We start from the raw sequence: 137,711 nt of genomic DNA, 5'->3' as shown, positions 1-137,711 counted from the left end.
TATTTTCCGGAGTATAAGCCCCCCCCCCCCCCCACCCTTTTACCACGAACCAAAGACCTCTATCCTATTCATCACCGTTAATTTGATCATCAGAGTATAAGCCACACCCTCCATTTTTGGGTGAATATTGAGTGTTCAAAGTGCGGCTTATACTCCCGGAAAATACGGTAAATCTGCTATTCTGATGCTTTCCCCTATAAACGCAACCTGCCTTGGTTGGTTTTTCATCGGTTGATGCTGGAATTGAATAAACAGCAGTGGGCAAACACAGTACTGTGGGACGCCACCATTATGTACACTATAATGTACACTATAATGTACACTATAATGTACACTATAATGTACACTATAATGTACACTATAATGTACACTATAATGTACACTATAATGTACACTATAATGTACACTATAATGTACACTATAATGTACACTATAATGTACACTATAATGTACACTATAATGTACACTATAATGTACACTATAATGTACACTATAATGTACACTATAATGTACACTATAATGTACACTATAATGTACACTATAATGTACACTATAATGTACATTATAATGTACACTATAATGTACACTATAATGTACATTATAATGTACACTATAATGTACACTATAATGTACATTATAATGTGCACTCAGACGTATAACTCTGCATACCGCAAAGTCGCGGATAAAAGCCGGGCTTATAATAGCCAGTGCAGGCTGTCGTAATAAAACGACTCATCCGTGTTCCATTCCCGTGCATGGTACATGCATGGTGCGACGGCACAATGACAGCTATCGCAAATCACACTGAGTATTACACGTGTTTTTTGGTGATTCTTGGTTAGCTGCTAGCTTTTCCCTACTCGAAGATGTTGCCGCCGCGAAATCTGGGGGTTTGTGTTCGTCCTGGCGAAAACCGTGTTTTGATCCGTTGAGGGAGACGAGAGATACAGTGCGAAGACGTACGATCTGTCCGAGAATCGGCGAAGAAGAAAGCTTCGCAGACGACCCGTAGTGGTTGGGAACAGAATGGAACATATACCAGTCGATGCCTGTCATGGTAGGGATGACTGCTACGAAGTTTTAGCCCCATGCTCCCCAGCGCTTTTTAGCGCCCGACGATAATTACCAAATTTCATCGATTTTCCATGTGGATCAAAGCATAGTCTCCTCAATCTTCTCCAGTCGAGCTGAGTCTGGACGCTACAATGTCGAGACGCGAAAAGAGAACATGCATGAACACACAGGAGCATCACATGCAGCTGCATTCTGCCAGTGCCTTGACGAAGCTGAGAACAACACCAGCACCACGCATTTGGAAGACATTTCGAAGAAGACGAAGAACTACATATCTGCGTTCAAAAAAGCCTCTGTACTGTGCAGTATGCATGCGTGCATGCGCGAAGCACGGGGTCCGCGGATCAACTTCGTTCAAAAATCATTGTGCCACACGGGTTGTATGATTTGTGTGCGATCATGGTCTTTCTTCTTGACAAACAAAAGTGAAGTTTTTCGATCTTCAAATCGCCATAGCGTCCTTGTCATGACTCCAAATCAGCTGAAACTTTGCAGGAGGAATGAAAATGCCATGCTGAATCGATTGGTACCATTTTCGAAGGGTTTCCTTGAAAAATAAAAATTAGCCTGCACTGGCTACTTATAAGCATATAAGCCGCTTTCTGCATCAGGCTTTAATGCAAACCAGGCTTGTATGCAAACCATGCTTATATGCACCACACTTGCATAGAAGCCAGGCTTCTACGCGCGACATGCGTAGATCTACTACTGACTACCGGTATGGTGGCAGTTTTAATATGCACCGTACATAGCGCATGCACTCTTGACCTACCCGATCCGCGCTTGCATAGAAGCCAGGCTTCTACGCGCGACAGGCTTATTATGCATTTGACCCGTTTGATTTTCAGGCTTCTATCCGCGATGTGCTTGTAAGCAAACCCGGCTTTTGTACATGCAAGACTGTACCAACAAATAGGAACGAAACTGCTGTGCTCGCTAATAATAAGAACGGGCTAGGCTAGAACCCTGACCTCCCCCCCCCCCCCCCCCCCCCCCCCCCCCAGTACTTCGGCGCTCGACAGGACTGTAAGGCCAGCTTGCAGCCACATGGTCGGGAATGGTGACAAAGAGAAGGCATTCGTCTGTACCAGTTACCTCGGAGACAAGAATGCGATAATGCTAAGAAGAAAGACACACTTCGGGCTGCTGAACAAAACATATACTTCAACTTTTTTTGAAGATTTCACTAGTATCCAACAACTTCCCTGAGCCCTTTCCCCACAAGCACACCCACTCTCGTTCTTTCATGCTAACTAAAAATCTAACTACAAATGGAACACAAGCTGGAAAGAATTCAACTTTCTCTTTCCTCAGAGACAAGAATGTGATAGTACTAAGAACAAGGACACACTTCGGGCTCCTGAAGAACATGTTGAACGTTTTCACTAGTATACATTTATAAAGATGTTGCTCAAGAGCCTGAAGAGTGCCCTTCTGTCACAATTATTCTCGCCAAAGACCTACCTGCAATGCCACGATTGGCTGGTAGTTGAACTGACGGTTGAGATCCATGATCTTCTGCAGCTGCCAGCCTGTCACGTTACTCACGCCAACGTAATGAACCTGGAACAAAACACAGACGCAGCGATGACAGAACAGCGAAGGGGACGAGGACGGTCAAGAGTACAAGAGTTAATAACCGTTAGGTGGATGCTTTACAAGTATTTATTTGGTGTGCAAATAAGACTCGGATAGTGTAGCATGGCTACTTTATGACACGTAATTTGTATACACATAAATAGTACACCGTAGGAATGCATGGATAGCAGTGCGCATACTCGCACTGCCTTGTCTTCTTCTTCTCCTTGTGAGACAATGAACGAATGATAACTACTTACGTAACAACAAGTATGTGCTTTGAGTGCTGAGAGTATACCAGCTACACAAGGATTAAATTTAAAAAGAAAGGACCAAAATGTTAAAATGTATTGTGCTAGCTGTTGCACCTTCTGACTACACAACATCTTACTTATAAATGCTAGTGTTGGACACAAACTACGGATAACACATATAACATCTTGGTCCTTTCTTTCTTTCTTTTTTTATTAGCAAACACAGCACTACTAACAATCATGGAAAGAGGACAGGATGAGTGATACCGGGCAGCAAGACAAAGGGCGGTGTAGGGGAGATGTGCCGTTCTGGCTGGTGGAGCTCGTCCGACCAGAGACCTCGCAATCATAGCCTACTACCAGGCACTGATGAGAATGCAACTTCGGGAGCTGCCGTGCTAAGCATGTTAGTCATATCACTTCGATTATTTTATGCGACGGTCGAGAGGCAAGCATTGGAATGAAGTGGAGCATCCACTCGGCTGATTGACGGACTCTTGAAAGCCTAAAATGCTCCGGCTTCTAATTGGAGTGCTGCCTCCCTGTACCCTGCCCACCCTCCTGGCCAGCGGTTGACCCGTTCAGATTTCTACTCACAGAAAAGTGCCAACCCTGGTATACATACGCACATGCGCGTGCAAACATACACACATACACACAGACGCACGGGTGTGCGCACGCATGCACACACACACACACATACACATACGCACACGCACGCACGGACACATACACACAACACATACCACACACACACACACACACACACACACACACACACACACACACACACACACACACACACACACACACACACACACACACACACTTGTAGCAACAGGTCTATCTTTTCCAGCGGTCCCTGAACAAGGCCCTACCTTGCCGGATGTGACAAGGTCATTGAGAACGCGCAGTGTCTCCTCGATTGGCGTGCCCTCATCCCAACAATGTGTCTAATACAAGATAGAACACACACACACACCCACACACACACACACACACACACACACACGCGAATCGCATGCCACCTGTTCTTCCAACAACCTGTTCTTCCAACAACAAAACTATCACAGAGACTACCAACTATCACAGAGAGTTGTTGCAAATTATGTTCACTTCACCATGTCTAAGTAGAAGCTGTGCAGAGTATGTGTTGAGAGAGAGCAATATGGTCGATTTCATGTGACCCACAGACATACGGCTTGGCTTTAGTAGCAGCCAACATGGCCGACATTCTGTGAAGCTATGCACACTGACCCCAGTCACCGGGTATCGATCATGTGATCAATCACACAACCTACAACCCATTGCACAGTCATGTGAATAATCACATGACCTACAACCCGGTGCACAGTCATGTGATCAATCACATGACCTATAACCCATTGCACAGTCGTGTGATTAATCACATGACCTACAGCCCGTTGCACAGTCATGTGATTAATCACATGACCTATAACCCATTGCACAGTCATGTAACTTGCCATCACAAGAACCTCTGCAAGAGGCACCCGCAATGTTTCAAATTGGGTGAAATGTCAGGGCTCGCAAAAGCTCCTCGGCCAGTATTGCCGAAAACACAGTACCTATAGTTAGTCCACTGGTTTGAGGGAAAGACACAAACGGGAAAAGTCTGAAGAAAAAATTGACTGTCACCACCAGGACTCTAACCAGGGACCCTCGCTTGTAGCCAGCGATGCTCTAACCACTGAGCTATGGTGTAGTCGTCATCCCAGCAGAGACTGTTCAACATCTTCCTAAGACTTCGTAACTCACACTTCCTGTGAATCCACACCGGCGGGTGGGGCGCAGCCGTCACTGTAACCCACACACTTCACGTACAAACTAGCACGCGGGGAGCCACAAGTCACAAGGTATTCACTGGTTTGAGGGAAAGACACAAACGGGAGCTAGTCCCTTACACCTATCTGTACCACTACAATGTGCACCAACAAGTACTTGTAACAACTTACGAAAAGCAAGTCGATGTAGGAGGTTTGCAGGCGTTTCAGACTCTGCTCCACGCCTGTGAGGATATGATGGCGGGACAGTCCTACGCTGTTTGGTTCGGTGATGTCTGTCGGGAAGCGTACCTTGGTGGCGATGAAGAAACGGTCGCGCTGTTGCTTGCTTAGCCATTTGCCAAGGATCTCCTCCGAGCGGCCTGGGGGGGGGGGGGGGGGGGGGGGGGGACACGTATGGAGAAAGAGGGGAGAGAGAGAGTTTTTGTTTTGCTCATGCTCTTGTCCATCTCATTGCACAGATGCACGTTCCCCAGGTTCAAAATCGAGAAAAAAAGTATCCTCTCTTGAATAGTACCCCGTCTGTAATGGGTTACGAAAAATAGAGCACTATCACTAACCCCGCGAGTACGGTGATCGATAATCAAAAGAAACTCCGGTGGAACAAAAAGTGATTATACGTCTCTACTCACGAGTTTCATGCTGAAAAGCACTCATCATGCAGGAGACTGGGGCTATACTCGGGGTTGAACACAACCCCGAGTATAGCCCCCAGTATCCTGATGATTGATTTTGTGATCGATAATCAAAATAGTCACAAGGATGGGTTAGCCCAGTGTCAACATTCTCAACACATGGAGTCATGGACTTTGTGTTGCTGACTTGTTCTCTATCTTCACCAAATCTTCAGTGTGATCAGTACAAGTGTGTGTTTCACATACTGTAATTTCACAAATTAACGGTGTACTTTTATTTTCGGTACTTAGGGTGCTTTTGTTTCATACCTAAAATTTCAATACACCGAACAAACACTAACACACATAATCCAATATGGAACTGATTCTCTGTACCTAAAATTTCTGTTCACCTAACCTGGCCTGTTGCCCTCATACCGAAAATATTGACCACCGAAAATTTCTGAAATTAGAGTAATTTGCTCTCTGAGATGCAGAGCCGCTCTATAGAACTTGGAGTATGAAAATTCCTAGATCTTACCCGCACTGTATGCATCTGCGGTGTCAAAGAAGTTTCCACCAAGCTCCACAAAGCGGTCGCAGATCTTGAAGCAATCCTCTTCGTCCATTTGGCCGGGCAACTTGATGAGAGCTTTCTATGCAGAAAATAGAATGGATGCACAGCATTAAATTGATGCTTCTGGTGATGGATGACTAGCTGGGAACAGCGAGTATGGTGGTAACATACTTCTGCAATGGTTTGCCATATTTTCTGGAGTATAGTCAACTTTGCGTATAACGACACTCGGCCGGGCATCAGAAAAGTGTCCTTATTCGCGAAGTGTCGCTATACCCGAAGTCTCATCATGTGTATACAGGTAGACTGGACTTTGCTCCGGGCATGAAAAGTCTGTCGTTATTCGCGAATTTTCGTTATATCCGCAGTCGTTATTAGCGAAGTTGACTGTATAAGCCGCACTTTGACCACTCGTAATCCACACCCAAAAACGTCAGTGCGACTCACACTACGATGGTCAAATAAAACAAAAACAAAAACAAAAACAAACAAAATCAATTGGTACACAGGGTAGATTTCGAAATTTCTGTGACACAAATTCCGGGTTCAGCTTTTCCTCCGGAAAATACGGCATGTAGTGGTCATGTGGTGGGAGCATAGGGGAAACCCCTTGAGTTGCAGGCAAACCTCTCTGGTTGCAGGCGTGCTGAAGGGAGAGGACACAAGTTGGCTCAAGTACACTCTGGATAATAGTTGTGCCTAGCTCAAGAATTCAAGCAAGTCGGCAGGAAGCACCAGCTCACAGACCACCCAAAACTGGGAACAGCCAGCTTCTCTGCAACGATCACCAGATTTTTCACCAACCACCACACCATAACTGCTCTCTCCAGCCGCGACCTCGACACGTTGCCACAGCACACCATCAGCAAAGCTACACATCCGTTGGTATTGAAATCTGTGCAGGGTTGAATTCTTCTGCATACCCTTTACGCAATACTATCACCAGAGAGTTGCATCAAGTCTGGAACAGGAATTTTGTGTGTGTGTGTGTGTGTGTGCGTGCGTGTGTGCGTGCGTGCGTGTGTGTAGAGGGGGGGGGGGGGGGGGGGAGCGCTTTGCACGGCGGTCCAGATTCCAGATTTCACCGGGCACAACAGTCATAATGGAAGCATAGTATGTATAAAACTTTACCATAATCCGTGGCCCTCAACTGAGCCCCCGTGGCCCGTGCTCCACACATGTTTTGCTTGCTGTGGCTTGCAGTCACAAACGCTGGTCAAATGCCCACACCCAGATGAATCCGTCACTCGTCACCGTCTCAAACCGGTACATGTACAGGCAACTTCGCTTATAACGACACTCGGCGTGGCATCGGAAAAGTGTCCTTATTCCCGAAGTGTCGTTATACCCGAAGTCTCATTATTACGACATAATAATGAGACTTCGGGTATAACTTCCAACTGTAATACATTGTATTACAGTTGGAAGGGACTTTGCTCTGGGCATGGAAATTCTGTCGTTATTCGCGAAGTGACGTTGTATCCGCAGTCGTTATAAGCGAAGTTACCTGTATAGAGGTTCTGTGAATGACCTCATAGTGGGGAGTCGCCAGAATCGCTCATGGGTGCTATGTATACAGGGAGAGACGTCAGGGAGTCGCTAGTGCATCCGGTGGCTGTGCCGCGACATCGCCAACGCATCTCAACGAATGACTTACGTGCAATGGCACAACCTCTATACAATGTAGGTATTCCAAGTGCCAGTATATGTACTACAGTCCATTTCAAAACTATAGACGCGTACCTAGGCAAAAACCGTTATGCCAGCATCTATACCACATAAAATCTGTGATCACTTTGTGCATAATGTTTTCCAAATTGGGCGTCTGTTATCCAATCGTTTTGAAACTATATGAGAGTAATTGTGGAGCGGTCCTAAGCAATATTCCGAAAACTATTCTCAAAAAGTTCCAGCCAAATTTGAAATATTTCAAAAACCCTACGCGTCTATAGTTTTGAAATGCACTGTAGGCAAAAACCGTTATGCCAGCATCTATACCACATAAAATCTGTGATCACTTTGTGCATAATTATTTCCAAATTGGGCGTCTGTTATCCAGTCGTTTAGAAACTATATGAGAGCAATTGTGGAGCGGACCTGAGCAATATTCCGAAAACTATTCTCAAAATGTTCCAGCCAAATTTGAAATATTTCAAAAACACTGCGCGTCTATAGTTTTGAAATGGACTGTAGTATGTCATGTACTAGTAGATAATAGAGAGGTTCCGGAGTACGATTTTTCGTGTCAAAATCCATAGAGGCGCTACGGATTTTTTATACGTTGTTTTCGAGCAGTGAAATGTTTCCGAGTACGGAACTTATGTGTTTGCCGCCATTGCCTAGGTTACGATCGCAAACGAAAACACGTCATATTCCCGCACTATGCCTTTTTATTTTGAAAATTTGTACTGAAATCAAAACTTTCCATGGAAAATCGATGTTTCTCGTACCAAATTTGTACGTTTAAAAATCTTTCTGCACTCGATGACGCAAAATCTCCATACGAAACATGTTTCGTACGAAAGTCAGTCCACACGGATTCTCCGTGCTGAGAAATCGTATGAAGCACGCCTTGAAAAAATCCGTAGCGCCCATACGGATTTTGGCAAGGCATATTGTACCCCGGAACCTCCCTATTATCGCATCATAGCAGTTGCGGAATATACAGCATTGGCCAGAGAAATCGAACCTCCTGAATAAAGTACGCATGCCACGCAGCCCTTGCACTAAACACACTAGTCTGTGAAATCTAGCGCCGAGCTACTTTATTCATGAGGTTGGATTTCTGGCCAGGGCTGTATCTATTATTATGGACGCAACGAGCGCGGCAATGGCCAAACGAGTTATGAAGCAACTGTCCACGACTGTAAACAAGATAATAAGCAGTCAGAAAGTGCGATAACACGACAGGCTACTGAGACATTCATAACTCGTTTCCATGTGATTTCTTCTATTTCAATTATAATTTACTGGCTAAGTATCTGAGTTAAAAAAAATTCTAGGATTAGGACATTGCACACATACCCAGTGACTGTACAGAGTGCGACTGCAGTGTGCAGCGCAGGCTAACTACTACTACAGAAGAATCCAGGTGTTCATTGACTTACGTCCGATTCACCGAACGTCATCGTTCCTAGGCAGAGGTTGGACACCTTCACGCCACTCTTCTTCCCAAGAAAGCGCATCCCGCATTTGACACTCGCCTCGGCTGCCATAGCTCACTCTGCGTTCTCTCGCAGTTTATCGTCCTACAAAAAGACGTTTGCAGAGCAACGCACCGAATACAGGCTGTCCGTTTCCCGCTGATCCAGCTACAAGTAGGTCCTCAAAGTGAGAACGCAACGATGTTTATAGCTGCAAAGTCATCAAAGAAAAGGGGAATGAGATCGATAGCGTGTAGACATGTACTGATGTAGCTGAAGCGTGAGTACGGTACCGAGCCTTTACCATGATTGTTTACCGTTTACAGCCGCCAAGGCGTCATAGACGTGTCCAGAACACAAGATCCGCTCTACACTAGTACAGGAAGCAGGTATCGGATCGTCGGATCAGGCAAGATCCGTTTGACTCCACGTGGTCCCAGCTAAGCCTAGCTCGCGTAGACTGAGGGCCCAGTACGGCTGTAGTAGGGGCGCACTCTTTGACTTTTCGAGGAGTTTCGTTTTTCTGAAGAGGTGGCCTTATTATTGGCCACTTCAGAGAAACGAAACTCCTCGAAACTCCACTGTGGCACAACCTCATCCGATGGGAGAGGTGGATTAGTTCCGGACCGAAGAGTTTGGAATAGCTACGTCGAGATGGTCGATCTGATCGGACGTCAATATCGCCATGACAAATCCACTGAAAAACTCTAAAAAAATTTAAAATGATAGACACCGTTCTATTGGGACACTTCAGTCTTCAACTACTGTAATCTCGAAAAGTTGATGAAGACATTTCGAACACCCCCTAGATGTTCGTGGTTGACGAGCAAACAGGCATAATACATGGTACAATTATTATGACCGTATTTACATGTACATGTACGTACCTGTCCCGCGCATTTACTTGCCTTGGTTGGATCATGGACAGCTCTTCAGACTTTCCTGCGGAGAAGGAAGGAGTGATTTCGAAAACTCCGAAAAGGCTTACCGGTATGCTACTGTGCACGAGATTTTATAGCGGGAGTCTGCTTATACCATCAAGAGTACATGATGGGGTTATGTGCTCTTGATACCATGACGATTGTATAGGATACGAGTGGTTGCAATGATGGCGGCTTGCTGGCCAGCACACAGTACAATCATGCAAAATTAATGTACTTTTCTTTGTTTTATAATAGCAATAAAAAGAACAAATTCTGCAGTCATCGCCACACTACAACGAAGTCATGAAAGTTTACCAGAATTAATTTTCTTGTCACATTCATGAGTGGAAAGTCGTGACTGAAGAGTAACCATGCTGAACAATGATTAAATATACATTCAATGATGTGTTACGAGAACAAAATACAGTGCCAAAATAGAAAGAGGGAAGGTGAGACAATAGCTTTTTTTTCTTTTTCTTTTTTACAAAATACACAACTCACCGGCAGGCACATGGGGCTAGCATGGAGTGAGATGGTGCTGGTGGGGCTTGCCATTCTCAACCGACCAGAGGTCTCGGCATCTTCACATGGCAGGCGCACGAAATTCGGGAGGGAAGCATAAGCATGAGGCGAAAAAGCACGGGAGAAAATGGAAGATTTAGAACGAAGGAGAGGATCTAATTTTGGAACACAGCAGAAAATAGCAAATATTAATTACTCAAACAGATAATAGGAGTGAAAGGAGAGGGTGGTGCCACAAACAAAATGAAAACAGTGTCAAAAGTCACTTGTTGGTGCCGTTGTCGTGATTGTTATTAAATAGTTATAGAAAAGACAGCATTGTGAACTTGATGAAGGCAATTTGCCTAAACGTAGTAATGTTGTGAATGATTTCAATTATTGCAGTGTTAATGGAAGAGAGCATGTGGGCTCTACTCTAAACTGTTTATGAAACTGCAGGAAGCCTCCCCACTTTTACTTAGAAAAGAAAAGGACCAAAGAACTACAAGTTACGCTATAATGTCCACTATCACCACCAGCAGGCTACTAGACAAACAGCTTCTGCGATTAGGCATAATATTATGCAGAAAATTTGGCAGAATTCGGTACTTCTTCTGGTAAGTTTCATGCATGTTTGGTATGTGGATAAAGAAATGGAGCAGAATTCGAGGAATTGCCCGCCATAAGGTTTGTATGGTTCTGCCAATTTCACTGCTTTTCGAGCAGAATCTGCCACCTTTTCGAGCAGAATCCGCCGGTGCCTACACGACACTGACCGACGGTACTGACGTTCTACAACCAACTGGCTATCAGCTCTAGCACATCTTGGATGCGCACTCCAACAGCCTTCCAACTTGGAAGGTTCTAAGGTTATGATAACATAGGAGGGGAAGGTGAGCGCAACCAAGACAAGCACAAGCTGAAAGTCTCAGCTGTCAAGGACGTTGGCTCCTTTGTCCTTTTCTTTTCTATAAATGTATGCTTGGCTCTCAATTCGAGTCCATTCTTGCACACCTGATGAGCTGTCTTTATCTATACGGCGAAACAATCATCGTGTGAAACTACTGCTTGTTACTGCTGCGTATTGTCCACCTAAAACAGAGAGGTTCCAGGCTGTCCAAGAGAGTGCTCAATACCGAGAGGCAGAGCTAGCTCAAACAATAAGAGGACAGAGAAAGTGTTTTAACTCTGAGTTTCACGCACTAAGCGATCATCAGACAACAGTAATGAGTAGCGGTCTTGGGTTGTCCATCCTCGAGTACGAACAGCCAGGGAGAGTGCTCAACGCTGGGAACAGGGGAGCGACCTGTAAAACAGAGAGGCTCCAGGCTGTCCAAGAGAGTGCTCAATACCGAGAGGCAGAGCTGGTTCAAACAATAAGAGGCATTGTCCATCTAAATTGTCATCGTCGAGGTACAGTGCTGTTTTACTGAGGCAATTCGGTTTTGCATAATTCTTGTTCGCATACCTTCCCCTTTAATTGATCTTCGCATCTTTGAGCCACACAAGTTGTGTGGAATGTTCCTTTAAGTTGGTTGCGCTCACCTTCCCCTCCTATGTTATCATAATAATTATAACTTAGAACCTTCCAAGTTGGAAGGCTGCTGAAGTGCTTGTGTTGCTTTACCACTGTGAGGTCTGTGAGGGATCTGGGAAGAGAGAATGTAGGTGTTGGCTCTGAGTTCGGCAGGAATAAGATCTCAGTGTTGGCGATATTAGGTCTAAACCTCCAGGTAGTCATCTACGACAATGGAATTCGTTGATACCGCACTGGGAGACTGTCGCGCAGCCTGTCTAGACTCTCATGGAACCGGAGCAGCGCAGTATCATCTGCAAAATTAATAAGGACACACCTTCAACATGACTGGGAAGATCATTAATATACGCTAGGAAAAGGAGAGACCTACGGATGGATCCCTGGGGCACTCCAGCAGACAGAACAGGTGAAGCATCTGAGAGAAGTCCAGCTACAAAGACAACTTGCGTTCCGCCGGATAGGTAGTCTGTAATCCACTCCAGCGCTGCGCCATGCACACCGAAAACTTAAGGTTCAGCAAGTAGTGCACGGTGCCACACGGTGTCACACGGTGTCGAACGCTTTTTCGAGGTGGAAAAAGCACATGGCAACTTTCCGCCCCGTATGACGATGGTCGGCTATGTCTTAAATCAGCTTGGTTAGCTGTAGAGTGGTCGAGTCGCCACGACGGAAGTCACGGAACCCAGATTGCGCGGGATCCAGAGCAGGAGAAATCATGGTTATTCATTGATCCCCCCCCCCCCCAAGAGAAAGACAGTGATAAAGGACCATAATTGAAAAGGTATAATAGAATTAGAACTGAAAAAAGGAAGGATAAGGTTAACAGAAGGGAGAGCCACAGAAAGAGAGGAAACCCAGAATAACAGAATGAGAACATGACTCTAATACCGATTCCAACGCCGGCACCGTCATGTACGGAGAGTCCCATAAGACGGCGACGGAAACCTCGCGGACCCATGTCCACGGCGCTGAAAATGGCAAACTGTGTGCGCGCGCGCACCCAAGTCATCATGGTGGAGAAGGGTTTCTCCCACTTTGCTGCTAAACGGCTGGCGAGCCGCTTCTGGTAAGCACTGTACTCGCGGTGGAGGACAGCATCGGTGGAACACACTAAAGGAGTAAAAGAGCTTCGCAGCTCTTCAGCGGCATGCTTGTATTTCCGCGTCTTTGCTGCAGCTGCTTTGTTGGCGGTGGCATTCCAGGACTGGTTGGCCTTGGAGTAACTGGGTGCGTCAGCATCTACAATGCGGTTATCAAAAAACGCCACCCGATTGCCTTCCCATACTCCGCGAGCGAGCCAGTCCGCTTGGAGCATGGGCCGGCCATTCCTGTCCTGTTCAGGGATGAGGATCGGCTCCATGGTAACGCCGCCGAAGGCAATGCCATCACTGGCATCACTGTCACGGAGGTCGTTGTGGCCTCTCTTGACAAGGTCGCCCTTATATATTATGGCAGTAAAGGCTGTGCTGGAGGGTGAAAGGGGCGCGACATTCGTCACAGTGAGACGGAAGGGAGTTGGGCTGCCTGCATGCCGTAGAGGATTGCCAGCTGATCACGAAACTGGGTCGCAGACATGTCGTAGCCTTCCTGACGGAGCGGTCGGACAGTCAGCCAGCCGGAAGCATATCCCTCGACGATGCGAGAGAGAGAGAGTGCGCCGGTCCGTTTTGGGGAGGTCTTGAAGAAGCTCTTTGCTGAGCGTCCCTGCTTGCTCTTCCCTGATCCGGCTTGCCTGACTCGTCACTAGCTGGCAATGGCGAAAATGATCTTTGAATGAACGCGGTGAATGTATGACATTCGTAGGAGAGGGACTGGGTAAACACACAATAAGCTGCTTGTGGGTATGCTTTAGCATCAGAGAGGTGTTCCATGCTCCTAACACACGATGCAACTTTGCTGCTGACAAACTGCTGTACACCCGCTTCATCGTCGCACTCTGTAAAATTAAGGTGGGGCGCTCTCGCGAGACTGGGCGCTCTGGCGGTACTTTACGGTATACGACACAATATTGTCTGTGTTTTTTCTTCAATAAAGTGACATCAGCCTCTTTTTACGGGCATGGGCAAAAGCAACACAATGATGAGAAACCAGGGTATGATAGGAAGATAATGCACACTGTGACAGGTGTGGAAAATATGTTTCCTGAGTGACGAGAGTTTTACACTGAAACACAACTGGTTAGATCCGGCTTTCAACCACCGCCAGCTCCCCGAGCTTGTTAGCTGGACGATGATATGCAGACCGAGACCCACGAATACACATGACAGCGAACCGGAGCAGCGCGAAAGACAGCCTGCAGCGCACATATGCAACATGGTGTGCATAGGGCATGCTAGAATCAGCCCTGGCAAGGAAGCCACAGAGGCGCTTCAAGAACAGGGGAGGCAACACCAGAAGTTGACAACACCAGAAGTTGACAACACCAGAAGTTGACAACACCAGAAGTTAACACCATAGGCATGGGCGGGTAATGCTAGTTATTTTCTGCGATAATGCTAAAGGCAATGCTCATAATATGAGGATATAATGCCACTTATAATGCTTACACTACTCCATAATGCCAGTTTGAAAGTTGGAAAAGTTGAGGCCGTCTTCGATCAAGGCCAAAGGGTAGAAGAATTAAACAGCAGTGAGGAAGCTTCCACTGACAATCCACTGAGAAGGTTGGTTTGCAACGTCAAGTCTCCGGACGAAGCCGGACGGGTTCAGATGCACGATTTTCGGAACTGGACCTAGCCAGCTTCATGCATGACACCGTTGTCGACCTGCAATTATGCTTGTAATGCCAATTTTGCATGCGAAATGGTGTTATAATGCCAGCATTATGCCACCGGGAAAAAAGGGACTATAATGCCAGCCATAATGCTAGCATTACCCGCCCATGCCTAGTTTCAGCGACACTTCAGTGTATACAGTACAGTGTAGATCTACCAAGAGCTACTACATGTAAGAAAGGTTTGCTCCCCACACCGGAGCTCGCGCTATTCCGCCGACTTTACTTGACACTTGACTGACTCACGACTGCCATCCAGAGCACACGAGAAGTCCATCGAACCTTCGACTCGGCAAACCTGCAAGAAAGCACCACTCCCTGCTCAATACACAGTGTTTCGGGGAATTCACCCATCATCAGTTGAGCTTGAGTAGGCTGAGGAAGATTGTGCCTGAAGAGCACCACTTATATAGTGCTCTCCAGGCACAAACATCACCAGGGAGTGGTGCTTTCTTGCAGGTTTGCCGAGTCGAAGGTTCGATGGACTTCTCGTGTGCTCTGGATGGCAGTCGTGAGTCAGTCAAGTGTCAAGTAAAGTCGGCGGAATAGCGCGAGCTCCGGTGTGGGGAGCAAACCATTTCTTACAAATCATCGCCGAAGTCGCAACCACTACTTAATACCCTTCCTTGCTACCCTTTTGCGATTTTTCTTCCTGCCATTTATTTCCTTTCCTGTTTTCCTTCCATATTCGCGTTCGTAGATCTACAACATACTAGTATACCGTAAAGTACCGCCAGAGCGCCCCACCATCTCGTCATTTCGTGGTCGTCTTGTGGAGGTGGTTCCTGTCTGTAGGTCATACGACACGGACCTTGTACACACATTGCAGTCAATCCGTATCCAGTTTACCTTCAAGCGGATGCGAGCTCCACATAAAAACATGCCAAGTGTGACCTTAGTACACGAAGGTTCTCACATCCTACAAACTTAGCAGCATTCTGCCATACGATTGTCTTCCCTTGGCTGTAAAATCAAGGTGGGGCGCTCTCGCGGGACCAGGAGACGGGGCGCTCGCGCTCTAGCAGTACTTTACGGTATATATACGTGTGTACGTCGTAACGTTTATTTGTAAAAAAAACAGAAGACAAAAAGTAGAGTACCCGTACCCTGACCCAGTCTTTATACGCGACATTCCTGTGAACTTTGACCTCCATGCTTTGGTACGAGAGCGTACAACCAAAAGCGGTAAATACAACCAAAAGCGGTCATGATTGGACTGGATCATGGACTCTCTTCAACTTCAAGTTTCTCTTCTCTTGTATAAAGCTAGCTTGGTACAACCTGGATTCGCGTATACGGTACAACCGTCTCTCGGATCTCGCACACGTGTAGCTTTCTCTGCTTTTCTGTAGTTGGACGACGTACAACCAGACAAATTGCAAAACGCGATCTTCAGAGAGCTACATACAAGTCGAGACGCGAGAGGTGGCTTCCATCCCGACATAATTGTCTTCTTCCACCTTTCACCAGTTTCCTTTTGCGTTAGGGTTTTTGGTTGCAGTCATGGCAAGCGCTGAAATTGGAATACCAGCGACATGCGGGATATGCTCAGACCAGTGCAAGGAGCCCCTGTTGCTGCCTTGTCTGCACTCGTCGTGCCAATCATGTTTGGATGCTCCTGAGAACCAGACCGCAAACGTTGTCCACTGCAAGGCTTGTGACAAGTCCTTCGTCACCGAGGTGTCCAATCTCCCGGCCAATTGTTTCTTGTCGCGCTCCCTTTCCGAAAGCCAGGAGCAGAAAGTTGAGGCCACTGTAATTTGCAACCAGCACCCGAACGTTGAGGCAGCCGATGCCATGTATTGCAAGCCATGCCGGGTAAGTTGAATTATCTGGCGTGTCTTCCCGAAACACACCATCATCAGTCTCTTCTGATCCATATTCTTTTCTTGTGGGTTTCCGCAGAGGAATGCGGGTACATGCACACGTGCATTCTCTCTTTCTTGTCGGGGCGACTACGTAGATATACGTACATGTACATGTACCGGTATTTGAATCTTTGAATCCTGTGACCTCTCAGCTCCGAGTTCAGAATAGGAGCACGATAAAAGTCTCAAACGCTCTCTCCCATCCTAGTGATCCCACACACACACACGTGTATGACGCTATCTACAAACTGGCACCGTACTCATGTTACTTGAACTATAAAAATGAAACGAAAAAAAGAAAGAAAAAAAGATCGTGCATGGAAGTGATGAGACAAGAAATTTGTAGTCTTGTAGATCTACTCTGCGCTTTTTCTTGAAGCCTGTAAAGTGTAAGCACAGACCGCGGCCCCGACTTGAAGAGATTGGATGCAAAACGCGACGTGAATTTCATACTTCAGATACTAACGTTCCTGTATGATTGTGCATGTTGTGGACATTGAAAATTTTAAATCCGAGGAAAATTTGTACGCAGCTGAAAGCGCTGGCCGGCCTTGTACATTGTACCTGTGATTATGAGTACGTATGCAGCACAATACAGTGTACTACAAATTCAAGTCAGGTTGTAGCAAATGTTCTCCCCCTTTTCATACGGTATGTGTACGGATCTATTCAGGGATGGTACCCATTTTGCCGTTCAGGTTCATGTTGTACCGTAAAGTCCGCTGCAAACGCCCACTTCGCAGCAAACGCCCACCCCAGCGGGTCAATACTATATTCGTCTTTTTCAGGTTGATAAAGTTGTACAAAACCGTCATGAAGGTTGAATGCGTATGAAAACAACTTCCGTAAGGCCATGGTAACAATTATCTTTGATTCTCAAGTACGCGCGCACCGATTTTTGGCGGCGCACCGACGATTTTTTAAACTTCTATGCATGCATATGCGCGCATGAAAACGGTCAATGCGAAAGGCATGAATCAGAGAGTAGTAAAATACCGCTATTTTTCTACTCCCTGGCCTGAATATTTCAACATAATAATTATGACCATGTGCATATGTGTGACCCTATCTTTGGAAATAAAAAAATGTGGGAAATAAAATATAGAATCGCTCGCTCGCACTGATTTTCACAGGCTCATGACCTGAGAATCAACTGTATTTTTTACCATGGCCTAAAGTACCGTTGATCCCCCCCCCCCCCCACGCCATGTCGCTTCCAAGCTAGGTTTTCGGCAGGCGGCGGGAATTAGATCAAGGCTGTCAAGCGCAGTACGATGTACAACAATGTGGAAGATCGGACTCGATGTGCTGGATTGTGCACATTTTCATCCTGCACTGGCAAGTATTGTGTACAGCAGTGCATGCGTCGGTTCAACATCGTATTTCATTGTAAACGCCGAAGTCGCTTCACAGGCAGAAAATCAACAGGGGGCGGCAATTAGAGAGGACGGATCAACGGTACTTTACGGTAATGCCTGCAAACTGCCTATGTCTTACTAGAAGGCTCTGCTAAAGCGATTGTAATAATCTTGCATCAAAGAAAAACGTCTGTCGAGATTTCCTTCCAATCGATAAATGAGTCGTCTTCGTATCAGTTCGTTCTCTATGCGGTAAAGCCGTCAAATCTATCTGGTTTTCAAAACATGAAATTTCTTCAGTGCCACGATAAACGCAACGTGATTCACTGAAATTATAGGATTGTTCTGACGAAGCGTCAGTCAACGACTTGACCTGTTGCAGTATTGCATTTGCAAGTAAAACAGGGAGGATGTCACAGAAGCTACATTTACAAAGTCGCTGCTAACTTGTTGATAACTCTGGAATGCGCGAGAAAAGCCCTTGCCTTTGCGCGATTTGGGAATGCTGGCTTGAAACACCGTCAGAAGTGTATTTGGTTCCTGCAATGCTTATCAGAACAAGAGTGTCATCGATTGGTGGATCCGGATTGAGTGCGAGCAGGCGGTGTAGTCCGAGCAACGCTGGCCCGATTGAACAAAACAAGGGGGTAGTACGCAAAATGTATGCATACCGTACAAAATCCTGTGAAAGCTCTCAATCCTATTCCACTCCAAGTACACCTACTCCGGATTCGGCCAATCGATCACGCTCACTCGGAGCACACTTGCTCGGGATTCGGCCAATCGATCATGCCCCAAGATACACTCATTGCTGTCTGATGATTGCCTGATCCGTGAAGCAAGCTTCACGGATCAGTAACAGCGAAATCCTCATCCTCTTCTTCTTGTTGCAAGCTAAACTAACTTGTGGGTAAGGTGTTCCCTACGCAAAACCTTCCACACGCGGGGCACGATGAACGCCACGGAGCACAATAAGGCTATAACGGCCACCGTACGAGATCTATTGGAGCAATGCACACAACGACCAGGTCCACACCCACCTATTTTCTATAGAACATTGCTCCCCATCATTCTGTTCCTTGTGAATGCAGTGGAGTACTTCACGTACTAGCAACCATAAGCTGCTTGATGATAGCATTCATTTCAAACTCAGGGTAGGAAAGCTCTCCCAGCGCACCGTTCCTTCATCTGTGCCCATACCAATCGCCATCAGCTCAATTGACACCCAAGTGTGTGTTTGCGTGTGTGCGTGTGTGTGTGTGTGTGTGCGCGCGTATGTATGTATGTGCATGCGCATCTATGCGGGTGGCTGCGTGTGTGCATGTGTATGTGTGCGGATGGTTGCGTGCACATGCGGGGCCGGTGTTTTGTGCATGCGGTCGATACACCTTCTTCGTTTGTATGTACAGAAAGTCATATGTCCGATGTTCAACTGCATCAAGAAAGAGCATGCTGATCACGAAGTCAAGCAGTTGCAAGAGTTGGTGGCTGAAACGGACGCGGTTCGCCAGAGCCTGCGCACGGCCGCCAGCCAAGTGTCCAACACGTTGAGCACGTCAGCCCGGCAAGCTAGCGATGCCGTTAACGCTCGCCTCGACGCCCAGCGAGCGCAGATCGAAGAAGCCCGCTGTAGTCTTCGCAAGGCGGTCGACGATCGTGTGCAGCAGATCAAGGACCAGCTGGAACAGGACCTGCAGCGCATCGTCGAGTACGAAGCCACCTGCGAGAAAAGCTGCAAGTCACGGCTCCAGGAGCTCAGCACTGAGACGGAACTTGCCGACCGCTGCATTGCTTTCGCCGAGGCTCTTGCCAAGAACGGCAATGAGGAGGATATATCGGCCTTGTCGAAGCCAGTCATCAAATCACTAGAGCTGCTCCGCGACAAGCCGATACAGAACAAGCCACCGGCACTCGGTCGCATTTCGCACGAAGAGTCGGAGGAGGACGAGACGCAAGCACAGCAGGCTCTGCGCAACCTGCTAGGCGAGCTCTCTATCGTTCACGTCAGCGGCCGCTTCTCTACGTCCAACATCCCCAAGGACAGCGAAGGAACCGTGCAAGCCCTGTCCGGTGCTACCGCGTCGATGCTCGTCACTTGCCGCACGTCCGACGGCAAGACGCACGTCAGCAGTGACAATCGCCTGTGCGCAACCTGGGAGCAAATCCCCGAGGAGATGGATGAGCAGCCTGTGGTGGAGGTGAACGACAACAATGATGGCACATACAAGCTCTCCTACACATTGCCGAAGGATGGCAAGTACAAGCTCCGCATCGCGATGAACGGAGATGAGCTTGGGGACAGTCCGTACAACTTTGTGGCGTCCTGTGGCAAGTGGGGCCTTGACCCTGAGCAGTGCAGCAAGGGCGTCAGCATCAAGGATGATGGCAAGAAGGTGGTGAAGAATGCGCTAGGCCACTCCAGCATACTGGGGCTCATCGGCTGGGAGCAGGGCGTGCAGACCTGGCGCATCAAGGTCTCGCAGAAGCAGAACTGCTACGCCGGCGTTGCTCTGCGCGTGCCCGAGGCCATGACGTGGAAAGGAAGCAAGTCGCCGCCGGTCGTATGGTGCTTCTCGTCGAACGGCTACAAATACTCCGATGTTGGCGTCGAAGGGAAAATACTTGGTGAGCAAGACGGCGATGTGGACATCACACTCGACTGCGATAATCACACTCTGAAGATGAAGAATCTAGACACGGGCGACGAGGACGAGATAACCGATTTGCCAGCCGGCACCAAGTTCTACCCGTGGTTTCATCTGTACTACATCAAGACGTCGTTCTCAATCATCACCGACGACGAATAAATAAATTGTGTGTATGAGGCTGCCTGCCTGGAGTCCAAGCCGTTCCAAAGTGACAGCAGACTGGTAGAGCCGAGGGGCGTAATGAGCCGCTCACAGCAACATCTTACATCAAGCTGAACTATTATTCATATCCGCATCCGGGCTGCCTCAGTTCTCGTCATCCTAAGCGCTTCAAGTCCGTCTTTCTTGATTGCTTGCCTGGAATGTCGAGACTAGTATGGCTTAGGCTATGAGTGTACACGACGGGTGATGACTACAGGTACATAAGAGAAACTAATCGATTTCTAAATTGATCAACACTTCAAATAATGGATATTCTGAGACTGAGCCGGCAACTAGATGCCGTCTTGTCATTCGTGTACAGGTAGGGATCGCTCTTAACTGTTAGACCTGCACGTATATTTAGGGCAACGAACATGCTTTACAATTTCAATGTTATGCTCCGTCGCTAAGCCAGCTGGGCTCCTCTTGCGCCGGGCACTGGCACTCTACTGTAAAAATATGACTTTTATCAGCTGTCACTATTCTCATCCGATCTACTTTTCTCAGATATTTTCTCCTGGTACAGTCTGTATCGGCTATAGCGTACCCTTTTGATTTCCGTGATTTTATCACTATAACCGATGCATCACTATATGCGATACGATCGATTTTTTTCGATCGACACATGAAAGGCAAGGAAATACTTCCAGCATGGCATTTTGACAAATGAGCATGCTGCATAGTTGACAGTGCCCGCATTTCCATAAAAAAATCTGTTATGTACATGTACATGTGTCAATATCAAAATAATCAACGTGAAGAAAGTAAAAAAATAGGGCCTTTGATATTATTGCAACATGTATTATCACTATAGCCGATAATAATGTAGTGTGTTATGCATGTTTTGATTCTTTGTTGCCATCATAATATCCGATATATCATTACATCCGATAATATTGGTTATAGTGATATTTGTACTGGATAAAATAGGTTTTGCTTTTGATATTTCGTACCAATATCACTGTAGCCGATATATTCTTATATCCGGTCACTCTATAGCCGATACAGACTGTATTTTGACTTTTCGAGGCGGCCTTCATATCGTGTCCTATCACTGTACCAGTTCTGTTCAGTCTATCTCTGCTCGCAGTCTTGTGTCGTGGTTTCTTCTGCAGAGCTGAGTTTGTATTTTGCTTGCTCCATTTGCAGAAGCGAATATGGTATCATTTGTGGCATGTCCAATCCACTGCCTCCATTGATGCATCCTTGTTAGATTTTTATCCTGCACTTCACCCTAGCATGGATCAATTTTTTTGCAGTGTATTTAGTTTATATGGGCAATCATCGTGAATTGCCGTCTGTGCGGAACTTCATTACAGTCAGACCTCGCTTATCCGGTCCTCTTTATCCGGATCCCTCGCCATCCGGAAGAAAATTGTTGGTTACCGATTTACAGCATTTGCCATGCATACACACAGTATGTGTGTTCGATTATCCGGTTCCCTCGCCTATCCGGATATTTTTTGTGGAAAACGGATGTGTGCGTTTATGCGAGGTCTGACTGTATATCGCTCCAAATACATGTACATGTACGTATGCCGACTCCCTCCAGTCAGTGCTTATATATATTATGGGTGTTGGGCCTACAAGTACATGACTGTATTACATGTATGTCAGAGGATCATGTGCTGCTTGCCCAGTTTGTCCCAGGAGTACTAAACTATAGTACTAAACTATGTTTAGTACTCCCCGGTTTGTCCTACTGTATAGTGGATCATAAGTACCGGTATTCAGCTGTCATGTAGCGGTACATGCATGTCATAGGGGTGAAACGAGTATCTATTTTGACCAATCGATCACTCGTTCATAATATTCGATCGAGTATCCGATTATTTCGAGTATTTTATCAAAATTCAAAAGGACTAGATTTGTGAGTTCTCCACAAATTCGGGAAGAAATTATCTGTGAACATAAAACAAAAGTCGCCAACGTCTTGTAATTGTACAGAGTTTTAAAGTAACGATTTTCATCAGTACTTTCATATTAGACACCCTTAGCAAAAAACGTTATGTTGTAACGGTATTATCGTAAGGGGGAAAATACCGTGATTTGGGTTCGACCTTTAGCAAGATGCACGCTATTTTTAGTACGCTGTTGCCACGAGAGTAGCTTTGATTTCGCGCGGTACAACCATTTTTGTCACCATATACGCGATACAAGGTGAAATGCGTACGGACTATGCAATATTTGGCCAAAACACGTACCGTTGGTCACAACGATAAATCAGCCCCCATAACGTTTATACGCTGCAGCTTCAACGCTATTTGGGTGATCAAGGTACGAGTACCGTAAAAAATAGCGTTACCGTTGTTTGCTAAGGGTGTCTATTACCGTAAAGTACCGCCAGAGCGCCCCACCATCTCATCCTTTCGTGGTCGTATTGTGGAGGTGGTCTGCTGTCTGTAGGTCATACGACATGAACCTTGTACACATATTGCACGTTTTGCAGTCAATCCGTACCTTCGAGCGGACACAAGCTAGCTTAAGCTCCACACAAAAACCTGCCAAGTGTGACCTTAGTACACTAAGATTCTTACATCGTACACACTTCATTGCACTCTGCCATACGATTTTCCTTTCTCTGGCTGTAAAATCAAGGTGGGGCGCTCTCGCGAGACGGGGCGCTCTGGCGGTACTTTACGGTATTATTATTATTAAATTTTTGATAGGGCAATCCCCACAGCTACAGGCCTAAGGCCTTTTGCCAGGGTACCCTAAAAAATGAAGAACAGAATTACGGAAGGTATGCAAGGAAGAACTTGAGCGGACCCATATCTCAGTTACTTGCCGTGGTGATTGCATCGTCCAAGTCATAATTATAATACTGACTCAAAGGCATACAAACACATGTATACCAGGTATTTTACGACTCCCTGATGTATACCATGTACCAGCTAGCGGTACAACAAAAGTTTTTGAAAAATATAATGCCAATACTAAAAACAAAAACAAAACGATCGAGTGCAAAATTTCGAATACTCGCTCGTTTGAAATTTTCGAACGAATACTCGAATATTCGAACTAATCGTTTGAATCGTTTCACCCCTAAATTATTGCATGATGATGATGATCAGATGACACAGGTCTACTGACCGTGCTGGGTTTTGTTTCATAATCAGTGACAAGAGACAAGCAAGAAATGGTGAGAATTGGAAAGAAAGAATCCAGAAGGGAAGAATTTTAACATTAAAATAATATTAAAACGCGGGACCAGCGTCGGCATCGCTTGAATGTTCAGAAACACACAAACTATAATGTAGCCTTCGCATCCACAGGCCACCATCAGAGTACATAACTCGCTGGAGTTGCACACTCTTGGGGATTATGTACTCTTGGTTTGCCACTATGCAGTATGCTTGTTCTGGGGCGGCATGGCCCAGAGGGGCACCTGAAGAAACTGAAAGGGAAGAAATAAAAAATTTGAAAAAACAAAGACTGCACTCTGCAGTCCAGACGGCATGAGCGTCGTACGACAATGCTGTGTACTGTTGTTCTGCGTACTGTCTGTACCCTCGTCATAATCACGTGACTCCGTGCGATCAGGTGATCATTCACAACGCCACTTGACCTTTTTTTTTGTACTGTGCAGTTCCTCATGCAATTTCGAACGACGATATCATAATTATCGGTCAGAAGGATGAATTGAAGCTGATTCAGTTTGAGGGGAATAACTTCGTTCTGAGAAGAGAGATATTTTTCTGCGCCATTGTCCAACTCCACGACAGACGCAAATCTCTGGAACAGGTCCACAAATTGGGAAGGAAGGGCGTTTTGTTATTAGCTTTTGATTGTCATTGAAAACTTGTGTTGCAATAATTGAATAATTTGGATAGAATCGGCGGCTCCTTTCACTATGGATCCAGTTGCTGCCATTGTTCGATTCAATGCCATGACGGCAGCCAGAGACAAAATGTGTCGGTAAGTAATGGAGTTAGACATGTTAATCGTTCTATCGCTTTCCACCAAAATCGACTGCTGGTGAAATTTCGAACAGGATTTGAGTACTAGTAACACAACACAACCATACTCCACTACTATTAGAGAGGTTTTGCAGAGCGAACGTTCGCAATGATTTTCGCGTTCCGGGTTGCGAAAACTATTGCGAACGTTCGCGCGAAATTTGTGTTTTGCATGTTTTTCGCTCCCAGGAATTTTCGCGTGCACTCGCTTGTTTGAGAAGTGGTCTTCGTCCGATTATTTTGTTGTTGCGAGTGACGGCACCCTGACTGAGTCATGGCCTGAGACGAGAGCTCTTGACTACCTTGTCCATGGCCGGAGACTCACAGACAAACGGGTTGGCTTGTGCCGTAATCTGGCGCATCAACACCTGAAATTCAAAAAGGCATCGTTGATGTAACCGGCTCTGAGCAGTGAGAAAACGAGCAGGCAGGAGATCGGGGCCATGATGGTTCCGGAGATGAAGCAACACGGGCTGCCACAAGTATAGGAAAGCTAGCACCCGCGGACCAAGCCAAGAGTAGAGATCAAGCACAAACATGAGGATTGAGGGTGGCTCACCGCGCACGAACAGTCCACAAAGAGCGAACATTACTGCGAACGTTTGCATGTTTCTCGCTCCAAGAAAATTTCGTGTGCACTCGCTTGTTTTTGAGAAGTGTTCTCCATCCGATTATTTGTTTGTTGCGAGTGGCGGCACGCGCACCAGGTACCCTGAGTCACGGCCTGAGACGAGAGCTCTTTGACCAGGTTGTCCATGGCCGGAGACCCACAGACAAACGGGCCGGGTTGGCTTGTGCCGTAATCTTGCGCATCACACCTGAGATTCAAAAAGACATCATTATTTGATGTAACCGATTCTGAGCAGTGAGAAGACGAGCAAGCAGGAGATCGGAGATGGTTCTGGAGATGAAACAACACGGGCTGCTAAAACTATCGGAAAGCTAGCACTCGCGGACCAAGCCAAGAGTAGAGATCCAGCACAAACATGAAGATTGAGGGTCGCTCACGATCACCGTGCACCAGGCTGACCAGCGGTCCACAAAGAGCGAAAATTACTGCGAAAGTTTGTTTCGCGTTTCCTGCAACTTTCGCGTTCAAAACTGCGAACGTTCGCACGAAGTTTCGCTTTTCGTGACGTCAAACGAAAATTCGCGCGAACGTTCGCTCTGCAAAACCTCTCTATTTTGAAACTATTTTTTTCGTATTGAGACTCTGAGAACACGGAAATCCACGTTATGTGCAACAAAAACACAAAATGAAATTATAGTTTCTAGTCCTGTACGGAACTATGTGCTGTACTTTACTAAACAGCTATACACCACCATTGCGTACGAGGTATACTCTGCTCTGCTGCTTATGGCTATGCATGACACCAAGAGTACATAAAAACCAGTGTGTGCAGCCTGGGGCTTTTTCCACTATGGGTGTCTGCAAGAGTACATAACCCCCCAGAGTGTGCAACTCCCACATACCCTGCTGTCCCGACAGAATTTCAAGTTGACGTCATTATTTATGACGCAATGCTCCTTGCACCAGTGATTTACAACAAGTGTACGGGTGTCAACGCATCACACGTTTTTCTTTGCAATAATTTGTACAGGATCGATCGGCTTCGCTCAACCACAGGTTCCGGATTCGTCTGATAATCCGTGTACAGTGCGCATTGCATCATCAAAATGACGTCAACTTGAAATTCTGTCGGGACAGCACCCATAGTGGAGTTGCACACTCTGGGGGGTTATGTACTCTTGGTGTCTGCAAGAGTGCATAAACAAGAGTATGCAACTGTGGTGATGGGTCAGTGCCCGGCGCGCTGCCTTCATCACGCTCTGAAAGCATGCATTCAAACTCACAATTTCTCGTACGAGCCCATCCGTTTTTGCTTGATTCGTTCCAGTACCTACGCGATCTCTAAATTCTGGCGCGTGAACTCCAGTTCCGTACGAAAGTTCATTTCAAAACCAGAGGGAAAGTGCGGTGTTTGATTTTCCGCATTGCGCGGACTGCAGCTGAATGATGTAATGAAGGTAGCGCGCCACGCATCTGGCCCATAGAAAAGAGATCACAGTCGCATACTCTTGTTTATGGACTCTTGGTGTCTGTCACTGCGGAATTCCGTGATTACATCATAATTTGGTGCAGATCTGAGGCGGGAAGTGGCGTAGTGCGTGCAACTGTGCAGAAAAAGACCTGCTCGAATCCTGCTTGTACGCACTACATCACTAAAATGATGTAATCACGGAACTCCGCCGTGAGACAGCAACCCATCCGAGCTGCACACTCTGGTTTTCATGTACTCTCGACGACACTGAAGCGTGACAAAGTCAGACGATTATCATAGTGCGGAGCCTTTTTTATTTTAGTCGTACTGTAGTGAGGGTTCTTTTACTCGTGTTCACAATCAACCTTGCGTTGACGTAGATGTACCATATTTTCTGGAGTATCAGCTGCACTGGAGTGCAGTATTTCCCCGACTATAAGTCACACTCGATTATAGGTCGCACCCCCATTTTCAGGTTTGAGCAATATTGTTGCGATATATTCACTTCAGTAGTAAGTCATGCTCGATTGTAAGTCGCACCCCTTTTTCACCCTGAAGTTTAGTGTAAAAAGGTGCAACTTATCATCGGGGAGATACGGTATGCCGCAGCCAGGGTTCTGTCACAAAAAAATACAGAGGTCTACCCTGTTGATCACGGCCAATACGACCATCGTAGTACAATCCGTGCTGAATTGTTTTTTGGGCGAATCACTGGAGTTGAAGGTGCGGCTAACACTCCCGCGGAAGATCCGGTACACGTACGGACATAAGTCATACTTGCAGCATGGTGTTATCATGTTTCACGGAACATCACTACACCATGTAGATGGTACTATAATGCGAGAAGCTTTCGTTGTGTGCAAATTTTGCGTTCCTAAGAATTGCACTTGTTCACGATGAAAACGTTTCGCGACTTTATCTCTTCAGATTGTCCAGAACAATCCGAAGAGCAGTTTGCGATGAATTGCATTCCAGATTAACTTCTCTCTCGCATGAGGTTGTTTTTTGTGTTTTCTCATCTGTGCATCTGTCTCTGCTCGTGGGTGGGTGCGCATACGTGTGCGCGCGCGCGCGCGCGCGTGTGTGTGTGTGCGTGAGTGTGTGTGCGCGCGCGTGTACACACACACTTCCTTGCTTGTGCATATGCCCATTGTGTATACGGCATCATTACTTTGTGTTGGCATGTTTTAAATCTGTGTCATGACGTGTATGTACTATGTGCTGTTGGTTTTCTTTGCAGTTTGGTGCAGTACATCTCCAGGTTTGTCTGGTATTACCTGCAGAGACATGGATACAGCGCCGACTTTGTTACTCGTTTTAAACAATTGGAAGGTGCTATCAGCACTGCCAGGAAATGTAAGCACATGGGTGGTTTAGATGTGTGTGTGTGTGTGTGTGTGTGTGTGTGTGTGTGTGTGTGTCAGCACAAGTTGCTATGTCTAACATAGCTGTTCGCTATCATCGCTTCCGCGATGGGCAGGTCTGAGGTCTGAGGTGTGTGTGTGTGTGTCTGTGTGTGACAACGCTATCGTACAGTCCCGTATGGAGCCTGTGGCAAAGCTCCTCATCTGCAGTACCTGTGCGCACAGTTCTCGACGGCCACAAGTCATTGTGAGGCGTAAATGTAGCGCTACTCGCGCAGCCTGCACACACTGAGTCTGACATTCCCCACCCGATGGACAACACACCTCCTGGTCTGTCCCTTACGGGCCAGATTTTGTTTACAAGATGCACAACTCCCCAGCGCGGCAGGCACATGGGGCTAGCATGGGGTGATATGGTGCTGGTGAGGCTGGCCATGCTCAACCGACCAGAAGTCTCGGCATCTTGTAATGGCAGGCGCACCACATTGGGCGGAAAGCATAAACATAGCCAGCCATGGCAGTGGAAGAAGGAAGGAGGTGTGTGTGTGTGTGTGTGCGTGTGTGTGTGTGTGTGCGTGCGTGTGTGTACGTGTGTGGGGGGGGGGGGGGGGGGCAGATATTTGCCACCACTATACTTATATGCATGTATGTACATGTATATAATATTGCCATGTATGCGTATGTGCATTGGTGTATTCGCGTCCACATGCAAAACTCCACTAACGGTATACCCATTGTGTTTGTGCGTGCGTGCATGTGTGTGTGTGTGTGTGCGCGTGCGTGCGTGGGTGTGTGTGTGTGTGTGTGTGTGTGTGTGTGCGTGTTTGTGTGTGCGTGTGTCCGTGCGTCTGTGCGTGTGTGTAGTGTTCCGGATAGGTAAGAGTGTTGATGTACTGCAGTCAGCTGCTGCTACACTACATCATCCTGATCTTCTCGTCCGATGCACACTGACCTTCTCCAAGGTAAGAAATTAACAATGTACGAATGTGGCATCTCATTCCCGGTAGAGGTTTTCTAATTTTTATAAAACATCAAAGCATGTCTACGCCGACCACTCATGCCCCCACCTAATTGATGTTGCCATGCACAGGCGATCTCCTTAGCCAGGGTCAGGTCAATGGAAGTGATACCCTGTGGTCCTGGATTTTGTCCCCCTCTAGAACAGGTGGGCACTTTCTTGGTGTTGTCACCTTAACAGGTTTCACTGTACATAGTAAAGAGGTTAAGATGCACGTTATTTCCGACGTGACGCGCACTTTCACGGCAAATTCGGCGTAAAACTCCCAATTTCGACGCGAGCTGCAAGTCGCCCGCGTTGTTTTTCGATGCCAGAGCCGAATAACGCGAGCTGAACTATCGCGTTACGTCAGAAATGACGTGCATCTTAAAGGGGAAGTTAAGGCAAAAATTAAAATGTCACCAGTTGTAGTCTTCGGGGTGCTGAGTCGAATGGTCTTGGTCCGAGAAAGCTGAGACGCTCCCTTCCTACTTGAATCCCAATCGAACTCGCGCACTTCCACCGAAACTGGGTGACTGCGCCCTACGAGATGGGGATTTGTATGCAAAATGTCACTAAAAGCGCCATTTCGTTCTTATAAAAGCACTGATGACCGCGATTGGCCCATATGTTGTAGTCTTTTGGACGCTGAGTCGACTGGTTTTGGTCCGAAAAGGCTGCGATGCAGCGTTCGCCCCTAATTCCCAATCGAACATGGTTGAACAAGCGGTCACGTGCTCCTGCGTACACCAGTCACCTGGTCACCGTGCCTGCAGGGTACAACTTACAGCCTGTTTTGACCTTTTTTGGGTGCAGTCCTGTCACTCGAGTTGAACCTTGGTGTGAAAGTTGTCGCCTGCTGGCGTGGTGACCAGGTGATTTTGGCACCCAGGAGCACGTGACCGCTTCTTCAACCATGTTCGATTGGGAATAAAGGAGGAACGCTGCATCGCAGCCTTTTCGGACCAAAACCAGTCGACTCAGCGTCCAAAAGACTACAACATATGGGCCAATCGCGGTCATCCGTGCTTTTATAAGAACCAAATGGCGCTTTTAGTGACATTTTGCATACAAATCCCCATCTCGTAGGGCGCAGTCACCCAGTTTCGGTGGAAGTGCGCGAGTTCGATTGGGATTCAAGTAGGAAGGGAGCGTCTCAGCTTTCTCGGACCAAGACCATTCGACTCAGCACCCCGAAGACTACAACTGGTGAAATTTTAATTTTTGCCTTAACTTCCCCTTTAACCTCTCTAGTAAAACCGGTCAGGGCTACCACCTGTCCCAGGAGACCACTGTAACGAGGATCAACTGATGCATGAGTATGTGTAGATTTGTGCACAGAAGGATTTTGCTCTTCATACTAGTGTATTCACTATCAAAATGATGGAGGGTTGTCTTGTGTTCGTATCTGTATGAAGCTCTATGTTACAGCAGAACCTTCCTCTGCCGCTGCCTATGTATAGATGTGTATGTTTTTTTAATGGATGTGTTCTGTGTGTACTGCGCACGCGTGTGTGTGTGTGTGTATGTGTGTGTGTGTGTGTGTGTGTGTATGTGTGTGTGTGTGTGTGTGTGTGTGTGTGTGTGTGTGTGTGTGTGTGTACATGTACGTGTGTGTATGTGCATGTGTATGTTATTCAGGTGAACACCGCACTGTTCTTGGTGTTTGATCACATCGTGTGGGGCTGCCGTATCGGCATCTTTCCCAAGACGGACAAGGCCTACTGGGGCCACCTGTCCAACCGCTTCTGGCTCGTGTCTCTGTCCGCGCTGCTGCTACGCGATTTCTACGAGCTGAAACGCCTCGTGCAGGAGCGCATGGCCCGTCAGCCCAACGCCTCCGGAGATGGACGGTTGAATCAGCGACAGCAGAATCGGGGCAGAGCCGGTTCCAGCATTCGTGCGGCGCCCGGTGCGATCGCAGCCACCTGCGTACGGCACCCGGAGGTGGTGCTGGACACGATCAAGAACATGGCCGACTTCTTGCTGCCGCTAGGCAACTTGGATCTGATCAGCTCGTCGCCGGGACTGCTTGGTCTCTGTGGTACGGTGTCGTCGGCTATTGGCACCCTCGTGCTGTGTGATGACCGGTACAAGATCAGGCCGTCGTAATCACCACCTTTCTGCATCCCCTGAAGTCAGTGGCGTTGCCTGAGTGGACTTCCTTGAAAGGCCCGAGGCGAGGCGTCGGTGCTGAACGGGTTCCTTGCGCCCGTGCATGACAGTATGTGTTGATCTGTGCACAGAAGGCATCCATACTTTTGCTACCCAAATATGGTTAGATTTCCTATAGCTTTGAAACAGCTATTACTTGACAAATAAGGCATGGCACTGTTGCCCTGTATGGGGAGTGGCATTTGCCTGCACTACACGGTACCTGCATTGCACCTCCACTGCATTGTCACTGGTGCTGCGCCAATGTATACTTGTGCTGGTCCACATTCAGTTCGCAGCATTCTCTCTACTTTGTCTAGATTTTTATGATGGCCTGGAGCTATCACCCCCCCCCCCCCCCCCACACACACACACTCCACCGCCACCACCACACGCTCACAAATTCTCTAGGGCGAAAGTCCTGATTTATCGCCGTAGACCGGCTCGAAAGTCAAGGCGGTGATGCGTTGATTTTCCTGTTGATGATTAAAATCAGTGAAAGCATTACCTTTTTAGTACAGTAGTTCGATATTATAGATAGCTTGCTGGCTCTCACTGTCACCAGATAATGCTCGCTGCTAGCTTTCCTTAGAGTAAAGAGAAAGGACCAATTTCCTCAGTGTGTTGGACATTATCCTACCACTATTCCAATGGTGGTCATGTGTTTGTTTGTTTTCTTCCACAGTTTGTTCATAAAAGCCGTCAAATTTTGGTTATGAGCGCGTTATCCATATTGTTCTTATTTTCTAGTCGTTATTTAATTTTGATGTGCGGTGTCTTGCCCGCAACATTCCCTCAGGCCGGTCGCAACGTGAGCGATGTGCACCTGCAGAGTATGAGCCAAGTGTGCTGTCTTTGGGCATGCGTAAATGTTGGCTTGAGTTGGAGACTGCCCGTGTGTGTGCGTGTGTGTGTGTGTCTGTCTGTCCGTCTGTGTGTCTGTGCCTCTGAGCGGGGAAACCGATCTCCCAGCAGAAAGGTGCCTGCCAGTGTACTAGTTGTCATCCGCTGCTCAGTCTACTGTTGCCATCACTACCACCACAGGGGTGTCGGAATGTATTTAGGGTTGTACATCTGAAGTTTGATTTACCCGTGGGGGGGGGGGGGGGAGGGGTTGCTGAACCAAACATGGTGGGGGGGGGGGCATCACCGCATCACCACCGGCAAGAGTCCACCACCACCACACGCGAGTGCTGGAATGCACTTTGTGGCCTGCCCGCGCAGCCATTGCTACCCGTTCCACCCCAGGCTGTAGCCATCACTGCTGTTCCAGGAGCTGCCGTCACGTCCCACAGCGGCAGAGCACAATGACTTCCCGCATGCCTGGCTCTGTTCGCCCCGAGTTCGTCTGCATGCCTGGCTCTGTTCGCCCCGAGTTCGTCTGACAGTAAACATAGTTACTGTAGCCGTGGTTAGTATTTTTTAAACGTTTTTAACCGTTAACGTTAAATCGTGCCGAGCACCCAAAATACTGTTGGTTTGGTATCGTTTCGACGTTAGAAGGACCTGTTTACCGGGAGAACGAAACAGTAAGATTCCAACTGGGGTGACGTCACAAGGCGATCGTTCTGTCAGAAACATTAAAGCTAATCGTGTCTTATGCACACACCAACCGACGGTACAGGCCGACCTTCGAAATTAAGGTGAACGGTAAAAATGCTTAGCCCTTGGCGGATTATGCTGGCATAATTTGTGGCACAATGTTCGGATTTTGTCAAAAATTATGCCCTGGCATAAACGGACTTCTGAGACCAGACGGTCGGCATAACCTTACGATGCAGGCTCTGAAGATTAGTGCTCCACGAATACTAGTATTTAGGCAAGTCACAAGAACCTGGTGAATGTTACCCCTTATTATTATTATAAGCCGTGCTGTCATGGTGCCAGAGTCGTTGTAACGTTGCAAAGCGCAACAAGAGTGCAAGGGTACAGTATAGCACCATCGTTGGCATATCAAGTTTCCAGCATAATGTAGCATAATCACTGGCATAATGGAAAGCATAATTCACCAAGGGCTGTTTGTACTGAGTTCACCATACCATTAGATTGGACCGCAGCATAGTATAGCACCATCATTGCCATAACTTTATAATGACTGTAGCATAATTCAGCAATTTCTCGAGCATAATCCGCCAAGGTCTAAACATGCTAACCATGTCTAGGAGGATTCCTTTAGTCTCCCTTCATTCTTCTCAAACTGACATTAGTCTAGTCTGGCCTGGGGGGAGGGTCTCCGTGCCCACCGGCATGTTAAGATACATGTATGGCGCTACATACCGGTACTTGCCAGACGACAATACACAATAATAACAGCTCGCCGACTGTTGTATTAAACTTGTAAGGTACCACGAGAGATATTTTTTGTGGGCTCTTACTAGTCTTAGTGACATAGTCTTAAGTACATGTACATGTGACATTACACCTGTAGTGTACCAAGAGTACAGTCATGGTTATGTGCTCTGGATTGTATCAAGAGCATTATAAGCTCCCAGGAGCTAATTTTACTCTTGGTGATACTACACCGCACGGACCGCACATCACATAATTATATTATTATTATTTTGCTTGTACGCGTTGGCATCAACCTGCATAAAGCAGGTATATATAGTTAAGCATCACATAGACATGTACTCTAAAAAAATTATGAAAAACTCTCATCCAGCAACAAACTATAACTACAACTTGGTGGCATGGGTAGGTATCTCGGAAGCCCAAACAGGCAAAAACGGAAGAGACGATCATGAATATGATTCAAGATGCGTCCCGTGTCTCAGAACTCAGGTTAGAGCACCAACAGCACAACCGAGCCAATGAGCGGACGAGAACAGAAACGCAAGGAACACATACATATACAAGAACGTGACAACATCCTTCTCCTCCTACCCCCCCCCCCCCCCAACTCGATGCACATTATTTAAAATTTTAATTTATTACTTCAAAAAACACAGAGGCAGTACAGTAGGGTTAGTTTCTGCGAAAGTGCTCAATACTGTAAAACATGTAATTTTAGCTGAATTAAAATTTCGCTGTCAGGGACCTGCCGGGTTTCAGGTGTAATTTAGAATTAGGTGACCAGCATTCCCTGCACATACAGTGCATACTCTGGTGCCTTCTAGGTGTGATCTAAATTTAGGTGCCTGGTTTCTCTATCGAAATCACCGAAATTAAAGTTACACCGAAAATATCGTGTTTTACAATAGCTGATTCAGGCAGAGCGGCGTACACAAGGGCACACCCCTGATGATTGGTTCAGCCATGAAACTCTGAGTCACAACGGAATTTGCCCAAGGTTTTCATTGTGTGCCTTTGTGAATTACTTCAAAAATTAGTTCCCCAGAAATTCCCCAAAGGCAGACGCCTAAATCAAGGGGATCTCCGAGAATAATAATGATAATTATCGTTGTCTCCATCGCTTACATTGTTAATAAAGTAGTCCACATGTCGCTTCAGCTCGTCCTACTTATTGCCATATTAAAATTATCGTTGTGATAATTATAAGTACAATAAGGTGCGATTTTAAAAGGAAGAAAAAGATTAAAAAGATCGGCGTAAAGAGGATACAAGTACATGTTCGGGACTAAAGGGTTAATAAGCATGTGCTACAAAGATGAGCAACGATCGTCAGTCACGTATTGGTCCTCGGAGAATTATAGCCACAACCTCTCATTCACATCTCTAGATTGGGACCAGAACCAAGCAGGTCCTAAACCGTCTCGCCTTCGACATTGACTACCAGCCATAGGCACAATGCGCGATGGAACGGACCATTATTATAGTCGTGTTAGTCTTAACGTGTGTATGTCGCATGGGACTTGCTTCGTTTCGTTACATTCCACGCCCTGGTAAAACTGCAAGCATCTGACATCTGTACTGATTCTCATAGAGTCATACCCCTTCAACATGACACATGTATGTGCCCGAACGAACTCCCCTGCCTGAGGCTGACAATATTTCTACTAACTTTGTTTTCTCACAGGCTTGGTGTGAGATGTGCCCATCGTTCGTCAGGAGTCCCCGTGGACGCTGTGCGTGCGCGCGCGCGCGTTTGTGCGTGTGCGCGCGCGCGCGTGTGGCCAAAATGCCCGAAGCGTTTTCTCGTTCTTACAGTGCATTTCGCATTCGGTTGCATTCAGCCATTCTCCTGCGAGATCTGGTATGACAATGAAGATTATGCTGGTGGAGTCTAGCTAAGAATCGTGTACATGTAGTCCGGATCACCGCGATGCCTAGTATTTTTTTCGGTGATAGTGTAATAATGCTGTACATGTGTGCTGCGCTTCTTTCTCTTTGTGTGTACTGTAAAATTGCCAGTGACCGCCCGCCCGTAACCTGCATACAGTGGGAGCCCTAGCAAATTTGAAACCATTGACTGTTCACATCAGTATGGATATCCACAGTATCGGGCTTGGTGTCACTAGTCCCAACCCACAGCGGACGTACTCCACTGCATGCACGGCTCTTGGAGGTTTGGCCAAGCGACCAGAGTCAGTTACACCTCGCAGGCTTTCATGCTGGAACATGTATGCATGTCGACGTCACGAAGCGAATGATAAGACGTTGAAGGTTCGCTTTCGACGCTCCAGGTTTGCAGCTCAGCAGCACCAAATGGAGTAAACTCCACGTGCAGCTGTCTGCTACAGAAGTCAAGACATTATAATGACCAACACTATGATTCCGATCTCCGGGACCGTGCCATTGCAATATCCAGTAGGTCGAGGCTCGACTCTGTTCCCGTTATTGCTTTGTAAGATATGGCAGTAGCATTGAACGACGCCAGTGCTAGAGGAATGCGTCAGCACCGTCACAGCACCCAACACCGTCGCTTTACTGCGGCCGTCGGCGAGACATTCCACAACGCCAGTGTCCAACCAGTCGAGTACTACCGCGAGCAATGTTCGCACAAATGCCGTCAAAGAGAGAGTCAAGACCCTGTCAAACCTTGCGCTTGACCCTCACCTTTAGTGCTATATGTCGCAGCCACGCTCCGAACCTCTCTGCAACTTTGGCCCGGCCTCCTCACGATCCACCTTAGGACGAGGACATGGTCGCGAAGTGCCAGAGGCGTGATGCTCCTCACGTGCCAAGCAGGGTAGTCGCCATGCTTCTACATGCGTGAGAATCCTTTCCTCACTTCGGACTGCGAGAATTTCATGCTGCCAAGACACTAGCACGGCCCCTGGAGTAACATACTGGAGAAAAGCCTGCATGATTTGGGAGAGACGAAGACTTCGCTGAAATCCTCTCAAAAGATAGTTCGTCTTTCAGACACTTCTGCGTGTGTGTTCTCGACTGAAGATCCTTTGAGTAGAACGAAGGAGGGCGTCCGAATACAACGCCAGGTTTGGTTCACGGCGGGTGGCCGCCACTAACCCGCCAGCCCACGGCAAGCACCGAACAGGAGCTGTCATTCTGCAGGTAAGGAAACATGTTGTCTAACATTCCACACTAGCGAGAATTTCCAGATTGCCTAGACTAGGCTAGAGTACTCAACACCACAAGGATGGAGCAATATCACAAAGTCAGAAGCGAACAGAAACCAATGGCTAGGTCATTATTTTAACGCTGCGTTTCATGCACACAGCAAGGCAATCCTCAGACAACATTGTATAACATTCAATGATTGCAAGCGCCATGTCTAGAGAGTGCAGTGTGGCGTGGGGTATGTCGTTTTACGGGCTATGGAAATGTCGTAGAGGATGTTGTTGCCAGGGAGATTACGGGTACACGTAGAAGTCTTAAAAACCCTTTTATATTGGTGGCCGATATACTCGTTCTGTGCACCAATCATGCCTTGGCGGTTTCCATTCGGTTTACCTTTATATGGCATAATCTGTGGGAAAGATCTGTTCGCGGAATCGCGGCCTATGCCTATGGTCGACACATGTCTCGGGAAGTTGGCCGCATTGTCTCGATGGCGTTCAGCGAATGTCTCTGAGGTCGCGGCATTGCGAGTATTTTGTATTTCCGTACAAGATACGGTGGATGGATACAATGGCTATTGTATCGTGTAAGATCTATGTTGGCACGTTGCGTTATCATGATCATGATCTATGGTGAGGGCTTCACGGAATTACAGAAGTGCGTGTCATATTCATAGCCGATACGTAGCAACTTCCACCCGGCGAAATGCACAATTCCCTTCTCTTCGACTTGATATTCGTTACGTTCGGTAGTTTTTCTGAATGTTGGGTTTTTGATTGAACAAACTTACAAACAGCTTGCCTCACCTTTACGACTTCGCTGCCATACAAGTAAGTTAGTTACAACATGTTCGTGACGCCTGCTTACATAAGCCTCCAGAACAAATGAGGGCTCTCGCCCCTAGCCCTCAGGAACTCTACTATCTCGAAGACTAGCAGCGTTAATTTTAAGGTGTTAGAATGTTTTGTCTCGGGATCAAGTAGCGTGAAACTATTATTACTTGGTTCGCACGCAAAACCTGGTTCTACAATCTGTGCACGGAAGATCTGGCCTGGCCATTGTGGGATTGCGGCGCGTGTGAACTGTGGGACAGACATCGCTTGTCGATCCACAATGCATTGTTGAAATCGCACCGTCTAGCAGTATTGCTGTGTATGATGGGGAAGTCTTTACGAGCACCTGCACATTCACTATGTTGGACATGCCATTCCGAGCTAGACGTTTATGTGGATAGTTCACATAATAATGTGGACTATCCACAATAAGAAAGCAGTTCTGAACAATTCCTCTCTTTGCCTTTCGTTGTGTGCTTTGCGGTCATCGCATAACATAATGCTCCTACTTGTCGACATCTGGGAAATGTTTACAGTGAAATTAGTCGCCATTGTAGCTACACTATCCACAATTAATATTGTATTCCCGAAACAAACCTGCACCACGTCGACATTTTCACCTGCACTAGGTACCTGCACAACCTGTCATTCATAGAGCCGCGTGTCTAGCGAGCACTGCATGTACACTGTATGCTAGCAGACTCTTTATCTCTGAGACTACGAGCTAGAGACTAGAGTACTCTGTAAAATGTCATGTACATCAGTCTCTAATGTACGTGGATGGTCGACACAAACCCGCGGACACCTGCAGCACATTGACAATGCTCTAGCTGCACTACCTGTCATCCATATTAGTATTATGACTGATAGGACCAAGTGCCTAGCGTGTCCTACGCCAGGTCATGCATCAACATGACAGGTCAGGACTGCGAGTGTACTAGACTTGGACTTGGAGACAATGGAGTATCAATCAATCCCCTGTCAAAATGACTTTGACAGCATTGGACGAATAACGGGGGAGCAACTGGCACTAGTTATCATTCTTGACATGTAGACCTAGTGCATGGAGTATGAGTAGCATCTCGATTCTAGTCCGCTTCGTGCAGTAACAAAGCTAGCTACCTACCTACTAACCCTGCATGATTCAACTCTTGACTGGACACGAATCGCACGGGGTCATCATAACCCAACCCAAGTAACAATAGATGATAGCGGGACGCTAGTGACGTATGAATGGGACGAAGAGGAGAATATTTTGTGTGTTGTTGTTGTTGTGTTTATTTAATTCGCAGATCTGTCCAATTAAAAGGTGGCGAATGCAGATAGAAAGCAGTAAGTAATGAAAGTGTATGCTGCCTGACGCAGAGAGAGAGAGAGAGAGAGAGTGTGTGGGGAGAGAGAAAGAGAGAGTGAGAGGGACAGAGATAGGGACAGAGAAAGAGAGAGTCAACAGATTCAGGTTGCGCGTGCTTCCCCTAGCTGGATCTCATGTTTGTTTGGCATTTACATGTAAGTGGTCTTTGTAAAAAAAGATATAGAGAGAGAGACAACGCAACAGAGATAGGGGCAGACAGAGAGAGACAACGCAACAGAGATAAGGGCAGACAGAGAGAGACAACGCAACAGAGATAGGGGCAGACAGAGAGAGACAGACACAAGGAGTGAGAGAGGCAGAAAAGAGACAAGGAGAGAGACAGACAGACAGGCAGACAGACATACATTCAGAGAGACGGAGATACAGATAGACAAACAGAAAGAGACAGAGAGACAGACTCACGGAGAGACAGTGAGAAGAGAGAGAGAGAGACCAGCGGGGTGTAAGAACTAGAGCGTGAGAGTCCTGCAGTTCCGAGTTGTACCTTGGCATGTAATGCTGAATGGTAAATTCTGCTCGAAAAGCAAAGCTTTTGGGAGGAAATTCCTTGAATTTTGCTTTTCTTCTTTATCGATAATCCATATACAGGACTGCACTAAACATGTTTGAAACATACAGAAAAGAACCCAAATTCAGCCGGATGTCATGCTGTATTATCCCCCCCCCCTCCAAACCTACCTCCAATGGAGGTAGAGATAGCGGCCTTGGGTCATATCTCACTGGTTCCAAAATGTATGTACTTGTGACGTTGCATTATACTGTCTGTCTGTAGCATTGGGAATCTTATCCAGGAGGAGATCCCTGGATAGGCCCAGTGCCTCTGGCAGTCTGGGAAGTCCAAGCCAGTCGAGAATGCCTCATGATTTCTGCATTTGAAGTGTGGGTGTCTGCAGCAGTGCAGGTACGTGTACATGTACATGACCATACAGTACATGCATCTGCCCGCGAGCCTTCAGTGCAGCATCGGATTTAGAACGCCTGCCCTTTGTCATCAGTGTCGGAGATTCCCAGGACAGTTCAGGGACTTGTCTTTGTAGTTATTGGCATCATATGTTTACAGGCGATTAGAATCATCACCCTCCATTGTTGCCAAGATAGGCCCCTGAAAAAAGGGGGGGGGGGTCTAGAGTAGTGCAACACTCTAGCTCTGGTAATCTGAAGCAATAATGAAAGTCAGCACAGAACAGGCCTGTGGAGAACAGAGACATTGCTATAATCAGGTGCCATCTACGGTGGCTGGGATGTCCGGAAGGAATGTTACGCCATGTCGCGATCCGTTGTCCATGCATGAGACTTGCTCGAGGTATCCACGCTGGAAAGAGATGAGAAGTGCGTTGAAGTGTTCATCAGCGCGGAATCAATACCCAATTAGCACGCAAGTGTGTTGCCCTTGCAGCTAGCAAGCCCTATGACCTGTCGTGTCGTCCACAAAAGGCACAAGCCGCTTCGCATTACCGTGAAAGAGAGACGGTGTGGTTAAGTTCGACAAGTGAAATGAAACCATGGGGCATTGGCAGTGCGCTTTTTGTAAGAGCTTAGTTGACATCGATGCTAGCTGCGGTTGGTTCGTGCAATACGTACTCCATTACCTCATGTTATTGCATTGAAACCGTTGATTAGTAAGACAATGATCTGAAACCAGTCTGCAAGTGTGGCCACTTCTTCTATTGACACCATTCCAGGGATGCTTGCGCCGTGTTTAGCCCGGTCTTCTTGGGCATAAACTTGCAGCACGTCTGTTTGTATCTCCCCTGTTCATTCCCCACTGTGCACAAAACAACTTCCACTTTAAAGGAACGCCAGCTTCGTGTCGGGCAGTTGTGTTTGCACACAGTATGTTCAGGAAACACAGACCATGTTCAGCTGAGCTCTCTGAAACACGTCAGGAACATCTTTGACGCAAGGAACAAGGCTATGAACGCAAGATTATTCCTGTACGATCGCGTTGTGACCCGCCTCTGCACGTAACTTGCCCCAAACCACATCACAGTTACCGCCACTACTAGTACATGCATGTCGTGCGTGCCTTCAGGATCCCACCCATGGAGCGCGCGCGCACACACAAAGACGCACGCACACATACACACACACACACACACGCACGTATACACACACAGGACCTGACCCTGCTGCGCTCGCTCTAGATCAGCATGATTGTGTGTTGGCGTTTTGACGGCAAGCTTTGCACATCCATGTACATGTACTACCATGTACACATACACATACAATACACATACATGTACATGGACATGACATTGTATGTGTATTGTTGTTGAGAAATCCTGGGGACAGTGAAACATGAATTTTCTAATCATATGCGTGGTGACAGTTGCAAATCATCACAAACCCAAATCTACAATCATCATCTAGTGTTGTCGTAGGGTAACAGGCTTCCAGTGAAAACGAAGTGTAAGAGAAATCCAGTGCCCGTCCGCGTCCCGGACCATGGACTTTGATAAAGTATAATAATAATAAGAAGAAGCTTAGGACATTGAACTGGAAGAATGTGCGATCCTCCAGGACGACTGACGCGTACCGCACTCAATCCACCTGTCCGTGTTCCACGCCTCTGTTCCACAGTGGAGACATCCCACGCCATGAACCAGCACAATGATGTCACCTAACGTGTATACCGCCCTACCAATGGTGCAAGAGTGCATGACTATACTTTGAAGTATTTAGATGTGAACTCCTCATCGCTTGGTTCCTTTAAATGTAATAGCGTCAGGATGCACGCAGTGAATCTTGGACCAATGCACTTTGCGTCATCCGCAATATCCGATTTCACCGAAGCGCTGTGGTCAACGAACAACAACACGAGGTGAACATCGAATTGCGTGAATTATGGTACGTACACATACATGCACATGTACATGTACATCGGCATGTACTCCCACAGGACATTCGTGGGTCACGTAGTTCGTGACCAGAGACCCAGGAGTATGCTAATGCCTTTTCCACCTAATTATCAGGACTATCAGAGTACAGTACTTGTATTTTAGATCACATCAGTCAAACATTCAGCTTGATGCGTTCAGTGCTATTCTTTGCACGCTGAATGGCGATTTATGTAATGTTGATGCCCAAATCGATCGACAGTACAGTATCTTCCATTATAATGACCCGGTGGTGCGAAAGCTGATGCTCGATTGATTCGCGTAATTCAGATTGGGATGTCTTTTAGATTCCTGGTGTCATTTTCCAACGCTCTCAATGGAGGTCATACATGTACATGTCATTATAGTCATCTGCGATCAGACTTCATTAGCAATTTACTTTCTGAAGTAAAGTGAAGTTCGTGAATACTGGCATCTCATATCCATAAAACAAAATGTATATCCATAAAAAAGTTCTTGATCGGCTTGCAGGGAGCCCAAAGGGATGTGTCTCGGATTCGTTGTGATTACATGCAATGGAGACGGTACAAGAAGGCCGCATCTTGGGTCGGAGCAGGTGACACAGCTTGAAAACCTCTATAGACACTTGGGGAAGAGGTGGCGCAGCGCTGAGCGGGTCTGAGTAGTGCGGAAGAAGCTGATTAACAACAAACTCCAATTATTGCTCAAAGAAACAGCCGACGTGAAGCCAAACCGTTGAAATACTACAGAAATACAATCATCATGTACATGTACGTTTGCATTGTGCAATGCAGCTGCAGCACCGAAAGGCTAATCTATCAGACGGGCTTAAATTGGCGCAGTGCTGTTGCAGCTCGATGCTGTGCTGATCAGTTATTGGCCAGCACATATTGCTTTGCTTGCCGTTGGCCAACTGCAATGACGCAGAGGCTTGCCAACGGGATTCCATGACACGATTGCTGCTCCTATGCCACTTAACACTCTCAAAAACGCTTCGAGCCATGAACGCTGACAACAATCTGCGCTGCAACCAGAAGAGTTCCTCGGCCTGCGGTCGTGAGCTTGCCCAGTTCGCGTTTGGTACTGTGTTGGCGATGCAATCAGATCTGCTCTGCGTAGTGGAGGGGACGTTATTCTCATGTCTATACATTTACCTTTTCGTATCCTAAAAAGATAACAACTTGCTATCAAACTGCACTTGTCACTACTGAAACAAATTCTCACAGTCAATTTGAGACCCACACGAAAATCAAAAACTGCGTTTAACTTCGACGTACTGAAGTACATACACGTAGGTGATGAGGCTACTGTATTTTTTTGCGTGGTAACGGCCTCTTTTACGGGCAAGATAAAGTCATGAAGACGTGAAAAAATAGAGATACCATGAAAGGTAAAATATAAGGCTACTGTATCGGTAACTGTCCTGTTTTTTTAATATTTTTTTTATTGGGAACACAGCCCTACAAAGAGACATGTGGAGACAAACACAAGACAAGACACAGGGGATGTAGGGACGACGTGCCGATGTACAGGGAGCAACTCGACCGACCAGGGGTCTCGGCGTTAGCGTTGCAACCTGGCATGTAGATCTACATGTACATGACTGTGTATGTTTAACATTGATTACCTACATGTATACCAGTCTTATCCACTACTCACCATTAGTGCAGAACGTAGCAGGTAGCATCATGCTACATTCGCGATCAACAGTTCGACCAATCTCAGTAAGATATCGTTTCGCTTATTCGATTGACGCTTTCAGTTCACGCCGTTGGCTTGCAAGCAACCGTCCACTTTGCTACAGCCTCCGATGCTCATACATGTACACGTAAACCGCTACACATACATGTATCTAGATTGTGGCGATTTGTTGGAATCAGGGTCCATTGTGCTCAACCGTCCGCCACATTTTCGCGGTGAGTGGCAATGCTTCATTCGTGTGCATGTACATGTACATGTACATCATGACGGTAGCACAACAAGCAGGGGCTAGCTGATGTATGCGAGGGCACGATCCCACGGACGAATGTCAACATAGCATTAGCGTCGGGCCGACAAATGGCCCTGTTCCGACGTCTTCCTTTCTACGCCGTGCCTCTAAATTATTCCATAGTCAATGTAACCGATAGCGGAACACACGATGCCCACCCTTCCCTCTGAGCGGCGACGCAGGCATACATTGATTGAGGACATCGCAGTTCGCCCTCAGTTTGGCTCATAATCACCGAGCATCCGTGTGTTGCCAGGTGCGACATTTTTTTAAATAACGTTAGGAGTTGAATTTGGTCACGATGTGACAGATAATAATTATTTTAAAGGTCTACAAGAACGTGAATGGAAGCGTTTTAGGAATGCACTAGAGGTTCACTGAACCAACACCACGCAGACTGGAGAGTGGACAAATCGTGAAGACCTACAAGTACAGATGCATACATGTACTGAAGTACACGCGAGCCAGTGCTAATCTCTTGTGATCACGGCCTGGAAACTAACTTACTCATACGGAGCCGTTGAGCCAACTTACTTCCGAACGAGTTTTACTCTAAGGGTGAGACTCGGAGTGTCAGCAAGAAACTACTTGACGGTTTTCTCTGTTCCCACTGTGGGTAAAATAGTAGTCAACGTGATCATTACCAGAGTCAAACTCGAAGATGATGCGAATCTTAAAACACGGTATGACATTGTACAACGATGCGACTACTGACATAAACAATGAGGATAACCACATGCAGTGAACTATCGCATTGCGAGCCACTTTGCACAGGATTCATCAATGGCGGAAAGATGAATGATTTCGTTGTACCGTCATGTAGACGAGTGCTTGTTTTATTTCAAAACAGCACATACCTGACACACTGACCATACGCTGACTACGTCGAGCATGTTGTGGATGCGGATACGTCGCATGTGTTGCTGGTGGAGATCTTCTATTGGTGGCAAACGATACAACGAAGTAACTGATAGGAAGAGGTTTGGGGGCACCTGTACCGGCCCGCAGATGGTGACTGAACCACTGTCGTGTCTTCCTAGACGAACCACAAGGAGCTACATGTATATCTACCTGTCCTTGTGTTACAAAAACACGGTACGATACCAGACCAGACACGTGCAAGGAACTGGTCACCTCCACCTTTCAGTGGTTGTTGTTGTGGTTGAATTTTCGCAACACAAACAGGCGATGGCGCCTTCTATTATACATGCGAGCGACATGTGGTGTCGCGCATACTATAGTCCTGCTCAATGAAATCCGGTCGTGATCGCGTGAGTCCTACTATTATTATAGTCTTTGCACCCTGCCGCATATCGCAGATCCGTGTTCGTAGGTCTAGGGCTGCGCAGCCCCCCCCCCCCCGCGTACTTCAGTGACTAGGCTGGATTTCATTGAGCAACACTGTAGTCTATACTGTATCAAGACACCCCAACTCTACCGAGCCACAGGACTCTCATTTGTAGTATCAGGACAACAACGGATCTGCAATGAAACCTTTTTTTCCCCAGGACAACAACTCTTAGAGAAAATGACCCCATTCTTTCCTGTACTTGAGTTGTAAGAATTGCACCATCCTAGGTGCGTTGGATGCATCATCGATCAGTGCCGCTGATACTGGACATTGACAAAAGTCAACCAAATCTCTATCCACGAATGAACGATGATCATACTTCAAGAACAGGGACATGCACGGCACATTGCTGGCAACAGTCCAGGATTAAAAGTTAAACAATGACAAAGCTGAATTTTCTGCGGTGTATTTCTTGAAATCCTTGTTCATTTTGTGTAATTGCCGCGCTAAAGTCACTCATCGCTTCAATCACTTGGCTCTAACGTTGCTGCTTGCTGAAGTGAAACAAGGCTTTCAAGGATGCCAACAACAAGAAGTGAGATTCGTTCGTCGATGAGTCCTGCGTATGAGTATCCTTCACGCATGTACCAGCATTAGGACAAGGCAGGGGCAATTGAGGAGGACTGAACCCAGAGGGTAGTGGGGGTTTGTTCTAACCTTTTCAGTGTGTTCAGTACCTCCGGTGATCATCACTCATCAGTGACCATGACAAGATTCGCAGCTGCTCTCAGGGGCCGTTGTGACGTCATCGGGGCATCCGTCGCAGGGCCTATTGCAAAATTTTAAAAGCCTCCAGTAGACATTGTGAACTCTCTGTTGGCAAGATGGCGCTGTGTCAGGCACATGCTAGCACTGAAAGGCTAAGATTGATCCGGCAAGGAAGTCGTCACTTCCGTGGAATGTGTGCGTTGAACAATGGCTGAACGAGCTGAAGTCAACCTGAGCCGTGAAACAATTGACTACCGATGCTGTCAATTTTCCCCATGGTGAATTTGCGGTTCCAGATCCTATCCTGAATTCATACACTCTCTGGTCGCCATTCCACCGTTGACACTTTGAATTATGTACGTGGGAATCTCTGCCCTCAAATTGTAACTTGGAATATTGCGGCTGAAACAACGTCTTACAACCTACCAAAAGGTCAACATTGCGCGACGGACGTAACACACGTGTTCGTCATTCTCTCGCCTGCTGTTCCAAATGCAGTTTTCTTTCCCTGGCTTCAGCCACAGGAACGGCTTCATGCCGGCACCTCTTCATTAGATGGTTGATGCGTGTACCTGAATACTGAATACTGAATACCAAGCGGGTATTTTAATAAAGTGCACAAGGAGTAATCGTGACGCCTTGGAAACTGCTCAATTGTGTGATGGAACCTGGTTTAGCGGTACATGTGTGTGTGTGTGTGTGTGTGTGTGTGTGTGTGTGTGTGTGTGTGTGTGTGTGTGTGAGTGTGTGTGTGTGTGTGTGTGCCAGGCAAATAACGTTACCTCCATCAGACCAGGTAAAGGGAGTTGAGTTCGGCTAGACCGCTTGTTGGAGAACCGGTTAGATGTCTCGCTCCACTTAAAAAAAAGAGTGAGTGACCCTTTGTTAGGATATCACAGATTATGAAAATCACAGTGCTTCAGCTGCGCAGTTGTGAATTAAATATTTGGCTCGCGCACGAAAAACGTGTTGCAGCCTACGGATGCGCTTGACAGAGGTGGGAAACCTGAAGAAGAGAATGACAACAACGGCATGGACGTTCACCACCAGAACTCGACCCAGTGGCTATCCTTCTACATTGAAGCTACCTGCCTCAGCGTGTCAGCGACCATCAAACGGGCATGCAAAGCAATGCAAAGCCGCCAATTCCAGTTCAATGCCTAGAAACGAAATCAATGCGAAATGAAGATGCACCGGCGAACACTTGCAAACCATGTCACAATGCAGACGGTCGTGTCAAGTTTTTGTTTCACTAATCACCTGGACAAGCTGACCTATGGCGATGGAAATGTACCCTTAGATATAAAGTGTACATGTATGTAGCGGCAAAATCTGAATGAAATAGATCTATGGCGATAGAACCACCCATATAGATGTACACGTATGCCTATGGCGATAGAACAACTAGTACTCATCGAATAATGTGTATGTGGAGATTCCAACCGTCTACTCATGTCAGCCAAATTCTAACCCGTCCAAACACAGATCCCTGTGTAACAGATATCACCTTGTGGGACCCGCAACTGCGCCAATGTGCAACAGACTGGGATGTGTATGTGAAAGTTAGTGAAGTACTTCGAGGTACATGTACATGTACGTACGTGAACCCTGTGTTCGCAGCCTTCGACGATAGGGTGAAGGATAAATAGTGAATACCCCAATGCCTTGCTTTTTCACGCTAGTACTCATGCCCCTATCCAATAGTCTATTATATTAATTATTCAAATCTTTTTGAATCTTTTCCTCGAGTGGGTCTATTGTTTATAATATTAGGCAATTGTCTGTTATACTATAGTCGCCACTATAAATAAAATCCAATCCCAATCCAATCCAAATACTCTACACGGAGATGGGCCAGCGGAGAGACCTCAGTGGCAATATACATGTACATGTACATGTACATGTACATAAATAATAATAAGTGACGTAATCATTATTGTACATCATTATTGTACATGTACAGTGTATGTCCAGGTGTAAGGCCCTCCACATGGCTTGTGCGATACAGTCTCCCGTTGCGAGCACATGGCACTGGTCAAACACGACCGAGGACTTCAGTTTGAAGGTCAAAGTCTGTTAGAGTTCTACCACAAGATCATAATCTTGCAGTGGACGAGTTGTGAAAACACAATGCTCGGATAGAGACATACCAGTGCCCCGACGTGCTACGAACTGTCCTGTTTGGGGCATTATTTACATGTAGTTCAAATGTACCAGTAGATCATGTTTGACTCATATCGGTAGTGGACCTGGTTATCATGATGATTTGGGTAGCATGCTGTCAAAACTCTCATATTGCCTATCGCCCAGTGTCGGTGACTTCAGCCCAGCAGGTGTGGCCATTGAGAATACTAGTATTCCGAGAGCGATAGAGGAGGAATTATTAACTCGAACTGGAAGGACGATCTTGTCCATTGATAACATGCCACCATGAGACGGGATTTAGAGCTCGTGTGTGACGCGATACCAATGACGGAAATACACACTTTTCCCCAGTATCATCTACATGTACGTGTGGTCAAATCTTGGTTACTTAAACATTGGATAGAACGTGTATTTTCAACATGTTTGTGGTCTTGCGTCTGGAGAAGATTACAAAGCCATCGGGTGTATGACAGAGCAATCGATTGGGGATTGTCCCCCGAAGCGTTGCTACTTCAGCGATCGGTGCAGGAAAGGGTTCGAGCGGGTTTTCTGAGCTTGGGTTACGGTACAGCGTGCCTGTGCTTGGTCAGCTGGTATAACCGAACGGCTTGAAGCTTGGACGACTTCGTGACTTGATCCGATAGATTGTTCTTGTCTTGTCGCTTAGCTGGTAGGGGATTTTGAAAGAACGCCTGCCATTCCTGCCGTCCATCATCTGTCCTTTCCCATCTGATGGCTAGTCAGGTGACTGGAAAGCGCGAGTGCGTCGCCCTCCCGCAGGCTTCAAACGAGCTGCCGATTTGCCATTGAATCCGCTGCCGATATCCACCCCATGGTGAAGAGAGAGAGCGGGTGAACATTTCTCTTTCTCATTAGGCATTATGCCGGCGTGTTTTGTAGGGGACAGGCGCGCAGCGGTTGCAGCGCGTATCTCATTTAAACTTCATCTGTGCTCTACGGCAGGAGAACATGCCAGAAGAGGCGACCTACAATGTAGATCGATGGCGATGCTGCTCAGCTCCAGTTCAAAACAACGTGGTTCCAATGACGTCTGATTCTCAGGGAAAACGTTTGAGATTGAGGCCTGATGGTGTTCGCTAGGGAGTGTCTGGTGAGAAGATAGAAGAGGCGAAAACGTGACGAAAACATTGACGAACGCTTGTTAGGTCACATTTCACGAATTGGCGTAGGCCTAGCAACATCTTATTGATGAACACGCTCTTCGTGACTCCTGGCTACGAAACCTCTTTTTAATACCTAGGCTAGGGTATCTCCAAAGCGTACCAACAATACAATGGTTTGGACACGGTCCATGGGAGTAACACTACAAGAATGTGATTGCTTTGTCATTCATCACACTTTCACATCTGCCAGCATGCAGCTGCACAGAGAGTTCCTTTCTTGTCACCGCGTGATCGTACTATCGATTGTAATGTCTGTGTGCGCGCATGACGCTCTCTGGGGCAACCATGCATGTGCATGCAAAGCCTACGTAACGTCGTTTCTTGGCAGTGCGAATAACATTGTTGAAAGTACATGTAACTGAAGGTGACGGCAATCGAATCATAATCATGTCCTTGTTTGAACCTTATCGCAATGCCGCGATGAATCGAGGTGTAAAGGAGAGTTTTCTTTCTACGCCTGGGCCGCTTCTGAAGTCATCCTAGACTAGAGATATCTGTTCATGGAATCCCGGTGTAAAAGTAAAAAAATGTTTGCACGTCCGCGTTACCACCGACTATACAGTTGTATTGGGAAACACAACCAGCTTAGGAAGTTTCGCTTGTGCCAGGCCACCACCATGCCTGAGACACCAGGGTGGCAGATGCAGCTCCTAACGGCGAGGGTGAGGTGGTATGTCTCACAACCAATGCCCAACAAGGGGGCGAACCTCGTTACCTGCATCCATGTCCCCGTGTAACAGTAGAAATAGGGTAGAGCCTTTCTTTACAGCGCATGGAACACATGCACTCAACAGTGCACTGCGTGAGATCCATCTCTTCACGCACTGCATGCTGTCGTAACCGTGTCATCACATCTGGCAAAATAAAATCTGAACATTGGAATGATCGGCGGGGAAACGAGTATGTCACCGCGGCCATTTTACAATGCACATGTAGATGCATGTGTGCCACCTTCTCCTGAAGGCTGCAGCCCGAGGAAGTACATGTAACTAATATTGTAATAACTAATGCAAACACGTACATGCATGTACATATACATGAGTGCACACGTCATGAGTGTACATGTACACAGGGGAACACAAATAGTAGTCTTCGTAGTCATCCCAAGAAACGTTTCCGCGGAGAAAGAAGTTCTAAAGAGTGAAGTCCTGGGCTCCTGAAAACACTCCTCGGAGAAAGAAGTCCTGAGGTCCTGACGTTTGTCCTACCGGTATTCCCAAGTGTTTTATCCCATACTATGTAGCGTGAAAATATAATTATAAATGTACATGTACATGTACCCAATGCTGTAGACAGCAAGCTGTTTCGGCCATAAAGGCCTCATCAGTACAGCTACGAGCTAAATAGGCCGAGCTACCAGCCATGGTGCAAAGGAGGCGCCACAGACATTAAGGTAGCTCGTCGCTCCAGCGCCAGAGTGCTCAAACTACAAAAAGTAGCGGGCATTGCGCGATGCAGCAGCACTAGAGCAGCCTACTGAGAGTGCTCACCAAGGCGAAAGCCGAGGAACGTGATACCCAATGTACATGTATATTGTGCAAGTACATGTACAATGTAGTTTGCATTGGTTTGATGGAAAGATGCAAACGGGAAAAGTCTGAAGAAAACTTGACTGTCAGTGTGTCACCACCAGGCCCCCTAACAATAAAAAGCGAATCTGCCAAGAGTTTCTTTGGATTAGACTATTTCAAACTTTCATTTTGATTTCATCGCCGAGTTTCATCCCTTGTACCTTTGGTGTTCTTTCTTCTGTCCATGTCGTCTTGCTGGAATAAACCCGTTTTGACCAATAAAAAGAGAAATGCCTTGTCACCGAGATCACAGTAGGACCGTTATACGCACCATAACGCACCGAGAATACATGCACTCCTGAACCTACTGAATTGCCTGAAAGGAGGTTAGTGGGCAGTGCACAGACAGAGCTGATAGCGCCAGTACGCGCGAATACGATCCGGGTGAGAAACCTGGATGGAGTCTAGTCGGTTTCCGTTTGTGACTTGGCAGACGCGACAAAATCAGTGTGTGGGTTGTGCAAGCGGGTCACCTCGCACCTGGGAAGATCTGCCTGTGTCTTCTCCGAATTATTTCTTTTCCTGTGTCTCCGCATGTACAATGTACACAGTCGATTTCTTGTTCGATGAAGCAAATCCATGAGGCTAGCAGCTTGTGTCAATGGAGCGTCAGTGGGGCAACAAGGGACCTCGCCTTCTGCCTTCTCTCCTCAGACTGCAATCAGTGCCAGGTCTTGTGCAGCCCCTGACATGATTCCCAGAAGACGAGACCCTGACTAAGCGCTCGTGCACAGGAGAATCAAAACAAGTCATGGCCAGTCACGTTGACACTGGTCGGTGAACTCGCGAACAACACCAGGGCAACGCGATGAGCGAGAGAAACGTTGCAGGGCGTCTGGACGGGTTTTATCGCGTGGTGCCGCCGAATCCGAACTGTTAGGTCACCCGGCAAGACAGGTTCAGGAATGTCAGACTTTTTGACCCCGTGGCGAAGCGTTTAGCCTGGACTGGATTGCTGGTGGAACAATCATCGTTTGATACCTTCTAGCATTGATCACAAGCGCACTATGGTCATAAATAAAGTTGTGTTTCTATTCATAAATCGCACGGAATTGCTAAAATTAATGTTTTGTTCCACAGAATCTGATGTCAGCCAGTGCATGCCTGATGCTGGGGTCGGGAGGAGACAGGACCATGGCCGTCCACGAACAAAATACGAGCGACAGTTGACCTCTGCGTGCACTTCGTTGGAATTATTTAGCTCTTTCTATACAGACCCACAGTTATTTGGGAACTTGTGGCCTGGCACGAGGGTAACATGGATGCAGCTAATGGGATTTCGGTCTTTGACTACTTGGTGGTGGGGCTGATCTACTCACCTCCCACCGTTTAGGCGCTGCATCTGCGCCTTTGATCCTAGAGGGTGGTGGCGCTCCCATGACGGATGCGGAAAACTGGGCTTCCAGCCGAGTCTCACGCGAACCGTGAAATTTTTTTATTTTATTTTATACAGCATCATCAACATTGTCGTCATGCATGCACTTCTTTATCTACAAATGTAAATGTATAGCCTAAAGCGCGAACGCCATTGCGGAATCGAAGAGGACAAAAAGCTGATTTGAGGCGTGAAAACAATCAAAACTATTTAACAGTTAGAATCAATGTTTACAAGTCCAGCTACATTGTACATGTACAAATATTGTCCAGCAACGTTAGCCTCGGTCGTGTATGGCATGCGTACATGTTTTGATGTAACCAGAGTTCTTTCTGAAGCCGAGCAATACTGATAATTGATATCGTAGAGCAAATGGTAGTACGAAATAATTGGACACGCTGTAATCTGCTCACTGCTATAACGAGCAACACGTGCAGGGCAGTCGAAAGTGATGAGCTCCTGAAAACATGCGACCAATCAAGTCACGGCTGTCGTTGACAATTTCTCCTCTAATTGATGGCGTTTTATATGGTCCTACATTGCAGATGGGGCTGTGAGATGCTCCGTACCAGATTGAAATAAAAAAAATGTGAAAAGGCCACTTTCGACGGCTTGGTAGCGATGCAACGCTGTACTGTAGTCTGTAGCTCAGCCCTGGACCGGACTAGCTACTGCTTCTTCACAGTGTGCCCTCTGCAGTCTCATGGAACAATGCCCCGTCACTGAACACTGAAGGTAGTCTAGGCCATATACGGAGTCCTAGGCCCTGCTGGCTCTTGGCACTAGTACTAGTACTACTAGTAGTAAAGCAGAGTCCTTATCCTTCTACTCATGACCTGTCAGAGTGTGCTATTACATGCGGTGCTTATCCTCGCCGCATGCCTCTCGAGATCGCTGCAATGTAGATATTGTACATCATGTACTGCGTGTAGGAGAAGCGCGCGCCGAAGTGTCTCGGAGTCCGGAGAATGATCAGACTCGTACCCATCCGGGCGATGATGATGCCTGGCTATTCCGCATCCCATTTTTAGTAGTCTAGAATATACATGAGAAGAGTGTATCTTGCACATTGTGCGTTGGTATTTTGACGTGATAATAGTGATTGATGGTTAATCAATTGGAGATTGGAGAGAGTCGAACTCGTTACGCGTACCGTGGACGCAGCACCATCAAGGTTTCAGCCAACGCGTGCACTCGCAGGAATCACAGAGCAAGGTCAACTGTGAACTGGGACCACCTTCGAGACTAGAGTAGAGATCGCGTTCACATGCTTTGCGTGTGCATGTGTGTGTAGTCTACGTAGAGCCAGACTGGCTGGCCTAGCTTGGTGCTCTGCATGAAGCCGACAGACCTTGAATACATTCCCACAGCAGAACCTTCCCAAGCTTTCACCTGTCCTGCTAGTAAGTAGTAGTGCTAGCTGTAGCCTAGGTAGGATAGCCTGACACTCTTGGACATAATGATAAGCCATAGGACTCTACGAGCAAGTGAAGAGTCTTCCCGCTGGTTATATTCAGATAGCCACAAGCATACCAACACAAACAGGTGCGGCATAGTGTCAGCAGCAAGCAAGGTCAGGCTGATTCTCGCAGACCAAATTGTCACACTGGTATAAATACCACCACACCGACTCAGTTTACCTCATCCATGAGGAGCCAGATTTCAAGGTTTGGCAAACCCGTGCGCAAGCTGCTTCTCTGGTTGGAACTCTTCCGCTCTTGGCGCAACCGCCCCGTGAGCTTTTCACCTGCTTTCAAGTGATCGAGGAACGTGAGTGTGAACTTTAAGACTGCGGCATAGCTCTTTTACGCAGAACAGTTGCTGACGAGTTTGAACTGGCTACCGGTCGTTCCTCCGATCCAAAGAGCGTGGCCCATATCAACTTGTAAGCTATCCACGTCTGGCAAGGCTCGCGCAAGGGTCATAAACACCACGCAGGTACGCTGCTAGTCGAAAGTGTCACGGCCTCTGCCCTCTATCGGTTCCCTATTGGCGTTTAAAAATCTGCTACCCGCATGTATAATAATTATTTATAATGTCTCCAGTTTGCTGTGAAAAAAAGAGGACAAAAAATGTTTATGCTGTGCGCTTCAGCTCGCACGTGATGCAGGAGAGTCGTTCTGCTGTGTCGACCCGGCAATCATGTGATTGTAGGACCAGACTCATTCGCCCTGGGTCTCGTGCCCCCCCCCCCCTCTTGCCCAGGCTAGGTGGTGAGTGATATTCCAGTGGTAGTGGCTCGCCAGGGCTCGTGTGACTCACACCTCAGACCTCCTCAGCAGAATACAGCGCATGCAGCGACACAAGTGGCGCTGAAGACCGCGCGGTTGCAGCGGTGACCATCGCGGTCTGCAGGCGGTGACTTCAGGCACACCACTTCCCGTTGTTTTCTCTCGCCTCTCTCTCTCCCCAGCCCTGTTATAAGGCGAGGAAGTTTGGCTGTTAGGCTTGTATGACTCTCTGCTTCGTTCCTACCGCGAGTCCTGTGCCAATCACCAAGGGCATTTGGAAGGAAATTGATAACCATCAAACTCGTAGATGTGGGCCATCAACGCTCTACTCTAGCGTTATAAGTGATAAGGTGTGCTGATATAGCTGGTGGAAGATACATGTAGGTAGAGAGAGAGAGAGAGAGAGAGAGAGAGAGAGAGAGAGAGACTCAGTTCTTTGGACTTTTCTTCAGAGGTATGAATTTTATGGACGAGTAATTATACATCAATCTCTCCTGTGCAACATGTAACGTTTCTTGGCTGGCGATGTTTTTCGGTTTCTTCCACGCTTCTAGGACTCAAGCACGGCCAGAAGCGAGAAGTGGCCTTCTTCAAACGCCGCGTACAACACCACTCTACTGGAGTAGTCCCCTGTACTGCACTGCAGAGAAGCCATCAAGATGCTACGCGCCATTCTGCTCCTCCTGATTGCTGTGTCCGTAGCACAAGCCCAGATAGCCAGGTAAGAGACTTAAAACGAGTTTTACTCTTTCTCTTTCCGATATCCTGTCTTTCCTTGATTTCCTTGTGAGCTTTTGTTGTACATACATGTGTAGCATGAGACTATCCTATAATTATTGTTGTACAAGGTATAGAATATGATCTGGCACATACATGACTTGTGCATGTACGCAGTGCATACTGCAGTTGGAGACGTGAAACAACTGAGCACATAATTCGCCAAGTGTGTCGCGGTTGCACTCGAAATAGCTGTCGCCGATTGATGCGCTCTCCATCGCCAGTGCCTCTACAAGCCAATTCTTGCAGAAAAAAGTAATTGAGCGTTGAGAAGGGCATAAACACAAAACGATGGCACAGGAATGTTTGGAGAGTTGCCCTGTGGAAGCCTGTCAAGATTGCCTCTAGGCACCTAGCAAAGAGCACGCTTCTTTAGCAGGGGCTTGAAGCCGACATACACAGGTACATGTAACCTCGTTAATCTTTTATGATATCAAACCCCTAACTCTGTTGAAGCGGATATAACTTCATTTTGACGATGGCAAACCCCTGGTCCAAGACTCTGTAGCTCAGCCCCACACTATTAATTTTGTCTCAATGTCTGGATTACAGTGAACATGTCTGCCGTGTTGTTTTCGAATTCCCGCGACACGCATGCTGGCCAGGGCGTTTGTTTATGTACACCTTGGAGGCACCAGCTCCCAGCTGGAGTACTGCTGATGGTGCAGCATGGTGTGAGGGTGTCCGACACGTCCCTGTTAGGGTTGTGGTGCATATTTAAACCATGCGTTTTAGCTCCACATACATTATACTGACTCGTTGTGGCGGTCAGAAGAGTGTTTTATGGTGGCAAGTTTCTACGCCTCGTTAGCTATTGAGCGGTTCTACAATGGACTACATAGATGGTGACAACATGAAGACTCCAAGGCTAAGGCCATCTATCTCGCTACATACATATGCGTGTAACTGATTTTGAGTCACATAGAAAAGCCGCAAGTTGAGGGGGCCTGTGCAGATGGCGGTTCTGTCCCGCTGTTGTCCCGACATAGCAGTGCAAACATGGCCCAGTCCTTGAGTGAACGCTGCATGGAATGCTAACACCCAGTGCAGGGTCTACTGAAATAGTGCGCCGCACAGATGTGTACTTATAAACCAGGCCTGGACGTTTGCCCGTGGGCCTTGGCGAGAATTCACTCAGTCGCAGTCCCTTGCTCGTTGTAAAGTGATGCGAAGAAGGCCTTTTAGCGCACTTGATCACTTCCTTTGCCTTTCTAGAGTGAGTTCAGCTGGGGCACGCTGCCTCAAGCACCAGCGCCTAGGGTTTTGTTGGCTTGAATCTTATCAGTACATGGCGAACAGGAAGGTAACATAGTGTTCAGTGCTGAGCAGTAGAACATGGCTGTCAATGTCACAACTCGGCATGTTTACAACGGGGATGGCCGCTCCATTCCGCAGGGTCAGCATTGTACGAGCCATGGCTCGTACCCAATGTTGATAAAAATTCTGTTCCTTCAAGCTGATATCTGGCTCTGCGTGCAGTTTGCAAATCATGCCAGCTGTCCCTGCGCAGGACATTTGACACACACCACTAGAGCACTAAAGAATTAATTAGCGTGGTCTCGGAAAGCATTGAACAAAGCTCCGACCGCTCCACAGCGCCATCTTTCTTGCGGTACTGCTAGTGAGTTTGGAACGTTGACAGCATTCCATTACTCCATTGGTATGGCATGAAACTCTAGTCGGTACTGAGCAATGACTCTGGATCACATGCACTTTGGACGCAGGACACTCGAAACTAAGAAACGTAGTGTTACGTACACATACTGACATAGCGTCGGGTTACATGTGGCTTCCGTATTGCGCTCAGTGTAAGCTGTGGAATCTCAAGCTACCGGTAGAAATAGGTCAGTTGTATGCAATAATGCTGCGAGAAGTGGTTATTACTAGTGGGTTGTTCATGCAAGGCTTCGTCTTGTCTGGCGCTGGCGCTGGCCTTAGTTCGCGGTCAGAAGCAGCTGCGTTTCCGCAAATCTGTTTGTTCTGGCTAGAATCTCCGCTGAAGTGCAAGCCCCTGCGACGTGTAGCGAGTTGAGCAGGGCGCAGCGCATACCTCACACAGCAGGGTACCCAGCACTTTAAAAATTAGAGTCACTTACGAGTTTCGGAACGCCGCTAGACGGGTAATAGCATAGTACAACATGTAGGCTGGAGCTTACTTACATGTACACGTAGTAGAAGATGTAGGCTGGAATCTTCACAGCAATAACCTGGTGACGTTACATGAGCCTCAGACACTTTGTGATACAGCACATGGTAACGGTCCGTGTGTATGCGGAAAAGATGGAAAGCTCTGCTCAAACAAACTGTTATGGCCGACAAGACAAAAAACTCGCAATTATGCAATTTCATGTAACATCACATGTACACTGTAGATAGGTGCCCAGTGAACAGCGGAGGGAATTGACAATGGGTCGTTCTGGGGGTAGTCTGCAATCCAATCCGACGCTATCGTAGCGTGTGAACACCATCTGGCAATTCTACATCAATTGCTCTGGTGAAATTAGCCATGCTTGCGTGACACCTAAGGTGTAATAAACTGTGAGCACAAATCTAACCGAAATGATTGACTGGTACAATTTCAGTTATTGGTATGCAATGATTGCTCCATTGACTAATTCCTGTCTGGAACACTCCCCCTGGCCCATCCCATAGATTTCTTTTAACTTAACGACATGCTGGTCATTGCGTTCTTCAGCCTACATTGTGCATCACACATTGCACATGTAGTCAACTTCTCGAATAACAACTCTTTCTTCATGCCATGCGCGATTGAGGGTCATTATTCGAGGAAGGTCGACATGACAGCCTACGATCAGGAGGCGATCATGACAGAAAACTCTCCAGCTAAACGACGTTTATATCACGCCCATGGCCAGCCCGCATCCTTTTGTCTTTCCGAAGTGGCGCAAAGAGTGTGTAGGGGGTACTCGGAGTGACACACAAAGAGGTAGGCAAAGAAACTTTCTACAATCATCTGCCTGGAGACATGGGCGTTGACGGGTAAATGAAGTATCTTATGACTGAGGGAGCGACATCTAGAGCACAAATCAAAAATGCCCATTCCAGCACACTCTGCAATACGATGATGGTAACACAACTAAGACCTCCTTGTCAATAATCATCAGGCAATGATTAACAACATTCTCAATCAGCAGCAATGCATGGTACATGTAGTCGCAATTTTAATTAGGACAATCCTATAGTGCTCAGAACAGGCAATCCAGTTGACAAATTGCAATCGTTAGGTTCATCCAAAACGATCCTCTGTGAAGTGTGAACGTCCGTGCGAGTCTGTGTGTTGTGTAAGAGAACACATTGACGTGTTTTTCTGAGCAAGAACAGCAGGGTGCTAGCTTGCTGATGTACACAACTTCTGGGCTGAGAAAAAAGCGGATGCAATGATAGCAGAGCTACGGGTTTACGCCAGGATCCTTGTTTGTTTGCTAATTCTAGATTCATTGTGTCATTAGCCTCCGGAATTACCGACATAAGGGGTATTCAGCAGTCCTTCGAGTCAGTAAAGGCGCTAATTACTTCTCATCAGTCCTTGGGTATCACTTCCCTGTAATCTAGACTTGATCAAGATGCACGCAAAATCGCTGTCATCAGTTGTGTCTGAGTCGTTGTATTGTGTTCTCAAGCGATGCCGAGAAACACCCATTGGGGAGCTATCCTCACTTGAAAAATGCAAGTACAGCAGAACACGCCAAACCCGTGTTCATGCAGATAAACACGTTCCTGATTGTGATCACGATTAGCATGTAATAGTCTGGGTGACCTTCCTTTGTTCCTACACGCCTCGCAATCAACGTTTGATTGTTCTCAATGACCAACTTCGCTGATACTATACAGAGAAAGGCGTAGAAATTAAAATAAACTTATTCTGATTTTACTATCGGGTCTGTCATGGCTTTGGAAGGCGGGCCAGGGTAGGGGTCTGATTAGAATACTGCAGTAATAGTCAACCGTCAGTTCAAAGTCTGAAGCTACGGCTATCTACTGGTACCCTTCGAATCTAAGTGAACGAGATGGTCCCATGTTGTGCAGGGGTGCCCACTGAGTTTAAGGGGAACGCTGTTTGCGCGATCTAACTGTCTGATAGCGTAGAGAATGAAGTGCTTTGCCCGTTGGCTTGGGTGATTGGATGGGCTGCCCCGGCCACCCACAACGCACCGTGGATGTCTCTCAGAAACTGGAGTCTAACGAGGTCACTCAGAGTGGTGAAAGCTACACGGCGCCTAGGCAAGCACCATCCTAGTCATAGGCCATCAGCACCAGATCCAGGAGAATGCCAGCCCCATTGGTCTACACCGTCATACAGAGCAGAAACTCCAGGCTTTAAGAGCCACAGCACCCTTTCTGCACACATCCTCTGCTAGCAACGACAATACTAGACTCTCGGTGCACGTTTGCTGGAAAGATTTAATGAAGAGCGTAATGCTTGTATTAGATGAGAAAGATGGACAACCAGGTTCTAACAAGCTTAACTTGGAAGCGCTAGACACAGCACAATGGATCTACTCTGTAATAATTCACAACTACTAGCAGTTGACAAACCTATCAAATATTACTAAGCCAACTGATGCGAGGACACGGATAATACTTGATTAGCCCCTCTTGAGATTTGCTAAGCTCAATTGCAGCTAGTCTAGTTCATCACAAAGGCGCTTAAGAGTGTTACCATGAACCAATGAAGTTATACTTGGCCTTGTTGTATGCTTATCGCGCCCGCGGCGGTCACCCACTGTTTCCTATCTGTACCTGCTATCCGGAGTCACTGAGCTGGTAGGACGGAACGTAAGGTCGTTAGTAATCTGTTGACATTCGCCATTTAGTCCAGATGTGTATCACCGCGCTATCAGGGACACCATCACTCCATCACCTTACGTTTCACCAGTGTGTGTCATGTATCATGATTATGCGTTGTAGCTATGCATTTACTTAAGACCTTGTATATGTAGTTTGTCAGGGACTCCGCCGAAATTGCATTCCTTGCAAGATGTAGCTGAGGATACGGGGCAGAACGCCCCGGGGGCTCAACACTGGTGCTGATAAAGTGACGTACTACTAAAGAAAGTCTGAGAATGTTCACAGCATGGCGTCACTGACATTCCTGGATGGAGATAAAACTCTGCACACAGTGCCTCTGGGCACAATATCCACAGTCAATGAATATTTCAGAATTGAAATCACTTCCATACAAAAAACAATCAAGTTACGATCTAGCGGGCGTTACTCAATTCGCGCAGGGAGTCGAGGAGAGCTAGTTTTGGTTCTTTACATACCATCGTATTAAAAATTATCTAGCCGTGGTCTGTGGCTATCCGGCGCACTACGGATATTGAACGCCCCATGCTGGGAACACATGTCGCCATAATGCGCCGAATGTACTTCGAAGTACCACGCAGCACTGAAACCTGCTATATATTTTTGTCCGTCGGGCTCGTTTGAAATCAACATTAGTACACAACACCTGTGTCGGCCTGCTACCAATTTTACAATCCACGTCCGTTTCGGAAACCTTTCAGGCAATCGGCGACGCGGCTGGATATTCAGAATAACTCCCCATAAAAGTCCCGTTTGCAAGCCGGAAAGTTTGTGGTCAGCGTACGTTGGTTTGTAAAGTGTTGATGAGACTTTAGACCGGGTGTGAAGAGCGCTCCAGAAGAAGAGAAAGAGCTGTGTTGATGGACACCAGCTTGCATTATATCTAAGAACATGTGTCAGCATACAGGAGTCGGTCAGATGGCCTAACATATTGCACACAGGATTGCGAATATGACGAACATAGCCTGGGTTAAGCATCTGCAACATACGCGCAAACCCAGTGAGTTTCGCCTAGTGCTACTACATACACAATGTACATGTGTATGACTTCGGAAACAGAGGGACGTTTTCACGAACGGACACGGTGCATGCATGCACGAAGGCGAACAACTGGTCCCCCGCCGAGACAACTAACGCCGCATTGACCATCGCTACACTAGCTGTTGTCACGATACTCAGCAGTGCAGAGACAGATATAGAGATACTGTGTGGTGCACAAGATGTTCACACCAATAGCCAGTCTGATAACACTTCGCACGGGAAATTACAGTACACAATACCATCGATTCTAATGCAATTTGATTTGATTGCTGAAACAACCTAATAGTTTAGTCAGTAGTTGAGTACTTTGCTTGAGGCAGCAGACACGCCCGAAAATGACCAGTTTGTCCTCATTGAGGCGGTGCCCAGAGCTGAGACCAGTCTGAATTTGAGTGGCCAGGCAATATTCGAGTGAACTAACCCTTTAGTTTACGCTGAGTTTATGTTCATGTACCCGGGCGAACTCTGCATCAAGTTCAGACCTGATTTTGCTGGAGAATAGACTAGTCATGAATTGTATGACAATGAAGGGCTTCGAAGGACAACTCTAATGATCCATTCCCTTTCAAATCATCGTCGGCTATCCCTGAGAGTGATTTTGTCCTGGTCTGGATGCGTCACGGTGTGATGGATGTCGCCCGTGCTCGTGTTACCTAATATGCGTGTGCTCCTGCGCGATCAAATCAAGGATCTTGTTTCAGAGGTCTGGAGATTCAAGCCAGGTGCGCTCAAATTCTTCACGCGCCAGGGATTTGTGGCGGAGAGCGAAGCGTTTTTCAGCAATTGCATGATTTTACTTCGAAGTACTCCGGTACAGTGTACGACTGGAGGCGTCGCTGCAGACTGATCCTTTCATACTGGCGAGCAACACGCCGGATAGTTATTGCCCACTTCTGTAGCTCATCTCCACCGATGATTGCGTGTCAAGAGGCGTCTTTTAACGACAAGTGGCGCCTGAATGAAGCACTCAGCACTGGTAAACCGTAACACTTCTAACACTTTTATTACTTTTATTCCGTAACTGGGCTAAACGTGATTGCTATTGCTAATGATTTACATCGAAGTACATGATTAAGTAGTGGAACGGGGATGTGGGGTGTTCAGGGAAAGAGGCTAGTATGGAGATGGTTACTGTATGGAATATGCAGGGTACTACGCTGTACTCTTGAAGTACTGTAATGATGTACGTTGTACATGTAGATCCTGCTTCTCCAATAGGCGCACTCTGCATGTCATTATGATCAGAACAACGTCTCTGCATTCTCTGGCACTGGGAGCTTTCCAGCATACCCTGCCGTAGCTCTAGGACATACTTGTGCATGCGCATTGCAACAACCGCTGAATGCGGATAGTAATGTTGCCAGCAGAGCTACAGGCCTTCTTTGATTCACACTGTACAGCGGCGCTGGAGAATCAACAGAATCGCAGAATTGAACGCCTTCGTTCAGGCTAGGCAAGCGTATAAAGCACCCAGAATTATCGTGTGCAGCATGGTAGCAACTCCCCAGAGCATAACCGAAATCAAAATAATCATGTACAGAATAGATACTGCCATCTGGATGATTTGAAATCACTTCAACCTTTAGACAGAAGCCCAACCTCCATCGATCACTTCATGTCCTACTAGTATTGGAATGCTTTAACGAGCGAGCCCATCTGTTGCATATTAGTTAACTCGACGCATTGCAGCATAATCACACTGATAGTTACAATTGATTTACGGCACCCCAACAGTGTTACAATGCGTGTACTTGGAAGTAGTAGTGGTGGAGATGAGACAGCAAGAGGAACGCCACTGAATCTGTCGCTGATGTTCTTTGGCCTGATCAATACTCAGAACACCGTCAGTGTCTGCATAATGATTTGCACTGAAGTACAATACACTGGTTCAATGTCGCTCAGGAATCCCATGATAATCAAACAAAGGGGTCTTGAACATTAATGTAGTTAGCAATGGCATTCGGGGCAAGGTATTATGATATGCACCTGGACTGGTGTGAGCGATGTCAAAAGTGGTTAGGATCAGCCAGGAGACGCGCTGAACCATCCGGAATTGGCCTTGCAACTAGAGAGGCCACTCTCCCTAGCACAGACCGCTGTTCAGTACATGAAATACCATGGTGGACAGTCAAACTCAGCAGTGCAACGTCTGCTCTGTGCCCTGGTTTGAGTAGCACGGACCTGGCCTTGGAAAGGAGCACTTGCGAGAGCAGATGGATATCGGGCTTGCGTGATGGCTGCACGAAGTCTTGCAGGGATTATGTTGTGAAGCAGTACAGCATCACAGTGTAGCGCAGGTGTTCATCTACTCAACTAGCACCACATTGAGACAGAGCGCCTCCAGCATTGGCAGCGTGGAATAGCGCGGCAAGATGTTCCGTGGCACTTTGGAGTACGTAGTTTACCCTAACGAGCCTGGAATGATGACAGTGTACAACAAACGCAGTATTTAGAAACGATGACAGCGTCCGTGCGTGTACAGCGCCAATGATTATGTGTGTGTGTGTGTGTGTGTGTGTGTACTGCAGCAATGGGTATCACCAATGAAACCCTTCATGTACTTTTGGTATCACTGAGTGACCTTCCAGAACTACCGTGCATCCACGCGTTCAGGAAATGGTTTGTCAGTCTGCATGGTCACGTAGCTGTGGCTAACCACCCTGTTCACGTAGAACAGTACACCAATTGGTATTTTGAAGAACGTCTCACCACTGGGTATCAGCCCACGAATATGTACTGTTTCCCAGGCAACTCCATGAGAGCATCTGCCAGCAAGAGCACAACGACTACGTTCAATCAGTGTCATACTCCTCAGCGGGTGGGCTGTACCTGGAACACTCCCAGGCAACAAAGGACATTTTGTCGCTGTCAGGGTCATGCCACGTAGCCCTTGCTGGTCCCGCCTTCCTCTCGGATCTCAAAGAACAGGTAGAGCGCATGAAGATTTAGCTGTCAGAGAACATCTTGGAACCGTCAAACAGGTGCGCATTTTTAAGTGATCCAAATAGGTCGTCATACTTTGGTGGTTCACCAGGGCGGAGCTATGAAAGTTGAGCCCGTTTACATCACCTTTATATCCTTGAGCAGACTTGACAACCACCTGTAGCTGTTGATGGTCAACCATCCGTGTGCAGTTTAAAGTCCTCCTGGGGTCCTTGGACTCCGAGGATACACTACTTTCAAACCTTGGAGTTCCGCGAATTGTCAAGAGTGTCCCTACCATCCGTTTCTGAGGAGATGTTGCATTGAGACAAGGGACATAACAGTACATGCCGAGGAGGCATCTTTTGTGGTTTTTAGCCCAGCTTTCGATGTGTGTTCACAAGGTCACTGCATGGATTCACCTTCAGTTTCGAATACCGCTCATAACCAAATAAAAATCCAAGCCTAACCCATAATGATGAACACAACCATCATCTACATGTATACAACACCAACCGCATGTCGTGGAAGTTTAACGCCTCGAGTCAATTTTCATGGAATTCATTTTGTGCGTATGTACGTGTGTGTATGTATGGGCGTGTTTCTGCGTGCATGCATGTGTGTACGTGTGTGCATGCATATATGTGTGTGTGTATTTGCCTGCTTGTCTTCACATGTATTTCTAGAACGTATCGTTGGAGACCAAGACAATGGAGTACTTGCAGTGGGTCGTGCGGTGGAAAGGGCTTTCAGCAGCGCCAGGTCGAATGTATTGAAATGCTCACTGGAGAGCTGGTGGAGGCACGGTTCTGCCAAAGCCGCCGCGTGATGAAGCCGGCCACATCGCAGGTACGCTTAACACCAACGTAGAGTCCGTGATGGGACTGATGGCGTTCACCTCTGCATTTGCTGCATGACGTCATTCTTCTGTTTGATCATATTATGACATCGTTCCAATACTGAACGCTTTGCAAGCAGCGCATAAAACAATCCTTATTTCCCCCAATGCTACATTTTCATTTTTCCATTTGCAACTTTTGAGCTTTACCCGAGGATATGAATATAATCCTAGGTGATAAGGTTGCGAAGAGCATACCGGTACATTAAAAAAATGCATCCAGTTTGGGAAGGAACAACTATGCATTCGAGTATTTTGTCTGTCCAACCATCGGAATGCGTGCCAGTTTAAGCAGACCATTGCCCGTTTAATTGTATAATTTGTCCCATTGTGCAGGCATGCGGATTTTTGGACTGCCCGGTGACCGTGACGTCACGGCCAGGCCCCTGCTCCAGGTCGTGTGGCAGTGGCATTCTCCTCCCGGTGACCACGTGCAAGCAAGTGATGGCCAACGGCACGGAGGTGACGCTGACGCAGACGCAGTGCGATGCGCACGACTCCGGCGCCTTCTCCAACCTGGAGATCTGCAACCCGCAGGCGTGCCCGCCCGAGTACGTCATCTCCCCATGGCAGCCGTGCTCTAAAACATGCGGAACAGGTCAGTACCTTCTTGATGCGCCAGGTGTGGGGAGGGGGAGGGCAGGGGTGCGGAGGGGAGGGACAGGGTGCGGAGGGGAGGGACAGGGCGCGGAGGTGAGGGACAGGGCTGGGGCGCGGAGGGGAGGGACAGGGCGCGGAGGTGAGGGACAGGGCGCGGAGGGGAGGGACAGGGCAGGGAGAACTTTTACAACTATAGTGTGTGTGTGTGCATGCGAGCGGGCGTCTGGACTTAGTATTTCAGTGTAAATGGTGGTGTTGGAGCGTACGAATTCAGAGAACAGAATCTGATATCAGAACTCTTATACATATAGATAAAATAGTCACTGAACAATTCATCACGCCCTTGAAATTCTCTTCAATGCACTAGCATTGCTACTAACATCTGTCTAAAACCAGTTGCTTATGCTCCAGCAGAAATCTGCCTGAATCAGCATTTGCACTGACTTGGCCGTCCAACTCTCTTCCGCATCTGCCCAATTCTACTTTCAGGTACCCAGCGCCGTAAGGTCGCATGTCAGGTGGTACGCAATGGACGCGAACGCAAGCTATCACTGCACCGCTGTCGTCACCATTACAAGAAGAGAGAGCCAACAGTGAGGAAGTGCATCAATGAACACCCGTGCCCTGACAACTTCTACTGGAAATCGCAAGACTGGTCGCCGGTAAGTCTGGAGATTATAGAGTATTTTTAGGCGTCAAGCCTTTCACCCCCTCCCCCCCCCCCCCACACACGTGATGCACGCATAAGCGTTCATCCACACACTTGAACACACAAGCGCATATGCACATATGCATATACATGACTCTCTCTTGTATACATGTATACTCACACGCATGCATGCACGCACACGCACACACACACACACACACACACACACACACACACACACACACACATGCACTACACACACCACTACCACTATGCTGTACATAGTTTCCTGATTACTCGTACTTTGCATGCGGAAAACTAAATGTGGGGCAAATTCAATTTCTTCGTAAAGCGAGACTTTCTTATTTCTTGTTTGCTTGATCTGGCTACTTTCGTCCCACAGTGTCTGGTGACTTGCCAGCAGCATCGCAAGGTACGCTGCTTCTCCGACAAGGACAACGCATACGTTGAAGAGACACTCTGCCAGCACTTCAACCGACCCGTTGAACTGCAGCGCTGTATCAACTCCGGCATCTACGCCTGGCGTGTGGACAAGTGGGGAGAGGTGAGGAATTGTTGATATGAAGGCATGCTGTCTGTTGATCTCTTGATGAATCTGTCTCCCTTTTTGTCGGCTTGTCAGTCTGTGGGAAAGAGATTTTTTAATGGGAGAAAATAATTGTTGGGACTCTTGGCGCAGAAGCCACTGGCGCATTCATTGAGACTGTTCGGCAGTTTTCGCATCACTACACGTCATAGTCTGCACAATCAGTGCAATACAAATCCAATGTGGTGTTCCAAGTTCCATAATATACATGTACCTGTTTAACTCGGATTTCACCATAACATGTACCTGTGATAAATTTTTAATCCAGCCATTATTTGATGTGCTTAACATCTTACCGTGGATGACACTAAAATCGAGCACGCTTCTAAATTATGTACCTGTAAACATGCCCAATCATCAGTTTGGTCTCTTTGCCGCATATTGAAGATTCTTCTAAAATCATGTGTATGTGCGTGTGCATGTGCTGGCGTGTTATCCTTTCGGAATGTCTTCCTGTCTGCCGTGCTACAGTGCTCTAAGACGTGTGGCGGCGGGTATCGCATGCGTCAGGTGTACTGCGTCAACGCGTTCAACAACCAGCCGGCCCGCAGCTGCCCGCTATGCTTGAAGCCCAAGGACAGCATAGCGTGTTCTCAGCTCCCCTGCCCGGACTCGGCCGGAGCGCAAGGGCCGTCGCAGTGTCGGGAGGAACCGCGATACTGCAGGACGCTCAAAAGGATGTCCCTGTGCCAACTGGATGAGAGCCGCCAGTGCTGCGACTCGTGTCCACCAGAAGTCTGGGAGGCGCACGACGCGCAGTCCAAGCAAGCCTCGTAACCATGCCGACGATGAGGCATTGGAGTGATTGTTGCCGTCTTTTCAGTGACTCTTGACGTCATTAGAGTGATTGCTGACGTCATTGGAGTGATCGTTGACGTCATTTTCGTTCAAATGAGTGCATATGTCAGTGAGCCCAGCGATTGTGTCTCTGCCACCGTTGGTCTCGCGGTTCTACCAGAGACAACTCTCTAAGTCTGTTCTATACCTCATACCATGCCTGGACCATGCCAGTCCACTATACTTCTCTCTCTGTGACCTTATACTATATAGCGCATGCTAATCTTATAATACTACCCGTAATATTTACCTTATTTGGCCATGTATCGACGTCTGACGGCATGTACTCCCAAGGTATTGTTGGATCTTATCTGGATCGTCGAATTCAACTTTGTCAGAGTTGTGGTAACAGACGCAGTCCAGTCTTTGCGCCATTCTCTTCAAGTTCGTGCTTGTTGAAGAGTCGGCATCCACCCGATGTTTTGCCGCAGACCTGGAGCGCATGCCCTCGTCACTGAACAATTCAAACAGTCCACTGACTGCACATGTGCATGTCCTCTTTCGACACGAACTTGGCCCGCAATGCACACAAGTGAACTTCTGCCTCCGATGATAATGTGGTCATAATAATGCATGTCCACCGTTGATACCGTTCTTTTAGTTTTGAACAACAGCTCTGCCAAACTCCCTACGCGAATATGATGTCGGAAAGGCCACTGATCAAACTGCATTCGTCACACAAATCTCCTTTATTAGCCATTGTGTATCCGATTAGTTTAATGTCTTTCGGATTTTCTTTGCTTTCGTATTCTAAACGTTCCATAAATGCAAGTCTCTACATGTATGTCATCAAGCTCAAGTCGTGTTGCATCTTCATGTACTTGTAGATAAAGAAATTGATGTCACTAATATCAGTATTTTTTGGTTCCGATGACTTTCAAAGTCGAACGCTTCACGGTGCAAAGCAGGGAGTAGTAAAATACAGTATTTACTACTCCCTGCTACAAAGGAAGCTCACGAAGTGCTGTCATTTTCCAGCATACGATGTTAGGAATGATCCATGGTTCATACTAAGCAGGGGATGCTTGCTCATGCTGTAGTGCATGTGCGGGACTCTATTAAAGTTCAGGACATTTGCTCTGTCCCCATTGTCAGACATGCATGTATTTACAACACCATCCCTATGGTTTCAGTGCAATTTCTTACGTAGGCGCTGACCGGTGGAATGCACTGCCACTTGCTAACCGCCTTTCTAATTCACCTGCTGAATTTCAATCCATCAAGACGTACTTAGGGTTCCCTGTAAGAAGTCGATGACGCCTGTTGGGAATTCCCTAGTAAAATAAGAATAAAAATAAAAATAAAATGAAATAAAATCCCATTCTGCCATCATACCATTATCACACACTACAATGAGACCTGAGAGCAGAACTGAGTTTTTCCTTTTGGGACTCAGAGTGTTGCGCTAGGGAGGTCATCGGCATCGGCGGATTATGCCGGCATAATTATTGGCATAATTTGGTGGTTGAAAATTTGGAGCATAATTTGGCATCCTTTCGGAGGTAGGAGCATAGCTACATGATTATACCACAGCTCTAGTATGTAGGCTACACAATTGTGTACACTGCACCTAATCAGTGCTGGTGGTCTGCATGGCAAAGGGCTCGGAGGTCTTGCAGATAGTGTTTTCAATGAAAAGCAGGGTAGAAATCATGGCAATACATTATTGTATGCTCGAACTGGTCTTCTTCAAAGTTCTTGCACACGTTGATACAGTATCTAATACTAGTTTTGAACTAGCATTGGGTTACATGTATTATAATACCAGCACAATCATGTACATGTAGCCGAAGATGCGAGTGAATCAGCCTTTATCAGGTATCCTGGCCCCTGCCTGGGCCATGGGGCGGACGAGATAGTGGCGGGTAGTCCGCAAAACTCCGCGTACACGTACATGTAGATCTACATTGTGCATGTCACGTAATCATGACGTCATGACGTCTGGATTTTAGCAGCCATGACTAGACTGCGCACTGCAGACTAGTAATAAAATTAATAATAATTACTAGTATGGATATTGCTCTATAATTGAGAAAAACTTGAAGAGGTATAGTTGATGTAGTTCGGTCATGATGGAAGTAGAGGTGGAGCTACGGGAGAGATGAGTTATTCGCAGGGTGAGGGTGACATCGGTTGGACGGGTATGACGATCAGTCACGAGGACAGTTGAACATGATATTTTTCACAGGCAACTCAAACTAGTTTGGCAATGAAAAGTCTTTTGAAAAGAAGTAAACATAGTAATGAATAAAAGAAGAGTAATATTTTCTCTTTTCCATGTTGATCTCTAGCATGCATGGACACCTTGGTATGGGGATACTCATGTAACATTTGGTTGTGCTTATGCAGTTATGGCCACTTGCAAGTACGAAAAAAGCACAATTTTCCGAACTTTGAGGCTCCATGAGTACAACAAAGTGGATATGTATCCCGGGTGCCAAAGCATAATAATATTATTAGGCCAAACTAAAGAAGGTGTGTGGTTCGACTCACCCGACCGACCGTACAATTTCAGCCCGACCGTAACTTTTTTTCGGCGGGCTGTCGTGTGACTGACGTACGTGGACTGAACACGTCCACGTCTACGTGCTGTGCGGCGTGAGTCTGCGGACGCAGGCGGCTCCTATTGGACTTGACTTGTAGTTGTACTGCAGTGCAGTGCAGTGAGTGGTACGACTGCTGCCTTTGTGCTGGTAGTAGAGTCTACTCGATACGCGTATACAGTGTATTTACATGTACTAAAAAATATATTAAAAAAAAAAAATCCGCCCGCCCGCCCGTAAAAAAAATGTCCATGTTAGTCGAACCACACACCTTCTTTAGTTTGGCCTTATGAGGATTCTGCGAGCATAATGCGAGAATCCATGAAAGCATACCAAGTAATTCCATAATTTCGCGAGCATACATGTAATCCGCCGGAGCCTACCGACAAGAGACTTCCGACTCCGTTTTCCATGTGTGACCGGCTCTGCAGTGCACTTCTGATCCATCAACCACGATTCCAAAAAAAGCTCAACTCAAAATAATGGGGACTTCTAAAAAAAAAGCAAAAATCACCAGTCATCAGGGTATAGTGTGTCTCCCAGGAAGTAACTAATTACTTCCTGACTTGCTCACAGTAGATCTACGGGCTGATCTGATTTGCAATACAATACAATGTCATGTACAGGCATAGGAAGGATAAGAGCAAGGCAAGTGTGGGATCGGGTCCATTTTGTGAATGAAATCCGGGCCAGTACACTGCTGTACTATTCAGGCACGGCACAAAAAACTATTCTGTTGTTTCACGTGGTCGGATTTCATTCAGCAGCTGGTAAAATACACGCACGTGGCTCGTGGTTGGAAGCAGGAAAAAGAGCACCAGTCTGGAGCAAAATGATGTCATTTATTCGACAGCACACACGTACACACGGCACTAGTTTGTGGCGCAGAGCAGAGCAAAGCAACACAAAACACCACTTGACCTGTTCAAGTCGTTGAACATGTAGCACGATGTGTGGACATGCATGAGTATGACAGGGACACGGTGCACAGGTGTGGAGAAAGCGGAAAGAGACGGGAAACACGGTGGACTCGTCCATACTCCGACCCAGAGAGAAGCGCTCGGCTGAAAACCGTTGGTATCCGGATGGCAGTCGAATGGAGAGGGGAAGGATCGTCGAACGAGTCATGGGCTCGCTACGAGTTTCCAGTGGAGTCAAGAGGAGCAGATACATGTATGACTGGAGAAGAACATCGAATACTGCTTCGTTTCCCATGGAAATGAATGGCATCGTTTTTGCTTTGCCATTAGAAGTTGTCATTCAACCAGCAGCGAGCTGAGATAGAGAGTCGCGCGGCAAAGAGAGGCTCTCCAAGGCCCGAAAGTGCTTGCCTAGTGCAATGCAGCGTCCCACCGGTCAGCAAGGAATGGGTGTGCGTTCGCGAAGGTACAATTAATTTTGTCATGTCTTGGAGCACGACAAAAGTGAGCGCTGTTTCGGCGAGTGCCGGAGTCCTCGCCTTCATTCTCCTGCTGATCATCTGGAAGTTGGTCAAGCATTGCGGCAGGAAGCGAGAGAAACCCACTGAGTACGATGGTGAAAAACCCGGCCAGGCTCCAAACGGTCCCCAGGGCCCCTACCGCGATGGATTTGAACAGCTTGCTCATCACCGTACAGACACTACGACTACAAGCCGTGAGCCACCCCAACAATCAAAGTCCACGTTCCGTCCGCGCCTCTCTCCATATCGCTTCCCATCGCGACCCTCAATTTTGTTGAGCGGAGGTGCACAGACTACGTACCCTGAACCCTCGTTCTCCAGCTCAAGTCAGTTCATCAATGGTGACTCACCGCGCCAAGAGAGCCAACCGTGCGCGCCCGACTATCCGACGAATATCTCCGACGCTGGGTTCACTGACGGGAGTCCAGGAAGGCGAGTGTCTCGCACGGTTGTCATTGATCAAAGTGAGCGGCTTAGTGTGCATCAAAAGCCGGATAGGTCAATGCTGAATGGCCGAGCCAGCACTGGCTTTACTCCACAGTCGGCAAGCCCAGCGACACACACAGGCATTCCTAAGCGGCAACGTTACGGCAGCAGGTTAGCTCCTCCGCGGCGTCCTCTGCGACCCGGCAGTGGAGCTGCTGCCGCTCCGAGCAAGCTGCTGACGTGCGTCGGGCGGCAATCCGTGTCGGCGACACCGCGACGTATCGGAACCTGTCACAGACCAGTGGACCCACCAACACAAGGACATCGTGCATCGTCAACTCACCGGCCATCACGCACTGGTACGCCACGCAAACCGCCAGCGCTACTCTATAACTGCCGGGACAGTGCAGGCTCGCTGACGAGTTTTCTCACCAGCGACGACGAAGAACCATTCGACGACGCTACGTACACGTCCACAGGTGATCTCCTGCTCCCCGAGAGTGATGAAGGCACGGACGGCGGCAGCCCGATTCACGAGCAGCCGTCATTCCCGGAGCCCGATGAACACATGCTGGCTGGTAGCGGTAGTGGCGGTGGAGGCAGTGGGCAAGGCATCCTCAACATCCGACTGCGCTACATGTCCGACGATGGCAGACTAGAGGTGCTCGTACACAGTGCGAGGTGCTTGCCCGAGTGCACGCGCTCAGCCTGTGTACAAGTCAAGGTAAAACAACGCTCTCTTTCATTGTTCTCTTTTTCTTATCATTTGCATGTACAGTCAACTTCGCTAATAACGACTGCGGATATAACGACAATTGGCGAATAACGACAGACTTTCCATGCCCAGAGCAAAGTCCCATCCCACAGTAATACATATAATGAGACTTTGGGTATAACGACACTTCGCGAATAACGACAGACTTTCCATGCCCAGAGCAAAGTCCCACAACACAGTAATACATATAATGAGACTTCGGGTGCTGTATAAGGACATTTTCCAAATAAGTACACTTTTCTCATGCCTCGCCAAGTGTTGTTACACTCAAAGTTCGACTGTACAATATGTCTATGGAGCCTTGCATCCTGCTATCTGCTGTATGGAGCCTTGCATCCTGCTATCTGCTGTATGGAGCCTTGCATCCTGCTATCTGCTGTATGGAGCCTTGCATCCTGCTATCTGCTGCATAGTCAGTTTCACGGCTGAGTCATGTTGACGAGAATGTTGAAACCTCTATTACAGGGAATTTCCCCTCTTGTCTCTCCCGTGCGAGTGTGTGTGTGTCTTTGTGTGCATGTGTGTGCGCTCGTGTGTGTGTGTGTGTGTGTGTGTGCGCACGATCGCGTGCGTGTGTGTGTGTTTGTGTGTGTGTGTGTGTGTGTCTATTCAGATGTGTTTTCTGCATCAGACGCATTTGCTTATGTCCTGCTCTTAGTGCAAACTTACTGACAGAAATTGAACAAACCATAAGAAACCAACATGGCAAAATTCTCTATCCATCTTCTCCAATGCTCAGGTTATGAAGAAGACCAAGGTGGCATACAATAGCGTCCGGCGACACAGTAGCCGTGAAACACTTCCACCTAGCCCTGCAGATCTGGCCACTGCTTCGGCTGCCTCAGCAGCCGCTTCACAATCGCGATTTCCTCAACCGACCAATCGTAGGCTGGAGAGGAAAGTCTGGCTGGCCAAGGGGAATCTTGAGCAGGACAATCGCAATCCATTGTTCAACCAACTACTGGAGTTTGATGGTGAGAGTGGAAGGTTTGTGTTTGTTTGGAAAGTACGTAAAATAATTGTTTTATCAACTTCGGCAAAACAATTGTTTCACACGTATCACACGACCAATACAGGACAGCCATGTTGGTTCCAACTTCCAACTCCACTCAGCCCCTGCATCTATGGGTCACGTGGTGTCGGCCATGTTGTATTCCATGGCCCGTATGGCATGGTCGCTTTCTGCACACATTTATTTACTGTAGAATGGGTAATTTTAGCGACTATTGATTTTAGCGTTTTCCCATTGTCAACCGGTTAGCGACGTTTCATTTTAGCGATTTGCAGCGATTTTACTCACGGATCACCAGTGCACTACTAATGTCCCAACGGAATAGCGACTTGAAACTTTAGCGAAAATGAGTAGATCACTAAATTTGCTAGGTTTTTTACGTCGCTAAAATTACCCGTTCTACAGTATTTGACGACGACGATGTGAAACCACTGTGTTGAAATAACATCTACTATGGTCCATTAGACTTCTGAACACATTTCCGTGCTGCTGTCAGCATCTTGCTCTGCACCGATATCATGGTGCGCATGCTTCTATCGCACAATAGTCTCCCTTGTTTGATTGTCGAACCAAATCGTGCCTCGTAGAAAGCGCACGAGGAAAGACGAGACAATAACAGACAGCAGGCAATGAGAAAAGTTGGACCAACAACGAAACAAACAACCGCAAGCCGGAATATTTCAGAAGACGATGCATCGATGGCAAGATGCGCTTTGGATTTGTACGAGTTTCCTTTCCCCGAAATCCGCCAGAATGGCTGAAAGTGGCTGAATCCATTCAGCGCTCCATTCGCGCTGAAAACCGCTGACTGCTGAGAACGGCTGCAACCGAAAATTCAGCTGTTTCTGTAGGAAAGATGACGTGAAAGAGCGCTTTTTTCGCTGAATCGCGCTTGGCGTGACCTCGGCACAAATTCTGCTTTCAAAAGCCAGCGGAACTGCTTCAGGTGACTACACTTTCAACCAGGTGTGTTAATAGAAATAAAACGAGCAGAGATTACTGCATTGCAGTGAACCAGTGTTTGAAATGCATGGCCTGCCTCTGTTTCTTGCCTGTGTACCACTACAGGCGTAGACAGAGGTGAGATTGCAAACGGGAGGATGAGTCTGACGGTCCTGGACAATGCAGCACAGCAGAGATCCGGCAGACGGGTTGGCAAGATTTGCCTGGCACTGTCTGACCTCAAGTTGGGAGTGAAGTGGAGAATGCTCAGCTTGAGCTTGGATCAGAACACGACATTCTTGGTGAGTTGCTGATGATACTTCTGAACTGCTCCTTGAAATCCAGTCGTGTCAGTCAAGTACCGTATTTTTCGGAGTATTGTGCGCACCTTTGTATAACGCGCACCCCCCAATCTTCATTGGGGGTGCGCACTCCAATCTTCATTGAAGTATATGCATTTCATATTCGGAGCATAGTGCGCACCTGCGATTTAGGGCCTAAAATAGCACATCTAAAGTGCGCACTATACTCCGGAAAATACGGTACATGCCGGGTGTTGCGCAGCCCCAGACCTGCCTGCGAACACTGTGCTGCGAAATGGTGCAAGGTGCAAACTTGATTTTCACGACTTGAATTTTCTGCATGTACATGTATATTTCTGGTTCTGTGCATGTGTGTTGGCGGTGCTGTGTGTGTATGCATGCCGACAAGGGAGGGGGGGGGGTCTCTTGCTAATACAACAGAATGACAGCAACTCTATCAGAGCTGCACACTCTGGGTTTCATGTACCCTTGGTTATGTTCACGTGTTACCATGGTGACATTCATCTGTTGCCATAGTTATTTATACCAGTTTATTTATTTAATTTATTCCAAGTAATACATGGCTGGGGTAGCCAATGACCACTTTGCGTGGCGATTGCAGGGTATTTATAGCCAACCATGGCTAACATGGAAAAGAGTAAGAAGTCAAAAAGAAAAGGAAAAGAAGAAAGAAGCAAATATGGACTGAAATTGTTGTCTACTGGTAAAGCAAGGCGTTCCTGAATGCTGTTAAAGTAGAATTGCCCTTTGTCTCCTTGTGCAGCTTAAGCCAATGCAAATAGCCATTGAAAAGGGGGGAGTGTAGCAAGGCAGAAGAGCGGGCTAGAGGAAGGCAGAGTTGGTTCCTAGTGGAGCTATCCCGTTGGAACCAGTCAAATGGTTTAAGATGCGGTGGTAGTTCCCATGACAAATGCACGTCCATGTTTGTGTGTGTGTGCATTACGTGGCATCATGCCTGTGTTGGTGGTTGTGCTGGTGATAATGGTACCGGTGATTGTGGTGTTGCTGCTGCTGCTGCCGCTGTTGCTGCTGTTGCCGTCGTTTTTCAGGCGAATCCGGACACACCGCGAGGCCAGCTTGTGGTCGGGCTGCATTTCTCGGCGAACGGCTCAAAACTCCGCTGTCGAGTGCTCCGAGCGCAGGAATTGCCGCGACCAAAGAATAACAAGTCTTTCAGTAAGTTTCAGGCTTGCAACGAATACTCGAATATTCGATTGATATTCGTCTAGAAGCGCGATCGAACGAATATTTTCTCCGTACGAATATTCGTATAAGTTTGCAAACCACTCTTTCTTCTTTACACCAAAACTGCGTTCATTCATGCTACGTTCCCAGTCCTCCCCCCCCCCCCCCCCCCGTAGACGTAGACACAGCACAGCGGGGCCGAAACTGCTGCATTGCTTTTTTCTTAGGAACAACGCTATCTGTGCAAGGGGATGTACAAAATGGAAAATTTGGAGAAAAAAAGATCAAAATCTTGGAGGATATGGGGTTCGAACCCATGGCCTCTCGCATGCAAAGCGAGCGCTCTACCACTGAGCTAAACCCCCACGCACACATGACACCATCTTGATATGGGGAATAGATTTTTATTACTGGTGACTGCTCTTGCCCAGGTGCTCAAGCCAGGGTGCGTTTGATGTCCGCCAAGACCGAGGTGCGTCGCAGCAATAGTGCGCTAGTTCACTGCGATAATGTGAACCATGCTGACTTCAACCACGAGACGACGTTTGATTTGGACGGCTTACAGCGGGACCGTCTCTACATCGCCTGCACTGTCAAGGTAGGGGGGGGGGGACTATTTCTTTTTTATTCCCGTAGCTGTGCAAAAGACATTATTTCAGTAACGTCTGGCCCCAGCCAGGGTCTACACAGCTTTATTTCGGTGTTTTTTTATTTGTTTGTTTGTGCCATCTGCATGCCTGGTGCTATCCCGTACCTGTCCCATACCTTACCGTACCATCAAAGACCCTACTTCCCAACCATACCGGTTTTCCCGGTATTATACCGGGAAAACCGGTATAATACCAGGATACCAGGGCTTTTTGACTTTGATCGGAAAACTACCGGTATTGGCACTGAACCATGAGTGTTCATAATTGGGTTGTTTTGTGGTGTGACAAGGACGCATGCGGCCCTGATTTTCACAATATCGCGGCATGTAGGGGTGATCTGACAATAAGGAAGCTCAGCTTTTGGTCCCCCATGAGCAATGGGTTAGAAATGAATAAAAAGAACGAAAACATTGCGGAAGCAACGCAAAAATAATCAAAAATTGCCACCAAAAAAGAGAAAATGGCCGAAGTTAGCGAAAACCAGAAAAATAAGGGAAATGAGAGAACATTAAAAGGGAAACTGGGTGTGTGACTAAGGGATTTGCTTTGGCTGGGTTTGTCAAGTATGAAAGACAACTCGGAAAGTTCAAGGTTAGGGAGAGACCAAAGAGGGGAAGGTACTTATCTATACTTATCTTTGATATTTATAAGCCACCCAAGTTGTGTAGTATGCTGCTTTGCTGCTTCGAATTGTAGTTAGACCGCTTCGTCAAGTATCTTACTGGTCTCGTCATCGTCCAGTAACAATCGACATTCTTTGTTCCGTTGGGACTGCAGCTTGATCTCAGTTTCGTTGCGCTTACCTTCCCCTCTTTTGTCTCTCCATAACCTTGAACCTTCCGAGTTGGAAGGCTGTTGGTTAGCGCTACGGAGATGTGTTGAAGCTAGGTGTCAGGACGTCGAATGTCTCAGTGCTCTGTCAGTTTTGTGCCTAGTTATTGCACTTTCTGACTGTATGCACAGGTTCCTGCACGAGTATGAGGGCAGTACCGCGGAATCCATGAGCAGCGGTACTGACTGAGTATGAGTGACTGGAGCGTGTTTCCCGTATGCACCCAAGCCACGGAGATCACTCACAATCTTTGAGTTTACATGAACCATTCTGATACTCGAGTCCTGTATGAGGCTGTGAGCTGAGTGAAAGTGACTTCGACAACCGAACACCGACTACAGTACATGACTTTTGCATGTACTTTCAGACCACGAAAGCTTGTCATTGAAATGGTAGACTCATGAGTGGATGCTGTCCACTGCCCGTCGTCATGTGACGACGGGCAGTGGATTCTGTCCACTGCCCACCGTCAAGTGATGACGGGCAGTGGATTCCGTCCACTGCCCGTCGTCACTTGACGACGGGCAGTGGAACTAGTACCATCACTATTCAGCAGGCAGGATCGCGCTTTCTAGCCCGCGTAATTTGATCTGTCATTGGTCGACTCCAAGGCGACAGTCATGTGACATACGGGAATGTAGTACAGTGTATATGGTTACAGTGGTGGAGAGTTACTTTTAACTCGTATCCATATATCCTTTTCCTTTTTACATAGATAGTAGTGAAGTAGATGTAGGTATTTTACTACTCTCTGTTACTTGTGTGCCTTGTAGTCAGATACGTAAAACGTTTCGTGTGAGCGCACTAGTACTTTTTCTCGCTCACCATGCAACCTTTCTTGAAAGTTTTTATCGTTGCGTGAAACTCGGAGTTGAAACACTTTTTCATCCTCTCATTATTGTTTATTATTCATTCAAGTCAATCATTCTCATGAAATAGACATTGCAACATTAATGTGAGGAGCAACCCCAGAGAGGGGGATGATACCCAGCCATGGGGGGTGGGGGTGGGGGCAGTTCATATGACATTTATAATTACGCGGCACCCCTCACTTACTCCGTAGCAACATAGTGAGGGGTTGTTGTTGTTGTTGTTGTTGTTGTTGTTGTTGTTGTTGTTGTTGTTGTTGTTGTTGTTGTTGTTGTTGTTGTTGTTGTTTTTTGGCTTTATTTCGAGTGGAGTTCCAAAACAGGCCTAAACCTAATGACAATCGTCCCACTGATATTAAGAGAAAAGAAAAATACCGTATTTCCGCAAATAAAAGACCGTCCTCGTATACAACGCCTTCCTCGAATACAAGGCCGGGGCAGGGGGGGGGGGGGGCGATTGAAAAAATACAAGACTGTCTCCGATTAGAAGACCGGGCCTAAATGAGTCTTACAACTGTTATGTGGGAAAAAATAGAAGACCGTGCTCAAACTGTGTGGCGAAAAATAGAAAAAAATAGAAGACCGGGGTCAAACTGGGTTGAAAGAATAAAAGACCATCCTCGAATACAAGACCGTCCTCAATTATAAGGCCGGGTTATTATTATTATTATTATTATTATGAAATGACCCAAAGGCAATGTGCCTATCGAGGGGTTCATTTGATTGAAAGAACAGTAGATGTAGATGTATGTACAAAGACAAGTAGGGATTGATGAGGAGAGAAATGGGGAAAATCAACTGCAAGGTGGCGGAATTCCGTTGATTGCATAAGCATAGTAAGCTGTAAATTTCCTGAGGGCAGCTATAATATAAGGCCGGGTTAGGACGAGTTTGAAATAATAGTAGACCGGCCTACTATTTGCGGAAATACGGTATATAAAAAAAAGCGTGGGATGGGGGGGGGGGGGAGGGGTAACTACCATATTTTTCCGATCACAATGGTCATTTTTTGTGATCCGGCGGCACTTTAACTTTCTGTAATTAATTCTTTTCTTTTCTGCTCCAGGCTCGCGTGTCGATTTTCAAGCACAGGAGTTATGAAGTTGGCAAGGTGACACTTGGACCACACGCTAGCGAAGACGCTGAGAGACACCAGTGGGCCGAGGCGGAGGGAATGAGTGAGGCAGTGCACACACATACACTTCATTGCTAGGCCGGACTCTTTGCTACGTGTATGAGTGAGGCAATATACACACATACACTTCATTGCTACGCTATGCTCTTTGCTACGCTCTTGCCTCTGGCGATGGACAGAGAATCTGTGGTCAGCAGCCAACACGGACCTTCCTATCTTAATCTGCCGGCTTTTGTTTTGTTTCCGTTGAATGTAGGAGAATATCTGTTGGCTAAGCTATAAGGTAACTGATCTACATTAGGCAGGTTGCTGGGTAGTGCAGCTGATACTTGCTGTAATGGCTCTAGGTCTAGTGGCGATATCAGCATCCGTACAAATTTATGTCATTAGCTCTTGCTTGCAGTATTTCCGTGACTGCATTTTGTCTACGCTACTGATTGGCTAATAATCCACTCTCAAATGTCACACCAATCCATACTGTATTTTCTTTACGTATAGGATTATTCCCTTAGGGTTGCAATTAGTACATGTATCTCGATTTCAATCTTGGTTTCCAAAAGAAATTGGAATTCGTGTTTAAAAATGAAAAAAAATGTTATGAACTTGGCTGGTGAGCAAACGGAAAATTAATGTGGTTTAGTTGACGGACTCGGCCGCATAACCTGTGCCCACACCTGCGAAGCTACCCAGGCCAATGGAAGAAACGGTTAGAAAAGGGAACAGAGGTGAGTACGAGAGTGTAAAGGTGAGTACAAGGGTGAAAAGGTGAGTGCGAGTGTGTCAAGGTGAGTACCAGTGTGTCAAGGTGAGTACGAGTGTGCGAGTGCGTGCATATTTGAAATCGTGAACCTAACAGTAGGTTTGCAAGCATTCACGCAATTTTACACATCTAGTCAACAAGGCACTTCTCGTAATAACTATAGAACTTTTTCATTCCCTCCTAATCAAGGACAGTACAGGGAGTGGCTCAATTTGCAAAGACTTTTAAAAACTAAAATAGCGTAAAGATCAAGATAACAACACTGGTGACAAGATGGTAATTTATCATGTTGAAAACAACACAAATTTTGGAAGATCGACACATTATTGGAGAAGGTTTCAAAATATAGTTCCTCTATGCGATCTACAGATGGCAGGAGAAGTAGAAAAAACCAAAACAAACCAAAAACATTCTATAAAATTCTAACACGCGAGAACAAAGATTGGAAGCACTTCTGGATGTAGTTTTAAAAAACTACATCCAGACAAACAACAAAAGCAAAATGCATCATGGCCAAAGAACTCTGAAATCATCAATACAAATTATAATACCTTGTACAAGATCAGAAATCAGACAATACATTTCAGTACAATGTTTCAAAAATATACAAATAGCTTGTGCTTCCACAAATAGTTGTTCACAAGTCCCCAAAACGTGAATATCTTTACAAACCAGGTGAAACCAGATCACATATGTCTCATCAGTAGTTATTGATTGCATTCTAATCCTCATCAACCTCGCCTTCATCTGGTCGCCACTGTCCGTGTTGACACAGGAGAGGAAGCGTGCATACGTATTCTTGGCTGGGTAGTTTGCGAAATATAATAATAATACCTTTCCAGCGGAACAACCAAAGCTGCTTGGGCAGTTCCCATATTGAGCATTTTTGATCCGATTGATGTGAGTCTAATTTTGGTCTTTTCTACATCATCCACAAAACTGGCAATGGCATCCTTGTACCCTTTCTTAAGCACTTCCGATGGTTGAGACTGCCCATCAACATTCACATAGTCATATCTACTTCTCTCCAGTGATGAACCATCGATAGAGGAATGTTTCAATACGATAGTGGAGCCAGGTGCACACCATTTTTCCTATTGCCTACGCACATCGTCTACTGAACGTGCTCTCTCTACAACTGCCAAGTTAGTTGACTCCTCCACGGCTACGAAAAATGTAGTACTGGTCCCTTCAGGCGTGTAGAGATCAATAAGCACTGGAAGTGTGCCACCAAGCTTTAAATTCTTTTCCAGCCACATATTGCCGTGGAGAATTGTGTTTAATGCAAGTTTACTAACCATTTTGGGGACCAATCGGGAAAGGTCGTCCAGTTTGTCGGCGGATGGTGGTTCAAACAGGCGATAGAAGAGTGAAATATTTTCAAAAAGACTTCCTCGTTTACTAGTAACTAGGGGTGAAAGTTGGCACTGAGATCCCGAGTTCGAGTACTCTGATTTTCTCCGATCGAATATTCGAGTATTCTTCATCACCTAAAAATTGCACACCAAGGGCCTTAAAATCACATGATGCAACCCTGATCGAAGCGAGTAGCAGTCATTTTTCTCGGGTATATTGGTTGGTGGGTCATTTGGGCTCTCTCTACTCGTGAACAAGTGTTCACCACACAGTCTGCACATCAATATCTGCCGACTGCTGCTCTGAAACTGCAGATATCTGTGGTAAAAGCATGTACCATGTATGAACGAGTACTCTGATCTATTCCGAGTACGATTATTTTTGAAAAAACCGAGCGAGTACTCGAGTATTCGGTATAATTGTTTCAGCCCTACTAGTAACCGAATTATTTGATCCAGTCCGAATGCTCCATGTCTTGTTGCAGCCGGCGCAACGCCACATATACTTGTCGCTTGTCCTGTTAGACCCATAGAGACTGGCAGAGCGTGTACAACTGATGCATTGCAATTTGTTCTGAATTACGTTCCTTCTCGCCAAGAAGCGCAGCAACGAACTGTGATCCTTGATTTCCTCGGCTAAGTCCTCCCAGGTCCACGTTTCAACATTGGTTGGTTGGTTGGTTGGTTTTTATTTCACTTCGCACATTCAAACGGGATGACGACCCAATAAAATGACGGCGAAGGCTTAGCCTAGAAGTGGCTATGGAAGAACATAGTAAAAGCTATAGAAGCACAAAGTAAGAGAATAGGATACTAATAACTGCGGGTAAACGGGGGGAGAGAGAGAATACGATGTATCTGTGATACTACGTGCGGGTTACTGAACTGCACGGGGAGGGAGAGCAGAGCAATCAGCAGCAACTCGAACTACTCCCTACAGGCGTATGGTACACATGCATGCTTAAACTCAGGTAGCCGGGTAATTGTGCGGACCTCACCAGGGAGAGCGTTCCACAGCAGAGCACCAGCAACAGAAAATCTCCGCTGACCGCGGCGGCTACGGTTTGCCTGGCTTAGTAGGCCATTTGACTGCTGATGGCGGGTAGGGGTGCCTTGTGCCGGGGTCAGAAGCTGGGCAAGCACAGGGCTGGTGCGGGCGTGGATGCACCGCCAGATGGTGATCAATATTTTCTGCCTGTAGAGCTCGCTGACACGGTACAGGGAGTGAGCAGTGAGCAGCGGCTGCATGGCTGTCCGGGGCGGGTTGCCATCGATACAGCGGATGGCTCTGTTTTGCGTGGTTTGCAGTCGTTTCAGTTGACCCTCTCGCATTGCGGCTGAAACACAGCAGGAGCCATAAAGCAGGTCGGGCATTATGACCGCCTCCACATACACCTGACGAGAGCGTCTTGATAGGCTTCGGCGTGCCCACCACAAGGCGCCAATTTTCTTGGCAACCTTGGTGACCACATAGTTTACATGGGTGTCCCAATCTAGGCGATTGTCAAGGTGAACGCCGAGGTAGCGCGCAGAAGACGCTGAGGGGAGGAGACAGTCGCCGCTTTTGACTGTTACTTCCTGTACATGCTGCTGGGGAGAGATAGTCAGAACCTGGCTCTTGGTGGCGTTCAAGATAAGGCCTCGGGACTTCAGCCAACCGGCCAGAGCAGTTGCCGCTGTGGTGAGGGTTCTGGACGCTTCCGCCGCTGAGGCCTGGGAGTCGTACAGGGCTATGTCATCTGCAAATTGTACACTTGGCATAGGCGAGGAAGCCAAAGGGACATCGCGTGTGTATATGCTGAAGAGGACAGGGCCGAGAACAGAGCCTTGGGGCACTCCGCAGGTGCAAGCCAGAGCAGGGCTGGTTGAAGGCGAGATGAGGATCTGCTGCTTGCGGCCGGACAAGTAGTCGACGAACCAACTAAGGGCTTTTCCAGAAATTCCAACCGCAAGGAGGTCTTGAATTAACTTGTCGTGGTGCACTTTATCAAAAGCCTTCGACATGTCTAATAGGCACAGCTCTGTGGTCTTGCCACTGTCTCTCGCCGTCAGTCAGCACACAGAGGGCGTCTTCCGTGGAACATTTCTTGCGGAAGGCAAATTGTGTTTCGGGTAATGCCTGGGTCAAGTCCAAATGACGAACTAACTGGTGTTGCACTACCCTCTCCAGCAACTTGGACACTATTGGGAGAAGGGATACAGGTCTATAGTTGGTGGGGACTGATGGGTCACCGGCCTTGTACAGTGGCACGACAGACGCCAATTTAAATGCGGATGGAATGGTTCCAGTCCTCAGCGAGGTGCAGAAGAGCACAGCAAGAGAATATGAAAGCAAGTCAGCACACTGCTGTAGCAGAGAGCCCGGTATGCCGTCACTACCTGTGGCTTTCCGCGCATCCAACTTCTCAAGGAGACGTCGGACGTCAGCAGGAGTCACAGGATCAAGTTCGGTCAAGGAGACGGGTCCAGCGGGACCGTGCGGGGTACAGAGTTGTTCAGGACGGTTGGGATCGGTGACAATGGAGTGGAACGTGTCGGCCACCTCGCTGATGCTACAACTAGGATCTTGGCGACGACGTGAACGCCCAGTGACTGCATTTAGAATGGCCCAAGACTTCCTAGGGTTGGCCACATTTTCTTCGCACTGACGGGAGAAGTACTCGTTTCGCTTGCGCCGATACGCGTTCCGAGCAGTGCTACGTGCTTGTTTAAACTCTGCATACAGTGTGCCGTTTGTCCTATCCTTCCGCCAACGGCTGTGCAGCCGCCGTTTACGCTGTTCGAGCTGGTGCAGCTCTCTGTCAGACCAGGGAGGTATCGCCCTCCGGGAAGGCTTAGAGTTGTGCAGCGGGGCATGCTTGTCCAAAACGTACAGGAACTTAGTGTGCCACTCTTTCCACATGTGATTTACATCATTGTGATCCGAAAAATCATGTAGAGAAGCCTCAAGGATATCTTGCCGAAAAGAGTTAATGTCAACGCCACGTATATTCCTGGTCAGCCGCGACGTCGTGGATGACGCGGGTGGAACGTCAACGGCAAGCTGAATAAAGGCTTCCACAGCGCTGTGGTCACTAATATCAGTGGGCACAACCGTTGCTAGGGACACTAGCGCCGGGTTGGTCAATATGAGATCGATCATCGTGCCTTCAGGGCACTGTGGAGTTTCACGGGTCGGCTGTATGACGATGTTGTGGAGGCCAGAGGTCGGTGAGGTGTTTGTGCTGAGGTACCGGATGGGCTGGGTCCATATTTACATTAAAGTCTCCAACTAGGGTCACGGAAGAAGACTGCACAGCTGCTCGTACAATATCTGCTTCCAAATCTGCCCAGTAAGACACTGGCTCCCCCGGTGGCCAGTACACGCAACCAACCAGGTGTCGACCTGGTTTTCCGTTTATTTCTACCCAGACTGTTTCTGTAGATTCAGAATGCAGATCTGGGCGGGATCGAACTGGGAGATCTTGACGGTAGTAGAAGCAGACTCCGCCACCCAAGCGTTGAGTGCGGTCTTTTCGAATCAGATTGTACCCGTCAATACTGAGCTCTCCGTCTGTAATCTCGGGATCTAGCCATGTCTCTGATAGACCCAAGATGTCGTACTGACGCGTGCGGATGAGGCTGGCAATCTCTGGCAGTTTGTATGTTAAACTACATGCATTGAGCGTGGCTATTTTTATGCCAGACTGAGTCGGCGAAGATGCATGGGGTATAAAAGGTGGTGCATGAGGTTTGAGAGGGAGAGTCATAGTAGGGGCTAAAATGTTGATGCAGGTAGATACAGACAAATTCGGAATAAAGTTAAGCCAATGAGACAAACAATGCAAGGCGCGCAACCTCTAACAACTTACAAGCTGTCCCTTCGCCTGCTCCCGAGCTTTCGCTGTGGCATACTCATCCGAAGCCTTGTGACGAGTTGACGAATGGCTTTGCTCTCCTCACTCTCAGTCACCTGGACTCCCTGCTTTGTAGCCGGAGTAATAACACGCGCTGGGAACGTGTGTTTCCCACGAGCCAGCTTGAAGCCTTGGTCATCGGGTGATGGGTGACCAGCTTTGCCTCTACTCATCGGGAACGCGGGTGTGGATGAAGATGTGGGGGCAGTCGCCTCGGTTCGAGCACTCGTGCAGGGAGTGCGAACTCCCAACGCATTGGCGTACGTCCAAGGTTGTGATGCATCAGGGACATGATCCTGTGCCTCCTTGTTCACACTGCCTTCTTGTTGCTGTTTTGCTGGTGTTGGTAGCGCTGCCACTTCTTGGTTTTCCTGCCCCTGCCCAAGTGGTTCTTGGGGTGGTCCAAGCTCGCTTGTTGACGTTGCTTGGAATACTAGTAGTTCAGTCCAGTGCTTGTCATGATAAATAAATACAGTATACTACAAAAAATCAATCAGTAAAATCCAAAGAAACCGCTAGAAGCAGTATGCGTAGTAGTCTACGGCCAAGATACCAGAAACCGTATCAAACTCAGTTGACGTTGCAGCTCCCGGACTGGGCTTGGTGCCCTGCTGCGAGATCGCCCTGCAATCCCTCGCTATGTGGCCGGGGGTGCTACATTTCCAGCACGTGGGGGTCTGCCCTTTGTGCCAAACTCGCAGTTTGTACCGGCCTACAGTGATGGAGCTGGGGACAGCGATTGTGGGTACCATGGTGTAGTATACGATACCTGTACTGAAGGTGCAGCCCTCAACCGTCATTTTCTCGTTTTTCGCGGGCCCCAAGAGTGTCCCAAAACGACTCAGTGAAGACGCAATGGCCGACAGCCCCATTTCCTCCGGAACTCCAAACACATGCACCGTTTCAGCAGTGCCATCCCCTGGCAACAATTCCAAGGTCTTCCCTTGGGCCGACAGTCCGCGGGAGAGCAACGTGTCACGGGCAGCTGTCGAGGCAAGAGTTACTTTACACGTACCTCTCCTGCCCTGAATATCAATAACTCGGATGTCCGTGCTCCGAACCCCTGCTCCGAGAAGCAGCTTGACGAAGAAGGCATGGTCCTCTGACGCAAGATCCTTACTAAGGTTGATGCAGCAACTCCTGGAGGTACTGCTAGACATACTTGGGACATAAGCTAAGAAAACCGCAGAGAGAGAAAATCTGCATCCGCACTCAAATTTGAAAAAGTTGGGACATCCAACTGCTCAGTGGCCAACACTGAACTTGGTTCCACAATCGATGATCCCGATAAAAGTGGTTCGGCTGAACCAACTGAAGACGAACTAGAAGAAGCACAGTCACTGTTATGTGATGACGTAATGCCGTACAACTTTAGCTCTACTGTGTATGCACGCACGCATATCTTTGAAGGTCTTCTCTATCGTTTACAGATTGAATCTTGTCAGTTTTTCTACTTCGTATATTCTTACCAATAAACTACTTGTCTCTTGTCTACCGAACCTAACATGGCGCAGTGAACTACTAGTAACCTGAGTACGGAATATTTGACAGCCTGTAGTTGTCCGTGAATTCTGTAGCTTTTTATTTTCAAACGATCGATCGTATAGCAGAAGTGTCTTGTAGTTGTAGAATTTGTAGAATTGTCGTGATGGCGGAACCTGGAATTTTCCCAATCAGTGCTGAAATCGTATCCCTGCTCGCCTTGATGCAGCAGCAGATGAAAGCGGCTGAGGCACGCGAGACTCGCCTCACCACACTGGTCGAAAACGCAACGCGCGACAACCAGGCACCACCCAGCACTTCGACATCCTACAGTCAGAAGCCGATTTCTGTCGAGCGACTGGTGTTGCTCAGCACTGCAACCATGGCCGATTTCACGGCATGGGAGGAGGCTTGGAGAGATTATGCTGTGTGCCAGCACCTCGCCAGCCAAAGTCGTGAGACTCGGGTGTCCGCTCTTCGCCAGGCGTTCGATGCCGACATTCGTCGTTTCATGCGCGAAGATGTGATTGTCATCTCCCACAGTGCCGATGCTCCGGAGATCATCATAGCAGTAAAAGCGTACATCCGACGCCAACGGAACCCCCTCCTAGATCGAATTGCGTTTTACAATAGAAAGCAGCAGCGCAATGAGTCATTTGACTCCTTTTTTACTGCAATGAGGGAGCTATTTGCAGAGTGTGATTTCCCTGATATGGAGCTGTGCAGCACGTGTACACCTCAGCTATGCAGTACTTGTCCCCAGAGCCTCCGCAAGGTGACGGACGACATGATGCGAGACCGCATCGTAGTTGGCATAGCCAACGACGACACGCGCCATAAGCTCCTGGCAGCTCCGTCCCTCACCCTGGAAACCGCGGCTAAGATCTGCAGGGCTGAAGAAGCCGCACAGCAGACCGGTGACGGCATGGTACCGGCATCCGTGAATGCCGCAACAAGGTCATCGTATCAACGCAGCAAATCCGCTTTGGTTAGTAAGCCGAAATCTGCTGCAGCTGACAAGCGGGCGAAGTGCTCGCAGTGCGGACGATCCCAGCACACGAAGTCAATGTGTCCTGCCAAGGGCAAAGAGTGCCGTAAGTGCAAGGGCAGGGACCACTTCGCGGCAATGTGCCGCAAGACCATCGCATGCCTCACCATACACGCAGTGCAGGCTGGTGACAAAGTGATGCTGTCAACACGTCTTGACGACAACGACCGGTCGTGCACGTTAGAGTGGTTGCCAGATACTGGCTCGGATGTTGATGCTATTGGTGCTAGTCATCTCCGCAGACTTGGTGGCAGTGTAGCTGATCTGGAACCTGACCCCGACCATGTTGTCTCCGTGAACGGTCAGCCATTGACCAGCTTGGGAACTGTTCCCGCCAGGGTTGTCGCTCGTGATGTCACGCACACCACTCGTCTACATGTGTATGACGAACTCAGTAGCGCATTGCTGTCGCGCTCCTCGCTCAAGGCGTTAGGTTTCTTGCCGCCTAACTGGCCACAGATCGCTTCAGTGACACAAGGGACATCCCGTTCTGCAGAGCACAGCAACCCTACACCAGACCAGCGTATACGTATCCGCCAGGACTTCCTCGACGAGTTCGCTGACGTACTTGCAGAGGACACGCTCCGACCCATGGACGGTCAGCTGATGCACATCCAACTCGCGCCTGACGCCCAGCCGTTCAAGTTGAACAATGCCCGTTGGTTACCTTACGCCTATCGTGACCAGGTGAAACTCCAGCTAGACAAGATGGTCGCAGATGGCATCATCGCACCGGTCTCAGAGCCAACGGAGTGGTGTCACCCCATCGTCATAGCCGAAAAGAAAGGCACTGCAGAAGTCCGGATGACGGTGGATTTCACTAAGCTTAACAAGCAAGTCGCCCGGCCCGCGCATCCCATGCGTGCACCTCGCGATGTTGTTTCTAACCTTGGTAACGCCCAGTATTTTACCAAGCTGGATGCTCGCCACGGCTACTGGCAGGTCCCCTTGGACGAGGAGTTAAGAAGCTTGACCACATTCATCACACAGTGGGGCAGATATCAGTACCTGCGGAACCCACAAGGTCTAATTTCTGCTGGCGACGAATTCAACCAGCGGACCGATGCAGCATTCGCTGGTATTGAGCAATTCTCCAAGGTTGTGGATGACTGCCTGGTCTTCACTTATTCCTTTGAGCAGCACCTGGAACGAACTCGTGAAGTTCTTCAACGCGCTCGTCGATATGGTATCACCCTGTCAGCCAAGAAGTGTGCTTTCGCCGAGACCGAGATCAATTTCTGCGGCTACGTGATAAACAAGTCCGGCTGGAAGACAGACCAGGAAAAGACCCGCGCTATCACCGACTTCGAGATCCCTGCCAATCGCACTGACTTGCGATCATTCATGGGTCTCGTCAACCAGTGCAGTGATTTCAGCTCAACCATCGCCGAACACGCAGCGCCTCTCCGCGGTCTGCTGAAAGCCAAGAATGAGTTTCTCTGGCTACCCGAGCACATAGTCGCTATGGACGCTGTGAAGCAAGCACTTGTTGACCCACCGTTATTGGCCTTCTTCGACCCGTCAGCACAGACACGTCTCGAGTGTGACGCCGCTAGGACCAAGGGTCTCGGATTTGGCCTCTGGCAGTACCAGAATAATTCGTGGCGCCTCATTCAGTGCGGCAGCAGATTCATCACCGACACCGAATCCCGGTACGCAATGATCGAACTGGAGATGTTGGGTGTCGCCTGGGCCATCCGAAAATGCCACACCTATCTTGCTGGCATGTCGTTTCATGTAGTTGTTGACCATCAGCCCCTTGTTCCAATATTGAACACCTACACACTGGACCAGGTCGAGAATCCTCGGCTCCAACGTCTGATGACAAAGGTACAACTCTATCAATTCGACGTCTCGTGGCGCAAGGGCTCTGAGCATGCCTTTGCTGATGCCTTGTCGCGTGCTCCAGTGCAGAACCCGGTTGCCGATGATCTCCTGGGAGAAGCCGACTCGCTATCTGGACAAGCCATCCGTGCATGCCTTCAGCAGGATGACTCCGGATCACCGCTATTTGGTCTCCCGTTCTACGAGCTCCGCGATGCCGCTCAGTCTGACGTTGATTACATGCAGTTAGTCACCTATATTCGTGACGGCTTCCCTTATGCCAGACGTCACATGCCACCTGCTCTCGCTCCGTATTGGAATGGCCGTGAGCACCTCACCCTGGATAACGGCATCGTCCTCCGTGGCTCTCGTCTTGTTGTGCCCAAGTCTCTACAACGCCGTGTACTGACTGACCTGCATTCGTCTCACCAGGGCCTGGAACGTACCAAGCGTCGTGCGCGTCAAGTGGTTTACTGGCCGAGGATGAGTGATGACATCACAGCCCTGATCCTTGCCTGCCCTGTCTATCGTGAGCTCCAACGTTCGCAGCAGAAGGAGCCATTGATGCGCGAGCCACAGCCGACATTTCCATTCGAGTATGCCAGCGCAGATCTCTTCTCCTGTCAAGGCTGGCAGTTCCTGGTATATTCTGACCGTCTGTCCGGCTGGCCGTGTGTAGCTCGAATTGGCCGTACCGCTACCTCCCATGACATCATTTGTCACTTCCGCCGTTGGTTCGCAGATGTTGGCGTACCGCGCAAGATATTCACTGATGGAGGCCCGCAGTTTGCCGCTTCCCGTGTACGTGAGTTCTGTGAGCGTTGGGGTGTGGAACAGTGCTTTTCCACCCCACACTACCCTCAATCCAATGGCCACGCGGAATCAGCAGTGAAAGCAGTGAAACTGCTCATTGAGAAGACGACCCGGAATGGAGATCTGAATGTAGACTCCTTCCAAAGCGGCCTGTTGGAGTGGCGCAATACTCCCCGCCCTAATGGCAGCAGCCCCGCCCAAGTGTTGTTCGGTCAGTCCCTCCAGTCGTTTGTGTTCGCCCACCGTGCCAGCTTTGATCGACACTGGATTGCGTCTGCTGAAGCTGTGGGCTCTGTAGATCCGAAAACACATTATGACAAATCGGCACGCTCTCTCCATTCTCTACGGATTGGCACCCATGTTGATGTTCAGCACCACCAGACTAAGCTGTGGTCCATGCGTGGCGTCATTGTAGCAATTGGCAGTCGGCGCGACTACTTCGTCAAGATGCCCAGTGGCCGTGTCCTCTGGCGTAATCGCCGCTTTCTCCGTCCGTACGTTCCCCCATGTGTTGACTCCGCTAGTCATACCCCTTCCCCAACTTCATCAGTACGTGTACCTACTGACGCCGCTACCCAGCCTGTTCGTCGTAGCACTCGTATTCGCAAGACGCCCGACCGTCTCACCATTACATCTATGTCTGGACAGTCATATGTGTGACAATGTTTGTCTGTAGCATTTGGTCTCATCTTGACATCATGCCTATGTCATTTCATCTCGTCTGTTATGACTTTATTTATTTATTTGTTTATTTTTGTTGAGACAAAATCAGGTTTTATCTCAGAAGGGGCGTGAGAGTATAATTATTATTATGTTACTCTGTTTGTTATTTTGTGTCCGGTTGACACCCATGGAATTTTATCTTCGAAGGGGCGTGTTATGTTATGACGTAATGCCGTACAACTTTAGCTCTACTGTGTATGCACGCACGCATATCTTTGAAGGTCTTCTCTATCGTTTACAGATTGAATCTTGTCAGTTTTTCTACTTCGTATATTCTAACCAATAAACTACTTGTCTCTTGTCTGCCGAACCTAACAGTCACCGGTGGCAGAAGACATCTTTGGAAGAGGAGATGTTGAAACATAGGACAAACAACCTTCCTTCAATTAAAGGTCCAGAGTGAATTATTGTCTGACGAGGTTTATAAGCACACCTTCTTGTAAACCAGACTTCATGTACTTTTCTCACACCCTATTGCAATGGTTTGTAGCTGGGTTTGTCATGTCACGCTAGATAAATAGGGTTACGATACTAGACACCCTTAGCAAAATATACTGTGTTAGGTATAGCCATAAGGGAAAACTATCGAGATTTGGGTTCGTGAATTAGCAAGAGGCACGCTAGTTTTAGTACACTGTTGCCATGAGGACAGCATTAATTTGCGCAGTACAACCATTTATTGCGCCATATACGCGATCCAAGGTGAAATGGGTAGGCTCTACGCAACAGTTGGCCTAAAACGTGCGGTTTGTCACAACGATAAATCGGCCCCCATCACGTTTGTAAGCTTCAGCGTCAACGCTATTTGAGTGATAAAGGTGCGAGTACCGTTAACAAGTAGCGTTACTGTTGTTGCCTAAGGATGTTTATTGACACTGCAACTTCATTATCATTTTGATATTGAGTGATAATCAACAACTGGCTGTAAGGGAAAAGTATTATTGTCTCCGCAGTCTGATGCCCGAAAAAAGGTGATGCCAGAGCATTCTACCATGGTGACGAATCCTCTTTCACTTGCGAATACAATTCCTTTTCCTCCAGAGGATTCCTTATGTGGAATGCCCTCCCTGCTAGCCCTTTCCCAAAGGTGCTCTTTTAATTCGAACTTAGTGCTTTTCGCGTCCCTCAAAATATGCTGAGAAAGTGCTCTTTTTTCAGTGAAAACAGGCCAAAAGTGCTCTTTTTCAGTGAAGCATAGCCATGATACATGTTCAGATATGAACCCAAGTTGAGAAATGAATACGCACTCTTCCATTCATGGGGGCACGAAAGGCAAAACAGGAAGTTAGTTAAAAAAACCACTTTTTACAGCATTGTGTACAAGCTTCACCAACTAACACTTCTTGCCCCCCCCCCCCCCCCCCCCCAAAGCGGCATGCCAAGGCCCATCGAGCACTTGGAAACTGTGATCGCATTCATGAGCAAACAGATTTTAGCACTTTTTCAGTTAAAAAAGTTCAAAAAGGACGACAATCACCAAAAAAAAGCAATAAAGGGCGAAAGAAACGGGCTTTTCCAAAAAGGGCCAAAAAAGGCGAAAAAAAGGGCGAGCACCTTTGGGAAAGGGCTATCCACAGAAACACACTAGCGGAAAAGCATTTAAACGGAGCCATGATGCGCTTTTAGCAGGGCACAGAACTGAAGGTGGCTGGGGTCGGAACGGAGATCAGGCGGGAGCTGGTTCCACAGGACTGCGCCGATGAACTGCATGGTCGCTCGACCCGCACGACCGGTCCAAAGTGCAGACCCAGAAGTCAAGAAAAGGAAACAACACGTGTAACCCAAAAGCAAAAACAATGTGTGATTAACACTATGAACGTGACGTACTTCAATAACACCATCTTGCTCTCTTTCTCGCTTCTGTTTCTTCCTAACTATTTCTTCTGTCAGCCTCAAGTCACAATATAGAAACAATGAAATCAATTAGCAACCAAGGCGCAAAATACAGAAGAAACTATCACTTCCACACCCATCACTTGTTCGTTCTCCCTTTCTGGTGACCCTCAGCTTTTTCGATCCTCTTTGAAGTTGTACATTGGGCCTTTGAGGCAACGAACTTAAATAAGTCAAAAACAAAAACAGACAAAATCACCAGCGCATCGACTTTAGACAAACAGTCTGGTTCGGACACTTGGCTATCACATTTTGTTATTGGTACATGTAGTCGAAATAAGAGTCGAGATAAGAGCACACAACTGTGTTTCAGAGCACTTTTCACACGCTCCCTGCTACCAAACGCGGGGTCTCGCTCTCGGGACTTCATGATACGCAGGGGGCCTCCAAACCATAATGCGGTCACATGCTTTGGTCTTCTCGTCTATCTCCTAGAAGGTACAAAGTAATTGCTAATAATTTGTATACTAGCCTAAGCCCCTCTGTGCGGCCTGCAGATGGCGTGAGGAGCAAACGGAAGGGGGTTGTGGTGAGCGGATCCGCCAGGTGGTTAGCGGCAGCTTCACTCTATTGGTGTTCTTCTGTGGCAAGGGAGCTGGCGGCGAGGGCCCGAATGTGTTGAACCGTTTCGCAACTCGCCTGGCAGCGGCAATTTGAGATTCCTACAGTGTAATTATGGAACGGATCAGCTGTGAGCTTGGCGTCACACAAGTCCGTCAATCCGTCGTACTGTAGGTGGAGGACAGTGAATTTTAGCCAACACACCAGCCATGTGCTGCAGCTTGAGTTGCTGGTGCCAGTTTGACACGAGCCATTTAGCATTTTCTTAAGTGCCTGTCCATGATGTACCAGTTCTGTTAGTCAATTTTGGCTCTGTTGCCGTTCATATTCTGTCTTTATAAAAAAAAATTGTTGTTGTTTCATTTCTCTTCTTCGTCTTCTTTTTTGCTCTAGCGGAATTATTGTTTTGCAATTTTTTTGGGGTCCGCATGATTTTACTCCAACTCGCAAGGTTGATCATTATATCTTTGGTTTATCGTTTTGCATTTACAATGTACATGCTGATGTATTTAGAACACATGCTCACTTCTTGTGCAACAATTGCTGTTATCTCTTGCACGTAAAAGGGTCACGCGAACTATTGGTTTCAGGTTTCTATGTAAACTGTCCAAAATGGAAGGTTGAGATTCACAAAAAAACATTCAAAAGACAACGACAACAGCAACAGCAGCAGCAACAGCAACAGAAACAAAGACAAAAACATAATTATTATCTTTTATTGGCGATGGTGCCAGCGTGAAAATAAAGAATGCGAAACAACAACAACAACAACAACAACAACAACAACAACAACAACAACAACAACAACAACAACAACAACAACAATCTCTTATTGGCGATGGTGCCATCGTAAGAATAAAAAATTCAGCAACAACAACAACAACAACAACAACAACAACAACAACAACAGCAACAACAACAACAACAGCAACAACAAAAACAACAACAACAACAACAACAACAACAACAACAGCAACGACAACAACGAGGCAATTTTAATGGCGCCAAAGAGCGAACACCTCCAACGTGCAGACAACGTGTTCCGACTTGGTAAAGGCCTGCCAATGGCTGCATAATGGAAAAAACCACTTTGACCGGAACGAACTCAATTGGTAAACTCAACAAGGGCAAAACATTAAAGATAATAAAAAAACATTGCTTAAATCAATGGCAAAACTAACACTAAAACACCATCCATAGCAACAACAAAAGACAAAGGCATGATGGACAAATAACTCTGAATGCGTCATCAAAAAATATGATAATACAGTGTACAAGATCAGAAGATCAGAAATCAGACTTTTCTGTGCAAGATTTTGAAAAATAAACAAAATGGCTGTGTTTGTACAAATAGTTGTTCACAATGTCCATAAAATGTGAATTTCTTCACACGTAAGGCCACATATTTCCCATCATTAATAACTGTTTGCATCCTAATCCTCATCAACCCTGCCTTCGTCTAGTCGCTACTGTCGGTGGTGACTCATCAAATGAAGAGTCTACATGGAGTTTTGGCTGGGTTGTTTATGAAATATAAAAATAAAACCTTTGCAGCGGAACAGCCAAAACTGCATTAGCGGTTGCCGAACTTTGCATTTTTGGTTCGATTGATTTTAGTCTAATTTTGGTTCTGTCTACATCTTTCGCAAAACTGTCAATGGCATCCTTGTATCCTTTCATTAGCACTTCCGATGGTGCAGACTGCACATCAACATCCACATAGTCATATCTACTTCTGTCCAGTGATGAACTATCGATTAAGGAAAGTTTCATAACGATAGTGGAATTAGGTGCACACCATTTTTCCAATTGCCGACGCACATCGGCTACTGTATGTGTCGGCATTGCCACTGTCACTGTCAAGTTAGTCGACTCCTCCACGGCTAAGAAAAAGGTTTCACTGCTCCATTCATACGTGTACAGATCAATAAACACTGGAAGTGTGCAACCAAGCTTTAAATTCTTTTGCAGCAACATACTGCCTTGGGAAATTATATGAGATACAATTTGTCTAACCGTAGTGGGACTCAATCGGGAAAAGTCATCCAGTTTGTCGGCTGATGGTAGTTGAAACAGGCGATAGAATACTGATGCAGTTTCAAGAAGACTTCCTGGTTGATTGCAAAGAGATGATCCAGTCCGCATGCCCCATGTCTTCGTGCAGCCGGCGCAACGCCACACATACTTGTCGCCTGTTCTTGCCCTCCTAGAGAGACTTGCAGAACGTTCACAACTGACGCATTGTAAGTTATTCTGAATTACGTTCCTTCTTGCCAAGAAGCGCAGCAATGAACTGTGATCCTTGATTTCCTCGGCTAAATCCGCCCAGGTCCTATCTTCAACAGCTATCTGCTCAGTGGTCATTACTGTACTTGGTTCCACAATCCATGATCCCGTTAGGAGTTGTTCGGCTGCGCCAGCTCCAGACGAACTAGAAGAAGCAGAGTCACCAGTGACAGAAGACATCTTGGACGAGGAGATGTTGAAACAAAGGGCAAACAACTTTTCTTGATTAAAAAGGTCCAGAGTGAATTCTTGTCTGATGAGTTTTATATGCACACTGTATTGTAAAACAGATGTGACGGTACTTTTGTCACATCCTATTGCAATGGTTTGTAGCTGGGTCTGTCATGTCACACTACCCCCCCCCCACTATTATGGTGTTACGATATTAGAAACGCCTAGAAGAAAATGTTATTTTTTAACGGTATTACCGTAAGGGGAAAATATCGAGATTTGGGTTTGACATTTAGCAAGATGCTCCCTAGTTTTAGTACACTGTTGCCGTGAGGACAGCTTTTAATTCACGAGGTACAACCATTTTGCGCCATATACGCGATGCAAGGTGAAATGCGATAATAATAAAAGGACACAATTAAGGCTCATTACGAACATCTTGAAAGTTCTTGTCTTCACAAGTATACTTTCAAGCCTTCTCGTCAGGTGAAAGGCGAAATGAAAGGTGAAATGGGTCCGCTTTCCACAATAGTTGGCCTAAAACGTACCGTTTGTCAGAACGATAAATCAGCATCATGTTTTTACGCTTCTGGTTCAGCGCTATTTCGGTTATAAAGGCGCGAGTACCGTTAACTCTGTAAAAAAATAGGGTTACCGTTGTTAGGGTGTCTATTGACACTGCAATTTCCTTTTGTTATTGAGTTCCACTCAACACCTGGCTTTTGGGGCAAAGTTTTATTGTCTGCGCAGTCTAATGCCCGAAAAAGGTGATGCTAGAGCATTATACTATGATGACGAAACCTCTTTAACTTGCGAAAAAAACACAATTTGCAATAATAGTAGGAGCAGAGCACAACTAAAGTACTGAAAACTATTTCATGTTAGGAAGAAAGTGATTACTATTTTGTATATTGGAACAGGAACCCTACCCAAATATTGAATTGGATTGGTTTATTTAACGTCGAATAACAAACAGGCAGTGTTGCCTTATTACATGAGATCGACTAAAGTTACAGGCACACAAACGTAAGGAAAGGATTAAAAAGAAAGAAAAGAAAATAGAAAAAGAGTAGGATTTAAGACAGCCGCTAGCTAGCAGAGGAAAGGTTGCATAATTATTTGATCAGTGATCAACGTAAGTCGGTGAATTTTTCAGGTGTGGTAAGAGAGCGGTCCGGAATTGACCTGGTTTCTTCAGTGATCGTATAGATGCAGGCAACTTATTCCAGAGAGCGGGACATTGATATAAAGGGCTGCGTGTGGCAGCGGCAGATATGATCCTCGGGAAAAGAAGCAGGGGAACATCAGTTCTGTGCTCCTCGTTCGACGGGTGTGTGGCAGAGGTGTGACGAGGTCATGAAGAAGCACACTACAGTTATTATAAATTACACGAAAGGTTAGCAGGAGGAGTTTGCGGCAATACATTGATTGCAGGGGTTGAATGCTGAGGCGTTCAAAAAGAGGGGCAGTTGCAGACAGGAAGGGAGCAGAGCAGACAACACGCACAGCTCGCGTGAGAAGTTTCTCAAGACGATCACGTTGTGCAGAGGAAAGGGAAGAGGAAAAGCTGTTGCATGCGTATTGGAATGTGGGTAAAATTATACATCTCAAGTAGGCTGAGCGGCATGGCATTGGGAGGCACTGCCTGTGGCGGAAGAGAATGGCAATCTTTGAGGACACTGTCTTGGCTATATGGTCAACCATTGTGTTCCATTTCAGGTCGTCATCGATGTGCAAGCCCAGGTACTTGGCGCTTGTCACTTGCTGGAGGAGTGTAGCTGCACAATGCACATTCAATGTCTTGTCGTCATGACGATTGGCAGGAATAAACAATATTTGTGTTTTTCGACTATTCAGGATTAGGTTGCGCTCACCAAGCCAGTTGCTGAGATGGGTGATGGCTGAAGACAGGTTGTGCGACAGCACTACCTTGTCCTTCCTGCTATCGTGTAGCATGATGTCGTCCGCGAATTGGGTTACCTGGACGGCAAACTGATCCACTTCACTGGCCACATCCCTGACATAATACACACACAATAGTGGTCCCGGTACAGACCCTTGGGGGACCCCACTTGAGCATGTGAAAGATGAGCTGCTATCGCCGCTGATGACGACTTGTTGTTGACGATTTTAGAGGTAGTCGCTTAACCAGTTCAGGGCTGGGCCGGAGATTCCAAGCTGGAATAGGTCTTCGACAAGTGTCTGATGCTGGACCTTGTCAAAGGCCTTTGACATGCAAGGTCCAGCATCAGACACTTGTCGAAGACCTTTTCCAGCTTGGAATCTCCGGCACAGCCCTGAACAGGTTAAGCGACTACCTCTCAAATCGTCAACATCAAGTCGTCATCAGCGGCGATAGCAGCTCATCTTTCACATGCTCAAGTGGGGTTCCCCAAGGGTCTGTACTGGACCACTATTGTTTGTCATATATGTCAGGGATGTGGCCAGTGAAGTGGATCAGTTTGCCGTCCAGGTAACCCAATTCGCGGACGACATCATGCTACACGATAGCAGGAAGGACGGGGGGGGGGGGAGGGGGGGGAGGGGTTCCTCAAGGGTCAGTTCTCGGACCTTTGCTCTTCGTTCTGTATGTGAGGGATATTGCCGGCGACCTTGCCCCTCATGACGTCACCACTATTCAGTTTGCTGATGACATCTCGCTGCGTGCGAGCAGTCCACAGCCAGAAGTTGTCTCCCAGCGCCTCACTGCAGCAGTTCAGTACCTGGCCACTTGGTTGAAGAAACGTGGACTGATCCTTAACGAGACCAAGACGCAGATACTCGCCATACCACACCATAGAGCTGCAGCCCTCGACATCAATGTTGTATGCAATTCACAAGTCCTACCAGTAGTCACATCTGCCAAATACCTTGGCCTGCATTTTGACTCGGACATGAGTTGGACCACAATGGTGGCACATGTTGCTCGTCGTGTTGCCGGCAAAATTGCTGTCCTGCTGCGACATGCTTCCTCGCTGCCGTATCCATGCCGACTCACCTACTTCAGATCTATCGTTTTGCCTGAATTTTTGTATGCTTCTATTAGTTACTACCCGTATTTGACAGTTGCCCAGGAACAACGGCTACATAGGCTGTTCAAACGTGCCGCTCGGGCAGTCTGCAAGTCGCCACCGTGGACCAGTACTGCTCCCCTGCTAAATCGAATGCATGTATGTGATCTACAGGTTTCTGTGCACTTGAATATGTTTTGTTTCATCTGGCGATGTTTGCATGATGCATGTAGCACCCTGTTTGAGTCCTTTTTTGCTGTCGTGCCCTCAACTCGCACTCGGGGAGGCCAAAGCAACTTGCTTGTGGTCCCACCTGCTAGCACTGCTCGTTCTGCTAAGCGCCTAACGCACGCTGGAGCCATTATGTGGAATAGATTGCCACCAGCAGCAAAATGTTCAAATAGGTATTTGGATTTTAAATCTCAAGCCTTGCAGTATATATTATCAGCGACATAGGTTTTCCAATGCTCACTGGATTGATATCTGTTCGTTGCAACCAACCTTCCGTCATTTTTCCTTTCTCTTTTTCTCTTGTATCTACTTTTTTCCACAATATCCTTTAACATGTTATTCACAGTGGGTCCAATGTTATTAGGCATTTTGCCTGTTTTGATTTCCACTATAAATAAAGTATACAACAACAAGGACAAGGTAGTGCTGTCACACAACCTGTCTTCAGCCATCATCCATCTCAGCAACTGGCTTGGTGAGCGCAACCTAATCCTGAATAGTCGAAAAACACAAATATTGTTTATTCCTGCCAATCTTCATGACGACAAGACATTGAATGTGTACTGTGCAGCTACACGCGAAGGACTAAAGGGACCGTCACTTAATTTTTGCCGATTACCCGCCAAAAAAATCTTTTCGTTTCACGTGTCAGACACGTCCACGAGTGCGTACGACTCGCGCGCGCCCGCGCTACCTTTCACGTCATGACGTCAGGCAATCTGTTCACGCCACATGGCTGGATAGCGCGTACATGCAAACATGATTGAAGAAGAATCAATTTTTTTCCAAGTCCAGGCGCTAGGCCTAGGCAGTACTAATGCCTAATGCCCAAGCAGCTGACTTTATTTTCGGAGAAACACTACTCATTGTAGTAAAAAGTAACAATGAATAGCGATATCATCTAGGAAGGATCGCTACCCTAACGCGAAGGAAAGGCCTTGCGCGGCTGCTCTACGAAGTGTTGAAGAAAGACTCATCAAAGTTAGTTTGTGGACGAACAACTCGCTGGCGCCGGAAAACTCGGCCCCCAACGATGGTGTTTGGTGAATCATCAAGCATAATGTCTTGTAGCAGTGTTCACCGAGGAAGGAGAACGCTCTAGTCGCTGCTGTTGTCCGTTTCATCCACATTGGGCGTTAGCTGCACCGCGCCTATTGTGTTTTAGTATTCCATGGACACACATTAGCATTCAGAGCGATTGTGGAGCCATAATTTACTTCACACAGCGTTGTATTGTCCACGAGCGCAAACTTCATTATCAACAGTAACTGTTACTCTTCATCCTACATGTAGACTTGGAGTATACACGGCCTTGTCACGACAGCGACAGCTCTACAGAGTGTTCAAGTGAGAAACATTAATTTCTATTGTTGGTGGACGAATAAATGGCTGGTTCCGAAAAAACACGGCCTGCACGAATGGTGTTTGGTGGATCATCAAACAGGGTGACCAGCAGTGTTCACCGAGGAAGGAGAATGCACTCGCCACCACTCCGATTCATCCAAGTGGGCGTTAGCTGCGCCGCGCCTATTGTGTTTTAGTATTCCATGGACGCACACTAGCGTTCTCAGCGATTGTGGAGCCACAACATATCTTCATGCGGCGTTGCACTGTCCAAGAGCAGAAACGTCAGCAGTGACCCATCATCATACATGTAGATTTGGAGTATACACACCATGCGCCAATGGGCCTTGGCACAACCGCGGCAGCTCTACGGAGTGTTCAAGTGAGAAACATTTGTTTCGACTTTTGGTGGACGAACAAATCGTCGGTGCCGAAAAACGTGGCCACTAACAATAGAAATTAATGTTTCTCACTTGAACACTCTGTAGAGCTGTCGCTGTTGTGACAAGGCCGTGTATACTCCAAGTCTACATGTAGGATGAAGAGTAACAGTTACTGCTGATAATGAAGTTTGCGCTCGTGGACAATACAACGCTGTGTGAAGTAAATTGTGGCTCCACAATCGCTCTGAATGCTAATGTGTGTCCATGGAATACTAAAACACAATAGGCGCGGTGCAGCTAACGCCCAACGTGGATGAAACGGACAACAGCAGCGGCTAGAGCGTTCTCCTTCCTCGGTGAACACTGCTACAAGACATTATGCTTGATGATTCACCAAACACCATCGTTGGGGGCCTAGTTTTCCGGCGCCAGCGAGTTGTTCGTCCACCAACTAACTTTGATGAGTCTTTCTTCAACACTTCGTAGAGCAGCCGCGCAAGGCCTTTCCTTCGCGTTAGGGTGGCGATCCTTCCTAGATGATATCGCTATTCAATGCATTGTTACTTTTTACTACAATGAGTAGTGTTTCTCCGAAAATAAAGTCAGCTGCCTGGGCATTAGGCATTAGTACTGCCTAGGCCTAGCGCCTGGACTTGAAAAAAATTGATTTTGCAAGTCTTCAATCATGTTTGCATGTACGCGCTATCCAGCCATGTGGCGTGAACAGATTGCCTGACGTGAAAGGTAGCGCGGGAGCGCGCGAGTCGTACGCGCTCCCGGACGTGTCTGACACGCGAAACGAAAAGATTTTTTTGGCGGGTAGTCGGCAAAAATTAAGTGACGGTCCCTTTAGTCCTTCGCCAGCTACACTCCTCCAGCAAGTGATACAAAACAAATTTCAATAAAGCGAATGCTGACACAGAATAAGAATGCCTTACACTCTCCCAGAAAGGAAGCACACTTTGAGAAGTGTCATAATCAGTCGCTAACAATTGTACAAAAATAATCCAACGGTTACCATTGCCACTAAGGACCACAAATAGGAAATGTTTGGCCACAGCCTTACTGCCTTGCGCGCTATCGTTTTGCCTCCCTTCTTCTCACTCTCTTTGGTTTTCGTTTTTTCCCAGTGTGGTACCAAGCGTCTTTTAAGGGCAAAGGAATCACAATGGATGAAAATGCAATAATATACATGCAGAACCAGAAATCAAGAAAGGGAAAAAAGCGTGTTACGCCAAAGCAAAAACAATGTGTGTTTAGCACTTTGAATGTGATATACTACAGTAACACTATCTCGCTCTCTTTCTCGCTTCTGTTTCTTCCCAACACTTTTTTGTCATTGTTTTGTCAAGATTTACAAACAGTGAAATCAATTAACAACCAGGGTGCAAAACACACAACAAGTTATCACTTCTTCACACCTAACTTTTTTCCTCTGTACTTGCCTGGTGTAATGGTAACCGAGTGGTAGGCACGGTGAAATCAACAAGAATTAGTTTTATTCTACTTCTTTCAGGTACACACCTGAGATATACTTATTAGTGAAAGAAGATGCGGCAAAATAAATAACTTTCTCTCCTGTGCTCACCTAGAGGTTGACTACTTCTTCTTCTAATTAGCTTTCGTTGCTATCTAATCTAATCTAATTAAAACAGAAATGCGCAGCCGCTTTAATGCAGCCGACGCCGTACGCTTACATACGGAGACACACTAAATATACATCAGGCAAAGCTTCGTATTAGTTCCGTACTACTTCCGTATTGGTCGGGCAGGGAAACTACACCTGGTGACTCTCAGGTCATTTAAACTTATTTTCTTTTCGACCCCACTTTGAAGTTGTACATTGTACCTTTGAGGCAGCGAACTAAAATGAAACAGAAACATGAACAAAAAAATAACCATCGATTTATTTCTAACGAAAAAAGGTCTACTGGTATAGCATGGAAATTGTGGGCACAAGTTATGCGATCCAATCCACCAACTAAAGCAGGTTTTGAACAGAAATACGTGCACATTGTAGCACTCAATCTACATTCCAGCACAAAACTGAAAAGAAGTACTGAGATATTCCACGGCATGAAAGTCATCTTGGGCACTGCTCGATAGCGCTCAACAACGGCATTCCACCTGACTTTCATGCCGTGGAATGTCTCACTACTCGTTGTCAGTTTTGTGCTGGATGGTGCACGTCTGACTGTTCAAAATCTGGTTTAGTTCGTGGACGGACACGCATAACTTGTGCCCACAATTTCCATTTTACATTTTTTTCCTTTGCTCACCATCTATGTACTAAAAAAAGGCCTGTTTCGGATATTTGATTGCTTGGCTACCACCCTTTATTTCACATTCATGTTGTCATTAATTTTACAGTCGTTTGACGAGCCAGAAGCACGCCGCATTTTGCACACCCACCCACGAGCTATTAAGTTAGTTAGTAGTAGAAGTTTCGTCAGTCTTCCAGGCAGTAGTAACAGACAATGCCCGTCCTCACAGCATCCCGCTACCGCAAGGTCCACAGCCTCAGACTGCAATGTCAGAATTGCCGCAAGTGTCTTTTGGCGAAGTAGAACGGCTTCTCCGACAAATCAATCCTGCCAAAGCAACAGGAAGCGACGGGATACCTGGTCACCTTCTGAAGTGCTGTGCCGATATTCTAGCTGCGTCCGTGGCCACGTTGTTTAATTTAATGCCTCGCTTGTCAATGGCACTGTCCCCACAGCCTTCAAACTCGCACACGTTATCCCGCTGTTCAAAGCTGGGGACCCGTCTATTCCCACTAACTTCCGTCCAGTGTCCCTACTTCCCATATTATCAAAACTCTTGGAGAAAGTCGTACAAAAGAAGCTAGCCCAGTTTCTGGACATATCTGGTACCCTCCCCACGACTCAGTTTGCATTCCGCGCAGGCCACTCAACAGAGGATGCCCTGGTACTTATGCTAAATCGTACTCTTATTGCACGGGACAAGCGTTTGTGTACTGGCATATGCCTTCTAGATAATGTCAAAGGCATTCGACAAGGTTCGTCATGAACGGCTACTCCAGGACCTATTCGATATCGGCATAACAGGGACAGCCCTAAAGTGGTTTTCCGCCTATCTGTCGGGCCGTACTCAGCGTATCTGTATTGGACGGGATCTGAGTGCCATTTCTGCACCATCCTGTGGCGTGCCACAAGGTTCTGTTCTAGGACCGATCCTTTTCAGTATCTACACCCGCGAAGTTCCAACCAAAGCTAACCAGTCTTCATCAGTTCAATTTGCCGATAACAAGGCGCTGATTAGCAGCAGCACATCCCTGGACACGGTATCTGCTACGCTATCGGCCTCGGTTTCTGCACTTTCTGACTGGTTGCAGACCCGTGGTCTCATTTTGAATGCAGCCAAGAGCAACGTGATCCCTGTATACCCCAACAGGCAGCCTCAGCAGCCCCAGCATACGATCAATGTAAACTGTCACGAAACGCCGATTCCTGTCGTTACTGCGGCCAGGTATCTTGGAGTGCTCCTCGACTCGGATCTGTCATGGACGCCCCATGTTGATCGCTGCACCGCTCAACTTGCCCAGAGGATCTGAGCACTATGGAGGTTGCGTCGCTGCTTGACTCATCAGAGCCGAGTTCTCTACTTTAAAGCGATCATCATGTCTGACCTGATGTACGGATCCAATGCGTTTCCCTGCTTCTTACTGCCAACCAATTGGATCGGCTACAAGTCATGCAGAATCGGGCGGCAAGGGCGGTTTTCGGACTCTCACATCACACCTCGGCGCGTACCCTCCTACTCCAATTGGACACCTACAGAGTATCCGAGATATTCAGGCAGAAGTTCATCGTTCTGGTCTGGAGGTCTCGGAATGGGCACGCAAGTTCTGATCTGCAAGCCCTCCTAGTTCCTTCGTCAGCTGGCCCAACTAGGTTGCACTCCACCATGGGTCTGCGCCAACCGCCAGTTTCAACCAGGTTCGGCAAGGGTTGCCTCGCGTTCCGGGGCGCCCAGCTGTGGAACACCTTACCCAGCGACATACGTGCCATCTCCACGCTCCGCCAGTTCCGCACCAGCATGATCCCGCACACCCTTAGTACCTAGAGTACCAAACGTCCTGTTTGATGATCAGCTGGCTTAGTTTTTCTCCACCTCTATCCTAATTACATCAGTCCCCAATTTCATTTATTACTGCTTTCTATCTGCATTCGCCACCTTTTCATTGGACAGATCTGCCCGTTTGGTTTGCGAATTAAAATAAACACAACAACAGTACTCTGTCAGTTTTGTGCCTAGTTGTTGCACTTTCTGACTGTATATAGTATCTAGTTACAGTGGTGGAGAGTTACTCTTAACTCGTTTTCATAATTATGTCCTTTTCCTTTCTACAACAACAACATTTTGCCTTTTCTTAAGTGTGTGAAAATGATGGTCACCCAGATTTGTTCTTCAATTTTGACTCTGTTGCCGTTTCTCTTTTGTGTTGGTTTATTTTTGTTGTTGTTTCATTTCTCTTCTTCTTCTTTGCCCAAGTTGAATTATTTTACCAATGTTTTTGGAGTCCGCATTCCTTTACTCGAACTAGCAAGGTTGATCATTATCCCTGGCACGTTTTAGTACTTGTGCCCAGTCCTGAAGATATTGCTCATTGATTTGGTTTATTTTTTGTATTTACAATTTACATGTACATGCTCACGTATTAAGCACACATGCTGACTGCATGTGCAAGTTTGATTGTTATCCCTTGCACGTATTAGGGTGGGGCGAATTTTGCTATCAGGTTTCTGTGCAAACTGTTAATCACGCAAGGATGAGATTCATAAAACCTTCCAGAAAGAACAACAACAACAACAACAACAACAACAACAACAACAACAACAACAACAACAACAACTAGGCATTTTGAACGGCGCAAAAGAGTGACCAACTCCGATGTGCACACGACGTGTTACGAGTTGGTAAAGGCCTACCTATGGCTGCATAATGTAAACAACCGCCTTGGACGGATTTTTATGTTATTCAAAATCGATTTTCGTGTTCCGCTCATCAGTGAATAGTATCGGAACTGAGGGTACTGTGTACAACAATAGAACATTTTATAACAGCATAATTAATTAAAAGTGTGAACAACAAAGGAAGTGCTACAGCATTGATTGTATAATTAATGGCAAAACGTACAATCAAACAACATCCAAAGAGACAACAAAAGCAAAAAGCATGTTGGACAAATAACTCTGAATGCGTCATCAAAAAATATGAAAGTACAGTGTACAAGATCCGAAATCAGAGAGGTCTTTTCTGCGCAAGGTTTTCAAAAATATACAAAAAGGGTTGTGCTCGTACAAATAGTTGTTCACACGTCCATAAAAAGTGAATTTCTTCACAAACAAGGCCATATATTTCCCATAATTTAATTGCATGCATCCTAATCCTCATCAACTCTACCTTCGTCTAGTCGCTACTGTTGGTGTTGACACAGCAGATGAAGCGTCTACGTGGATACATGGCTGGGTAGTTTGTGAAATAAAATAATAATACCTTTGCAGCGGAAAAACCAAAGCTGCATCGACGGTTGAAAAATCCACCCGATTTGACCCGATTGATGTGAGTCTAAGTTTGGTTTTTTATACATCTTTCGCAAAACTTGCAATGGCATTCTTGTAGCCTTCCTTTAGCACTTCCGATCGTTCCGACTGCCCATTAACATCCACACAGTCATATCTACTTCTGTCTGCACATGTCTGAAGGTTTGTGGTTTTTCAATAAAAAAATAATAAAACAGTGGATTTTGGACCAATGGACATTATAGGGGTGAAACCAATTGGCTGGACTCTATACAGGGAGTGATGTCCATCTAAACTTTGAGCTCACAGTTGATTCCAAGTTGATTCCAAGTTTGGACTCCGTACAGTGGAATTTGGACCAATGGACTCTATATAGGGGTTGGGCATCATAATTATTATAGGGGCTGGACGCTCTATTGTATTGTATTGTATTTATTTAAAAGGATTCTCCAAAAGCAAATGGATGCTTATCACGGAAGTCTCCCACATAAATATCGCAAGAAAAATGGGGAAATGGGGGAGAGGAGAGTGGAAGATGAAGCATGGGATGAAGGGAAACAAGTACCTAAATATCGAGGTATAAAAGCAGGAAAGAAATCGACGAGGGAAGAAATCACCTCTGCAGATAATAGCGGGACATTTAGATGAAAAAAACCCAGCAAGGATTAATTTTAAAGGGGAAGTTAAGGCAAAAACCAAAACCTCACCAGTTGCAGTCCTCGGGGCGCCGAGCCGAACGGCCCTCTACTGAGCCCAACTTATATTTCACGCATGCATTTTTCTGATTTCTTCTCATAATTGTGTTAATTTGCCCGTAAAAGAGGCCTGAAATGGGTACGCTCTACGCATTAGATGGCCTAAAAACATACCGTTTATCACAGAGAAAAGCAGCCCCCATCACGTGTTTACGATTCAGCTTCAACGATATTTCGGTAATAAAGGTACAAGTATCGTTGAAATATAGCGTTACCATTGTTTGCTAAGGGTGTCTATTGACACTGCAATTTCCTTTTGCTATTGAGGGCCATCGCCGCGGACAGGCCTGCGTGGCGCGAGCTGTGCCAGGGTGTACGCAGTAACTAACGGATCGTACAGAGGCATTGTACAGATACTGTGCATTCAACACTTACCATCGACCATGAATTACACACCTATCGTCGTTGTCTGTTATTCTTGTTTTATTTTTTGATCTTTCGAATAGATCCCGTGCATTGAGCACCTATCATCGAACATGAGTTATGTGCCTATCGCCTGCTGTCTTACATTAATTTTTTACTTTTATTTTGTTTTCCTCTCTGCCCACGCTGCCTGTCTTCTGGCACACGCGAATACGTGGACTTACTGTTGACGTAAACACGGACGTGCGTATAATACTAATTGAGTACGAATCAACACCTGGCTGTAAGGGCAACGTATTGACTGCGCAGTCTGATGCCCGAAAAAGGTGATGCCAGAGCATTATACCATGATGACGAAACGTCTTTAACTTGCGAACAAAACACAATTTGCAATATAAGTAGGAGTAGAGCACAATTCAAGTACTGCAAACAATTTCTTGTAAGGAAGAAAAATAATATCACCGTTCGCGTGAGACTGGGCTGGAAGCCGAGTTTTCGCATCCGTAGGAACGCCGCCACCCTCTAGCATCAAGGCGAAGATGCAGCACCTAAACGGTGGGAAGTCAGTAGATCAGACCCACCACAAGGTGGTGAAAGACCGAAATACCATTAACTGCATGCATGTTACCCTCGTGCCAGGCCACTAGTTCCCAGTTAACGGTGGGCCGGAGCGCGGCAGGAAAACTTACTTCGGCTTCCAAGCAGGACTTGAACCTGCTATCCTCTGTTTCGCAATCATAGTTTTAGAAAATCACACTATGCTTGCCTGCTTAAGGAAGAAAGTGATCAGTAAATTGGACTCCTACTGAAATACAACACAATTCAATAAGGCGAGCGCTGACATAGATTAAGAATGCCATGCACTCTCACAGAAAGGAGACACACTATGGGACGTGACTTAAATTTATCAGTACCTTACTAATGTCCAAAAATAATCCCACGTAAACCATAACCACTGATGACGGCCAATAGGAAATGTTTCGCATAGGCCTTACAGCCTTGCGCTCCTTCATTTTCCCTCCCTCCTTCTCATTCTCTTTCTATTTCGCCCTTTTCCCCCTCAGGTACCAAGCCTTCTTTAAGGGCAAAAGAAGTACAATGGATTAAAATGCAATCCAAGTGGAAATCCAGAAATCAAGAAAAGAAAAAAATCGTGCAACCTAAAATCAAAAACAATGTGTGATTAACAATATAAATGTGAAAGTTGAGAATTGTGCCTTTGAGGCAACGAATTAAATTAAATCAAATACGAAAACAGACAACATCACCAGCGCATCGACTTTCAACAAGCAGTCTTGGTCTGATACTTTGCTATCACATTTGGTCATTGGCAGTCGTTTGACGGCTGTGCTCCCAGAAACCACCATGTTTGGGAGCACTTTTCACATTCTCCCTGCTACCAGCGCGGGGTCGCGATCTTGGGACCTCATGATACGCACTGGGGTCTCCAAACCAATTAATTCAATTAATGCGTTGGTCTTCCCGTCTTTCTGCTATCAGGTATTGTGTAAGTACTAATTTCGTACACTAGCCTAAGTGCCTCTATGCGGCCTTCAAATGACATGAGGAGCCCAAGGAAGCGGATTATGGTGAGCGGATCTGGCGGGTGGAGAGGGGCAGCTTCTCTCCGTTGGTGTTCTCCTCTGGCGGGTGAGCTTGCCGCAAGGCCCGGAATGTGTTGAACAGTCTCGCAACTCGCCTGGCAGTGGCAACTGGAGGTACCTATAGCGTCCTTATGGGACGGATCCGCTTTACGCTTAGCTGTACATTAGTCCCTGGCTCCGTCATGATGTTACGTGGTAGTTGGAGAAAAGTGATTTTTTTGCCAACACACCAGCGACACGCTGAAGCATGAATTGCTGGTGCCAGTTTGAAACGAGTCATTTTGCCTTTTCTCAAGTGCCTGTGTTTGATGTTGTCCCAGAGTTTTTCTTCAATTTCTGCTCTGTTGCCATTCATCCTCTCTCTTCGATATTTTGTTTTGTTGTTTCATTTCTATTCTTCTTCTTTGCCCAAGTTGAATTCTTTTGCCAATGTTTGGGAGTCCGCATGCTTTTCCTCGAACTCGCAAGGTTGATCATTATCCCTTGCACGTTTTAGTACTTGTGCCTAGTCCTGAAGATATTGCTCATTAATTTGGTTAATTATTTTGCATTTACAATGTACATGTACATGTATTCAGAACAATGCTCACTTCATGCTCACTTCATGCTCACTTCATGCGCAACTTTGACTGTTATCCCTTGCACAGGCGAACTTTTGTTATCAGGTTACTGTGCTAATTGTTAATTACCGAAGGATGAGAATCATAAACACCTTCATAAAGCAACAACCACAACAACCACAACAACAACAACAACAACAGCAACAGCAACAACAACAGCAACAGCAACAGCAACAGCAACAGCAACAGCAACAGCAACAGCAACAGCAACAGCAACAGCAACAGCAACAGCAACAGCAACAGCAACAGCAACAGCAACAGCAACAACAGCAACAGCAACAGCAACAGCAACAGCAACAGCAACAGCAACAGCAACAGCAACAGCAACAGCAACAGCAACAGCAACACCAACAACAACAACAACAACAACAACAACAACAACAACAACAACAACAACAACAACAACAACAACAACAACAACAACAACAACAACAACAACAACAACAACAACAACAACAACAACAACAACAACAACAACAACAACAACAACAACAACAACAACAACAACAACAGCAAAAGCAACAGCAGCAACAACAACAACAACAACAACAACAACAACAACAACAACAACAACGAGGCAATTTGAGTGACGAAAAAGAACACCTAGGACGGGCAGACAAGGTGGTCCGACGTGGTGAAGGCCTATCAATGGCTGCATGATATACTATAAAAAACCACTTTGGACGGAACGAACGCAATCACTAAACTCAGCAGAGGCAAAAAATAGACAAAATAAACCAAAAATTTGTATAAATCAAAAGCAAAACTAACACCAAAACAACATACAGAGAAACCAAAAAAGCGAAAAGTATGATGGACAAATAATTCTGAATGCGTCATAAAAATATACAGTGTCAAAGGTGAGAATTCAGACAAGACTTTTCAGTACAAAGTTTCTAAAAATATAAAAATAATTGTATGCACCATAATCCTCATCAACTCTGCCTTGGTGAAGTCTCTACTGTCGGTGTTGACACAGCAGATGAAGCGTCCACATGGATTCTTGGCTGGGTAGTTTGTGAATTATATGAATAATACCTTTGCAGCGGAACAACGAAAGATGCTTGGATGGGTCCCATATGGAGCATTTGTGATCCAATTGTTGTGAGTCTACTTTTGGTTCTATCTACATCTTTCGCAAAGCTGTCAATGGCATCCTTGTATCCTTTCTTAAGATCTTTCGATGGTTCCGGCTCCCCATCAAAATTCACATATTCATATCTACTTCTGTCCAGTGATGAACCATCGATTGAGGAATATTTCAAAACGATAGTGGATCCAGGTGCACACCAGTTTTACAATTGCCTACGAGCATTGTCTACTGTACGCCACCGTACTGTCACTGCCAAGTTAGTAGACTCCCCCAATGCTATGAAAAAGGTGTCATTGGTCCCCTCAGGCGTATACAGATCAACAAACACTGTAAGTGTGCCACCAAGCTTTAAATGATTTTCCAGCCATTTATAGCAAAGGATGATGATGGTAGATACAAGTGCACGAATTACTTCGGTGCTCAATCGGTAAAGGTCGTCCAGTTTATTAGCTGATGGTAGGTCAAACAGGCGATAGAAGACTGATACATTTTCAAAAAGACTTCCTGGTTGACGGGGAAGACGTGACCCGGTCCGAATGCTCCAGACCTTTTCGCAGCCACGGCATTTCCATCTATACTTATCGCAAAGGCTGGCAAGTCTTCTTAGACTGGCAGAGTGGTTACACCTGGCGCATTCCGATTCATTCTGAATTACGCTCCTTCTAGCCAAGAAGCGCAGCAATGAACTGTTATCCTTTATTTCCTCAGCTAAATTCTCCCAGGTCCACTCTTCAACATCCAACTGCTCAGTGGCCAATATTGAACTAGGTTCCACGATCCATGATCCCGATAGGAAGTGCTCGTCTGAGCCTACTCCAGACGAACTAGAAGAAGCACCCTCACCGGTGACAGAAGACATCTTGGACGAGGAGATGTTGCAACGAACGACAAACAACGTTTCTTCATGTAAAGGTCCAGAGTGAATTCTTGTGTGACGAGTTTTATAGGCTCGGATGGAGAGGTAAGGATTAAGGTATAAGAAAGAAAAAGGACCAAGAAACTACAAGTTACGCTATAACCGTCGGTCAGTATCGTGCAATGTTATCACATGAGCTGATTGTTTAGTAACTGGTGGTGTTAGTGAACATTAGTCACTGGACATTATAGCATAACGTGCAGTTCCTTTGTCATTTTTTCTTGTCTGACGAGTTCTATATGCACACCTTCTTGTAAACCACTTTTCATGGTACTTTTCTCACATCATATTGCAATGGTTTGTGGCTGGGATTGTCATGTCACACTAGGTTCATGGGTAGTACCGTTGTGGGGTTACGATATTGACACTGCAAATTCCTTTTCCTTTTGTTAATGAGTACGAATCAACACCTGGCTGCAAGGTTAAAGTACTATTGCCTCGCCCGTTTGATGGCCGAAAAAAGGTGAAGCCGGTTTATTATCCCATGGTGACGAAACCTTTCTCTCACTCTCACAGATTGGAAACACACTATGAGAAGTGACGTAATCAGTACCTACCAAATTGTCCAACATTAAACCACAGTGACCATTAGCACTGATGACGGTCAATAGGAAATGTTTGGCCTGCGACTTATTGCCTCCTTTTTCCCTCTCTCCTTCTCGCTCTCTTTCTTTTCTATTTTTTTTCTCCCAATGTGGTGCTAAGCCTCTTCTCAGGGCAGAGAAACACCAAAAACAATTCGCCGAAACGTTGTAATATGAGCCCGGATGAGCTAAAACCATCGCTTGTGTTTGATATCACATTGATCATAAAGTGATGTTGAAGTCGAGCGAAAGAAAAGTCGCGAACCTAACAACTTCCCATCACCTTTCTGTCTTTCTTGTCGCTAGCCTTTCTTTCCGCCGGGCAAGCTCGTGTTTGTTTGTTTGTTTGTTTGTTTGTCAGTGACTAGCTAGCTAGGCAAGCCCCACGCAAGTGAGGAGACACGGATGGGGAAACCCCACGTACCGGCGCTTGGCGGGCGAATAAGATTGATCGAGGGGCGCGAGCATCGCACGCGCATCGATCGTCGTTGACACCCATCACGACTGTGGACACGACATTTTTGTTGATGACTGGAATGGCAATTGCTCATCAAGGGAGTCAGATGAAAGCCGCGGAGCTGCTGAGGATGACTCTCTCCTGCCACAAAGCGACTCAGCAAGGCTGCAGACTTTGTGTAGAAGAAGGCAGCGCTGATGAGAATGACAACGAAGTGGATGTTGTCGAGGGATGAACGGCTCCTTCACTAGTACGTTTGTCGGATCTCGACAGTGACAATGCAGAGCAAAGGCATCTCGAGTCACGACTGGAAGAGTAACGAGTGCTATTGCAGGATACGATCTGTTTCTGCTTCGTTCGCTTGGACGCTGAGCGACTGGAAACATTTTTTTGGTCCATGCCGCAGCTCCTAAAAATATTCAAAAATACGCTCCTGTTGCGGAGTGTTGGGTCAGGTAATAATGTCTCTGCACCTAGTACGTACGGCATGAGCCTGTCTGCTAAGTGGTCACAGCCACCATGACTGCACTCCGTGTGAGTGCAGATATGTTTTCATGGAAGTGAGGAGGCTTGGAGAGCATCTTTACAGAGCCTGGTGTGGATGCAATATCAGTCCCTGGAACTTGTTCATATGCCCTTGAATCAGCTGTATAGTCAGTGAAGCCAGTGGATTACTTGGAAAAGCAAGTGTCTGAGTACACCCCTAAGGACTAAAGAACTCCTCCTTGTTCGCCAGCTGTGTGATGGCATGGCCTAACAGGATCAGTCACATACCAACGCTCATACCTGTATCTTACCCAGAAATGCCACTTCCAACATTTGTGCAGAGATGTAGTGTACCGCATATTTAACCCACTTCCGTTGGTGTAATTGATCTAAAATTTCTTGAAACTAGATATCGGTAGTTCTGGATCACTTCCGTTAATCGTTTTTCTTTGTAATTTTCCATTCATTTTCTGCTTTAATTCATATTTGCTTTGTTTTCCTAGCTTACTATTGCCGTGGCTGGCTCAACGCCCTTGTCTCAGGGGATTCTGCCCCTGCATTAGCTATGCTTGTCACATGCTATGAGATTGTGTCTAATAATAATAATAATAATAATAATAATAATAATAATTTGAAACTCGGATGTTGAGCCATAAATAAATGTTAAAGAGAAAGGACATATGGATACGAGTTTAGAGTAACTCTCCATCACTGTAACATGATACTATATACAGTCAGAAAGTGCAATAACTAGGCACAAAACTGACAGAGTACTGAGACATTCGACGTCCTGACACCTAACTTTAACACATCTCCGTAGCGCTAACCGACAGCCTTCCAACTTGGAAGGTTCAAGGTTATGGAAAGACCAAAGAGGGGAAGGCAAGCGCAACGAAAACGAGCAAAAGCTACAGTCCCAACGGAACAAAGAATGTCGATTGTTACTGGACGATGACGAGACCAGTACGATATTTGACAAAGCGGTCTAACTACAATTCGAAGCAGCAAAGCAGCACACCACCCAACTTGGGTGGGTCATAAATATCAAAGATAAGTAAAGAAAGGGAAGCTTTGCGAAAACGAATTGTACAAGCCGAAAGCCAAACTCCTACAGTACTCCTCATGCATGACATTGTGATGGACTAGTTGACTACAAAACAAGTTGTTTCACACGACGTACGTTTCGCCGTATGGTTCGTGACGGCTCATCAGGTGTGCAATTTGAAACTCGGATGTTGAGCCATAAATAAATGTTAAAGAGAAAGGACATATGGATACGAGTTTAGAGTAACTCTCCATCACTGTAACATGATACTATATACAGTCAGAAAGTGCAATAACTAGGCACAAAACTGACAGAGTACTGAGACATTCGACGTCCTGACACCTAACTTTAACACATCTCCGTAGCGCTAACCGACAGCCTTCCAACTTGGAAGGTTCAAGGTTATGGAAAGACCAAAGAGGGGAAGGCAAGCGCAACGAAAACGAGCAAAAGCTACAGTCCCAACGGAACAAAGAATGTCGATTGTTACTGGACGATGACGAGACCAGTACGATATTTGACAAAGCGGTCTAACTACAATTCGAAGCAGCAAAGCAGCACACCACCCAACTTGGGTGGGTCATAAATATCAAAGATAAGTAAAGAAAGGGAAGCTTTGCGAAAACGTATATAGTATCATGTTACAGTGATGGAGAGTTACTCTAAACTCGTATCCATATGTCCTTTCTCTTTAACATTTATTTATGGCTCAACATCCGAGTTTCAAATTGCACACCTGATGAGCCGTCACGAACCATACGGCGAAACGTACGTCGTGTGAAACAACTTGTTTTGTAGTCAACTAGTCCATCACAATGTCATGCATGAGGAGTACTGTAGGAGTTTGGCTTTCGGCTTGTACAATTCGTTTTCGCAAAGCTTCCCTTTCTTTACTTATCTTTGATATTTATGACCCACCCAAGTTGGGTGGTGTGCTGCTTTGCTGCTTCGAATTGTAGTTAGACCGCTTTGTCAAATATCGTACTGGTCTCGTCATCGTCCAGTAACAATCGACATTCTTTGTTCCGTTGGGACTGTAGCTTTTGCTCGTTTTCGTTGCGCTTGCCTTCCCCTCTTTGGTCTTTCCATAACCTTGAACCTTCCAAGTTGGAAGGCTGTCGGTTAGCGCTACGGAGATGTGTTAAAGTTAGGTGTCAGGACGTCGAATGTCTCAGTACTCTGTCAGTTTTGTGCCTAGTTATTGCACTTTCTGACTGTATATAGTATCATGTTACAGTGATGGAGAGTTACTCTAAACTCGTATCCATATGTCCTTTCTCTTTAACATTTATTTATGGCTCAACATCCGAGTTTCAAATTGCACACCTGATGAGCCGTCACGAACCATACGGCGAAACGTACGTCGTGTGAAACAACTTGTTTTGTAGTCAACTAGTCCATCACAATGTCATGCATGAGGAGTACTGTAGGAGTTTGGCTTTCGGCTTGTACAATTCGTTTTCGCAAAGCTTCCCTTTCTTTACTTATCTTTGATATTTATGACCCACCCAAGTTGGGTGGTGTGCTGCTTTGCTGCTTCGAATTGTAGTTAGACCGCTTTGTCAAATATCGTACTGGTCTCGTCATCGTCCAGTAACAATCGACATTCTTTGTTCCGTTGGGACTGTAGCTTTTGCTCGTTTTCGTTGCGCTTGCCTTCCCCTCTTTGGTCTTTCCATAACCTTGAACCTTCCAAGTTGGAAGGCTGTCGGTTAGCGCTACGGAGATGTGTTAAAGTTAGGTGTCAGGACGTCGAATGTCTCAGTACTCTGTCAGTTTTGTGCCTAGTTATTGCACTTTCTGACTGTATATAGTATCATGTTACAGTGATGGAGAGTTACTCTAAACTCGTATCCATATGTCCTTTCTCTTTAACATTTATTTATGGCTCAACATCCGAGTTTCAAATTGCACACCTGATGAGCCGTCACGAACCATACGGCGAAACGTACGTCGTGTGAAACAACTTGTTTTGTAGTCAACTAGTCCATCACAATGTCATGCATGAGGAGTACTGTAGGAGTTTGGCTTTCGGCTTGTACAATTCGTTTTCGCAAAGCTTCCCTTTCTTTACTGATCTTTGATATTTATGACCCACCCAAGTTGGGTGGTGTGCTGCTTTGCTGCTTCGAATTGTAGTTAGACCGCTTTGTCAAATATCGTACTGGTCTCGTCATCGTCCAGTAACAATCGACATTCTTTGTTCCGTTGGGACTGTAGCTTTTGCTCGTTTTCGTTGCGCTTGCCTTCCCCTCTTTGGTCTTTCCATAACCTTGAACCTTCCAAGTTGGAAGGCTGTCGGTTAGCGCTACGGAGATGTGTTAAAGTTAGGTGTCAGGACGTCGAATGTCTCAGTACTCTGTCAGTTTTGTGCCTAGTTATTGCACTTTCTGACTGTATATAGTATCATGTTACAGTGATGGAGAGTTACTCTAAACTCGTATCCATATGTCCTTTCTCTTTAACATTTATTTATGGCTCAACATCCGAGTTTCAAATTGCACACCTGATGAGCCGTCACGAACCATACGGCGAAACGTACGTCGTGTGAAACAACTTGTTTTGTAGTCAACTAGTCCATCACAATGTCATGCATGAGGAGTACTGTAGGAGTTTGGCTTTCGGCTTGTACAATTCGTTTTCGCAAAGCTTCCCTTTCTTTACTTATCTTTGATATTTATGACCCACCCAAGTTGGGTGGTGTGCTGCTTTGCTGCTTCGAATTGTAGTTAGACCGCTTTGTCAAATATCGTACTGGTCTCGTCATCGTCCAGTAACAATCGACATTCTTTGTTCCGTTGGGACTGTAGCTTTTGCTCGTTTTCGTTGCGCTTGCCTTCCCCTCTTTGGTCTTTCCATAACCTTGAACCTTCCAAGTTGGAAGGCTGTCGGTTAGCGCTACGGAGATGTGTTAAAGTTAGGTGTCAGGACGTCGAATGTCTCAGTACTCTGTCAGTTTTGTGCCTAGTTATTGCACTTTCTGACTGTATATAGTATCATGTTACAGTGATGGAGAGTTACTCTAAACTCGTATCCATATGTCCTTTCTCTTTAACATTTATTTATGGCTCAACATCCGAGTTTCAAATTGCACACCTGATGAGCCGTCACGAACCATACGGCGAAACGTACGTCGTGTGAAACAACTTGTTTTGTAGTCAACTAGTCCATCACAATGTCATGCATGAGGAGTACTGTAGGAGTTTGGCTTTCGGCTTGTACAATTCGTTTTCGCAAAGCTTCCCTTTCTTTACTTATCTTTGATATTTATGACCCACCCAAGTTGGGTGGTGTGCTGCTTTGCTGCTTCGAATTGTAGTTAGACCGCTTTGTCAAATATCGTACTGGTCTCGTCATCGTCCAGTAACAATCGACATTCTTTGTTCCGTTGGGACTGTAGCTTTTGCTCGTTTTCGTTGCGCTTGCCTTCCCCTCTTTGGTCTTTCCATAACCTTGAACCTTCCAAGTTGGAAGGCTGTCGGTTAGCGCTACGGAGATGTGTTAAAGTTAGGTGTCAGGACGTCGAATGTCTCAGTACTCTGTCAGTTTTGTGCCTAGTTATTGCACTTTCTGACTGTATATAGTATCATGTTACAGTGATGGAGAGTTACTCTAAACTCGTATCCATATGTCCTTTCTCTTTAACATTTATTTATGGCTCAACATCCGAGTTTCAAATTGCACACCTGATGAGCCGTCACGAACCATACGGCGAAACGTACGTCGTGTGAAACAACTTGTTTTGTAGTCAACTAGTCCATCACAATGTCATGCATGAGGAGTACTGTAGGAGTTTGGCTTTCGGCTTGTACAATTCGTTTTCGCAAAGCTTCCCTTTCTTTACTTATCTTTGATATTTATGACCCACCCAAGTTGGGTGGTGTGCTGCTTTGCTGCTTCGAATTGTAGTTAGACCGCTTTGTCAAATATCGTACTGGTCTCGTCATCGTCCAGTAACAATCGACATTCTTTGTTCCGTTGGGACTGTAGCTTTTGCTCGTTTTCGTTGCGCTTGCCTTCCCCTCTTTGGTCTTTCCATAACCTTGAACCTTCCAAGTTGGAAGGCTGTCGGTTAGCGCTACGGAGATGTGTTAAAGTTAGGTGTCAGGACGTCGAATGTCTCAGTACTCTGTCAGTTTTGTGCCTAGTTATTGCACTTTCTGACTGTATATAGTATCATGTTACAGTGATGGAGAGTTACTCTAAACTCGTATCCATATGTCCTTTCTCTTTAACATTTATTTATGGCTCAACATCCGAGTTTCAAATTGCACACCTGATGAGCCGTCACGAACCATACGGCGAAACGTACGTCGTGTGAAACAACTTGTTTTGTAGTCAACTAGTCCATCACAATGTCATGCATGAGGAGTACTGTAGGAGTTTGGCTTTCGGCTTGTACAATTCGTTTTCGCAAAGCTTCCCTTTCTTTACTTATCTTTGATATTTATGACCCACCCAAGTTGGGTGGTGTGCTGCTTTGCTGCTTCGAATTGTAGTTAGACCGCTTTGTCAAATATCGTACTGGTCTCGTCATCGTCCAGTAACAATCGACATTCTTTGTTCCGTTGGGACTGTAGCTTTTGCTCGTTTTCGTTGCGCTTGCCTTCCCCTCTTTGGTCTTTCCATAACCTTGAACCTTCCAAGTTGGAAGGCTGTCGGTTAGCGCTACGGAGATGTGTTAAAGTTAGGTGTCAGGACGTCGAATGTCTCAGTACTCTGTCAGTTTTGTGCCTAGTTATTGCACTTTCTGACTGTATATAGTATCATGTTACAGTGATGGAGAGTTACTCTAAACTCGTATCCATATGTCCTTTCTCTTTAACATTTATTTATGGCTCAACATCCGAGTTTCAAATTGCACACCTGATGAGCCGTCACGAACCATACGGCGAAACGTACGTCGTGTGAAACAACTTGTTTTGTAGTCAACTAGTCCATCACAATGTCATGCATGAGGAGTACTGTAGGAGTTTGGCTTTCGGCTTGTACAATTCGTTTTCGCAAAGCTTCCCTTTCTTTACTTATCTTTGATATTTATGACCCACCCAAGTTGGGTGGTGTGCTGCTTTGCTGCTTCGAATTGTAGTTAGACCGCTTTGTCAAATATCGTACTGGTCTCGTCATCGTCCAGTAACAATCGACATTCTTTGTTCCGTTGGGACTGTAGCTTTTGCTCGTTTTCGTTGCGCTTGCCTTCCCCTCTTTGGTCTTTCCATAACCTTGAACCTTCCAAGTTGGAAGGCTGTCGGTTAGCGCTACGGAGATGTGTTAAAGTTAGGTGTCAGGACGTCGAATGTCTCAGTACTCTGTCAGTTTTGTGCCTAGTTATTGCACTTTCTGACTGTATATAGTATCATGTTACAGTGATGGAGAGTTACTCTAAACTCGTATCCATATGTCCTTTCTCTTTAACATTTATTTATGGCTCAACATCCGAGTTTCAAATTGCACACCTGATGAGCCGTCACGAACCATACGGCGAAACGTACGTCGTGTGAAACAACTTGTTTTGTAGTCAACTAGTCCATCACAATGTCATGCATGAGGAGTACTGTAGGAGTTTGGCTTTCGGCTTGTACAATTCGTTTTCGCAAAGCTTCCCTTTCTTTACTTATCTTTGATATTTATGACCCACCCAAGTTGGGTGGTGTGCTGCTTTGCTGCTTCGAATTGTAGTTAGACCGCTTTGTCAAATATCGTACTGGTCTCGTCATCGTCCAGTAACAATCGACATTCTTTGTTCCGTTGGGACTGTAGCTTTTGCTCGTTTTCGTTGCGCTTGCCTTCCCCTCTTTGGTCTTTCCATAACCTTGAACCTTCCAAGTTGGAAGGCTGTCGGTTAGCGCTACGGAGATGTGTTAAAGTTAGGTGTCAGGACGTCGAATGTCTCAGTACTCTGTCAGTTTTGTGCCTAGTTATTGCACTTTCTGACTGTATATAGTATCATGTTACAGTGATGGAGAGTTACTCTAAACTCGTATCCATATGTCCTTTCTCTTTAACAATAATAATAATAATAATAATAATTTGGAGGGAAAAATAATTGAAGAAATCTTTGCACTTGTAACTCGCTGACTGTAAAAGATCTGGTTACGTTGGTGGACAGTTAGTCATAATTCGTAACATTTTGTCTTTCTTTTTTTGAAATAGTGATGGTTTTTTATGATCCAGGATCATATTATAAAATGAGTTGAAGTATTACTGTATTATTGGCAGGGAGCATGTGGGCTCTACTCTCAACTGTAAAATAAACAACAATGGATGAAAATGCAATACAAGTGCAAACCCAGAAATCAAGAAAAAGAAAAAAGCGTGGAACCCCAAAGAAAACAATGTGATGAACACTACGAATGTGATGTATTTCAGTAACACAATCTCGATCTCATTCTCTTTCTTGCTTCTGTTTCTTCCTGACTATTTCTTCTGTCAGCCTCAAGCCACAATTTAAAAACAATGAAATCAATTAGCAACCAAGGCGCAAAATACACAAGAAACTATCACTTCTACACCCATCACTATTTCGTTCTCCCTTTCTGGTGGCCCTCAGTTTTTTTCTACCCTCTTTGACGTTGTACATTGTCCCTTTGTGGCAACGAACTTAAATAAATCAAAAATCATAAACAGACGAAATCACCAGCGAATCGACTTTAGACAAACAGTCTGGTTCGGACACTTGGCTATAACATTTTGTTATTGGTACATAAGAGCGCACCACCGTGTTTCGGAGCACTTTTCACAAGCTCCCTGCTACCAAACGCTGGGTCTCGATCTCGGGACCTCATGATACGCAAGGGGCCTCCAAACCATTTAATGCGGTCACATGCTTTGGTCTTCTCGTCTATCTCCTAGAAGGTACAGAGTAATTGCTAATAATTCTTATACTAGCCTAAGCCCCTCTGTGTGGCCTACAGATGGCGTGAGGAGCAAAAGGAGGAGGGTTGTGGTGAGCGGATCCGGCTGGTGGTTAGGGGCAGCTTCACTCCATTGGTGTTCTCCTGTGGTGAGGGAGCTGGCGGCGAGGGCCCGATTGTGTTGAACCGTTTCGCAACTCGCCTGGCAGCGGCAACTGGAGATTTCTACAGTGTAATTATGGAACGGATCAGCTGTGAGATTTGCGTCACACAAGTCCGTGACTCCGTTGAAATGTAGCGTGATAGGTGGAGGGAAGTGAATTTGAGCCCACACACCAGCGATGTGCTGCCGCTTCAGTTGCTGGTGCCAATTTGACACGAGCCATTTTGTATTTTCTCAAGTGCCTGTTCATGATGTCCCAGTTCTGTTAGTCAATTTTGGCTCTGTTGCCGTTCATATTCTGTCTTAATATTTTGTTTTGTTGTTTCATTTCTCTTCTTCTTCTTCTTCTTCTTCTTTGCTCCAGTGGAATTATATTGTTTTGCTTTTTTTGCGGGTCCGCATTATTTTACTCCAACTCGCAAGGTTGATCATTATATCTTTGATTTATCGTTTTGCATTTACAATGTACATGCTGATGTATTTAGAACACATGCTCACTTCTTGTGCAAGGTTTGCTGTTATCTCTTGCACGTAAAAAGGTCACGCGAACTATTGGTATCAGGTTTCTATGTTAACTATTCAAAATGGAAGGTTGAGATTCACAAAAACATTCAAACGACAACAGCAACAGCAACAGCTACAGCAACAGCAACAGAAACAACGACAAAAACATAATTATTATCTCTTATTGGTGATGGTGCCGTCGTGAAAATAAAGAATTCGAAAAAACAACAACAACAACAACAACGAGGCAATTTGAATGGCGTAAAAGAGTGAACACCTTCGACGTGCAGACAACCTGTTCCGATCTCGCAAAGGCCTGCCTATGGCTTCATAATGAAAAAAAAAAACACTTTGGACGGACCGAACTCAATTGGTAAGCTCAACAAAGGCAAACCATTAAACAGAATAAAGCAAAAACATTGTATGAATCAATGGCAAAACTAACACTAAAACACCATCCAGAACAACAACAAACGACAAAGGCATGATGGATAAATAACTCTGAATGCGTCATCAAAAAAATGATAATACAGTGTACAAGATCAGAAATCAGACTTTTCTGTGCAAGATTTCAAACAATAAACAAAAAGGTTGTGTTTGTACAAATAGTTGTTCACAATGTCCATAAAACGCGAATTTCCACACCAACAAGGCCACATATTTCTCATCATTAATAACTGTTTGCATCCTAATCCTCATCAACTCTGCCTTCGTCAAGTCGCTACTGTAGGTGTTGACACAGCAGATGAAGCGTCTACATGGATACATGGCTGGGTAGTTTGTGAAATATAAAAATAATACCTTTGCAGCGGAACAACCAATACTATTTGTTCGATTCGAATATCGACCCTTTTTGATCCGATTGATGTGAGTCTAGATTTGGTTCTTTCAACATCTCTCGCAAAACTGGCAATGGCATCATTGTATCTTTCCTTTAGCACTTCCGATGGTACAGACTGCCCATCAACATTCACATATTCATATCTACTTCTGTCCAGTGATGAACCATCGATTGAGGAATGTTTCAAAACGACAGTGGATCCAGGTGCGCACCATTTTTCCAATTGCCTACGCACATTTTCTACTGTATGTTCCAGTATTATCACTGTCACTGTCAAGTTAGTCGACTCCTCGACGGCTAAGAAAAAGGTCCCACTGAACCATTCAGGCGTGTACAGATCAATAAACACTGCAAGTGCGCCACCAAGCATTACATTCTTTTCCAGCAATTTTTGCCCTGGACGATCGTCTTAGATACAAGTTCACCAACCACATGGCTGCTCAATCGGGAAAGGTCGTCCAGTTTGCCGGCTGATGGTAGTTGAAACAGGCGATAGAAGACTGATACGTGTTCCAAAAGACTTCCTTTTTTACTGGAAAGAAGATCTTTTCCTGTCCGAATGCTCCATGTCTTCTTGCAGCCGGTGCAACGCCACACATACTTGTCGATTTTACGTTTCCAATTACTGAGATTTGCAGGGCGTTCACAACTGGCGCATTGTAAGCTATTCTGAATTACGTTCCGTCTCGCCAAGAAGCGCAGCAATGACCTGTGATCCTTCACTTCCTCAGCTAAGCCCTCCCAGGTCCACTCTTCAACATCCAGCTGCTCAGTGGCCAATACTGTACTTGGTTCTACAATCGATGATCCCGATAGGAGTTGTTCGGCTGAGCCAACTCCAGACGAACTAGAAGAAGAACAGTCAGCGGTGGCCGAAGACATCTTCGACGAGGAGATGTTGAAACAAAGCACAAACAAACTTTCTCCATTTAAAGGTCCAGAGAGAATTCTAGTCTGATGAGTTTTATATGCACGCCTTCTCGTAACCCAGATTTCACGTATTTTTCTCACCCCCTATTGCAATGGTTTGTAGCTGGGTTTTTCTTGTCACGCTAGATAAATGGGGTTACGATACTAAACACCCTTAGCCAAACCTATTGTGTTAGGTATTACCGTAGGGAAAATATCGAGATTTGGGTTCGACATTTAGAAGGATGCACGCTAGTTTTAGTACACTGTTGCCAGGAGGACAGCATTTAATTTGCGCGGTACAACCATTTATGGCGCCATATACGCGATGAAAGGTGAAATGGGTACACTCAACGCAATAGCTGGCCTAAAACGTACCATTTGTCACAGCGATAAATCAGCCCCCATCACTTGTTTACGCTTCAGCTTCAACGCTTTTGCGGGTACTGTTAAAAAATAGCGTCACCGTTGTTTGCTAAGGGTGTTTATTGACACTGCGATTTCATATTCATTTTGCTATCGAGTGCGAATCAACAATTGGCTGTAAGGGAAACGTAGTATTGTCTCCGCAGTCTGAAGCCCGAAAAAGGTGATGTCAGAGCATTACCCCATAGACCCTTTTCACAATAAGCGAGAGGGGTCCAGACGAGGCATGCTGTGAACGCGCTGCACACTTGGCATGCAACCAGCATGCATGGTTTGCTGCAGGACGTGATCAAGTTTCCTGTGACAGGCTGTGTTTTCAAGGTCCCGATGCGATGTTCATGTATGTACTCCCCAGCCTTTTTTTATTTGAAGTGTTTTTAGTGCAGAAGTAGGAAGTTTCGAAATGCTTTCCAAGGAACACTGTTGGGTTCTTGTTCGCAGCAACCGTCATCCCTAACGTTAGTCTAAGGAACCCACTTGTCTTTCCATGCGTTCCCTGATGATGCTGGCATTCCAGCCTCTGGAATCCTGGCTATCTGGCGAGAAGAGGGCAGCAGTGCTGCGATATCGTTCAGAGTGTTGTGCTGGGAACACTTTTGTCCATGACGACTTTCATCCTTGCCTTTGCGAAGATATGGAGCGCCCTGTCAAGAGACTCTGAAGGTTGAGAAAACGGCATGACCCATCCCTGTCTTCGCTATTGGAAGATCGACTGCTTGCTGGCGCTGCTCGAGCTGCTTATGTTGAAGTGGAGAGAGAGGCAGCCTCATCGCTCAGGTGTGCGGAGAAAGTCATATGAGTTCGAGCTGTGGCTGTGTGCACGATATGACAGACTTTCACATTATGCACATAGCCACCAAAGTAAAACTCATAGACACTATCCACGGGCTTGTTCACTAGTACTACTCCATCAGCTCCCTCTTCACTGTCGTCGGCGACTTGCCCCTGCGTTAGAGACGAGCAAGCATGGTGTGGCACTCACTCTGGGAAACAGAGGTTCCTCCTTCATCCACTGGGACACATGAAATGTTGGGCATGATGAAGGTACACTCGGAAGTGGTGCCCTTCCCAGTTCTAGGAGCATCAGGGTTCTGCATAGAGAAGTGTTCTCTACATCGACAGAGGAGAGAAGGTAGAGAAAATATAATACATTTCAATCTAAAGTAATCCGACATATCCACTGAATGCGGAAAACGTACCGCTACAAAAACTCCTTCTTTTTCCAGACATATACGCACCCTCATTCAGCAGAAAACTGTTCAGTTCCTTCACAGACCATTCTTCATTTGACAGTTCGTCCACGGGTTCCAAGGCCATCGATGGCAAACCACTCAACACTCTCTCCTCCATCTCCAAAATGGAAAAAATACAGTGTTCCACCATGCTCAACAACTGATACTCTGCACAACAATCGAAGAGGATGCCCCGTCTCGGACCACGTGACCGTTATTATGCAAAGGATCTATTGTGACGAAACCTCTTAAAAAAATTGCGACCGAATCGATAGTAAATTTTCTATCGTGGGTAAAAAATCAATCCAGTGCGAATATTTCAAATGATTGGTCGAATTCGACCCACAAATGTATGGTCTGACGGTTAAAGGGTTAACTTGCGAACAAAAACACAATTTGCAATATAAGTAGGAGTAGAGCACAATTCAAGTAGTGAAAACAATTGCATGAAAGGAAGAAAAATAATGTTTAGTATATTGGAATCCTATGCTCAAATACAACAAAATTCAACGAGGTGAGCAATGACTTAGAATGCCATACACTCTCACAGAAAGGAAACACACTATGCGACTTGACATAATCAGTAGCTAACAATTGTCCAACATTATCCCACGGTTACTGTGGTGTCAGATAGAGTTTATTCACAACTAGCAAGGAGGACAACAAACGAAGAACAACATTCCAAGCAGTGTGCGAACACAAAAGGGAAGTGTGTACGAACACCAAGGAAAGTCTGTACGAGCGCATATGGAAGCAGGAGCTCTAGGCGGGTGCATACGGGGTGCGGGAGTTGCACCATATACGGAAGTATGCCATATACATCATGCCCCTCCTAAGATAAAAACGTACAAGTGTTTATCTAATCAACAAAAAATAATGTGAAAATTGCATGTGCGTAGCAAATGACATGTCGCGGAGCAGCAGCAACTTCCAACAGACTTGTAAAAGGGATAATTGCAAAAATTATATACATGAAGGTTTTCAACTGCGAAACAATGGGAATGACAATTGAATAGGTACAATGTACATCAACAGCTGAACAGGGCGAGTGTTAATTGTACGATTGTCCACGCGTTGAAATAATGTTAAAGGGGACATTCTGTCGCCGGGGACGTTGGCTTGTTCGAGGTGGTACCTGAACAGTTGACTGTGGCGACGACTGAGTCACAGGGACTGCTTGTGGTGCAGCGTCGGGTACGGGAGACGATGCAGGCATGGCTGTTGAAGCTGGAGTAGGAGGGCGGTACGGGCGGAGGTAGCGACGGTTGCGCCAATATACGCGTCCACTCGGTAGCTTGACGTAGTAGTCGCGGTGGTCACCGATAGCCACGACTACGCCGCGGGAAGACCACCGTTTTGTCTTCGGGTGCTGAATGTCAACGTGCGTCCCGATAGACAAGTGGGGAAGCTCTCGGTGAGGCTGACTGGGAGGCTGGTCTACTCGATCAACATCATCCATGTCAGATGCGGCGTCTTGCCAGTGGGAGTCGAACTGGCTCCATTGGGCGAGAACGAAGGAGACGAGTGGGCGACCATACAGTAACTGGGCAGGACTCTTTCCCGAAGTGCCAGGAGTATTGCGCCACTCGAGAAGGCCACGCTGAAAGGCGTCGGTGTCTAGATTACCACCATTGGTAGTCTTTTCCACCAGGTACTTCATTGCCTTCACGGCTGCCTCCGCATGTCCGTTCGACTGTGGGTAGTGAGGGGACGACTTGATATGACGGATTCCCCAGCGCTCGCAAAATTCAGCAAATCTGTGAGACGCAAACTGAGGACCGCCGTCCGTTGAAATGACCTGTGGTACGCCTACATCTGGGAACCACCTGCGGAAATGACGAATGACGTCAGCTGACGTGGCTGAGTGACCAAGCTTGGCGATGCATGGCCATCCGGTTAAGCGGTCGACGAATACCAAATACTCGCAACCTTGGCAACTGAAAAGGTCAGCACTAACACTTTCGAATGGCAAAGTGGGCTTGCGGTCAGAAATGGGCGGCTCGGCAGACTGAGACGGCTGAAATTCACGGCATGCATCACAGTTGCGGACTAGCGTGTCTAACTCACTGTTCATTCCGGGCCAATACACGGTCTGACGAGCACGTCGTTTGGTACGGGTCAGACCTTGGTGGGCTGCGTGAAGGTCGATCAGCGTTGACGCACGCAGAGAGGCTGGGACGACTATGCGTAGACCTTTCAGGACTATGCCATTGTCGGTGGACAAATGTTCACGCACGTTCCAATACGCACGAAGAGGCTCGGGCAGCTGCTTTTGTGCTGAGGGAAATCCGTTCTGGATATACCCGAGTAGCATCTGGTAGTCAGGATCAGATGCTGCTGCGGCACGCAGCTTAGCGAACCTGAGACTCTGGGGACCATCTTGGAGTAGACAGATACGGATACTGCGGCAGGACAGTGCTGGATCTTCTCCAAGTTCATCATCACTAGTCGGGATTGATACAGGATGTCGTGAGAGGGCGTCTGCGAATACGTGCTCTGAACCCTTACGCCACGATGCTTTCACTTGATACGGACGAAGTTTCATGATCAATCGGAGTAGACGAGAGTTCTCAATCTGGTCAAGGGTGTAGCTGTTGATAATCGGTACAAGCGGACGATGGTCGGTGATTAGTGAGAACTGTGCACCAGATAGATACAAGCGGCACTTGTGCACTGCCCAGACGACTGCGAGGCACTCGAGCTCGATTACAGCGTACCTTGTTTCAGCGTCAGATAAGAAACGACTTCCACACTGGATGAGGTGCCATTGCTGGTCATCATGCTGTTGCCATAGGGCAAATCCAAGGCCATTCTTCACAGATGCATCAGTCTCGAGACGGAGAGGCTTGCCAGGTTGGAAGAAAGCTAACACTGGTGACTCAGTCAGGATGGCTTTGACGGCTTCGAATGCTATGGTGTGCTGCTGATCCCAGGCGAACTCATTGCTGGTTTTCAGGAGTGGGCGAAGCGGCTCACTTAGTTCAGCAATGCGCGGTGTGAAGTCGCTGCATTGGTTGACCAAACCGAAGAACGAGCGGAGGTCAGTGCGGTTGCAGGGCACTTCGAACTGGCGAATGGCAGATGTCTTGCTACCATCAACGGCATAACCATCAGCATTGATGACGAATCCGCAGAACTGTACTTCACTAGCGCCGAATACAAACTTGTGTGGGCTGAGCGTAATGTGATGCTCACGGGCACGGTGAAGGACGTCACGAACGTGGGTGACGTGGTCTTGAAAATCGACGTCATGTACTAGGCCGTCGTCAACGACTTTGACGAAGTTAGCGAGGCGGTCAAATGCTGCGTCTGTGCGGCAGTTGAATTCGTCACCTGCTGAGGACAGACCTTGAGGGTTGCGGCAATAGCGATACCGACCCCAGGGCGTGATGAATGTCGTGAGCGGCTTCGAGTCGTCGGACAGGGGTATTTGCCAGTACCCATGACGAGCGTCGAGTGTGGTGAAGAAACGGGCTTTACCAATAGCTGTCACGGCGTCACGCGGAGTACGAGCTGGGTGTGTTGGTCGGCAGACTTGGTCGTTGAGTTTACGCAAATCAACGGTGAGGCGCTTCTCGTTAGAAGACTTCTTATCTGCGATGACGATCGGGTGGCACCAGTCTGACGGTTCAGTGACTGGCTCAATAATTCCATTGATCACCATATCATCCAGTTGAGATTTTATCTGGTCTCGGAATGCGAATGGGATTGCGCGGGCACCATTAACACGAGTTGGTGTGGCGTCAGATTGAAGCTTTATCTCCATGGGAGGACCAGCCATGGGCTTCAATTGGGAGTCGTCGAATACATCAGCAAACTCTTGCATCAGCTGAGCCTTAACATCAGCAATGTCTGCACTACTGGGTTCGGACTTCACACGGGAGATCCGCGGCCAGGACTCAGGGAGAATGCCAAGAGCACGGAGAGATTGGCATGACAGCAACGCCTCATCAAGGTCTTCATACACATGAAGTACCGTGGTGTGCTGGGCTGAGCCAATGGAGAGCGTGGCAGAAATCTTTCCCAGGCTAACCAGAGAGGTGCCGTTTGCTGCTGAAACAGTGTCGGAATCGACGGCAAGGTTCTCAGGGAAGCCACCTAGCTGGGAAAGATGTGCTGGCCCAATGGCGTCTACATCACTGCCGGTGTCTGGAATCCATGTCATGGCTTCGGCGGTCGGTTCTGTGTTGAGCTGCGTGTGGACACTGAGTTCTAGACCATGTCGAACAGAGGCACGTTGCAACTTAAGTTGGCCGACTTTGCCGGATGCTGTTGGTTTGCCTTTGTGCGGGCACATGGACTGGAAATGTCCGACACGTTGACATCCGTTACATTTGCGTGACTTCGCAGGACATGTGCCTTTGGTGTGGGGACTGCGACCACAGCTGGGACACTTGTCACCTGCGGGCTTGTCTGGTGTAGACTTCACGGGTGCGGGCCGGCTCGCCTTCTGCTGTTTATAAGATGATTTCTTAGCTGCGTGCACGTGACCACTGGAGGGAATGCCAGAGGAAGTTTGGCAGGCTGCTTCCTCAGCACGGCAGAGCTTCACGGTTGCCTCCAGATCCAAGTTCTGGAGGGCCAGCAGCTTGTGACGCACGTCGTCCTCAAATACACCTGTCACAATGCGGTCACGTAGTATGTCGTTGTTGAATTTCAACAGGCCTGCCTTGCAGGGGTTGCACATCGCCTGGTTGCAGTTATGACATACTGAACACCCAGAAAAGTCACACGCGTGAAACAGTTCACGGAGGGCCGTATAAAAGGAGTCAAATGATTCCCCACGCTGCTGCCGTCTCTTGTAAAATTCGATTCGGTCGAGCAGCGGGTTCCTCTGCCGCCGGATGTACTGCTGGAGGACCGGGATGGCATCAGCAATGTCAGCGTCTTCCGGGAAGGCGATAATGCCTTCTCGGATGAAACGGCGCAGGTCCTCATCTAGGGCCTGGCGGAACGCTGACATACGTGTATGGCGGTCGTGGCTGGCGAGACATTGGCATTGCGCATAGTCACGCCAGGCCTCCTCCCAAGCGGTAAATTCTGCCATTGTGGCAGTAGATAACAATACTGGTCGTTCTGCGGACACAGACTTGGGTGCGGGTGGGGTTGTAGAACTAGTACTGGTCTGGTTGGACATCCTTTCCATCAGGGTCTGAAACTGCTGGTCTCGCAGTGCAGACGCCTGTGCCTGAGTTGTCAGGAGCTGCAGGAGCGTGGCGACGTCAGGCACTCCATTACCAGAAGGTGCTGCGGGATCGCTGCTCGCCATGCTGATCACAAATGCTCGTTGTGACAGCTCACACGACTACGTCCTACGAAATAAATTGAACAACACTCCTATCTAAAACGAACTAACAAACTAACTGCAGGGTAATCTAATCCAAATCCAACGGAGTGCTACACTGCTACTGGGCCAGGTAAAACACTACAAACTAGGTTGGTGTGGACAGAATGGAAACTACAGGACGAAATGTTCACTGCGCCATGTGGTGTCAGATAGAGTTTATTCACAACTAGCAAGGAGGACAACAAACGAAGAACAACATTCCAAGCAGTGTGCGAACACAAAAGGGAAGTGTGTACGAACACCAAGGAAAGTCTGTACGAGCGCATATGGAAGCAGGAGCTCTAGGCGGGTGCATACGGGGTGCGGGAGTTGCACCATATACGGAAGTATGCCATATACATCAGTTACCATTACATTGGAATGGGACAAGCAAACGAACGCTTGTCATCGGAGTGGGGGACTTCAACAGCAAAGTTGGCAGCGCTGTCACCTCGTGTGTCGGAAATTACAGCAAAGGGGCCCGCAACGAAAACGGCCAGGCGCTCGTGGACTGGGCAAACTCTCACCAGTTGTTGCTAGCCAACACAGTATTCCGCTATTCAATGCGCTACCGAACAACATGGACTGGACAGGTTAGAGACAGCAATACGAATCGTACTAAAAAAATCTACAACATGATCGACTATGTGGTGGTTCCATCGCCTTCCATAGACGTCAACTACGGAACTTGTTCGGAGTTCGGAATTAGGTATCCCGCCATCATCTCCAACAAAGACCTATATTCCAGAGCACACACACAGCCACTTTCGCACACCGTTGCTGTCCGCCGTTTCCGGATGTTGGGTCATGTTCTGAGGATGCCCTCAGATGCCCCGCCACAGCAGGCAATGGACAACTACTTCTGTCGAGATGTCACCGGTGTGCGTGGACGCCCGAAATCGAACCTGGCCACGGCAGTCAAGGCAAGCACAGCTGCCAGAGACATGCCACTGAAGACCATGACTGATCTGAGTGGGCTCAGAATGCGCGCTTTGGACAAGCAATCATGGAGGGAACTCTCAGCCTGAGCTGGTTTTGCTCGCGGCTGCAACGCACGGGGTAGTGAACCCAGGACAGAAGCGGACCAGGCATCATGACTTTGCACATCTATCGTTATGCTGCTTCATTACGCGACCTGTTTTATTATTATTATTATTATTATTACCATTACAACTGAAGATGGCCAATAGGCAATGGTTGGCCTAAGCAGAAAAAGAGCACCAGTCGGGAGCAAATGATGTAATTTATTCGACAGCACACACACACACACATGCACACGACACGGACACACGGTACTACATTTAGTTTGTGGCGCCTAGCAGAGCAAAACAAAACACCACTTGACCTGTTCAAGCGCTCGGCTGAATACCGTTGGGATCCGGATGGCGGTCGAATGGAGAGGAGAAAGATCGTTGAACGAGTCATGGGCTCGGTACGAGTTTCCAGTCGAGTCAAGAGGAGAACATCGAACATCGAATACTGCTTCGTTTCTGATGGAAATGAATGGCCTCGTTTTTGCTTTGACGTTAGAAGTTGTCATTCAACCAGCAACGAGCTGAGATAGGGAGTCGCGTGGCAAAGAGAGGCTCTCCAACGACCAAGGCCCGAAAGTGCTCGCCTAGTGCAATGCTGTGTCCCACCGGTCAGCAAGGAGTGGGTACGGGGTGCCCGTTCGCGAACGTACAATTGCATGATTTTGTCATGTCTTGGATCACGACAAAAGTGGGCGCTGTTTCGCGAGTGCCGGACTCCTCGCATCTATGCTCCTGCTGTTTATCTTGAAGTTGTTCAACCATTGCGGCAGGAAACGAGAGAAACGCACTGAGTACTATCCTGAAAAACCCGACCAGGCTCCAAACGGGCGCCAGGTCCCCTACCGCGATGGACATGAACAGCTTGCTCATCACGGTAAAGACACTGCGACTACAAGTCGTGAGCCACCCCAACGATCAAAGTCCACGTTCCGTCCGCGACTCTATCCATTTCACTTCCCATCGCGACACTCAATCTTGCTGAGAGGAGGTACACAGACTAAGTACCCTGAACCCTGGTTCTCCAGCTCAAGTCAGTTCATCCATCGATGCTGACTCACGACGGCAAGAGCGGCAACCGTATGTGGCCGATTACCCGACGAATATCTCCGACACTGGGTCCACTGGCGGAAGACCAGGCAGGCGAGCGTCTCGCACGGTTGTCATTGATCAAAGTGATGGCCGCAAGTTAGCTCCTCCGCGACGTCCTCTGGGTCCCGGCAGTGGAGCTGCTGCCGCTCCGAGCAAGCTGCTGACATGTGTGGGGTGGCAATCTGTGTCGGTGACACCAGGACGGATCGTAACCTGGCACAGACCAGTGGACCCACCAACACCAGGACATCGTGCATCGTCAACTCACCGGCCATCAGGCACTGGTCCGCCACGCAAACCCCCAGCGCTACTCTATAACTGCCGGGACAGTGCGGGCTCGCTGACGAGTTTTCTCACCAGCGACGACGAAGAGCCATTCGACGACGCAACGTATACGTCCACAGGTGATCTCCTGCTCCCCGAGAGTGATGAAGGCACGGACGGCGGCAGCCCGCTTCACGAGCAGCCGTCATTCCCGGAGCCCGATGAACACATGCTGGCTGGTAGCAGTAGTGGCGGTGGAGGCAGTGGGCAAGGCATCCTCAACATCCGACTGCGCTACATGTCCGACGACGGCAGACTAGAGGTGCTAGTACACAGTGCGAGGTGCTTGCCCGAGTGCACACGCTCAGCCTGTGTACAAGTCAAGGTAAAACAACGCTCTCTTTCATTGTTCTCTTTTCTTATCATTTGCATGTACAGTCAACTTCGCTAATAACGACTGCGGATATAACGACAATTCGCGAATAATGACAGACTGTCCATGCCCAGACCAAAGTCCCATCCCACAGTAATACATATAATGAGACTTTGGGTATAACGACACTTCGCGAATAACGACAGACTTTCCATGCCCAGAGCAAAGTCCCATCCCACAGTAATACATATAATGAGACTTTGGGTATAACGACACTTCGCGAATAACGACAGACTTTCCATGCCCAGAGCAAAGTCCCATACCACAGTAATACATATAATGAGACTTCGGGTGCTGTATAAGGACATTTCCCAAATAAGTACACTTTTCTCATGCCCCGCCAAGTGTTGTTACACTCAAAGTTCGACTGTACAATATGTCTATGGAGCCTTGCATCCTGCTATCTGCTGTATGGAGCCTTGCATCCTGCTATCTGCTGTATGGAGCCTTGCATCCTGCTATCTGCTGTATGGAGCCTTGCATCCTGCTATCTGCTGTACGGAGCCTTGCATCCTGCTATCTGCTGTATGGAGCCTTGCATCCTGCTATCTGCTGTATGGAGCCTTGCATCCTGCTATCTGCTGCATAGTCGGTTTCACGGCTGAGTCATGTTGACGAGAATGTTGAAACCTCTATCACAGGGAATTTCCCCTCTTATCACTCCCGTGCGAGTGTGTGTGTGTGTGTGTCTTTGTGTGCATGTGTGTGCGCTCGTGTGTGTGTGTGTGCGCACGATCGCGTGCGTGTGTGTGTGTGTTTGTGTGTGTGTTTCTACTCAGATGTGTTTTCTGCATCAACTACATGCCAATCTCACTGTTGCCTATCGCGGCCAAGATCCTAGAGAAGGTTGTCCACAAGCAAGTCACTTCGTATTTCACCCAGAATCCAGACCTGTTAGCCATACCAGCTGAACAATTTGCGTACCGCTCACACCATAGCTGTGAGGATGCCCTGACACTTTGCATAGACAGATGGAACAGAGCACTTGACAACGGTGACCAATGCGGAGTAGTCTTTGCGGATATGAGCAAGGCGTTTGACCGTGTGCAGCACACAGGTCTGCTGGGAGAGCTAGCCACCACTGGCTTAGGCGGCACTGTCCTCAAGTGGTTCTCAGACTATCTCACGAACCGCAGCCAGCAGGTTACTGTCAATGGTGAGAAGGGTGACACCAAACCCTGTACAAGAGGGGTCCCCCAGGGGTCTGTCCTTGGGCCTTTGCTTTTCTGCGTCTACATTCGCCGGGTACCCGATATATTTCACCAGAGTGTCGTGCAGCTGTACGCTGATGATATTGCGTTCTACGTATTCGGCTCTGATGTGGCTACAATTATGCTACGCTTGCAGGATAGTATGCGGTTGCTAGAGCAATACCTTGATGAGAAAGGCCTTCTGCTCAACCCCACTAAAACACAGTTCATGTTGATACGGCGTCCTGCCCTGCCTGCACTGAGACCAGCCCTGTACCTGACCTGTAAAGGTATTGTCATTTCCCCTGTCTCTACTGTGAAATACCTCGGTATACTAATCGATGAGCATCTAACGTTCCGCCCACAAGTAGAAAAGGTGTGTTCAGTGGTCTTCGCTAAACTAGCCTGTTTTGCTCATGGCCGTCGCAATTTATCAGCTACAGCTCGGAGAACTTTCTTCTTGTCAATTATACAGTCTACTCTAGAATATGCAAGTAATACGTATGTGCACTGTTTGAAAACTACCCTATATAACAGGCTTGTAACGGTCAGCCATATTGCGATGAAGAAGGCATTTGTTTTAGATAGAATGACCCCAACTGCATTAGTTTTACAACGGTGTCATCTGTATTCGTTTGAGCAACGAGTTAATTTGAAACTATACGTTTTGGTCTATCGCTGCTTGTCATCAATTACTAGCCCCCTCCTTCAGTCACTGTTTCTCCTGCGTTCAGTTGGCCCGCACACAAATGCTCGTACTCGTGGCCAGGATACAGCTGCCTTAGTATTACCTACTGTACATAATTATTATTATTATTTATTATTTAAATTTATTATAAGGAGAAAGGGAAAAGGACATATGGAAACGAGTTAAGAGTAACTCTCCACCACTGTAACTAGATACTATATACAGTCAGAAAGTGCAACAACTAGGCACAAAACTGACAGAGTACTGAGACATTCGACGTCCTGACACCTAGCTTCAACACATCTCCGTAGCGCTAACCGACAGCCTTTCTCCTTTTATTATTGGCTCAATACCCGAGTTTTAAATTTATTATATTATTATATTATTTGGGTATGGACTGCGCTCAGTTTCTCTTCTGGCGGTAGGTCGGTGGAACACTCTTCCTCCAAACTGTCGTCAGGCACAATCTGCTGGTACTTTTGCTCACCTCACAAAGATTCACCTAGGGTTCCCTGTAACAAGGCCATGCCTGTTGGGACTCCCCTAGTCAAATAATAAATATACTACTACTACTACTACTACTACTACTACTACTACTACTACTACTACTACTACTACTACTACTACTACTACCACCTTCAGATATCGCTTCTGCTGTTAAACCTTTTGAGACTACCAGAGCGGTTGCAACTGGCGCATTCAGATTCATTCTGAATTATCTTCCTTCTCGCGAAGAAGCGCAGCAACGAACTGTGATCCTTCACATCCTCAGCTAAGCCCTCCCAGGTCCACTCTTCAAAATCCAACTGCTCAGTGGCCAATACTGCACTTGGTTCTACAATCCATGATCCCGATAGGAGTTGTTCGGCTGCGTCTACTCCAGACGAACTAGAAGAAGCACAGTTAGCGGTGGTAGAAGACTTCTTGGAAGAGGAGATGTTGAAACATAGGACAAACAACCTTCCATCAATTAAAGATCCAGAGTGAATTCTTGTCGGACGAGGTTTTTATGCACACCTTTTCGTAAAACATTTTCACGGTACTTTTCTCACACCCTATTGCAATGGTTTGTAGCTGGCATTGCCATATCACGCTAGATAAAATTGCTAGTACCTTTGTGGAGTTAGGATATTAGACACCATTAGCAAAAAGACAATTTTAAAATGTTGTTTTTGTAACGGTATTACCGTAAGGGGATAATACCGAGATTTGTGTTCGACCTTTAGCAAGATGAACGCTAGTTTTAGTACAGTGTTGCCATGAGGACAGGTTTTATTTCGCGCGGTACAACCCTTTATAGCGCCATATGTATGTATGTATGTATGTATAACTCATAATCACAAGGTGATCGTAGAGGCATTAATAAGCGAGAGAATTGTGAATGATGTCTCTGAATCCAACTCTATCGTGTGCGCCATATAGGGCGCCATAAACGCCATACACGCGATACAAGGTGAATTGGGTTTGAAAATCTTAAATGTATTTATCTTATAAGCTGGTTTGAGGGAAAAGGCACAAACGGGAAAAGTCTGAAGAAAAAATTGACTGTCACCACCAGGACTCGAACCTGGGACCCTCGCTTGTAGCCAGCGCTGCTCTAACCACTGAGCTATGGTGTAGTCGTCATCCCAGCAGAGACTGTTCAACATCTTACACATGCATTTTTCTGATTTCTTCTCATCATTGTGTTAATTTGCCCGTAAAAGAGGCCTGAAATGGGTACGCTCTACGCATTAGATGGCCTAAAATTGTATCGTTTATCACAGGGAAAAATCAGCCCCATCACTTGTTTACGATTAAGCTTCAAC

General features: G+C 46.9%; 7 protein-coding genes and 1 non-coding gene across 10 annotated transcripts in view; 5 read left to right on the top strand and 3 right to left on the bottom strand.

Annotated features, from left to right (window-relative positions):
• The window catches only part of LOC135825591 (1-deoxyxylulose-5-phosphate synthase YajO-like), a 17,368-nt gene extending 8,083 nt beyond the window's left edge, over nucleotides 1-9,285 (bottom strand). The window contains exons 1-5 of the mRNA XM_065338200.1: nucleotides 9,007-9,285; nucleotides 5,864-5,978; nucleotides 4,880-5,070; nucleotides 3,785-3,859; nucleotides 2,539-2,637 (exon numbers count right to left, since the gene is read on the bottom strand). Of these exons, the coding sequence (XP_065194272.1) occupies nucleotides 2,539-2,637; nucleotides 3,785-3,859; nucleotides 4,880-5,070; nucleotides 5,864-5,978; nucleotides 9,007-9,114 (588 nt within the window). The 5' untranslated portion in view covers nucleotides 9,115-9,285. The remainder of the gene's footprint in view (nucleotides 1-2,538; nucleotides 2,638-3,784; nucleotides 3,860-4,879; nucleotides 5,071-5,863; nucleotides 5,979-9,006) is intronic.
• Nucleotides 9,286-16,162: 6,877 nt separating this feature from the next.
• LOC135825997 (tripartite motif-containing protein 3-like) lies at nucleotides 16,163-22,295 on the top strand. Its single transcript, XM_065338631.1, has 2 exons — nucleotides 16,163-16,594; nucleotides 19,412-22,295. The coding sequence occupies exons 1-2, from the start codon at nucleotides 16,280-16,282 to the stop codon at nucleotides 20,807-20,809; spliced, it is 1,713 nt and encodes a 570-aa protein (XP_065194703.1). The 5' UTR covers nucleotides 16,163-16,279; the 3' UTR covers nucleotides 20,810-22,295.
• A 2,170-nt stretch (nucleotides 22,296-24,465) lies between these two features.
• On the top strand, nucleotides 24,466-32,165 carry LOC135825747 (peroxisomal membrane protein 11B-like). Its single transcript, XM_065338367.1, has 4 exons — nucleotides 24,466-24,769; nucleotides 28,093-28,208; nucleotides 29,081-29,178; nucleotides 30,855-32,165. Exons 1-4 carry the CDS (start codon nucleotides 24,705-24,707, stop codon nucleotides 31,323-31,325), a joined length of 750 nt encoding a protein of 249 aa, XP_065194439.1. The 5' UTR covers nucleotides 24,466-24,704; the 3' UTR covers nucleotides 31,326-32,165.
• A 4,598-nt stretch (nucleotides 32,166-36,763) lies between these two features.
• On the top strand, nucleotides 36,764-68,416 carry LOC135826293 (protein madd-4-like). 3 transcript variants are annotated; one of them, XM_065338920.1, is made up of 7 exons: nucleotides 36,764-36,782; nucleotides 54,964-55,130; nucleotides 64,663-64,825; nucleotides 65,211-65,472; nucleotides 65,964-66,136; nucleotides 66,527-66,688; nucleotides 67,202-68,416. In XM_065338920.1, exons 2-7 carry the CDS (start codon nucleotides 55,069-55,071, stop codon nucleotides 67,505-67,507), a joined length of 1,128 nt encoding a protein of 375 aa, XP_065194992.1. In that variant the 5' UTR covers nucleotides 36,764-36,782; nucleotides 54,964-55,068; the 3' UTR covers nucleotides 67,508-68,416. The 3 variants fall into 3 exon arrangements, with proteins under 3 accessions (XP_065194992.1, XP_065194991.1, XP_065194990.1); XM_065338919.1 differs by lacking the exon at nucleotides 36,764-36,782 and adding an exon at nucleotides 53,863-54,116; XM_065338918.1 differs by lacking the exon at nucleotides 36,764-36,782 and adding an exon at nucleotides 54,613-54,863.
• A 2,717-nt stretch (nucleotides 68,417-71,133) lies between these two features.
• On the top strand, nucleotides 71,134-80,310 carry LOC135825739 (uncharacterized). The gene is made up of 6 exons (XM_065338360.1): nucleotides 71,134-72,701; nucleotides 73,492-73,726; nucleotides 74,833-75,008; nucleotides 76,079-76,205; nucleotides 76,646-76,812; nucleotides 79,632-80,310. Exons 1-6 carry the CDS (start codon nucleotides 71,514-71,516, stop codon nucleotides 79,776-79,778), a joined length of 2,040 nt encoding a protein of 679 aa, XP_065194432.1. The 5' UTR covers nucleotides 71,134-71,513; the 3' UTR covers nucleotides 79,779-80,310.
• Nucleotides 76,508-76,579, bottom strand: Trnaa-ugc (transfer RNA alanine (anticodon UGC)). Its single transcript has one exon. It is a non-coding gene; the product is annotated as a tRNA-Ala (tRNA).
• A 7,049-nt stretch (nucleotides 80,311-87,359) lies between the features above and the next one.
• Nucleotides 87,360-91,538, top strand: LOC135826241 (uncharacterized protein K02A2.6-like). Its single transcript, XM_065338870.1, has one exon. The coding sequence runs from the start codon at nucleotides 87,360-87,362 to the stop codon at nucleotides 91,536-91,538; it is 4,179 nt and encodes a 1,392-aa protein (XP_065194942.1).
• Nucleotides 91,539-126,930: 35,392 nt separating this feature from the next.
• On the bottom strand, nucleotides 126,931-131,148 carry LOC135826240 (uncharacterized protein K02A2.6-like). The gene has a single exon (XM_065338869.1). It carries the CDS (start codon nucleotides 131,146-131,148, stop codon nucleotides 126,931-126,933), a length of 4,218 nt encoding a protein of 1,405 aa, XP_065194941.1.
• Nucleotides 131,149-137,711: the final 6,563 nt, after the last annotated feature.

Source organism: Sycon ciliatum, chromosome 10 (assembly GCF_964019385.1).
Source record: "Sycon ciliatum chromosome 10, ocSycCili1.1, whole genome shotgun sequence".
In the NCBI taxonomy this organism is placed as follows: Eukaryota; Metazoa; Porifera; class Calcarea; order Leucosolenida; family Sycettidae; genus Sycon; species Sycon ciliatum.
Note: the sequence above shows the minus strand (reverse complement) of the source record. Positions and strands in the feature narration are given on the sequence as shown.

Bases quoted from the DNA above. Each gene is read 5' to 3' on its own strand.
- LOC135825997 (XM_065338631.1), top strand. From the start codon at position 16,280: ATGGCAAGCGCTGAAATTGGAATACCAGCGACATGCGGGATATGCTCA. The intron at 16,595-19,411 runs GTAAGTTGAATT...TTGTATGTACAG, and splicing joins TGTATTGCAAGCCATGCCGG to AAAGTCATATGTCCGATGTT.
- LOC135825747 (XM_065338367.1), top strand. From the start codon at position 24,705: ATGGATCCAGTTGCTGCCATTGTTCGATTCAATGCCATGACGGCAGCC. The intron at 24,770-28,092 runs GTAAGTAATGGA...TTTTCTTTGCAG, and splicing joins GCCAGAGACAAAATGTGTCG to TTTGGTGCAGTACATCTCCA. The intron at 28,209-29,080 runs GTAAGCACATGG...GCGTGTGTGTAG, and splicing joins TATCAGCACTGCCAGGAAAT to TGTTCCGGATAGGTAAGAGT.
- LOC135826293 (XM_065338920.1), top strand. From the start codon at position 55,069: ATGCTACGCGCCATTCTGCTCCTCCTGATTGCTGTGTCCGTAGCACAA. The intron at 66,137-66,526 runs GTAAGTCTGGAG...TTCGTCCCACAG, and splicing joins AATCGCAAGACTGGTCGCCG to TGTCTGGTGACTTGCCAGCA. The intron at 66,689-67,201 runs GTGAGGAATTGT...GCCGTGCTACAG, and splicing joins GTGTGGACAAGTGGGGAGAG to TGCTCTAAGACGTGTGGCGG.
- LOC135825739 (XM_065338360.1), top strand. From the start codon at position 71,514: ATGTCTTGGAGCACGACAAAAGTGAGCGCTGTTTCGGCGAGTGCCGGA. The intron at 73,727-74,832 runs GTGAGAGTGGAA...GTACCACTACAG, and splicing joins CCAACTACTGGAGTTTGATG to GCGTAGACAGAGGTGAGATT. The intron at 75,009-76,078 runs GTGAGTTGCTGA...GTCGTTTTTCAG, and splicing joins ATCAGAACACGACATTCTTG to GCGAATCCGGACACACCGCG.
- LOC135826241 (XM_065338870.1), top strand. From the start codon at position 87,360: ATGGCGGAACCTGGAATTTTCCCAATCAGTGCTGAAATCGTATCCCTG.
- LOC135826240 (XM_065338869.1), bottom strand. From the start codon at position 131,148: ATGGCGAGCAGCGATCCCGCAGCACCTTCTGGTAATGGAGTGCCTGAC.